Source organism: Patiria miniata, unplaced genomic scaffold (assembly GCF_015706575.1).
Source record: "Patiria miniata isolate m_02_andy unplaced genomic scaffold, ASM1570657v1 HiC_scaffold_16, whole genome shotgun sequence".
NCBI classification, from domain to species: Eukaryota; Metazoa; Echinodermata; class Asteroidea; order Valvatida; family Asterinidae; genus Patiria; species Patiria miniata.
The window spans coordinates 4,976,435-5,088,112 of NW_024037054.1; the positions used below are offsets into that span (position 1 = coordinate 4,976,435).

Below are 111,678 nucleotides of genomic sequence, written 5' to 3' on the forward strand. Positions count from 1 at the left end.
TGGTTGAGTGTATTATGGAGCAACACTTAAGGGATACAAGCTTCCTTCAAAGGTCTTTGGACCAGGCAGTAAATTTTTGGGAGTCCGGAGCCTATTTTGGGGGATAAGTATAGGGCGATTTTTAAGAACCACGTATACGTAACCGCTTTTGAGCTCAAAGGTTGTGGCTTATCACCAGAAAACTCCTTGCACCTGACTAAGTATGAGGATTTTTTGTATACCTCCCGTTACCCGATGTGGTGTGGTGGTTCACTAAACATGCTCAAACACTCTTAGCGTTGTACGGGTGACCGCAAATAAATCAGAGGTGCTCATCGGAAATGTTGTGAAGGTTCCTAATGAACTGAGCTAAATGACCCTATCACGAAATGCTTTCTTCATTACCAAGTCATGTATTAGTGCATCTTCCTCATATACATGGACTATTGTGCCGTAATTTGACTCGCGTAATTTATAACTTCCAACACGCGTGCCATTTTGGAACATCTCCCGAGCGATCATGTAATTTGGTAATTTTGTCTTACACGTTTTCATTAACAAAATGTTACTTAAAATATCGTGAAAAAAAAATAATATCGCAGGTCGGCTCTTGAACGAAATGGCGGTTGTGACAATGATGGAACAATTCCTCTTTCAAGACGCACAATATCACAAAGCTAATCCATCAACAGGCTCTTGTTTTTTGTATCGTACATTTAGGTTTAAAGGTAGAGTATATCATTTGCAGCTATCCAAAAAGTAACTGACGAAATTATTGTTAAAAAAACATACTTGGCTTAAAGATAGTAATGGCAATAAAGTCCTTGTGAAATTATTCTTCCTGTCAGCTGTCATTTTGAAGAAAACAACAAAAGAAGGCAATTCCCAAATATGCGTCAAGTGACGAATTATTTTTTGGAAATTTCTGTTCCAGTAAAGTTAGTTTGTAATTTGGCGAATCCGTGAATGAATTATTCGCATAGGTATAAGAAGAATCAATATTTTTTTTATTCTTCTGGTAGCTCCGATAATTCGTCGGTTCAGCGAGTCACGTCGCGCTGCAATAATTGGCTGTATTAAAATGAGAACGTGTCCCGGACGCTGATTTCGGGCGCAATTCAAAATATGACTCGGCAACTTTTGAATTGAACCTAGAATATTGTTTTCTCGAAACATACAGCGTTCACTGAGCTTAAACTTCATTGGGTAAGTAAAGCACCCTTCCTTAGATTTGAGCAATTTGTTGCTTCAAACGAAAACAAAAATCACAAATGACTTAATGATATACTCTGCCTTTAAGTGAAAGGAAACGGTAAGTGCATTAAACATAATAATGAAACGGAAGAGAACAACCAATTATTATGCATCACTCTCAAACCGCAAAGCCGACATGGATATCCACTCAAATTTGTCATTCTGAGAAAACACTCTGGATGTCAGAAAAATGACTCGCTCTCAAAAAATTGATTTATAAAATTGACTCCAGCCAGACGGATCTCGGGAATTCTGTTTATTTGTAGAACTCCCATCTGCGCTTATGTTTGTGCCCTTTTTTCAATGTTACATGGACAGTAATAAGGACATTCCAAAGTAGCGGGAGAAGAACACAACGCAATATTCTCGGTAATATAGCCCATATATCACTGGTGGTGGGAGGGATGTTGTGGTTAAGACTTGGGCAGAAAAATAGACACCGTATTGCCGATAGTAAATATTTCGCAACATGCCGTGTTGAGGAGAGGTGTATATAAACGTCGACCGTGCCATGCCATCGGATTGATGTATTACGACTGTGCCAGTGTCATATGAAAATCAGAGTCCTATGAAAAAAATCGGATTCCTTTATTGGTTCAACCCTACCATGTCACCTCCTAATTATCTTCGCTTAGGCATGCGCAATACTACCGATGAGTCCGCATTTCATAGAAACCTAACTTGTCGCTACACCGGCTGGCTCTGCTCCGAAAGAGGTTTGTATGAGCTTTCTATAGCAGTGTTTGCATGCACTCCCGGCCATACTTCAATGTATACGCGAGCGCGAATACCGCAGCCACTAAACGGTAAGAGTGTTCGCGTAGAGAGTGCGCCATAAGTAAATTCAATTTTGTCTAGTTCATGAGAACTGACTGGATCATTCTGCAGGTTACATACGACTGTGGATTCCCAATCACCCTAGACTGATTATCGTTGATGTCTCTTTTAACCATTTGAATTTTCAGAATGTGAATGGTTGAAATAAGGACCAGGGACCACTTGAGAAGCTGTTTTTGGAGGAACACAACGCGCCAGGACACAACGCGCCAGGACACCCGATAAACAATGGGTAACGGAGTCACGACCGTCACCTGCGATGCAAGCAACACAATCAACTGCTCCCTCTCCGCTGGATGCGCAGAGAGTTTGCTGTACGACTCAACTACCTTGGCCATGGTCCTGGCCGTCATGCCAACCATTCTTACCTTCGGCCTGGTCGGGAATGTGGCCTTCCTGTTCGTCATGACGAGGGTTCGTTCCATGCGAACCGTGACCAACGCCTACCTGACGAACCTCGCCGTAGCGGACATCCTGTTCCTGGCCGTCGCGGTGGGAGACAAGCTGACCCGATACCTTATCACCCCGATCCCGGCAGACCAAACCCACTTCGGAGTGGCCGGATGCATCAGCCTCAACCTCCTCCAGCACCTCTTCAACTGGGTCTCCATCTTCCTCGTCACTCTTGTCACTCTGGAGAGGTACTACGGCGTGTGCCACCCTCTCAAGCACATGGTCTTGCACACCTTCTCACGCACCTGGAAGCTGATTGCCGGTGCCTGGATGCTAGCGCTAGTACTGTCAGCTGTCGTGGTACCCATTCATTATCGCATTCTGCACCTTTGCATTGTCTGGCCTGAGGATTCGAAGTACTCTGGCTATCCGGCTGCACTCGGCCAGTGTGCAGCCGTCCCTGGCAACGACGATTGGGTAGGGGTGTTCTCCAACCTCTTCCAGACCATCCCCTTCTTCTTCGCCATGGCCATCAACTGCTTCGCATACACTGGGATCATCCGAGCGCTCAAGGGCAGGTCTGGGACCATCAAGCTGTCTCGAGAGGCGATCCTGAAGAACAACCGCATGTGTAACCAGGTCTCCGTCATGCTCATAGCCAACGGGTTATCTTTCTTCGGATGCGTGGCGCCGTTCCAGTTGCTCTGTGTGGCCAGTGCTATCAGTGATCTGAGCGGCAACAACATTGGCTTTGGAAGTTTCGTGCACGTTGCTCGAATCATGCTGTACCTCAACTCGGCAGTCAATCCGTACATCTACAACGTCACCAATGCGTCCTACCGGCAGTCGTTCAGGGACGCCTTTCTGGGACGAGCGTCGAGTCGCGCGTCTGCCCAACGCAGATATCTGAGCGACTCCAGAGCACGGAGCGGGAATGGGCCCTCCCAGGATGGCAACAGCGTGCAGATGTCAAGAGCAGATGTAACTGGCGCCACCTATTGATGGGTCCTTTGCTCGGAAGTGTTGGAGTCCTTACATGTCCTTACAATCTCAAATCATCCAGTCCGATTAATAACCTGAGTGCCCTTATTGTTCATCCCCGTCACTATAAACCTTTGTGACCGAATGTAATACTGTGGGGTGAAATCACTTGTAATATGTGACGGGATTGTTATGGGCTCGAGTACAACACTGATTGCGTGGTTGGGTTAAAAGAGAGGTTTCATTGGCTGGCAAGCTTCAGCTACTTGAATTATGGTTCGCACGTAGATTAGCAGCTATAGATTGTAACGACGCAAATCGTATCTGTGCAAGCACAGCCTTGCTTTCATAACACTTCACGTTCAAATAGGGTTCATGCTCAATAGACACAGATATCTCGATTTTGACCTTAACATCGACGAGTAACAGCCCAAAGGCATCCATGCCTCGACTGACTTTTGTTGGCCAAAATCGTGTTCACAGTGAGATCTAGGGTGCATGACTAAACGAGGATTGGTTGCAAACCAAAGGGTTGACCACACCCGTTTGAGAGTGGCGTTCTAGAGTTGCGCTGAAACATACGACGCTTGAAAAAAAGGTAGAAGCGACTACACGCGCAAGTCGTCCAAAGTCGTCCAAGACGACTGCAGAGTCTAGTTGACGAAAACTTTAATACCTAAAATTAGCCTGTCTGAAACGGGAACCTTTTGGGTCCACTAGAGTCGCTTCATATATGCTTTGGAATCGGCGCGCCTCTGGTACGTACTTGTTAAACTTAAAATCCTTTGGGCGCACCTAAGGCAGGGCTACATTACTCTGTGGTTTATGTGTACACATTATAGCTGCATTTTTCCCAAGAATGCAAGCATGATTGTACAATGACCAATTAGGTCATTCAAAACTTTTACAAATTTCCTTCTAACAATTTTCTTCAGAGACGGAAAATTTAAAATCAATTAAAAACCTTGAAGACAGTTACAAACGTGTCGCTCGTGTAAATGAGTTTTAGAATTAATTTTTCATAAAAGATGGAATTTGTGTCGGAGTGATGTAAATGCAATATTGTGTTTTGCCGTTCACCGACATATTTTGTTTTTATAAACACTGTATACTCAGTGTTGTCTCGAGTGATAGTGAGAAAAATCAGGCAAGCTCGGCGGTCGACCACCGGGGAAGCTCGCTGGTCGAGTGGTAAAGACGTCTGCACTAGAAAGCAGGAGGTCGTGGGTTTCACATGGACAAGTGTACAGTGTTTATAAAATCCGTTGGCGAAGGGCAGAATCGAATATTGAGATTTAACCTTGCTAGTTCTCACAAATTTGAGATGTTTTTGTTACACTTAACATTAATTATTAATATTGATACATTGTATACAAGTGAATACCTGTTCATGCATCTTGAACTTTTAGAAGATTCGTGCACTTTTGCTCTTGTTAATACATGTACAAATAATTGTCATTTCGAATGAAATTCACTTGCACACAGTTGACCCAAAAAAATGCGTTTAGTCACGTTGACTTTAGTTTTATCAAGTACATGTATAAAGTATTATTGGAAAATTACATTCAAATAACTGACAAAGACAAAAAGAGCAATTTTGATTCTCGATCTTTCTAAAAGAACACACCTCTATGTTTTACTTTAAAAAAAATTGAAATCGAAACCTGAACTATAAACAATGCAAACACGATTAATAATTTGAATAAAAATCAAAGACCGAAAACGTGTTTGTCGAACACCAAGCTTTGGTCTAAAGGTGGCCAATGCTATAGTTGAAATTGTGGAGCAACATGTGATAAGCATACTGGGTACATGTTAACACTAGTACATTATGGTCATGTATACATGATACTAAATGACATGATTATGACGGGATAGCGTACCTTTGGGGAACATTCCCATAGGGTTGTGCACATTTCCCCCACCTTTAATGACCCCTAACCCCAACTTCACCTTATCCTACCCCCACAAATGTTGGTGTATTTATGTTTTTTGACAAAGAGCAATCGATCTAGCCTATTTGCGACACTAACACGTTGCCTCTAAATAGGGGTTGTGACATTAGGGATACATTGAGATGTCTCTCTTGGTGTCTCCCTAAGATATGACTAAAGACCAAAAAAATGTCTGGTAGAGGGCACATTAACAGAATTTAAAACCGCCTTAGAGCATTAACACCACAAGTGTATGTCTAATTGCCACATAGAATGAACAAACTGTTGCAGTGGTCTTTTAGCAGGGCAAGAGTCTTATCTTAAGCTTTTGTTTTAACCAATCACAACAATGCAAAACTTGGAGCAATCAATGTTGCTTTAAAGTTAGAGTAGATCATTACAGCTACATGTATACAAAAAGTAACAGAAGAAATTATTGTTGAAATGCTTACTTTGTTTAACGGTAGAGTATATAATATGTAGCTATCCAAAAAGTAACTGACGAAATTATTGTTGAAAAACATACTTGATTGAAAAATAGTATAATGGCACTAAACTAGCTGTGAAATTATTCTTTCTGGCATGCTGTCATTTGTGAAGAAAACAATAAAAGAAGGCCATTCCGAAAGATACGTCAAATGACGCATTTTTTATTTGGAAATTTCCATTAGTCATGTTACAAAATAGTTGGTTTCTAATTCGGCGAATCCGTGAATTGTTGCGCGCAAGCGTTGACGTGGCGCACAAGTCATGCGCGTGCGGTTGCTATACAGTGCTTGACATAATCGCGTATAGCTTCAATCGGCTGAATGACAACGTGTATACAGATGCGTTTTTTAGGTGTAATTCAAAACATGACTCGGTAACTTTTGATTTGAAATCGGGTCCCTAGAATATTGTTTTCTCGGAATAAACAGCATTCACAGAGCTAAACCTTGATCAGGCTAGTTGTTAAGCACCTGTCTTCGGATTTTGAGTACTACCTTTAAGCTTGCACTACCATAAAGTTTTTAACCAATCACAACAATGCAAACATTGAAGCAGTTAATCTTGCTTTAACTCCTCCTCGTATCTTTTCAGGCGACGACAGTTGTTAAGCACAAAAATGGGCCAAGCACAGATAGTAGTGGCTCGGCTAAGACAGGTTACCAGTCAAACCAGTGACTTGTTCCTGGCGGATTTCTGACTGGCATGTACATTCAAAGTTGGTGTATGCGTGCTTTTTGGGTGTGGCACCTTAAAAAATGGATATTCAAATTGAATTGATAATTTTCTACAGCATTAAATTATTTATGAGCTTTCCAATGAGACATCGCGCGAAAGAATCGGCCTGCGACAAGTAATCGATTAATTATATTCAACTTTTGAATTAAGAGCGGAACGCTCCTAATTTGTTCTGAATAGCGTGCGCAGTTTCTGAACTGGAGCGCGCCATTTAAAAAGAATTAAACAAAAAATGTATTAAGGCCTACAAAAACAAACCGGCAAATGTTTTTGTTACAGGACATTACATTTTTTTATATTTTGTTCGGAAAAGAAAATCGAAATTTTGAAAAGCACGTATATACCAACTTTAATATGCATTTTTTTCCAAGTGGCTCCGTGAAATTGGGCCCGGATTAACAGTTTGATATGAAATACTACATTGTTTAAGTTCGACACCGCAGTGCAGTGATGCATTCAATTTTTAATGTGAGTGTATTGTTCTTCAGTTGTATTACGTCTGTTTGTTGGCATATCTAGCCAACTAAGTCAACGGATTGCTCACCTTGGCCATGTTACAAATACACAAATCAAAAGGAAACAAAAGTTTTACATTAAATCAGTTGTTTCGAACACGCCTCCACCAACAGAATGTGACTGCCAATTATACAATTGGCATTCAAGTACTTATAACGAATTCAAACAGTACAAATGCATACGAATTTTGTAGAAAGTTATTTGAAATAAAGTATATCGATAGCTGTATCAATGTATTAAAAAACTTCCTTGAAACAGTACGAGAAGGGGATGAAGGGGGGGGGGAGAGGGAAAAGAGAATTACACACAATGTTTATGAACACACGATAAAACCTATGTTTGGTAACTTTGTAAAACGTTTGTTAAATTGGTCAGAACAACGGTTTTGCTCCAAGTCAAAAATAATAACATGTAACTCTTTAAAACTCTTTCCTTTTTGTTAAACTTTCGCTTTTCTTAACGAAGACTCTTAATGGTAAAATACAACAATGCGCATGTGCTCAATAGTAAACTATTAAACTTGTATACAAGCCGTTAATCATAAATAAAAAAAATGTCGTACATCTTACGAACTTTCTTTGTTCAGTCAGGAAAAACGATGTGCAGTACTGCAAGCATGAAAGAGTACTTACTACTTTACATGTACATCTACTTAGCAAGAGGAGAACATAAACGTTAAGCATCCTAAGACACAATTTTGCAACTTTGTAAATGCAGACGTAATAAATAACATTAATACTTCTGAACGAAATACAACCAAAAAACCCCTCGAACACAGAAACGGCAGCAGAGGATGCCTTCACAGGTCACAGAGCTCTGGATCAGCTAGTCTTTCCTCCAGTTCCCTTTTCCTCCGTAACAGAATCTCCTCAAGGGCCTTCTCCTTCTCCTTCATCAGCTCCTTCAATCGTTTGACGCGGTCCCCCCTATCGACGTAGGATGGCGGTGGCGGCGGCTGGGGAGGGAGGCTATCCTCCCCATCCGACATGTCTTTGTCCGAACGCGTCGGCTCGGCATCGGGACTGACCGACTCAGTTTTGGTACACGGTAGCTGACTCTCTTCAGTGTCCTTGACGCTCGGAGATAACTTAGTCTCCCCACTAGTCACTACTTGAGTTTCTGAACGACAAACCTTCGCTCTTCTGGATGACCCACTTGGAGGCGAGTACGGGCGCTTCAGTTTTTTGTCGCGGGTACTTCTTCGGATGTCTGTTTCTGCCTGTGGTTCCTCTTTTGGTTCTACATGTGGTTCCTCTTTTGGTTCTACATGTAGTTCCTCGTTTGGGTCTACCTGCGGTTCCTTTCTAAACTTAATCTTCAGTATAGGTAGCTTTTTCTTGGTTTTGTGCCTTGATTTATGGGAACGCTTTTCGGAAGATTTCTTGGCTTCCTTTGAGCTGTGTTTTGATGGAATGCCCTCACTGCTCTGTTTCTCCTCTTGATTGTCTTTCTTAATTTCTGTCTGTTTGACCACAGCCTTTTGTGGGACGACAAACTGGAATGCCTTGCTGCTTGCCATTTGCATCAGTACACCAGCTGCGTCTGCGTCAGCCGGAAGGCTAACCAACCTCTTCTCTCCGTTTGAGGTTGTGACCAGAAATGTTTTTCTCACCGCGTGTGCCAATGGATTGGCTCCGGGCTGCGCACTGGGTTTAGGTTCCACGCCAGATTTTGTTTGTTGAGTTGATGGTGTTTCTTTGGCCCCTGCTAGGGTTGGCACATTTACAACCTTTCTTATTACCATAGTTCTCTTTGCTGAAACTATCAGGGAGGCTTGGGCAGTGGCAGTCTGAGGGGGCGAGACAACCGCGTGACCAGACCCCGCAACACCCGAGGCTGCACACGTTTTGGGGACGACGCAAGACGACACGGGTATGGGCTTATTTTCACCCTCGACCTCAGAGGCGTTAGCTCCTAGTGCCGTCTGAACATTCCCCGAAGCCTCGTTACTGATTCTGGTTACAACAATCTTGCTCAGAATGCTGCCCGGACTTGGCGTACCAACTGGCAGGCTCAACCCAGCAGGAGTCTGGGATTTTGAAACAGATGGTGCAGCACTGGTAGAAATTCTTACAGGAAAATGTGTTGATGTAGGCGGTATTACCTGAACTGCGGAGGTTGGGAATACGGGAACCGCACGTGGTGAACTGACAGTGGCTCCCTGCAGGGTCCCAACCTGAACGGGCACGAAGGATAGCAGCTTGGATGGGTTCGGACAAATGGGGGTCTGGGTGGACGGGATCAAGGTATACATTTGGGTAGCGGGAGGGTACACCGGCTGCTGTAGTTTGGCCACGCCCGTGGATGATGGCACCCCTATAAAATTTGACGGTGCGAGATTTGCTGGAGGATTCATAGCTACGGTGGTAACTGGTGTGCAGACTGCTCTCTTCCTCACAGAACTTGTGATGTTGTACAACTTAACATTGGAACTGTTGGAAAATGGAAAGGTGGATGCCCTTTGAAGTCCACCTGCCACATTTCCGGACGATTGAGACTGGCCTCCAATGTTTATGCGTTGGGCTTGCGGGGTATGTATCGGTTGGCTTTGGACAGTTACTCCCAAATTTGCTGTTGGATTAACGGGATTTGTTCGGTCGGTTTCAGGTTTAGATTCGACAGGTTTCGTTGCGGGCTTTGCAAGTTTGGTGTCGGGGAACAGTTCTTTTGCCTCCTTCTCCGACAGGCTGTAGACTGAACCGATTCTTAAGGTGGGCACCCCGTCCGAAACTTCATCGGAGGGTCTGTCCGATTTAGAGTCATCGCGAGCTACTTGTCCATTGGTCTCGCAAGGATTCTGGTTTAGTGTTTGACTTGCAGGTCTGTCACTGACGGAAACGCCCGCGTTCAACAAAGCTTCTTTCAGGTTAGCGCTGGAACTGTAGGTATTTTCACCATGTGGTATGACTGCACGGATAGGCGCTGCGTCGTTTGTTTCCGAAACATACGAATGGTCAACGTGACCTTCAGGGTCCTTGCACAGGTTTGGGACCGTTCTTTTGCCGTCATTGGTGAGTAAACACGGAGAGCTCTTATCGCCATCCACTGGCGACAAGACTATCGAACACCTTTCAGACGGAGTTTTTGTCATTGGCCACTTTGTTCGTTTGATCAGCCCTTCTATCTTTTGCGGCTCCGTTTCGACATGCGAGGGCAATGTTACCAGCGTCCCAACGGTAGCGGGGGTGACCGCAGACCCGAGATCATCCGTGGAAGACAAATCAGAATCCAGCTTCTTGGGGTTAAGTTTAGCGGTGCTTTTATTTTCAACCGCCTTAGAGACCAGCAAGTCAACCACTTTATTTAACGAAGGTCTTCTAGACGGCTGGGTTTCCTGAGATTTGTATCTCCGAGGGGGCAAGGATTTCCTTCTGCTCCTTCTTGCTGATGTTGTTGGTGGCGGCCTGGCTTCATCCGAGTGATGAGTCGTGGGAGGATTTTTTGGCACCTGCTGCTCAGTTAACGCTGGTGAGTCACCAGATTCTGAGTCGCTTCCCTTGCGGTCTGCATCAGCAATCTGCATCAAGTGCTGGAGCGTCCGGACGGCTGGCGTAGCCGGATAATCTTGGCCGGACTCCTGAGCCGATTTTCCTTTTATGGGAGAGGCCTCGCCTCCCTCGGTCAAGAAATATTCGGTGGCGGTAAGATGATCACCATCATCCCTGGAGGACCCGGTCGGGGCGCCTTGGGTACTCTGAGACACCTGCACGCATCCACGCATGTCCGAGTCTGATGACGGTTTGGAAGTGTTGTTATTGTCCGAGTCCTGTCCGTTTGGGCCTCCACGAGAGGAGTCATCACTGAGCTTCTGGTTCACTACAGGATTTTTGCTGGCCTCCTCCTTGAGGTTTCCCGTGTGTTTTTCCTCAGAGCGCGCCGCCACCGGGTGGTCATGACTATTGAGCGCCACCAGCTTCCCCGATGCCTCCTCACTCATTAGCATGCTGCCCTTGTCGACCAGGATGGTGTTGGGGATGAGCTCCCCCTTGATGTCCACCAGTGCCGTCGCGGAGGTGTTCCGCTTCAGCATGGCGGTGCTCAGCTGGTTGCAGGTGGGCGCCTTGGACCCGGCGCCGACCTCGGTGGAGTGGAAGCCGCTGTCCTCTCGCCGGACCAGGGTCACTCGCCGAGGCCGGTTGAAGATGCCCTTCTGTTTGGCCTCCTTCATGTTGATCTCCATGTAACCAGTAGTAAAGACCCCGTCTCGTAACCAGCCCACTCGCTTGGAAAGCTTCAGTTTCTTGGTGTGTCCACTGCCGAAACAATCAGAAAATAAAAACAGATAAACGTATTATTAATTTCTTTTTTTTGTATCTCCGTATTTTATTTAAACATCAGGTGTTTTATTTGCTTTCGTCTTTGGGAGGGGAGAAATGACGACGTCAAATTCAAAACATGTATTTTTTTTTCACATTTCCAGATACATTGTATACCATCGGCAGTGATCCCGGATGTTGGATGTCTCCCACACACAGGGGCGTAGCCAGGTCATCTTTATTTTTGTTGGGGGGTGGGGTTTAAAATAACTTGAAAAAGGCTCTTGCACATCCGTGCTGAAATGTAGACACGTTTTTTTTCTCCGGACACTTGGCCTCCATAAATTTCAATAGTGTGTGTGTGTGTGGGGGGGGGGGGGGGGGGGGGGGGGGAGGGCACGCACCTGGCTCACTCCCCCCCCCCCTCCGGGTCGCCGGGTACGCATGTATGTTACACATTTTCTGCTGCCCCAAAACAAAATGTTCAAAAGTCTCGTAAATAAAAAAAACAGTATTCCCCTAAAATCCAAATTATTTGAAATTTGAAAATGAATAAATTCATCAACTAAAAATGCAAACTGCTGGGTTATAGCTCACTGTCGCAGGTGCAAAATTATGTTCTCTTATTTTTTTTTTTTGGGGGGGGGCGGATTTTATACTTATTATGGATTTCAAGTTTTTGTTTTCCCATAATGCATTGTGGGTAGAGCAGGAGCGCCACCAACGGCAGTTTTGCTGTAATGTTAATCGCTCGCATGTTTCCATGGTGGGGGATGTAGTGGGACAAAAGGAATTGTGAATGCGAAAAGAAAATCCTTTGAATATATACCTTCAATGTTCATAAAATAGTATAAATTATTATCATATAGAAATGGATAATTTTCTATTAAGGCCTATGTTTACAGATAATATACATTCAAATCTGAAATCAAAGTAATACAGAGATAAACAAAAACACACAACAGTGGAAAAAGTAATGCAAAAAAAATGAAAAAACATACAATTTCTATATTTATTTATGAAAAGTAATTAGTAACAGTAAGTTACGAACTGATGACTGGCTTGAAATTTTATTCGTTTAATTTGAAAGTACATTGTACTTATTCAATGGTTTCGACATCTTATTATGCACCCACAATCGTACACCTGTTATACAGCCATTAATATACCTTGGTCTGTACTCTGAATAATGAAACATGAAGTATGGTACTGTACATGGTGTCCCAAAATAAAGGTAACCCACAAACAAAGGGATAATATGAACAAGCTATGAACTTAACGACCATAATTATAAATTTCCAGGAAGCGCGCCACCAAGTATACATACTTTCAGGCTTCATTTCCATACAAATACTGGGTGAGTAAAAAAAAAGCGGAACCCAAACCCCAAAAATGTATTTCATATTTAAAAAAATATGTAGCACCAAAAATAATAATGACTGGAAAGCCAATTTCAAAAGCTATTTTTAGATGAAAAACCTACTGAAATTGCTCTTTCAATCCGTTTAAAGAATATCACCATTTAAACGCAATGACCCTAAAACCTGTTTCGTCCAAAATATCAATTTATTTTGTGTTTTGACTGTTTGGAACAGCAAAGAAAATAACACAGAATACTTGTTTCAACAACTGTCACCAACTGTAGCACACAATACTTTGATTAACAACCCTGGTTAGGCAAACAATATGATTTATCAAATCTACTTTTTAAAAAGACGGGCTTTCAAAAGGACTTTGTTGCATATTGTTAACGTTTAAACTAAGATCTCATTGCTGATAGTTGAAGACATTTGTGACGACGATAGTTGAAATCGCATTTTTGGACGAGACGGGTTTTAGGGTCATTGTGTTTAAATGGTGATATGTTTTGAACGGATTGACTAATTTCAGCATTTTTTTACATCCAAAAGTAGCTTATGCAATTGGCTTTCCAGTCATTATTATTTTTGGTGCTACATATTTTGTTTTAATGTGAAATATAATTTTTGGGGTTTGGGTTCTGCTTTTTTTGGCTCACCCTGTATACTGTATACGGAAGAATTTGCTCGGCTGTCAATACTTAAACTTAAGAGAAATGCAACCTTGCTTAGTGCATTACAGCATAGAATTACAATTTCTCTATTTTGGCATGTACATAAAAAGAGAATTACAATGTACATGTATTATCTTATTGTTAGTGTGAGATAGAGGTACATTTTGGTATGCAAATTTTGTGTGCAGTGATGCGAGTAGCAATGTGCGGTTATAAGGAGTTGAATGCTGGTTGGTGGCATTCGCAGTCCCATACCATTCCTATTAAATGACAATTAAGACCGTTGAATTGGCCATAACTTATAACAATACATTTTTACCAGATTAGAAAAAGTTTTGCGTTGTTTGAAGGTAATGAACTATACTCTCCAGGTATGTTTCGATATTTGTTTTGTATTTTTTTCAAACCTGTGAAAAAGAGGGCGTTTTTAGCGTTCCTTTTTTTGGGGGGGGGGGGGAAAACACCCATAATGCAGAAACTATAGACAAAGCTATAAACTTCTATTCCGCCTCCGGAAATGACCTGGTGCTCCTGCTGGCAAACGGACGCCAGCAAGGGCGAGTCCTGAACCAAATAATCGGGGCGGGGGAGGGGGCGAGAGGGCTAAGTTTTTTTCAAAAAGGGTAAGGGGATTAAGTGTAAAGTATCGTGCGCTATTTCTACATTGTAATACTAATATTTAAACTCAAAGGTATGTGTAGCTGATGACTTGCGCTTGTGAGGGAAATTCTCAAAAGGTTTTTATGTTATCCCTGTAAATTCAAGACAAAAAGGTGTCTTCACTCCTTTAAAAAAAATTGTTGGAAGGGGGGGGGGGGGGGAGGTGGAGATAGCCCCCGTTGCCCCTCCCCCCCGATCCACCAATGGACACTACTTATGAAGTCATCAGAGTTAATTTAGCTAAGGAGGATGAAATATGTTAGAGAAAGTGTGAATCCAGGGGGCTTCAGCCTCATTAAATCTCACCAATTTGTCTGACAGTCATAATTCGCAAGGTTGGACGATTCATATTTGTATCAAGTGCAACAGATCTACCCTCAGCCCCCAGGGGTGCGGCCTGATTCGTTCCTGCTTTGACAGAATCAGACACCTGCTTTGACAGAATCAGACACCCCCGCCCCTCTTCCCCATTTATGGTCCATTGAAAATCATCTGTCAGGTGACATGGCTACCATCTGTAAATAAAGCTATTACATGTATTATTATTCCCCAATGGCGGTGCAACGGGGAGGCATGTTGGCATATGCCCCCCGCCCCAGTTTTCTCCTAACACTTTATCAACAAATAGATTAATAATGTTTATTTTCTTCGCTGTTAACATTCATAAATATGTGGACACATAACTTTGGTAGACAAAACACGTCACGATGCATTTATACAGCCTTTAGTGTGTAGCCAACGTCTTTGTACATTTGTTATACACCATTCCACGGTTTGATACATTTCTCATTCATAAAAAACGACTACACACGTTGCTCTAGTGGCTGATTTCCGGACCATTGACAATGGGCACGCGCGCGCGTATTACACAGGCTTAAGATTTTATTTTGGCTGCCCCACAAAAAATATTTCCTTGCCCCCTAATTGCCCCCACCCAAAATATTAGAGTCTGGCGCCGCCACTGCTCTTCCCTGTGGCCCCTTAAGCACCCCCACTACTGGGGAACAGCGCCACCTAGTGTCTATAATTATTCTTAGCTTTGCTAGATAATGTGAGGATAAACTAATACAACAAATGTAGTAAACAAAAACAAACCAAATAGTTCAGTCATTTCAAGACAATACTTTCATGTGAACTAACTTGAACAAAATCTACAAGAGCACTGAAGAATAGAACATCAATAAAATATGCAAAGAATTACATATAGACCAAAAAGCACATCTGATCATTTTAAACAACAAATTAACACAATGGTAAACTTAATATTCAACTTTTAATTTAAAAAAATGCAAGCTGACGTGACACAACTACAATCAATTGGTCTTTTCATGAATTATTGCAACTGACTGATAAATCATTAGGAATTCACAAATTGTTTTATTGAACAAATATGCCAATAGATACCTTTTTGTTTATGAGTAGCTGATTTGTAGAAATAACTGGGGTTGTAATAATTAATACATGCAATTAATCAGCAATAATTGCATAATAAAAACCCCCTTCACTAATTGTGATATTTTCTTTTTCATATGTTGTGTTTAAACCTGTATTTGTGTGTACATGTGACGTTTTAATTTATCGCTGTATAATTATATTACCACACACGCACTTAACAGCTTTTTTTTTCAATCAAGCGTATAATCCCTTGTTTTGTAAGCATGTGCGACCTTTCATTCATCCAAAATAATGTGGACGCGACAGCAGGCGCAGCTGGGCACCTGTACACAGTCTGTAATGAATCCAGCATGCCGCAGATCAGGTGCCCGACTGACAATCCTGTAATAACAGAATGTCTCGGACTCTCGCATAACTATGCCCGTTCTAAAGAATGTAATGTAGACCTTAGTATCGTGCAACGAAGTTATGAAGAGGTCCTCATGTGGATACTTTATCATGTAAATGTACAAACATTGTGTCATTGTGTAAATGGATAGATGCCCGGGCCTGCGTAAGGATTGACTAAGTTGAAGGTCATGAGACTTAACGTATTTGTTAGTGGTTCACGATTTGTTATATACTGATCCGTATGATCTACCCTTGATGGGTTACAATCATGACAATAATGATAGGTCACTACACTTGACTACCTCTGTACTCACACTGATTTTTGAGTAATATGGAGTGACTGTTCTCGTTCACTGCAATGACATTTGACTCACCTCTCGCACGGCAGAGCAAACAAGGCGGGGACGAGGTCACTGGACTTATTGATGGCCTCAACAACGTTAGCGGGAACGCTCATACACTGTGCCGTTGTGGTCGTGCATGACGTCGTAGATGGCGTGGACGTGGAGGTTCGCAGTTGCGCAGAAGCGTCCGTCTCGGTATCCGCCATTTTGTTGACCCGTAATCGGAGACTAGTGCTGCAAATTAGCTGCTGTATTCATTGAGTATCTTCCGGCTTCTGCGAGAGAAACAAGATCTCTTTATTTACCTCTTTTCGTTTTAGTATGGACTCCGAGATTCGGCACGACAGCGATTCGGCCCAGCACGCAAAACTGTGCCAGGTCATGATAATAATGGAGGTCACATACAATGCGCAGAATGAAAGCGCATCCGGTAATGCGCATGCACAATGACCGCGCAGAGTAGGTCAAACAATCGATGCGGTTCAAAGTACAGGCTGGTTGCTGAACCAAACCGTTGTGCACACAAAGCGTTGATGTTGGACTACACAGTACATGTACATGTACATGTACTGAATGGACGTACATGTACGTAGAGTTAGTTTGTTACAAGTGTGCATGTACGCATGCGTAATTATTACTACAAACTATTAAATTTGTTGCAAAAGGCAAACTAAAACATATTGCAAAAATAATGTACTGGCAGTCCTATATTAGTAAATCGGTCTCAGTGTTCTATTATACATGTACATAAAAAGTGAAACATTTTCCCGAGGACATATTGTCATATATATTATATACCGACCTGTTACAAATTTGTGTACATTTTTATCATGCTATAATTATGACCTATACATTGTTCTTTAAAAACAAAAGTAGCTCCATGCCCAGACTAAGTTGATTGACTCCATTAATGTCTTCCTCAAAGTGCGCCCGAGCAATAGCCAATGGTGGGTTAGTGCTTGGCTGGAGCTGTTGAGATTTTTTTTTTAGTTTTGTTTGCTGTATTATTTTCATTTGAATGGAGAGAATAACAAGCGGACCAGGCGAAGCATACATTGATCATATGGCATTTACAATAGCTTGCGCAGGCTTCGTAACGGGTGTAGTATAATTGTTGTAAAAATAAAATGGGCTGATCTGTAGCTTTCAAGAAACGGAATGGGGGGGGGGGGTAGGATCTTGCTATAGGGGGTCTAGGGCATACCCCCTGGACAATTTTGAAACACTAACTTTAGTCTAGTCACAGACTCCCGTGGATTTACCCAGTTGTCACTGCGTGACGTGATAGATTAAAGGGAAGTATTCAGGTCAAATTTTTCAATTTTATTATAGTCGCAATATTAGTAAATTGTAATGCTTTCTTTTCTTTCGCAATTGTTATTGTCCTTGGATAGCTGCATATCGTATTCATACATGTACTGTATATCCGTAAAATATCTTAGGTTTCTGCATGCATGAGGCCAATTGCACGCTCTATTGTCGGCCCTGTGCAATCAGGGGCGATGTTGATTAAATCTGATAACGCCTTTGCACAAAAGGTCTAACTCATGCGTATCCCCTTTGAACGAAAGTACCTAGCCTACATGATGTGCAAGGGGCGTCAATAGTTTGGACAAAGTATGGGGGAGGATACTTTGATCAGAATTAATGCGAGCGCGAAGCCCTAACGGTGTGGGGTCCGGGCCCGCTTAAGTTAAGGGCCATGAAATTTGGATTCTTTGACGTTCTGTGGTGTGGTGCGATCTGAGGCAATTTCTGACCACTTTAGCCCATAAAGTAAAAGATCATCCTTTAAACATCATTTTTGAGTTTGGAGTAATTGAATCAGCTATTCTGAGCTATATAGACTCGAATGCAGGATACAATAAAATCGGGGACGAAAAAAGTGGGTGGGGGTGAAGACAAACGACATGATATCCTCCACTTTAAAAAAAGTGTGGGGGGGGGCACTTTAAAAAATGCGTGTGTGGGGGGGGGGGGGGGGGAGGACATATATACTCCGTCCCCCACCGATCGACGCCCATGATGGTGTACCTCATAGACAACTCAGTGCAAAGTCTATTAATCCCCGCACCAGAACCGCATCGGGCAAAACTTTGGCCTTCTATCCGCTCCGTTCACAAGTACCCTCTCACCGGCAAACAAAGTACAGTTGGGGATGACCGACCGACAATCTAGTCCGACTACAATTTGGCCGCAACGCGCGGCCGTACCACTGCGTGTACATAGTACAAATTCCCTGGTGTACGTGCTTCACACACAACGAACGTTGCGCGTCAACCAGCTAAATGTCCCGCCCATCATGGGACATCGTTGCTAGGTAAAAGGGCGCCCTCTTTAGTTGGTGAACGGAGCCCATAGCACATCACCATTCAATTTAATCGTCATAGCAACAGCGCCCCCAGGGAACGAACACCATAGAAAGAGGGTTACCACTAAATAATTATTGTACGCTCACAAAAAATCTCAGTGGAAACATTTCATAGAATGAATATCACTTTTTTTTTAAATACACCTTTTGTTAACTGCGTGCACGACCCACTCTTCAACGCACGGTCGTGTGGTGGCGCTTTCGCCTTCTCTCCATTCTGAAATGGATTACCCTCATAAACATAAAAATGTTTCCTACAAACCCCGCACATCCTATAAAGTCATGCAGAACCTAAATCTTTTTATTTTAGAAAGATAAAAAAAAAAACCAATTATTTGCTGCCCCCACTTGTTTTGGCGGACATCAGGCCTATCCGGCACTTTTTGGAAATTTAATTTCATTTTTTGCGTGTTGCTCGGCAGCGCGGTCTTGTCACATTGTGCGAAGCCTTGAATAGCGCTGCAAACGCAGAATCATTTTCATCTTATTTATAATGTCAAAAACAAATTGTGGAATTGTAGGCAGGTTTACCTTAAAACATTACAAATCAGACAGAGGTAAAAAAAAAAATTATGCATCAAAATACAGAACATAAGGAAAGAATCAGAAAAAAAATACGATAAAAATCAAATTTTAAATTATAAACTGATTGATTATTAAATAGACTTTTAAGTGAAACCAACATCTCAAAGTAGCATGTGTGTTGCTAGAAGATAAAATGTCACTAAAAATGAGAACCAGATTAAGCACAATGCTTAGTTCTTATTGGTTAAAAATGGAATCTTAACAGTTGTCAATCTTAGTACTATCTTATGTGTTACTAATGCATGCAAAAATATATGATTGAATAAAAATACAAAATATACAAAATAATTTATTAATTTATTATGTATACAAAATACAATTACATATATTTATTTATTTTTAGGGGTCAATTTTTGTTTTAGTTCCACGAATTGACCGTGGTGATATGTATGTGGCCTATTTTTGAGTAGTAGGCCTATAATAGGGGCGTAAATGGCACCACAAAAACATTTTTGGCAACATTTTTTGAACAAATTAAAACTTCTACAAAAATTTGGGAAAAAAACCCCAACTGTAAGCCCCCCCCAGCCAAATCCTGGGTGCGCCGCTGGCTCATTTGTTTACACCGCCATTGTGGTATCTAATCCATCAGGGCAGAAAATATGCAGGGCGTTTAGGATATAATTTGTCCAAACAGAACGGAACAAACACAATCATAGGTACATCTTAAAATGTACAGTAGGCCTATCTTAATCGAAATCAAGTAAGTATACAAAACGTACGATAAAATATGTACACAATTAAATAATTTGACATGTGATAATTAAACAATTTCTGCCACAATTTGAGATGAAAATGTTTCCCTTGTTTAAACTTCATGTAGCATAAAAGAAAAATAAAACAAAATCACTGAATTTATGCACCTTAAAAGTTGTTTGATAGTCAACTTAAAACGGGTTTTATTGCTCTTGATGCGTTTACGCAAAATGAATGCGATCTCCATTAAAAGTGTTTACCGCCCTCTGTCGACAATCGATTATATTGGTCGTTCAATGCAACGTATAGTTCATGCAAAAGACGCTGCGTGGTGGACTGTAATGACTACGCACACGTAGGTTTACGTGTCAACGTAAACAAAGTCAAATCTAACCGCACTTGCATATTTATGAACGTTATCTTCTGTTATTCTAAAATATTGAAATTGAAATACATGATTTAATTGTAATTCTTCGATAAATAATTATGTGCAGAAGCAAAACCGTTGAAAATCAGGCTGGAAAACGGCCTCAGATACTTGAAAATTGGCTGCAAATAAGTAGGGGCCTATGTATGCAATACGACAGTGCAAAGGTTACAAAAAGCAAAATATAATGGTTTTACTGCGTTCATGCTCCGCCTTATCATATTCAGCATTAGGCCTTAAACGTACACTCATCGTATGCAATAATCCTGTAATAAAGCCAACATAAGAATGGGGAATGGAGTATTATGTACATGTGCAACGCCTCTCCGCTGTGTGCATAATGCTCTGTCCAGTCAAGCAAAACACGTGGCGCGTACGCAGCGACTGAGTTAGTGGTGTGGGCCGCGGACCTGTGAAATCGTGCCTCCAAAGTGTTATACCATAATCGATATAGCTCCTAGGATGGTTTAACCATCTGACCATGGAGCTTATATAAATTGTGTGTATACACAACGCAAATTAAGCCGTGATTACCTGAGCAAAATCTACAGCACCGAGCCTCCCTTAACTTTCACAAGACCGTCGCCTTTATCCGAGCACAAGGAAGTTAAACACTTCATGATTTGTGTCATCATCATTTTGGCTTACGATCGAGTTCCTTCCATCCGGCCGCGGTTGCTGTATGGCGCGGTACACGCACGGTATAACGCGCATAGAAAAAGCTGCTGACGCCCTCTGTTGGTGCCACGAAAAAGCCACAATAAACGACAACATTATCACGCCATCTCTCACTGCCACGCGTGGACGTGACCCCGAGTAGCAGATAACAAGATAGACTAACAAGGAATTATGCTTACCCAATGACAATGTGGCATGGATGCAGTAACACGATATCCGGTAATATTAATTCCCCGCAGATAAATTCTGTCCAGCGATTCAACATGGCGCCTGGGTCACAGGAGGTCATTATTGACCAATCAGAGTAAAGTCTGTGTGCTGTGTGCAGGCTAACGTTGGGGGCGCTATATGTCCGTGAGTGGTGGTGGACTACGTTTGACGAATGCGTATGCAGTTTTGTTTCCTAATTAATATATCAAACGTTAAACTAAATGAACACACAATGAGGATTACGAAACTATTACATAAAACGTTTTCATTATTATAAATGGATTGTGCAAAAGTTGATGATAGCTTAATAAATTATTGCAAGAGGGAGAGAGATCGATGTAAAACTGCTTTAGCGTGATGGGTTTTGCTAACCTTGTAAGACCTATTTCGGTTTGATTTAAAGTTGACTCTCCATGTTACTGTCGAATTTCACTCTGAAAAAAAAATTAAAGTTCAGTTTAAATTAAATTGCTTTTTTCCCCAGCAATACAATAAATACTCACTTTGAGTAAGATATCAAACGAAAAAAAACCCGAAGGTTAAGTTGTGAAATAATTACATGTACATGTACTTCACAAATTCCTACTGAATTGCGGCTAGACAACAATTCAGCTTTCGCAGGGTACGTGAGACTGGAACCCGCCCCAAATAAGGATCGATACTATAGGGACCGGGAACCAGTCGATTCGCGGAGCGGTTCAAAAGGGGTAAACAAGTTTTTTTTTAAAATTCACAGGGCTGCAGCTGCTATAAATTAGGGGGGGGGGGGAGTTCCTTGGTTCAAATAAAACAAAAACATTTAAATCTCGGTAAAAAAAACCCACGATTTTTTTGAAGAGCCTAGATAGTACATCTTATACCTTAAATGTGAAAGTTTTATTTATTCCTTAGTGTGTCAACCGATTCCATGCACTTTATACTGTACTTTATTCTATTTTAAAAAAACCCCAAATATTCTCGAGAAAAAATTACTTAAACATCATCAAAATCTTTCACGCTAAAAGACTTTTTCCCGAAGAAATCTCATCGCTCATTTCCCTTTCTATTGCGAAAAAAGTCACATGGCCTATTAATAAAGTCATTTCCTTTTGAAAAGAGAAAGTCGCCGAGAGTTCAACGCACGAATTTCTCAAGTTTAATTGGTACACGCGGAGAAGCAGTTCCAGACTTTGCCCCTTCGTGCGGGCCGGGTTATTAACTTAAATTGGTTCAAAGTAAATTCAAAAGGCGCCAATCACACTTTTACCAAATCTCGCATCCTTGTCTTTTCCGCGTCAGGTCTTCCAAATAGTATAGGCCTATCCCTTTATTTAGAGCTTTTGGGATAGTCTGGCACATATCCCATTCAACCGTTTACAATTTATTCAGGGGACACGACCAAAATGACTTCCTTGTGAATATGGTCTAAGGTCGACAATTTTGACTTGTTCACCGTGTCTTAGGTCGGAGAAAAAAAGTAAGTGAAGGAGAGGTCTTGCTTCTTACGTTCTATTTGCTTTTTATTGGGCTTTCATGTGTCCATTTCATTCACAACCATCTGAGCAAATTACTGTGAAATATAATGTGCACAATATATGTTTCACCCCAGATTGCATTATCATAGAACTTTTCACAATATCCAGTTGCAAAGTAATTGTAACAATTTTGATGGTCCACTCAAGTCGAATTAATAAGAACACACGCTCTGGCCTTGTACAAACAGTGTGTGTACGTAATTGCCACAGTCTCCCACGCCACCATACCAGCGATAACATGTCAATACCAGCAGAAACTAGACCAGCGCTCCATTTGGATTTACAGGATTTTTGTGTGGGATAAAAATTGTTACTTCTCACTCTAGTTGGGGTGGATGGTCGCTGTTCAATAAAAACCACGGATTTTTAAGTCAGCTTTATCCGATACCGGGTCAGAGTTGTCCTGATATTTTTTCTGGGTCAAATGACACTTCTCTGAGTCACTTTCCGGCCATGTGACTGGGAAAAGAGTCATTTTGACACACAAAACAAATTGTCATTGTCACCAAGAAAAGTGTCATCAATACACGACAAAGGTTCATGTTGACCCAGACAATGTTGGGTCAAAAATGACCCGGAGTCTGGGTCGAACCTGACTCAGGACATTTGAGAAAAATAATTCCGGCCGGTAACAGTTTCCAGTAACAGGGGACTGGAAAAAGAACTTCGAGGATCTATCTGGAGAAACCCACGTCTTAAAAGGGCGCCGCTACCATACACGGTGATCCATGGCGTGAACCAACCTGGCGTCACAAAACCAATTTGAATGGCGGGAGGGTGGAGATGGATATGACCACAGCATGGCTGACAGACCGCACCGGGGATTTTGCAGGTTAGATTTTTCAGGGAGGAAAAGATGGAGAGGTGGATTATGACAAAAAGGGGTGCTGTTACGTTCGAGATGGACCGAGCACTTCTTGAAAATGCACTCTTAAAAATTTGACCACGAATCCGGGTCAGAATCGATCTGACTTCTTCCGGGTCAGAATGAGTATTTTTTTCGTGTCCAAGTCTAAAAGAGGCACCGATAAGTGTCATTTTGACCTGGAAAGGTTTCGGGTCAAACCTGTCCCGGGTCTAGGTCAAATCTGACCCTAGAGCGCAGTTGGCACAGTGCCATAAAAAATTGAAAAGAATGGTCTGGAAATTGTGTCACATTTCCACACCCGCTCTATATATACATGGTGCAAAAAGAAGGAACCGAATTTTGACAGCAATTTTCACCTACTTGTTGAGCATATTTCAAAAATTCAATTTAATGGTATTACAATATTGATCTTTTAACATAAGTGACAAAAAATGAACGCAAATGCACATTTTGTCTCTGATGAGATAGGGTAGTTTAAAAACGTTATGTGCCAAACCTGTTTGTCAACGGATGGCTTTATTCCATCCGCTTGACTGAGCTCCGGAGCTTGATTTCAAGACAAAAAACACCACTGTATTAGACTTACACGTGGACAACTGTGATTTTGGTGACTTGTATTCAAATTAGCATAATAACACTATTCTTGCAATTTTTTTTCACCACGTATGGTTGAAGAGCTATACTTCTCTACATTGTAAAAAAAGTTCAAATAAGGTAAGTAAGTAGGTTAAAATTCCTGTCAAAAGTGGGTTTCCTTCTTTTTGCACCGCCCTGTATATCTAGAGCGACGCCTGTAACCACCCGTGGTCTGATTTTCACGCCCTCGTTCTCGGAAGACAAGTGATGATGTATCTCCTCATTAGCCCATTGCTGTCTTCTTTTTTCTATGGCGACAGGATCAGTAGCGGGGGAAGGAGGTTAAAATACTTTGGTCTCGCGGGGCGGCGCAGACAATCAGGACTGACAAATCACTTTGGTCCAATAATCTGCTTCTCCAATTTGGTCCCTGGAATGGGTTCACTGTTGTAAAGGAAAAGCTTCCAATCAGTTTGAATTCTAATAGGCACCGAGAAGTTGAGTACACAATACATATTACAACATTTTGAGTGATTTGGGATGTTGTGTTGTGCTGTGCATTTTAAAAGAAAAAGAATAACAGATGTCAAAAGATAGGCATCGGTCTTACAATGTCCAAATTAAAAAATACTAAATATAGACTTCAAAAAGAAGACTTTTTATGAAAAGCCCGTTGCTCAGCAGGATTTTGATGGAAAACTACTAAAATATAATTTTTATTATTATTATTAATAACATTATTTATTATTATTATTAATTTCTGGTACTGAAACCAAGGAATCCTCAAAAGCGCCAAGGGCACTGTAGCTCACAAGCCTGAAGAAACCTGTGGAGACAATGAGAAGAGTTTACAATTTTAGAGGTGGGAGGAAAACTCCGGAAGAATATTCTGGGGGAAACCCACGGGATCAGGCAGGGACTGAAAACCCAAATTGGCCCAGGCAGGTATCCAACCTGGGTCACAGCGCGGCGGTGGAAGGCGAGGAGAGTACCGCTACGCCAACCGGCATGAGCATAACATGTAAAGTAAAACGTTGGTCACAGAGAGCACGAAATTCCATTGAATTGATTCAAAATGGCAATTCATTGAAAATCTTCTCATGCATCTGGTGTTCACAGTGGGCCAGATTTAGGCGTTACTGGTAATCCTATACAATAGTACTGCCCGGCTCACACGTGACAGTCAGTCAGTCAGTCTGTCAGTCAGTCAGTGAGATAGGCACAAAGGAACGTAATGCAAACCAAACGAAATGAAATAAATACAATTACTCAGAATCTTCAATTTTTTATACAAAGTTGTTAATCGCTGAGCTAGATCTCAAAGATAGTCTTCCGATTTGACGAACCCTTCTAACATGCCACTTCTGTTTTTAAATTAAAGACTAGTTAAGTTTAGTATCCAATTCATAGACGTCAACCGCTCTTTCCGGGTGGACCGTAATTATAAGACCATGCGAGTGTCGGTCATTCTCCGGCGAGTGCGCGGAGCAGGTGTCGGCGGGGGCAAGACTCGTGGTAGTCACCCTGTCGCTGGAGCCCTGACACGCGGTGCCATGTCCAAACAAGACGTTTTCCCCTTTAGCTTGGAGTCCAGCGCCCAAATATTGACCGTCGTTATTGAGAGACATCAATTATTTCCGGCCCGTGGGCTTAATTGTCTTCTTGTTTCCTTAGGACGGGAGAGATGAGGTAACATTGAGCACATATTCCCCCCCCAAAAAAAACCCCAAGTTTCCCATTGGTGAGATTACGATCACCGTTATGCGGCTTTCGGCCACTGGCAAGTATGGAGGGACTTCTATCGTGGAGCGGGGTGTAGCGTATAAATACCCCAGGCAACGCGCGATGGCGACCTCGTAGTCTCCAAGTCGGTCACCGAGGAGAAGCTACGGAGTGGAGCGGGGACTGGATTCACCTAAACTGAGCTTGTGTCATGTGGGTAAGTTCCTGCCGTATTATACTGTAATACCGTAAGTCTTATACCGCAACTATCCACTAGAGTGATTTTGGGTGTTTGAAGAAATCAAACATATTCGGGATTAAGACTTGCAATTTTTTTTAAAAGAAATTTATTGAACTTTATTTTCTGGTTATAAAAAAAGGTAAACATTTCACCCTAAGTTAGAAACCTGAAGAAACCTTTACAGAGAGAAGATAATTAAGAAACTCAATTTCGGAGGTGGCAGTGAAAATGACTCAGGTATGGTATGTCAGTGAGAGTCAGGGACTGAATTACCCAAATCCACTTGTTGGCCTTGGTGGGATTGGAACCCGTCCCCTAGAGATGGAAGTTCCGCTGTACCAAAACACATTGATTCAGAGGCCACACTGAGGTATCAAATTCCCGACATCACCTAGAGCACAAATTGACTGGGTTTCGATGTAATTTCCAAATCTAACTTTACTGTAAAATTTGTCATTCGAATTTTTCTGAGACTCGTTCTTAATATAACCAATCCAATTGTACTTCCATTATGGCTTACACTTTTTGTGTTTTTCAATTCATCTGTAAAAAAAAAAAAAAAAACCAGGCAAGTAGTGATGCCCTTGATGTTTTCTAGGGTTAATGTTGTTGTCATTTAGCCCCAATATAGTATCGTCTGTGACAATCTCCAAAGGTAGACTGCAGTCTTAAGACAATTCTTACACTCTAAAAAGTCCCGGGTCAGAATTGACCCGGAAAAGGGTCATGTGGGGCCTGACCCTTTTCTGGGTCAAAAGTGACACTTTTTTGGGTCCAAATTACACTGTGTAACTCATTTTTCGGGTCATTTTTTACCCAGAAATGGGTCGTTTTTGACCCGGATAAGGGTCAAGTCCCACATGACCCTTTTCCGGGTCAAATCTGACCCGGGACTTTTTTAGAGTGTACGATTTGCCAAGTGCCTTTAATTCTTCAAAATGCCATGTAATGCGCAGAGTGGTGCAAAATGGTCATTGTAAATGCCCCCCCCCCCAAAAAAAAAATGGCTGAGCTACGATGTTAATTTTTGTTGAAGATTTAAAGGGGCATCAGATTAATTTAGAAAAAAAAAAGTTTATTACTGCACAAAATGTTTAGAAAATCGTATGTATGGGCGGCTTGTGTTTCGCTTTTGAAACGCCTTTAAGGGTCTGTGCGATGAAGTTTTCCTAGTATTACATTTTGTGCAACTCTCTACTCCTCTGAAATGTGTGGAAACTGAATGACATTTCATTTTAGTTAATTTTATTGAAAAGCGCACTTCTTTACAATTCTTTTACAATTTACATACTCTTCCAGACAACTGAGGGTGCTGTTGCTGTGATGTCATTTCAGGAAGACACAGTTCAGTTTAGGGCCTTTTCTGTTCAAATTGTGGACCAAACATTTGCTCATTGAAAACGTTCGTGAGAAAGGGTTCTCATTGGCTTCCTGTCATGTACTTACACAACAACAAATCACCAATGAAAAGAAAAATTGATGACAGCAAAATATCAAAAATTCTTGCAACTTTTTGTGTTAAGATAACTGTAACATTGAGGTTTCTGTCCGGAATGACATCACAGTTTTGCTCATGAATATGGAAATTGGCATTATCATAAAAACCAAAAAGGTAATAAAATTACCCTTTAATATGGCAAACCGAAAATTGAAAATTAGGTTTATTGGGACAGAAAGGTGCATTTTCACGGATTGCATTAAAAAAAAACATTGCATGAACCCTTTAAAATGCTCCAGATGCAGTGTAAGTATTGAACTGCAAGTAAATCAGGGAGGTAGTTATCTTTTGGTTAGTTCATTAGCCAAAACGTTGGGTGGAAAACAACATAAACCCAAACCAAAATCGCCATCAACCTCCAAACCATTCGCTGATAGGTAGGTTACTTGTCCATAATACACCTGCATAGCCAGTGATATAACTTTCTGGAATGATCGAGCACAGAGTAGATAATTCTCAGTCGACACGCAATGAACCAATAATCAAGTGTTTTACTCACTCCCCTCTGATGATGAAAAGGAAATATTCGTCAAATCATTCTCACTCTTGAATTAAAATAAAAATTGAACCAAACCAGTTTACCAAATTAAAGTTAAAAGTCCACAATTGTGATGAAGCACATCTGCGTGCGACTTCGTTTCGTCAACATGTTATATTACATGTACTTCAGTGACATAATAGGAAGTGATCCATATCTTTTGCCCGATCATGAACTTTTTGTAATTATGTTTTCTTTAATAACAAAAGTACATTGCACCCATCTATTACGTAATTGCTGTTTTTTTTAATGAGCAGTGTCTTATCCGAAGCCTTAGAAATGAGATATTATTGAGTATATAATTATTATAATGTGGGTGTGGATTTTTCTATATAATAGGGTGCAAGTTTCACTGACAAATAAGAATCTAGAACTGCCTATACTGCACGGGAGAAAATGTACTAAAGGGTCATGCAATGTAATTTCTTTTAATGTAATCCTTGAAAATGCACCTTTGTGCCCCTTTAACCATATTTTATATTTTGCGGTTTGCCATTTTGAAGGCAAGTTTGGTGCTTTTTCGGTTTTTATGCTAATGCGAATTTCCATTTTCACAAACAAAAGTGTGATGTCATTTCAGGTAAAAACCTCATGACAGGTATTTCAGCACCATAAGTTGCCAGGAATTTGGATATTTCTGTGAAAGAACACTTATTTGGTGATCCGTGGACAGAACTTTAAAACGGTGTTTGTGTTTGATTAACATTCCGTACCTTGAAAAGTACATGAGTGATTGAATGATTCTTATGCTAAAAGAAGGCTTATTAATTAGGCTTTCATATCCTAGATTTTGAAAGTGCTTCGTGCAGAACTTCATTACAAAAATGGTCCTATATCATTTGGGTTTCCTTTTTTGACTCACCCTGTACATAACAAAATGTAGAAACAAATCAGGGAACAGGACATGGGCGGCACTCCCCCTTCTCTCCTAGTATCCCGATACAAGTGATATTATTAACCCACAGGCTGTCTGATCTGTACACGCTCATCAGCCGTAATTGCAAGCGACGAACAAGTGATAAAGCTGTGTCAATATGGTCAGTGCGTCGCAATAATTGCAGTCCCGTACACCGCGCGTTGCGTCACAAACGTCGCTCATTTATCAGTGAACTTTGCGTAGCTGCGCTCCCCGTGCAAATATTATGCAATTTAGCAGGCCTATTTCAATCTCGTTTTTGTTTTTTTTACAATAAATGACCAGTGATTGAATCAACTGAGAATTCTTGCACATGTTAAGCACACAACCAAAGAATGGGGCCTTATTCTTTTTTTTCTACCCCCGTTCTGGGCACTTATGCCATTTACCATTACGGGGAGATTTTTGAAGGCAAAATAATAGCGACAGCAAACAAGACGGGAAATGCGATGGCTATCTCTTCATTGTTTTTGTATCAGGTCCCGAGGTGGAAGGATTGTGTACCGATCTCATTTAGTCTACAAATACTTCTTGGGCCCAGACTTGATTATTAAAGTAGTAGGGTCTGGAGAGGCGGGGTCCGGAAAGAGGAGGCGGGAAGGGGGGGGGGGGGGTTGCAACAGAACACGACGTACCGATTTATGCTTTATAGGGTGGGTAGCAGCGTAGCACTAAGCTTCTTCGTTTGCAATTGTAATATAATAACAGTAGATGAGCAATAATTAAATAATTGACGTATTTTCTTTAAGGGGGGGGGGGTACGTAATGATAAAATACGCACTAATATATTCAAACGATGCCACAGGCCATTGTTAAGTCCTGCCATGCAGCATTGTCATCATGTAGACCTAATAAAATGTATACCGAACACATTAAGATCATACTATTTGTATTCTCCGAGGGTAGTCGAACTACGAGGGTGATACTACCTCCACTGTTGTGTTTGCCCTTGAAGAGATTGAAACTTCGCGTTGGTCATCAACGATATCTGATGTAAAGAACCATTATATGACAACCCTAACCTGGAGAAAATTGCTTAATAATAAGCGGTGAAGAGTGCCTAATACGAGGTGTTAAAGTAGGCTTTATTGATGGATTGTGTAGTTCAATGTTGCTGTAAATTTGGGATTCAGCCGTTGACACACCTAAGCTCAATTTCAACCAAGGGCCTTCCCCTTACTTAATGATTAATGGAAACATGACTGAAATTCCAGTTGACAAAAAGAAGCCCGCCCGTCCTTTGTGGGGCGGGCGTATTGGGAGGAAACACCCCCTTAAACCACCCCTAATCGCCCGACGAGAGAGACGGCAACAGCTGCCTCGCTCTAGTAGTGGAGAACTGGTTTTTCTCTTTTTCTTGCGTAGTGCGTTTTCCCCTCTTAAAGCCACTGAGGTAATTACTCGATCTTAGGAGTAGTTCGGCTCCATCCGGTTTTCCGGGCACCGGGATCAAGCCTTGTGAAGGCGGTGTGTACGCGGGTTGGTACGGTTGGGTCCGCTTTATTTGCCAGGTCACCCAACCCATGTCCGCTTGCCGGTTGTGTTATATTAATGTATGCAGGCCTTTTACTGATAGATGGTTTGATGCGTGATTACACAGCATAATGCTTTGTCATTCAGCTAGTTTGTGTGTGTGGGCAATTTTTTTCATACTCGGTTTATGACGCAATGATTTTAGCTGCGGGATAGCATCTCAACAAATCATCGTGTCTCTCGGTTAGTTAGCAACAAACGTTGACATTGTCTATTTTGCTCCTACATAATTTTGACCGGTTCAACCAAACTTTGTCAAAAGTATATCTGTAGCCCAGCCCCAATATGTCACATGACCATGTTGTCAAAGGTCATCATGGGGTCACTGGGGTCAAAAACCTGATTTATTTTTTACTCAAAACACTACTTCTTCCAGAAATTACATGGCACAATCACGGGACTTATGCATGAACACGAATTCGTTGGCCTGCAGCTTCCGAGATATTTCCGATCGAGCTTGAAGCGTTTATTGTTGTTACTTACCTTCCGGCATAGATTTCCCTTAATTTCCTAAATTAAGAAAAAGATCTTCCATTTGGGTTAGTTTGCGTTGTTCATCCTACTCGAGAAACCTTGTTTTTGAAAAAGAATTTTTTTTTTTCATAAGGGAATGATTTGTGATCCGAAACGGCGCAAAATCATGTTACCAGTTTTACCATGCACCTGAAGGGAAAAGACTCTATCACTGAATTCACTTTTTGATAAGCCTTCCTTCTTAATCTTTTTGCTTGATCGTTTTGAAAGCTCATGAACCAAGGTTATTAGATTGCGTCATTTGTGATGGTGCGGGCATGGGTGGTATTAAACTGGTTTGATTCAACTGGGGTCAAAGTGCATCTATATGTTAGTAGATATAGATCCATTTTAGCTGCGGGTAGCAGCTCTACAAATTAGCATGTCTCTCCGTTAGTCCGTATACGTTAGTTAGTTAGTTAGTTGGTAACAAACGTTGACATTGGCTATTGCTCCTACATATTTCAACCAAACTTTGTCAAAAATATCAGGAGTCCAGCCCCAACACTTGGGTCAAAGGTCACCACGGGGTCAAGGTCAAAATAACGTCTAATGTCAAATAAGCTCAAATGACAAAAGTAGCGCTGTCAACATGGCTTTTGGTCAAACATTAAAAAAACGTCCATGACGACCTCTTCGTCTGACCTACAGTTATGGGTCAAAGGTCAAAACTGGTCAAATTTCAAAGTAGCTCAAATGACAAAAGTAGCGCTGTCAACATGTTATGGCCTTTAAAACATTTCCATTGTGACCTCTTCATCTGGCCTACAGTTATGGGGTCAAAGGTCAAAATAAGGTGAACACAAATTCGTTGTCCCGCAGTAAGTGGTTAAAGGTGGATCGGGGAGGGTCGCAATGGGTGCCATGGCCCCCAATTTAAAAAAAAAATGGAGTAATATAAACCCGAACAGGAGGGAAGACGAATGCGTTGCAATCGATGGTTCTCATCTGAAGCACGTTCCAAAAGCGTTATCCGCATGCCCATATAATTTTCATCATCCGATGAAACCTCCTCCTTCAATATTATTGTAGAAAAGCAAAAACAACTTCATCATGAAAGGAACCGAATATTCTGAAAACTAATGGAGCAAATTAATCTCCGACTGAAGCTGATCATAGTCTAGTCCGCTGGAACATGATCGGTATATCACACTTGAAAAAAAAGCTTGTAATTAGTGCAATCGAGTTGTATTATGAGTATGTAACAGTAATATTCGAGAACGAATTGGTTTTGTCTCAGTTTAATAAATCTTAAATCCCTGCACTTGTTCGCTGCAATCACTCTCTAATGATGATAAATAGACCGCTTCCACAACACTGATTGTATACACGAGGCCTGCTTTCCTACCTGCCAGCTCGCCCATTAACACTGACTCACGGTGTGTAATCAAGGTGTCTATATTATCAGCGCGAGGGGTGCCAAGGGGGCCACGACAGTGACGCCTCAGGCTCGTCTTTCCCTCTGCATCGGCATCGACAAAAGGCGCGCCAACAGATACAGTCTCTATCTGCTGGCCCGCGATAGGGACGATGGGATTAACCCGATCTTGCCTTAATACTTGTGATGGGACTGTAGCTGACATTTCACCGGTCTCTATTTTGTTTTTCTGCAACCAAGTATAGTCATGTGCAACAGATCACGTGATTGATATCATATATTACGTGATTTGAAAGCCATTCCAGTTAACATATGACGCATGCGCATTATGGTCAGTGACCATACTCGGTTGCAGAAGGAAAACAAGAAGTCCTTTGTAGCTTTCAGCCCGGGTTCACCCGTTGCAGTCGCCGGGAAGAAGAACACAAACAGGCGCTCGGCTCATCTCTGGAACTCCCTGGCAAAGGGGTTATGAAAAGCACCACCCGATTCTGGGGCCGGGGGGGACACACCCTTCCGGAAAGGGAGAGGGGTAAGAGCCCAAAATCAGATCGCTGTGGCACTACTCAATATTCGTCTCCCCCACTAGTGAAGGGTCGCATTAACTGAACCCCTTGTCCACTAGTGAAGGGTCGCATTAACTGAACCCCCTTATCTGTTTGAAATTGAAAGTGTGTATATAGGGAAAGGTTCAAGGCTAATCAGAAGGATTTGTCCGATGATGATACAGGGGAAGCGAAGCCTGTGTCGGGCATGACTTGGGAGTAGGGGAGTTCTGTCAGTTGATAGGGTAGGCTAGAGAAGAGATCGTGACTTGCATACATTATCACTACCTGCTCGCACTAGGTGGTGGTGGTTCTGCTGCATCTGGTCTTTTTGTACGATCCTGGAATATTATGCTTACTAATCATCGACACAACAAGGAACTTTGGAATTTTAACATCTTTCTGGAATTATCTTGATCGAGGGAGACTTCAGTAAAGGTAATTTTTCTACATTCAATCAGATACCTGATGCAAATTTGCTGTATCGAATTTGCAGCTTTAGTAATTGGCTTATTAGAATGCGCAGGGTGCCAGTACAAAGTGAGCGATAAAAAGAAATGCTTTATTTCTCTTTTAAAAGTTACCCGTATACTTTTTTTAGTCTAGTCATAGCAATTCGTATTTGACTTCCGGTATGTGTTTCCTCACTTCCGGTAGGGGCTTCCTCCTACAATTCATAATATTTGACTCATATTTACGTCCTGCTTGGCCCAGATATTTGATCATCTCAGTCCAACTGTTGAGCCATTCACCGTTGTCACGGACTGGGCCTGGGGTGAGCTGTACGACCCGTGTCGCACGGTTGTAACTCGGCAGATGTCCCGCCAAGTTTCCCGTCACGATAGCTGTTTTTGTTTGATTTGGCGGCACGGTCTCACAAAGCCGGAAACCCCGCCGATGTTAGGCAAATTGCTCACTTAAAAAAAAAACTTGCCTTCGTGCATATATGATGGTCATATGGGGTAAGGTTTAATCGGTGAGTTGTATGCCATAACGGCTGTTTCATGTGTCCTCGACGAAAGGTTCCTTAAAATTGCTAAAAGGAGAAAATCAAGCATAAGGATTAGACAATTTCTCAACGACTGTTTGCTAAATTTGTTGGAATTCAATGAGCCTTTCGACTCAAGTGGGACCTGACTGCCCTACAATTGCTGTGTTCCGGTTTTTGCGCCGACGACTGATTCATGAACACAAACATAAGCGGGGGAAAAATGATTGGCGGAAGGCAACCCGTGGTTCAAGAAGCGGGAAACCGATCACCAATTTTTCAAAAAGTGAACAACAGACTGAGAAAGCCTTTCTGTGATCAGGCTCAACCGCTCGACAGTAGCCGCGAGGTTCGCAAACCTGGGACACTTAGGAGTGAATTAAGAACTCGAATTACCCGCCCAGGATGGAGTCTTGTTTGTCAAAAAAAAATGCCTGTTTTCCTTTTTTGTGTGTTGTACTTCCTCGGGTCCCGTTGCGCATACCCGTGGCAATGGATTAGCGATGTTTGTTTTTCTAAAGAGAAGGTGGGTTTTCGGCGGCTTTTTTGTCGGCCGTCTGCACTGTCAGTGTCGTGTCTGTCTCGGCTTTTGTTGCGGCTCTGCTGCGCGCCCACTCAGGACCAAATTCAGTTTTCACGATTGTGAGAACGAAAAGTTGATAGTACTTTTGACTTAAGATGATGAGGGTTGTCAGACTCAAGGATTCGGTGTAGTGGCCTCTTTAAGCAATAAGATGACAAACAACTGTAGTCTGATATGGGGGGGGGGGGAGGGCGTGTCGATGCCTAACAAAATGTGGCGATAAGAATACTTCTCGGAAGAAAACATCAATTAATGATGACAATCGGTATTTTTCGGAATTATTTTCGAAAATTAATTTTTGGAGAAAGTACGCGTTGAAAAAAAAACTTTATAAGGGCAGACAGGTGTCTCCTTAGCAATTCAAACAAAGGCACTATAAATATACTTTTAAATTTTACTAGACATTGTCGCATAATAACTGCATCCAATCGAGAATTCTTCGTTAGTTCACTCTTTCCCCTGATATTTGGTTGGATCATTGGATTTCGTCCGGTGTTGCAAGCCTATGCAAAATATAGAACTACGGAGAACGACATTCTTGCACTGTGTTTTGGTTCAACCTTCTTCGTTTCCCGAATGGAATGACTCATCTTAATTAGTCACCTTATTCTCGAGTCTACCATCTCAAATCGAAAGCGAGGTGAGCTGTAAATTACCATGAGTATACGAATGAAGCTGATGCAATAGAGTACAATTGTCGCAGATTAACCTCATTTTGATCCGATGAATATTTCTCGATTAAAAGTCAAATCAAGGCTAGCACTGCAATAGTTATAAAGTAGTCTGGCGCCTTCCCGGTAACGAGTGCACTACTAATAAATCAAAACAGATTCGCGAAACAGGACATTAATGGCAGTCTCGTGTGTAACGCCACATTGCTGAAGAAACAGCATTAAGTTTATGGAACTAGATGCTGACTTCTTCAAGATGACACTGAGGCAGTGCACAAACAGTAACGTGTATATCCTCTTTTATATTTGTTGTCATCTTATTGCTTTCATATCGTGTTACTGTCGTTTAAAAGATTTCCTGGTCATTTGCGGAAACGAGCGGGAAAGAATGATAGAAAGGAAATTCGATTTAATTCGATCCGGCCAGAGCCGTTTTCGTTCATATGCACCTAACGCACGTCTGCACCTCATAACCGATACACACTCCCTCTTCAGTTCGTTGTGCAAATAATCTCCACACCTGATCGTGTCGTATATACACGCAAGCATTATCTCCGGAATGATATTGATGAGTTCATCATTTTCCCGCGCGCGCCAAAGTGTCTATTGGTTTGTTTGTTCCTAGAGGTCTGGCTGTGTTGATTAAAGAAAGTGTTCTTAAGGATCTCTCCCCCCCCCCCCCCCCCCCCCCCCCCCCCGCTATACCTACATCTAGCCGATGCGTGCAGCCTGAGTGTGTCCTTCTACCAGTGAAGACTCGGCCCACGCAGGATAAATATTGCTTGCGATTCCCTCAGTTCTGATTCAACAAACAAATTCTCTTTGCCGAATCAACATCGGTAAATATGTAATGATTGCAATCAGCGAGTAGAAGAGGACATAGCGGTGCGATTCAACAACCATGAAGTTGTGTACCTGGCTCGCCTGTGATGATTGTCATGCGATGTCATTTGCCGTCAGTCGGGCTGTCTGCGATTCCATCATGAGGAAAAGGTCTCAATTTGTGTAATATTCAGTATATCATTGTGTTAGTAACAGACTGGCACAGGTGTTGACTAAAGTCTTAAAGGCAATGGCACCACTTCCCAAAGGAAATGTGGTTTTCCGATCTATAGGAACAATACAGTGAATCGGAAAGAGGTTATTAAAGCTTATTAATTAATTACTTTATTAATTTCAACTGAGTAGATATATTTTTTGACAAAACCGTGAAAGTGCTTCTTCATTTTTTTTCTCGACGCAGAGCAAGTTTCACGTTTAAAGCTCTATCCTGCGAAATGTTCACTGATACGTTTTGATCCCCTATTTATCACTCGGGAAAACAATTCTCATTCACGGATATGTAACAGATTTCAAACTAAATTAAGTTCGGTCAATTCTTGGCAGTTATTGAAAAGCCGTTTTTTCCTTTCTCGGGATAGGTTGGTCCTACTATCGTGAAGAAATGATTGTACTTCCTATTTTCTAAAAAAATAAATAAAAAAATAACGGCATCATAGGCGCAATGATTTCATAGGATGCTGATCCTAGTATTTACTTACAATCAAGCAAGATATTTCGTAACATTATGGCAGTTTCATTTGTGAATGTTTGCGAATGGTATCCATTACCTTAAACAAAACTGGGCTATTGAGCAACTCCTCCCCAACGTCTAGTCTATGGAATATCCCCTTGCACATCAAGGGTTTATGATATGCGAGCAAATTCGGCGATTAATTACGCAAAACAAGACTGCCTCTTGACCTCGAGATTCTGACCATTCAGCGGGCGCCTTCTATATCGGGTCTTCGGTAACCGTTTTGAAAGCCAATGTCGGGTTTTATTAGATGTCTTTGCCCGTGGCTGTATGGCATCCAAATTGACCAATCAACAGCTCAGTCCGGATTTCGGAATGAATGACGCCATGTCGACTCCGACTGGCTAGCGCGCGGGGTCACATAACTTTGCATGCTTAGGTATATCAGACGTTGGACCGGAGACAGAGGGGCTCCATTGGACAACGCTTGATACTCAGACTACCCAACGTCAGCGTCGGAAAAAAAAATCAAATCCTTTTTATTTCAGGTAAATTAGTGAATAACAGGTGGTATCCAAATAACTAACACGTAAAGTAATGTCACACCGGATAGAATATCAGAATAAAATAGCCCAACATTTTTACCCTATTTTATTTTACAAGGTTGAACCAGGTGTGTTTGGACGAGTGTTCACGTCAATTTGTATTCTTCAATTTCGTCGGATGATTTAATTACTGTTCCAACCATGGATAAAAATAAGTACTACGCAGAGAAGAAGCTTTTAATTAATGAATAAGCAAGCTAATTCATTCCATCAAGTAGATCGGATTTATTAGTACGGAAGATAGGTGATACAAATTTATATGTACAAATATTGCATTTATTACACAGAATATGTCATGAGAAAGAAGTTGGCTATAGGGCCATCGCAGATTTTTTTTCTTTGAAAAAAAATATAGGTAGAATAACAAGCAATGGCAGCCATTTTAAGATTTTTGAAAATTGCTTGTTATTCTACCTCTATTTTTCCAAAGGACAAATCTGCGATGGCCCTATAGTCAAATATCTTGCCTAAGACATACTCTGACTGTGTGCCAAATGCCACGCTTGTATCGTCAAAGGCACAATTCCCCTAGATATTGCCCCTATCTGCCCTCCTAGCCTATATCTTTGGTTCTACGTCGTGTTCATAATCAAGCTTAAGAAGGCATGGCAAAATATAGAAAATAAGGAAAGATCACATTTAAAGGCTCAATAGAGTCGACAGCATGTGAATTGGCCTCGTGGTCGGTAACTGCACCATGACAAAGCGTTTACTTGCCAAACAACATACTTCATAAATCACTGTTTTCCTCTGTACATAAAACCCATCACAATTTTAATGAAAACATCAATCAACGCACAATACGAACTTCCGAAATGCCACTGTTACGCGAGCTAGTTACTGTAATTACTCCGAAGTAAGCTCGAAAATAGGTTGTTGTGTTTGAAAAAATCCCCTCAGAATGGATGCCTAACAGACCTGAAGAGTTAAAAAAAAACTACCTAGCTCTGTCATGGTACAGAATCAAAAACCAAGATCCGACGTTGCGTTCGCTGATATCCGACGTAAGATGAGGACGACTTTCGGCATATTGAACACGCACAAGTCTGACCGTCTGCATCACGAGTGTATAATTAGGTTAGTGTAGTGTGTAATCAGTGTTAGTGCTGGGTTTGGTGAGTGTAAATTAGTTTGGAGACAGAATAAGGAGAGCATGGCTCGGTTCATATTGGAACAACCGGCTAAGTTGGTCCATTTCACTTACTTGTCACAGCTTATGACATGATTATTGAGCCTGCAATCTGCACGAAGATTGTCTCAAGTGCGGGAAAATGGGTCAGTCATCGGTAAAACCATCTAAAACCATCTTTCCAAGTCGGTGGTTTTCCCCCTTGTTGCACCACTCTATCCATTCCAGCCTCTGTCAAAATCTGATCTATTTTAAGCTCTGTACTGCACCCAACGCTCACCGTTTCTCCAAGAAAACAACGAACAGTTCAGGAACACCCATCGGGTGCAAGCAAGCCAAAAGAGGGCGCACTCCAATTCCTATATAAGGGTCCGTTTGAAACGAGGTCCCCCGCGCTGCTCCGTGCCGAGACGTTTCGTCACCAGCTGTTCCAAAGTCCGACTATAAAGATATTGTGAAAGTTTCTCCTCCTTCCATTCGGCCTTCGGTCATCCTTGACTCCACTTCAACGCAACTGCAGGCTGCTGGCTCTCAGCTGATAACTGGGAATTTTTCTCAGGCAGTTTTTTCCCCTCCAACGCCAAGTTTTCTCGAACTCTGTTTCGGACTTATTTTCAGACTTCTTCATCTGTAAGCTCTCCTCTTCCAAACTTGCGTCGGGTCTTGGTTTTACTAGTTACCGGAGTTCCTTTTGTACTATCGCGAGGATAAGTTGACGTTCGGCCAGAAGATTAACAGGAGTGTCCTTTCTCCAACTTCAAATCTCTGGTAAGAAGTAAAAAAAATAAAATAATATTCTTTCGTATTGAATATCAGTCTTGATCTTGGCCATTTCTTGGTTGAAACTGTTCATCATATGACATTGTTTGAAATTATTTTACCATATCATTTTATGATTTCTAAGAAAAAGGGACAAAGGTAATCTTGTATTGAAATACCAGGTTGTCGTTGTAACAGATAACACGAATCATGTACGATGCCGAGTGAAGTAGAATGATCCAAAATGAAACTAGACCAAAAATATTGTATTTCTGGAATGTCAACTGCTACGATGTTTTGAAATAGTATGCAAAATGCTATCATTTATCAATGGAATTTTATCTCAGGTTGATGATGGTTTAACAAGCATCGTTGCTATCAGATATGCCATCGAATGGCTAGGTTGAGGAAAGAAGACAAATAAGAAATGACGTTTAGGTGAAGACATTTTCCAGACGTTAATCATCAACAGAGCGTGTATTTCTAAGACAATACCGTGCTACGCGCTGTAATAATGTTTGAGGGCGGAAGTTGGTTGTTTACGCATGCAACACATCTGGTAACCATGCAGAGACAACTAATTGGCGCTTATTAAGACCGAAGGTATAAATATGGGGAAATGAAATAATTTATCAAAATGATAATCATAGGCTGGAGTTAGTTAGTACTAGGGACATTATATGTCTGGTTTTATTCATATTATGTCACCGTCCCTATATATTGTCACCTACTCACCTTGTCACATATAGGGTAGTTTTTGCTGTTGCTTCGGTATCCCCGAATGATGTCTTTCGTGACAAATTTCCAATGAGTGACATGTCATTTTCTTCTTCTTCGGAATAATCTCGGCCAGTTGACGTGAATGTTGTCTTCTTGTCATCGTCAACGCCGTGTCTAATGATACAGTCATTAATTGTCATACGAAAACTAACATGTTGAATATCTTTGGCTGGAACATTCTGAGGGATCTCGGGACTGATAGCGACCTTTAAATAAAACGTGCACGTTCGACTTTCATTGCTGCAAATTTGATGAAAACAATGGCTACCGCGCAGACTAAATAAACATCGCTTTTTTTCCCACTGGAAACTGAACATTCTTTTCCATTCTACCCACAACAAGTGTTATCCAGACACAAATCTCGACCATTTCCCCAATGGAAATTGAATTACAGAGAAAACAAAAACGATAGTTAAAGGTGCTCGAGTTCAACCTTTCTCGGACAAATTATCGGAACTTTTGAGCAGAGAAGTTTGGCTGACGAGCAAGAGGCAAATGTGACAGGTTTTCTTCTGGGACTTTCCATAAATAATATTTTGTGTATATTATCATTGTTGCCATCGTGGTTATCGCACACTTCAAACCTGTCACAGTTTTCCTGTTAATATTTCACCATGGACTTGCGCTACGCAAAGCAACCCAGACCGTTTCTTGTAGACCCCATGATGTGGCCCACAATAATGCCTTGGTTCCGGCTTCCTCCGTACTGATTTGTTTTGTGTCTCTGCAGCATGCGAATTTTAAAAGTTTCCCCTATGGGACAACGTCAGGTAATGTTGTGATTCCACCCATTGCTGACGTGCCCTACTTTCCCGCCTATTTTTTGTCTGGCAAGAGGAACAGTATGATACGTGATAGCGTGGTCTGCCTACTGTCCCCCAAATCCTATTGTAGCTCAAACTAAATCCGTATTCATTTTTGGTTAGCCACTAATCCAATGCCACACACTTGACCTAGAGTCGTTTTTACTGGGAAAAGCACTCTTGGGCTGTCAGGGAATTTTTGTTTTATTTTAGAGACAGTTTTTGGAGGGACGGTCTTGCAGGGAATTCCTTTTTATCGGTATTAGCGGATCACGCTTGTCATGATGTAAGGCTAAAATAAGGACTTGCCCCCGGGGGAAATTGTGGGCTCCGCCCTTCTTAAAGTGCGGTCGGCCTTCCGATGTATGCAGGTTCACCACCGCTCCCTGCTTTTGAGAAAAATACCCGATTTTTTTCCCACAAACTATTAATTGGGGCCTTAAGCTTAAAATCCTAGTTTAGCTTGAACTAAAAAACTCCCTGTGTTGATATAGTAACTTTTTACTATATCAATAGCGGCCTGGACAATGTCGCAAACGACTGTTTGCAAGTCGCGAAGAATTATAAGAAAGCTTGATTATATCTCAGGTAGGCCTATGTGATGGTTGATAAAAAATCCAAAAGAATGTGTGCAAAATATGTTCCAGACCAAAAAAAATATTTTCGTCCACAAGAAATTTAAACATAATCAGCTCTGTCTGAAAACGTTCAAACAGAACCTGGCCCAAGGGGAAAACAGTGGAGGCGCATTGGCTAGAAATTTGCCGTAAACAAGACAAAAGTGACCAACATAAGGGAAAACGTGGAGGGCGTTGGCCACGTTTAAGAGCAAGGTATTATGAAAACATTCATGACAAGGCAGATTGGCGATGGCCGGATCCATTTTAGCAAGGGCGTGGCTTGGGATGTTTGGCCTCCCTCTCTTAATAAATCTCCATTTTAGGTCTGGCAGATTAGCGGGGGCCTGCGACCCCCCTCTTTCTCCCGGTCGTCAGTGCCGATACGCCGCTCCATCCATCATCTTTCCCCAAAACAGTTTTCTGACAAAATGTGACGTAGATAAGGGGGTCAGGATCCCAAGAGGTTATCTCAGAGCCCAAATATCAACGAGGTCTCTCTTTTATCTCTCGGTGCAAATGTGATCTTGGAACGAACAAGACGAGACGAGCTCGGTCACAGACCAACTTGGTCTGAGGGGTCTACAGGTGGTCATCTGAGTCAAACTTTTGGATCAACGACAGCCTGATGCAAATCTAATTCACAAGTGGCAGTCAGCAGACTTGTATTAGAGTCACCAAACATCGAGTCCAAGTCCGAGTCCGAATCACCTCTCCCGAATCCGAGTCCGAGTCCCCGCAGGTCGAGTCCGAGTCTGAGTCCCGAGTCATATAGGTCGAGTCCAAGTCCGAGTCACGAGTCACAAAGGTCGACTCCGATTCCTATCCGATTCCGAGTCACGGGCCACCTTTAACAAACTAATACTGAAACTAAATGAAAGGTGCTGCTAAAACCTCACAGTGTAAATGCTTCCATTTTTTCACAGCTTTTCTCTAATTTAATGAACTGGAAATAAGGCAAGGCACCAGTGTCTGGAAAGGATAATCTGGTACCAAACACTATCAAGCTTGCATTCACGCAATACGAAGCTTGTGGGCGCTGGGGTACATTATCGGAAACAAGCAAGCCACACGTGATGTGTATGAAGATGCGTTTCTTCTGCACCGCACAGACTGCAACGCTTGCTCAGGAGAGGATCGTCTCCAAAAATTGTAATTATATTATTGGAAAAAAACCCAAGTGATTGTGGTAATTTTGGTTGAGTTCCGAGTCCGAGTCCAAGTCCGAGTCTTCAGGGTCGAGTCCGGGTCCGAGTCATTTGTCATTGTGACTCGAGTCCGAGTCCGAGTCACGGAAAATGGGACTCGAGTCGGACTCGAGTCCGAGTCCGAGTCCGAGTCACGAGTCATACAAGTCTGGCAGTCCGTGAGTCAGTCAGTCAGGTATACAAAGGGGACTGTAGGCTGGCCCTCTGGGACCAGCACAAACCGAGATAGCCAATTTACTATAACCAGAGATAACCTATATTTCGAGAAGTTTGCAAATACTTGCCAAATGCTCCCCAAACATGCGGTCTCGTCAACATGTTATAGACGTCAACAATTACGTTTTTAAAATGGGTAAAAAGTCACCCAAGTTTTTACCACATTACACTTTTTAAAAACCACAGTCGGATCTGGAAATCAGATAAATTTGCCCCAGCTTCCGTACTTGTGACCCTTAGAAAGAGCTGAATTTGACATTTTAGAAAAAGCAATGTGCATAGGTTATTTTATGAATGACGTATATGACAGGCACTTATTTTGCAATATCAACTACGTATTTTGTCATGCAGGACCAAAACACAATTCAATTTCGTACATTCAACACAAATTAACTTTAAAAAGTCGTAACCTTCAAAATAATATACCCTAGTTGCTAAATATTTTTTGATACATCTTGAAACTCTTAAACTTTAAGGTACAGTTACAGGTTTTTTTTTACAAAGAAATAAACAGGCACTTGATATATCAAGACAAAGTGAAGACTTTATAATCCTGCGATTATTGTGTAATCTTCACCTGCAAACGACCAACAATATGGTGTTCTTCATTTAAAACTTGACGGGTTCATTTTCAAATATTGGTTTGCAGTGTGTCATTATGTTTGGAAATAATTAGCAAAACCCTCTCGTGTCCACCTGATTAACATACGTTTTCCAATTAAAGGGGGAAGTATAAGCACCGATCAGTCATTTTGTGGGATAAGTGTTGTGGTATCAGTAGCTCTTCAAACGCCGCCTCATCCAAACGAGTGTCATTATGTTTCCCCGTTTGATGCCAGCAATAAAACCAGCGGCATTTATATTGCTCACTCGAGCCCGCTTCCTCGTCTAGAAAAAAAGGAGAAGGAATTGAAGGACTCCTCTCGAGTGTCAAGGCCTGATGAGATTTTTTTTGTGATTGAGGAAAAGGAAAACAAAATGAGGAAAGTGATACAATTTGGTTCATTTCCCGCGCCGCGCGTAGGCGAAAACTACCGTGCCATCCATCAAACTATCGCCCGACTGTTGCCACGTTTTCTTCCCTTGGCGTAAAAAGCAAGGAAGGCTTGCTGCTGTTTTCTTAGACTAGTCCAAGTGTTGTGTGTGTGTGTGTGTTTTTACTAGAGGTGTGTGTTTTGTTCGGGAGGAAAAAATATTTATCGTCGATGCCGTAAATTACCGATAATGACAGCAGGCCCCAGCAGCCTCGGGGCTGGCTGCAATTCACGGCTGAGTTGTGGAGATGTTGACTACGAGATGACGTCACATGAGACCTTCTTTTAACGGGATTTTCTTTTAATCAAACAGTGAATTTAGGAGGTGCGTGTGCAACGATATACGTAGTTTGTCGTCACGGGTGAGGTCCGTTGTAAAAGGAAGCCAAGTCGCGATAACAGGGGATAAATAAACCCTTTTGAGTTCGTGTGTTTGAAAGTTTGTTCAGATAGCTCGATGGGGGGGGGGGGGGGGGGGCCTTAGGCCTGATTTTGTTTGTTTGTGATGTCACATTGCCGTTTTAAAGCAATACGAACTGAGGACTATAGCGATTGAAAATGTGGCATTAAATTTCGACACAATTTGTAAGAGTTTCTTATTTAAGCACAGCTGCAGTTCATTGTCATTTTCTCTCTGGAAATTGGACATCTGTACTTGATAAATTTTGGATCATTGCTTTGAAACAGATTGAATCTGAATTAGCTAAAGACACATTAAAAAGTGCTACCTTCGGTATTTCTATCCGAATAAGAAATGAAGTGTACAAACGACGTCGAAAAAATATCGAAAACTAGTGAGTCCGCGGTCCACGACATTGATCATAAAAATGGAAACATACCTTTAGCCCCTAGTGTTCAACATTTACCACAGTGATAAATCAATCGTAAAAATAGCTCCAAAAACCACATCATCACCCACAATAACCGTTTAATTTATTGCCCACTCGTGACAGCGGAAAACGCTCATTACAAAATGACAAATCCCACAAAATGTGCCAACGCAACACAGCACAACTCTTTCCGCGGTCGTGTCCCAGGACCGGAGCTATAAAAGCGACCCCGCAGCGACTATTTGTCCCCGACATTAGCCCCCCAGTGGCAGGGGAAGGCGCGGTGTCCAGCGGCCTAAAAAGCCGGCCGATACGTACGCGGCGCGGTGCGGTGATGTAAACACGGCCGGGCTCTCGCCGCGAAAATTACATTCACGCGTCGCGGGGCTATTAAGCGGGCAGGCCGCGGACGACGGGGCTACAAAGGACCCGCCGATACGGCGGGATGTTAGCGGATCGTGCTCCCGTGGAGGGAGGGAAATACCGACCCAGTGGGCGGAGATTTATGCGGCTACAAGTCTATTACAAAGAGGAGCATTTAGAATGATTGATGTGCACGCTGTAGATTGCGCCGTGTAGAATTTAAAACTTACATCCGCAAACAGTCGTGGAACCTTACGCATGCATTTACTTCACCTCGTGTGACATTGCGCATGCGTGCACTCTACTAGGTCACGTGATATCAACTAAGTAGTGTCAGGCTAACTTGCCAATGGATTTGAATCTTGAAAACGGTAGAATATAAAGTAACATGCAAGAAAATTGTTTGAATAATCAACATGTCTATAAAAGGATATCTGGACCAAGAAAGAACATTATCAGTTGTACGAAGGCTGTCATTTTAAAATGCTTGTCAACATGGGGAAACATTTTCTAAATTTTCACCATTGCCCGGCAATTTGCACCCACAATTCAAGTAGTTGTTCCCTCAAAGTCCCCCCGGGAACCCACTCGTGTAACCGGTTCTCTTCTGAAGGGCGCCATTAAGGATTAGCCCATGTGCGTGCCCTTTGATGAATGTGTTTTGGATTCCGGACACACCTTGTTGGTATACTAGGTAACCAGCAAAGGTCAACGGTAGTAGCAGGAGATGAGACTTGATCAAGTCCACCCGATAGAGGGCGCCGAAAGACACACGTGCATGACGTCATCATTTGAAGGGGTTTCTAAATCTGGGCTAAGTTTTCAGGATCTGCTTTTAGACATTTAAGGCCTCTGAAAGTTCGAGCATATCTATATTGTTTTTGGAAATTAAAGGTTTTCAAATGCTACTTGCGCCGGTTTGAAGCCGACGTCGGAGACAACCGTGGTTTAGAAAACTATCATGATATATGCGCTGCCTTTAGGGCTATTCCCAAATGTGTATCCCCACACTGGCCTGGCCTCCTTAAAAAGTTCTAAGATAAGACACATCAGTCAACGCTTCTGGGTGTTGAATTCGATGCCAATGGGTATTACATCGGCTTTCCGCTTCAAAATTCACTTCAGGATATTACAAAAGGTTAGGCCCGCCAGAATTCCGCGCTGGAATCTATATAAATTGATTTATCGAAGATAACATTCTGCATGTGAAACATTTGTGAACGTGGCTGGCAGTGACCATTTTTGTAATCATACAGCATTTTTTTTTACGTCGTATTTCCGCGAATGTTACAAACGCGAACATGATTATGTCAGTTTTTATATTCTCCTTGACTCAAGCCCGGTTCATACTTCATGCGAATGCGAATGTGAAGCGAATTTGACGTCATTAAACATTTGCTGCGAAATTCGCCCGAGTTGAAATGTGTTCAACTTTTGCGAATTCGCAGCGCGAATACTTGCCACGACGTCACAAATTCGCGTTGGCATTCGCTTTCGCGCCGAGTATGAACCGGGCTTTAGTTGAGAGCCATCATCGCAACCCTTAACAGCAGTTTCTGACAGTTTGGAACATTGATGAGTACGCTGTAGTAAGAGAATGCATGCAGCAGGACTGACACCTACACGGACAAACGGACTGATGCTGAGACAAACCAGGAGCAGTCGTGTCCAGCCTCTAGTGTCCTGTTGGTGCCTATCTCATTGACTGACTGACTGACTGACTCGCCGACCATGAAGGAAGAAAAACAGACTGACTAACTGAATGACTCCCCGACTCTCCGACTGACCGACCGACTGACAGACTTTGCCACTTATGACTTAGACTGGATACCTATCGCACTTACTGACTGGCTTATTAGACTGGTATGGGACCAACTTTACTGTGCTCGCTACAGTCGTGTCGGGAAGCAAGCAGCGAAGTTAACGTGTGAAAGCTAATTTCAGTGCTAGACTGATTTTTTGTGTGTGGTCAGGTCAGTGTTTCTGCCGCCATCTTTGCATTTCTTTTTATGTTGTTTCTTGCAGATAAGTAACCTATCAACGATGAGGGCGCTACTCCTCATCGACGTCATTTTCGTCGTCCTGGCCGGGCCAATCAGCGCCTGGCAGAAGATCTGCGGGGAGCAGCTAGTGGAGACTGTGTCTGTGGTCTGCAGCACGAGGGGGTTCTACAGTCATCGGGTGGAGAAACGAGAAGGTGGGTTGCTGGAATAGTTGGGGGCAGACTAGTAAATAAATTACTATAGACACGTTAAATGCCTTCGAAAATCGTGTAAAATATTCTCCAAGTTTTCAAGACCACATTAAATTAAAGCTTGATTACCCTCTTTATTAAACCGATCCACTGCTCTATTGCAAGCAAAAGAGGAACTTTTGGATACAATTTCATCCCAAGGGCGGATCAAGAACACAATTTCTTTTTTTGTTGGGGGGGGGGTGCAAATAAAAGTTGGTCCGCCAAAAAGTGGGCCCAAAAAATTGCAGCGAGGGGTTCGGGATTTTTTTTTTGATTCTAGATGCTCTGTGGTGCGATCTGAGGTAATTTCTAATCACTTTAACCATTTTTTTAAAAGAAAAGATGGTGGTGTACGCAGTGTCTGCCTTTATTGCGACGTCACTTAAAAAAAATGGGTTCTTTTTTTGGGGGGGGGGGGGGCGGGGGGGGGGCATTGGCTCCCCTGGATCCGCCCTTGTTTCATCCCAAATGTCTCAGAAATGCAAGCTTTAAGTCCGGTTTAGAGCTTTGAACATGGATTGCTACAGACCCTTAGGCCTAAATGCAAGGGCCGCTAAACTCTCTGGTAACTGAGATAACCGTGAACATACAAATCGTGATGTGGTCGGAGTAAGAAATCATGGGCTTTTCTTACCGGCCTGCAACCTACCAAGCTAGCGCCAGGGTCCAAGAATGACCGGGACTGACCTGTCATTTTCCGGCAACCCCAGGGTCCAAGAATGACCGGGACTGACATGTCATTTTCTGGCAACCCGGACCCCTAAACCATCCCACTGTCGCCCTTCTTGCACTTTGTTATTGCGGTCGTAAGCTCGGCCATCCGCCCTGGCGTCGACGGTTGTCAGATACTCTCAAGCGATAACTGTTTCCCTCCAATTGTGAATCACCAAAACCTGTGGCTTTCAATAAGAGTTAAAAGACTCTTCAAAAGACCGGTGGAGAATGACTTGGTTGGTATCACCTGGCTCAGATGGCCTAGCTGCATCGATGACAAAGTGATAAACAAAACTTCCGACTCGGCAGACTTTGGCAGCCGCTACCTGGTGCCATGCGGGTTGCGATAAAGATCGAGAAGGGTGGACTGTGCTAACATACCATTGGTGCCAGTCTATTTTTGGTCGAAGCAAAGAAACTATTTTGGTCGAAGCAAAGAAAGTTGGGTCAGAGGCGTTGCAAAAAACAAAAGTCAGAAAGCAGTTGTTTATAATTTCGCCATCATTTCCCAAGGGACTCATTTCCCTCGCAAACATTGCCTGCCGTAATGTAAAAGTGATGATCAATGACTTTGATAAAGAATACTTGAAGGAACCTGTGTGTCATGACAGTAGACACGACCTAGTACATAACCTAGACGCCTATATGCCTTCGAAAATCAAGGGAAAGTCATTGTCGAATTGTATAAAGTGCACATTTTATAGGAGTGGGTCTAAAGAGACTAGACATGATAAAGTGTTTATTTTGGTTTGACAAGGTTATGATCAACAGTTTTTTTTTATTCCCTACCTATACTCAGCCGAGCTGTTTCAGGACGAACGCACCGCAAAGAGCTTCCTGAGCTCCCACATCGGCTCCAGACAGCGGAGACGGACCGGCCGCATCGCCACGGAGTGCTGCGAGAAAGTCTGCAGCTTCGACATCGTGGAGAGCTACTGCAACCCCTGGCCGGTGGTGGAGGACCGGGACGACCCGATGCTGCTGGCCCCGGTCGCCCCGGGGAGGGTCCGGCAGGACAAGTCGGCCGACGCAGACGAGCTGCTGCTGATGCAAGAGGCGGCCGCCGGCGAGCAGTTCGCCGAGGAGAACTCGCTGCTCCGGCAGGAGGAAGAACTCATCGACGCCCTGGAGACGCTGGAAAACAAGAACGCTGAGGGGGAAAACGTGGTGCTACAACAACCCGAGGAGTTCGAGGAAGTCGAGGAGATGACGGAGCCGGAGACAGAAAGGGAGGAATTGGAGGAAGAGTTTCCCTTTCCGGAGGTGATCCCGACCAAGAAGAGGAGGCGGGTTGAGGGTCGGAGATCCAGGGAGAACAGCAGGGACAGGAGTGGGAAGTCCGAGGGTAGGAGCAGGAAGAAGAGTGGCAGCAGGGAAGGGGATCGATCGTCCCGCCGGCGAGGGAAGAGCTCCAGGAGGAAGAAGGGGAGAGATGGACGCGAGAGGAGCAAGCGATGGGAGGGCTTGGTGACATCTCACCCACCAACAAAAGAAATAGTAAGTGAATGACACCATGACTTGCGTCTTGACAATTTGATATATTCATTAATTTTATAAGATAAAATATATCAGGCCCCTTATTTTCACATGTCTTATATTCTAATTAACGACATCGTAACTTCGATCATTTTCATCAATTACGTACATGATCATTATAGTCGATGATAAAGGGTCCATGTGATGTCTATTTCTCAGTTTCACATCTTGTGCAACTTTATTTGACATCCCGTTTTGGTTAATTCGATTGAAAAGGGCACTTCTTGAAACATTTACAATGTTCCATTCTTTTCCTGACAATTTGCTCATTGAAAACGTTTGTAAGAAAGAGTTGCTCATTGGCTTAATACCAGGTACTTACACAACAAGGAATCGCTTCATATTCTAGTAACTTTTGTGCTGAAATAGCTGTACCATTACGGTTTCTGACCAGAATAACATCACAGTTTCGTTCATGAATATCCCAATATGCATTCGCATGGACATGAAAAAGGCACCAAAATATCCTTCAAAGTGGCATAAAGAAAAAGTGAAAAATGTAATGAATTGAACATCTTCGTAATCGTAATTATCACGAACACTTTCAATCACCACCACCATCATATCACCACCATCACCACCCCCATCATCAGTCTCTTAGACCCCATCATCGTATCGTTCTCACCATCAACGACATTGCAAACGAAGATAAGGCCTTTCTCTCAGCCGCCGTCGTCTCCATGCTAGCTCTTCTCTATCTCAACTGTCGAGGGAACTCAATCTCTTCTGACAACCTCATTCCCAGCCCCGACCCCAAAGTATTAGACCCCGTAAGCTTCATCCGAGTAACTCATTTGTGCGTGTTTCCGTCAGGTTGACGCCCTGAGAAGTGCCTTGCGTGCGGCCGGCAGGACGCCCTCCCTCTTCGCCCCAGCAAATAACTTCCTCCTCGACGAGCAACGCAGCCCACAGGCCACGCCGACGGGACTTCAGCACCGGTCGGCGCTAGACTTGTCATCAGGCAAAGCTGGCCGCAGTTACCGGGTGACCCAGAAGGACAACCAGTCGACGCTAGAGGCGCTATACAACCTAGCCGTGCGACTGTCCAGGCCAAGAAGAGGTTGACAGAAATGTTTTTAAAAAAGGTTGACATTTTAGAACTGGATTTAAATCACAGCGCCCTCTTTTGTTGAATGGGCGATGGGGCTCCGACCACGTTGTTCCTTCTTTGTTTCCAGATGTGATCTATGTTGATGTCGAATTGATTCAGCTGATTAATGCTAATTATAAACTTGTCCTGTTTGCAAGCTAACTTCACAATTTTCAGTGTCATACATATTCATTTTGGGGTCATTAGGTCAGATGTCATCAGATTTTACATTTATAGTTAATACATGGTATCCCTCAGTCACTAGGCGGTCACAAAGGAGAATCTCTTGCGGTTTAGTTGAGCGCCAAAAAAAACCCCAAACAAACAAACACACTAAAATTACGACATAAAATGCTGCAAACCAAATGGTGACCTTTGCCCTTTTTGTTGACATGCGCACTGATGTACATTTTACATTTTTCAAGCTGAGCACGAATTTCCAAAGTCCGTCCAAGCTTCTCTATAGATGCGGTTATTGTGCCTGTTCTCTGGAGGGTTATAAGCGAGAAGTATAATGCTGAGATATACAGACGTGCATGCATCCTATACAATATTTGTTTTGGTTTTTACTCTGCAAAGTTAAACAGAAACTTAAATGCAGATTTTATCTTCTGTGAATTGATATTTCACTAACAGGTATTCGAAGTGCCTATCCGAAATACGATGGCGCCATTATGTTAGAAAAAAAGTGAATCAATATCAGGAAAATGTGTCATTTCCTTCGTGGCCATTTTCGCATGACGGAATTAACCACTGGTGGCGCTCTTTGTGATGACACTTGTCGACCGTGTGCTGCAATAATGGAAAACACCAAAACGGTGGATAGTGATGCTGATGCCCCTATTTAAAAGCATTTAACTTAGCTGCATGTTGCTTTGTAAGACAATCTTTATGTTTATAACTATTATGAGCATTGCGAAACATTTTTTCTGTGCAATACTATGTGGTACTCTTAAAACACTGTGTTTATAACCATTTATTTTATTATTGAATGGATTAGTTCGTTTATGAATTAAGTACAGAATTTACGGCTTCACGTAGTGCATAGCAGAAAATAAATTGAACTTAATGTTGGTAGAAATAGTAAGAGAATACATGTAAAAATAAGCATAGATTAATATATCGTAAATAATTATATATTTTTATGATTATGATTATTGTAAAAGTGATGTTTGTTGTGTCGTCGTACTTCAGTTGTGATTTTGATGTTCGAATTGTGAATCCGAAAATAAATATGACTGAAACTAGCTGCATGATCAATATATAACGGTTTTTAAAACAAGAAAGTGTATATTTTCGAGAGAAACTGAATCTTGTAGCCCTGCCAACCGTGGCAGGAGGTTCAATGTTAAAGCTAATTAGCAAAAGATGTGACGTCGTATCACTGAAATTTTTGACGAACGCCAATTACTCAATTTGTTTTGCAAAATTACATTATCTGCTTGGTATCCTGCCCTTTAGGATGCGGCGCGCGCACACACAGTGTGGACATTTGACCAGCCGTTGCACTCTCTGTACTGTATGGAAGATTGAAATCCTGACGGTCGAGTACCCATCGTCCGCCCACTTACTTCCGTGTAGACAAAGGAGAGGTTGTCAGACTAAACCCCTTGCTTCTGACGTCACAACAGTGATTAAACCTGCCCTATGTTTATGTGAAGGGGGCTCACCAAGTGCTTCAATTAACATTTTGCGCATGCGCAATCCCTACTTGCGCGTGTTTTCAATACGCAACGTTCCTAAACCATGGCCTAAATTCCGAAGATCTTGGAAAAATCCCAAATGTGGCCACGCTGATCATTAGCTTAATTGACTTGAAAGGGGAGTTTAGGGTTTGGATGGCAATTATAACACTTAATCAAAGTTGAATGTTTTCTCATCTTCTGGGACTGAAAATCTTTTCAGGAACAGAAATCTAACAGCAGTTGACATCAATGTGGCATGCAACGTGATCAAAACGTAAGGTTCAACCAAGTCCCAGACGTGGTTGTCCAAACAACATAAACCCACTACTATCTCAAAGAGAGATATATCAATATAGGCAATTATTTGGCAAAATGGAAATACTCCATTTCAGCCAAGGCTAAATTTTAGTGTGTAAATTGTTACTTGTTTACTCTTAATAAAATTGACCTATGTACTTTTTGTCGTATAATGTTGTTTGAATTATAACTGCATAATAAATATTTCTGCAAATATTCCAATTCGATTATCACATGTCTTTAGCTCTTTGTCTCGTGCATTGATACCAGAAATTGGTGCAACTTACGAAAGAAAGAAACAAACAAATAGCGCAACGGACGGACAGACAGTCCGCGGAACGAACGAACAGAATGAGATGGATCGATTAGGGCCAAGGCAGACAGACAGACAGACAGGCAGACATATATTTAATGACCATTTATCTCTTCACTCGCAATCTGAGTGTAGTTACTTTCCACTGCGCATGTTTTTCTTTTCTGTTCGTGAGCAAAAAAAGGCGGAACAAGTGGAATCGCTTGAAGTGCACCTTAAACCAGACCCCATGGTGGGACAAGGCCGGCTAGACCCTCACCAACCACCCTCCTTAGTGTTAATTATCCACCCCTCATCTTTTCAAATCTTGTTTACGGGATACCCTAGAGCTGTTGTCCGTGTGTGTGTTTACGGAAGCACTTCAACTATTGTCGCGAACTGGAAGGGTACAAAAGTCTTGATTCAGCTTAGAGGGAGACGACTGCGAGCTCGACTTTCGAGCCCGCAGCACCCAACAGTCATCGACACCGGGCTATCAGAGACTAAAGGTTAGAAGTTAACAAGCCAGCACAAGTCACCCATCACAACAATCCCAAAGCAAAGTGAATGAAACTATTAGTCAATCTTGTCCGCGTGATAATGCCGGGGATTAGGGCAACTATTGTTCGGGATGTCTGAATAACACCGGAGGGGCTGCAGGTCGGCAAGGAGAGGAAAAAAGCAGCTCAGAAATGACGCTGACAGGGTGTAAAGCGTGGGCCCACCCGCCCATAGAGGATGCGGATGACTCGCCTGCCTCGTGGTGCCGCATTCAAGTCGGATGTTCAACCCTCCCGCTTCCGATGGAACCTCCCGTTGAAACCAAGACCTTAAGAACTTCTCACGTAAGTCTTCATCCACCATCAAAACCATCTTGACTTCCTCCTGGAGCTGCAACCAAGACGAACATCAAGAACTGCCCACTGAACACAAGGAACTGAAATACTCCTGAACCAGATATTCTACCGGACTTCTGTCCTTCCATCGACTGCCTCCAAACTTGAGACTATTGCGGGAGCCTAGAGCAGAATTAGAGAAGAATACGAGCAGGTAGGCCCCCGTGTGACTCACTCTGTATTTTTAACGAGGCAGGTCCGTTTTAGGATCGGATGCCCTATTAATTCTCGTTTGTTTAAATGTGAATGCGTTTGACAGCTCTTAATCTAATAAGGGTTGTATTGCCGTCGGCTTCGCGATATACGGAAACGGTGAATTGTCGTGGTGAATTATACTAAAATACAATATTGCGGTCAAACGAACGACAAACAGAAGTGGCTTTCATTGTTTTGCTTCGTTCACGCCTGCTGTCAATTAAACTTGTTACTGGTTGTATATGCCTCGCCTGCAATAATCGTTTTTTTTTGGGGGGGGGGGAAATTTGCCGTTTGTGGTCCCTTTTATAGTTAGCTATATTTAGCTCTGAATATCTGGATGAAAAAATACTCAATCGCGAGATTTGAAAGAGCGTGATTTTTTTTCGAAGCCTTTTTTTCTTCTAAATTTCGCATTATACTTATTAAAAATCTAGTGAGGAAGTGTAAACGGCAACTTTTAACTAAGAAAACTATTTTGGGATGTGATAATAATCAATTTTAATATTTACCTGAAATCTATCAAGTTGGAGCCGTGTAATTGGATGTTATCATCAGTGTATCGTTGAAGTTAGTAACTAGGCTAGTTATAACTAGATAACTACATCATATAATGATTTAGTTATGACAATAGCGTGCTGTCAGCAAGTTATCAGTATAGGCGGAAAATGGGGCAAATCGAAGAGGCTTATTATGATACTTAGCCCGCCTGACCTCGATGATAGCACGGCGTGTATAGGAGGATTAGTGGCATCTTTTCACCGGGGATGTTTGAGCGCACGAACCCGTGAACTATACGGGGAGACATCACCGAGAATACCCCCATTCAGGGCTGGAATGCCGGGCCGACCTTCCGGGAGGTTACTTGCCTCGCCAGGGAACAAAAAAAGTTGGAAATGTTGCATTTATCTCGGACATTAAGAAAAAGATACCCACGGAAGCGAATTAAGTTCCTTGAAATGCACCCTCAATATACCCAAGAGAAAACGAGTGGGGCGCTCACCACGTTGAAAAGCACTGCATCTGCATGCGTTGCCCCTGTCACTCTAAAACAAGCTCGAAATGATCTTGGAAGTGCGGACCAACGAATTCGTGTTCATACATGAGTGGCATGATTGTGCCATGTAATTTCTGGAAGGAGTAGTGTTTGAGTACAAAAATCAGTTTTTTTAAAACCATGGTGACCCCATGAGGACCTTTGACGGTCAGTAAAGACCCATTAAAGTGACACAAGGGAGGGCCAGGGCCTGAGGAACGAGTTGATATTATAGCCATGCAAGGCTGCACTGGAACGTTTGTTACTAATTAACTAACGGAGAGACACGACGATTTGTTGAGCTGCTGTCCACAGCTAAAAATCATTGGTCAGATTCGACCCGGACTCTGGTTTATATTTGCCTGAATTTTTTTTGGGGTCAAATTGACACTTTTGCCAAGGTTTCCGAATCGAAAGACCTGGATAATGAATCACACATGTGTCATTTCGACTCGGAAGAGTGTCAATTTCGACCCTGAATAGTGTCATAGGCCAACTGGCTCCCGGATCCCGAGTCCATCTGGTCACTTTTTCAGTGTTTTAATGTTGACTAAACTTATAGGCTTACTGATTCGCTCATGATATTTCATTTGAAATTGAGGAACGTGTAAACCCTTTATTTGTCGGTTTTAAGTATTTTGGTGAGTCCATGAAGGAAGGAATAACTTCCATGATAGCGAGTGTAAGGGGGTTGCATGGGATTGAAATTCTAATAATGTTGCCAACTTCAATGGCGTTTGTATGTTTGGTCATATATACTCCATAAAATTTGATGGTTCGAAATTAAATGAGCCCCCGAACACACACAGTTGAAAATACTGGGTTTCCTCTAACTGAACCAATCTTGATAAGTTGTACTTGAATATAGCCTAATTAGACAGCACATAATATATGAAAACTCTCTTGAACAAAGTGAAGAACAGGTGTTTTCGAAATAGCTGCAGTACATTTCGACATTTGTCGTGTCATTTCATTCTCACTTGGTCATGTCGGATTTACCGGTGGACCACAAGTGGTTCCAAAGATTGAATCGAAAATAATCGCAAAAGATTAGCGATGACTATAAACAAAAATACTCGTCCGACAGGGTGAATACGTTACACACTGACAGTCCACAAATGATATGATAATTTCTGTGCAAAATAGCTCTATAAAACTATTCCAGGTTTTCTTCGGGAGAAAATGACTGCAATGATTTTCTGAGCTACTATTTCTAGGTATATTTGATTAATATTGAAGCAGCGCAGCACGGGCTGCAGCCTCTTGTCATCAAACTTGTTGCATACATGGGGAGTCAGAATAATCTGGACCCAAATTAAAGAAAATATTAAAAATATGTAGCAATTATCAAAACAAGTGCAACTGAGATATGTTATAGGCTGGTATTTTGGACATTATGGTGACAGTTTCATGTATATCCATTTGTACCATTTTGAAGAAAAGCGCCAGCAAAGAACACACGCTAAAAATCCTCTGACCACGGTTCCAAGGTTCAACAAATTTACTGAAATCGCATACTGATGTGACTGCATTGTTTGTACTTTATTTTTTTTCTCGAAAAAAGAATTAATTTTCTGGCTTGGTTGAGGTTGTAGACTGCATAGTTTATAGCTATAGTATCTAGTATCTGTATAGTATAGCTTACCAACAATAAACCTACCGTCTTTTATTGTTAATTTCTAGATACATCTAATCTGTAATTAGTATAATTGCCAACGATTGCTCGCAGAATTCAAGACACCGCAATTTTAATTATGAACTCACGCGCGATGTTACTGCATGAGTTAACGTATTCTCAATCTCAAACTACCGAACGGAACCCCCTGCATTTGAATTGTTATAAGTATAGTCGTGACGTCGTTTCGTTTTGATGGCAGTCCACGTGGCACATTTTAAAATCCACCTTTCTGAGAAATGATGCATAGATCCTAACAATGACGAAACGTAACATGAATGTCTGGCATTGAATTCATGTCGCAATAGCCTCACGAGCCAACTTTGTAGGGCTGCTTAGCAAGAAAATAGTACTCAATATTCTGCTCAGCGATAATCCGTTGGGATGCAGTGACGAGGAATATCATTCGATGCAAATTGGCTGGTAAGAAGTTTGTGCCATTACTTTTTTTCCGCTAAGCGAATTTTAATGTACGTAGTCAATTACATACGACTACATTGGCTTAAAGGCGTATAGGATCATTTGCATTTATCCCAAAAGTATAACCTACCAAATTGATTTTAAAAAAGCTGACTTTGATTAAAGATTGTACTGATACTAAACACCCTGTGAAATTATTCCGTCGTCTGGCTTTCTGTCATTTAGAAGACTTCGAGAAATGTAGTTGATTTCCAAAGATCAGTCAATGGACTGAAGATCAGTCAATTTTGACTTTTGGAAGTTAAGAGTGCTATCGACGAAATCCTGTCTCGTGATCAAAAGACTGGGGGCGGTTTTTCACTGATTTTTTTACGAAAAATGTAATACCCACTGAGCTGAAACTTCCACAGGTTAGATTTTGAACATTCTTTGTTGGATTTTGGGTGGCGCTATTATTGGAAACGACCAAAATACCGTACGAGAAGCAGTTAATCCTATAGGCCTATGCCTTTAAAAATGATGTAAGGCAGGTGAAGACTGATGTTTACTGCAATCTGTACGTGTTTTAACAATTGACACGTGCTGTCTGAGTGATTTTGTTTGGTGTGGACCTTGTACACATTTCAAGAGCACTTGTCGCCGACAGCGAGATATGAAACAATGCTATAGAATGTAAGTTATTGCCCAATACATGTTATTGACAAAATACCATTGTCTATCAAGGTCGTATTAAAATAGATATGAAAAATACTAAAATAAAGCTCTTCTGCCTCAGCTGATCTCAATTATCTAGAAGTTCGTGTTTTGAAAGTTCGTGTTTTGAAGTCAATGACGCAGGTTTGTCACGCAAGCGTTTGTATTATTTTAAAACGTATATAGCAACTATAATACGCCATTTGAAGCAAGCATTTGATATTAAAAGATGTGCTGTCATCTTTATGTGCTCTTCAAAAAATTCGACCCCCCCCCCCCGTTTATGAATTAGAAATCCATTTTACACTGTAAGAACTAAATTATTGCCTGGCTGCAAAATAATTTGAAATTCCATTACTAAACGTAGGCCAAATTAAAAAAGCTTTGAAAAAAAAACCCACTAACTAAAACTATATTTCGGGGTGAAACTCGAAACTAGCATGGACTGTTAAAAAAAAATCTAAAATAGGCCTAAATACATTTCCAATGAGAACGTATGCCATTAAACTCGAACAAAAAAGTTGACTTTGTTTAATACTTTTAATTTTGTTTTAATTTAATCTTAAATGTAAACTCAACAGTGCTTCGGAGCATCACACAAACATTCCTCACACATCTATTTTGCTCTTCGACTGTGGACACATCTTAAAATTGTTTTTAATGGAAAAACGAATTTACTTCTTCAAGCTAAATTGTGAGTAAGCCCTTTGATCAGAAGAGTAATTCATCTCAATTACACCAAAGGGGGCTTTCAATAGATGTTATAAGCTAATGTTGTTTTCCACCAGAAGTATGTTCTGGACTAACGGTGACACAACGCAGCAGTGCGGCTGCTCATCTCGGTGAATGATCTTGGTCATTACGCCATTATACTCGTACCAATATCCCTGTAGTTTTGTTTAATCCCATGTTAAGTCGCTTAAAGGACTCTCTCCCGTTTGGGGTCAGGCCACTTTAAGCTGAAACTTCGTATGGCACGGGAGTTTTGAAGCTCAACACCCAAATCTGACAAACAAGGCTTTGACAAGGCGAATCTGATTAGGGTCATTATCTACCCCGATTAGGGTACACAAAGAGAGATGAGTTGTTTACTCTACATGGTCTGAAGAAAAACCAGAGTCGTGGTTAATGAGGCACAGTGGGGCTTCCGTAGATTTGGTAGGTGCACCCTGCTAATGTTGGCACAATAATGCCCACCCACGATCCCAACTAGTGTAAGAATTATTGCTGAAAGTGCTCTTCGTCTAATGATGCATGATCAGTAATAATTGACATAAGTGTGTTTTTTAAAGGCCAACTTAGACAATTTTCTGGAGGGTTGTTGCGAAATATATTTAGTGCAACAATAACTGTATCTGTAATTATTGGGCCATACTGGCATTCCATTGGGATTTCATGGATTCCATGAAACGATTTGCGGCGGAGCCTTTCTAAACTTTTCGATGAGGCGGCCTTTGTTCCTCAAACGTAGTCGAGCGCCCTCTTTTGTTCGGTTGACTTTACATGCGCAATCGGTTGTCTTTATGTCTACATCGCTCATCCACGTATGGGCAACTCACAGAACATAAACATCAGTTAAATATAGTTTTAGGGAGACAAAAAGAAATCGATTACAGTTCCCGACATGCTAAAGGATTTGTTTGAATTTTAAACAAGAGAACTTATTGCTCAAACTTCAAAGCATGAACTATGTAAGTAGTGTGTACGTACAACAAAATACCTAGCTGCTCTTTTGGCCAACATTTTTAATTTCTGTACCAGATTTGGCAATGTTCCCACCAGTTGTCATGAGGGTACTCGTGTACCCATTCTCATGAAACCAAATGTCAGTCCTCAACCGAAGAACTATCGGCCTATCATTGTTTCTAACACTTTCTCTACGGTTTTCGAGTTGGGTTTTCTGGAATCGTGTGCAATTTCAGCCATTGCTATGTGGTTTTATCAATGGTAGGGGTGCAGCCATGGCTGCTGCCACTGTCAACGACGTCATGAATTACTGTATTTATAAGGGCTCAACTGCATTCAGTTGCTCTCTCGATGCAGAGGGGGCATTTGATGCTATTCCCATTATTTCATCTTCGATAAAGTAGGAGGAAGTCCTATGTACGGCAAAGGGCGATGCATATTGGTCCTTATTTGCGCCTATCTTCTTTTGGTGGAGCCGGGAAATCCGTGTTTTAAATCAGATCTGTTGCTGGACGACTTGATCTATGGATAGTCTCATTATACATGCGTCACTAAAAGAAGTTTAACCAAATCTATTTATGTGACAGGAACAAGAAAGAGCAGACAGGTTTTTTTAAACATTGTTTTTATCCCGAGCTTCGGCTACAAGTCTGGCGTCGAAATCAGAAGCCTTTTATGGGAGAACCTCATTTTTGCCTCCGGCTTCGGCTCAGAGGATAATGCTCTTGACTTGGGGGATCTCGGCTCATTAGAATTCCAATTTTCGGTAATTCGTTTAAAAACATCAAATCCTTTACCGTCAGTCCAAAAGTGAGACAATTTCCGCACAGAGAATTATCGTCAAATGTGGACGATGATGGCGCCCTTCAGTGATCGGAGCCATGTGTACAGCTGTCATAATTTATCAAGACAAATTAATCACGGCCAAAAAATAGGAGTGAAAATCTTACAGGTTCAAATTCAGCGGTGTGAAGCACCGAAAGAACAGTGCCTTTAGTCCCGGGATCGAAAGTCAACCAAATAGAGAAATCTGACAGTACAGTCAATGAACTCTATAATAAAGCCATATATACCGTCAAAGCAAAGTTGACTTGACGTATACTCTGTGTGGCATTGCGTCTACATGTACTCCCCTCTCCCCTAACCTAACCGAATGTGGCACAAACTCGTTAACGTTAGGCTGCAACCGTAACCGCGCTTGGGTTGGTACAATTTTCTTTGTTTTGTAATGCGAGGGAAGGACGCCCCCTCGGGTGTTGGACGCGTCAGATCCGCTCTGGCTGCTGCCGGTCTGATGGGTACAAGACACTGTGAGATTGCAGTTTTGGACATTCTCTCGGAGTTGCTGTACCGTTTTTGGTTCAGTGGAAGACACTCGGGGGAGGAATCTCCTAGGGGGAGGCTCTTAGAACTAGCACAACCAAATTAAAACATATTCTGAGCTGCAGCAGGCTATATAACCATATAGTTTATGAAGTTCGTGTAACTCATCTCAGGATAAGCACGTATGCTTCGTATGCTTCATTTTTTTCAAACCACTCGTCCTGTATCCTAATGAATACAGTGACATACTCCACAGCGTGATAAAAAAGGAAACCCAAATGGCAGGACCAATTTTTCAATGAAGTTCTGCATGTAGCACTATATCAAGGATATGAAAGCCAAATTAATAAGCTTTCCTTTAGTACAAGAATCATTCAAATTACTCGTACTTTTTAGTTACGGACTTTTAAATACAACCACCGTTTTAAAGTTCTGTCCATGGACCACAAAAAAAATTTAAGTGTTCTTTCAGCAAAACGAAAACAATTCACACAGGGATTGTGTGAATTGTTTTCGTTTTGCTGAAAGAACACACAATACTACTCCTAGAAACCCGAATTGTCTTAACTTACACTGGGTATCTGTATGAGGAGCTTCTTTTCGATTCTTTGTAAAGCTTAAAATTGACGGTCAATTTTGTCTTTTGATGGGATGAATGGCAATTATTAGGACGTAAAATATGAAACATTTCACATTTTCCCTGACGTAAATTCGAAAGTGATGTTCGACTTTCGAGTGAGATTTATGAGAATTGTGACGCAGATGAAAAAGAATTCTCACTTTCGCAACGACCTCTTTAACCAAATCGACGAAATTTCTTTCCCCTTAATCCGCCCCCAAACCCCTCCAAACTTGGCCATTTCCAAAATAAACATAGCGGTCACGGTTGGAAATTTTGAAACAACAATCATTAACCAAACAAAGGCGACCGTATCATTTGACGCTTTGGATACACTTGCACATTATTTGATTAAAATATTCCGCTTTGCCTCGCAGCAAGAGTGGCGAACCACAGGAATGATAAAGCGGGCAAATAGGTCCACAAGAATTTAATAACTTCCACCTTAAGCACGTAATAAACCCGGCTGAATGGCAGATAACGACAATAGATCGAAGTACACACAGTGGGCGGAAGTTTTCAGTTACAAGTGTACAAAACCTATCAGCCCCCGGCCGCATATTTTCCACTTTCTCCCCGTTTGAAGAGCAACAGTAATTCGAGCCTCCTGCACGCAAACTATTGTTTTAGTGGCTAATTTTTCATGGGTACTGAGTTTTTTGTGGAAAACACAGCACAGAAATGAGAGTGATTTGCGGCGGAATGAAGCGTCCCACGAGGGGGAACATTATAGCCGGAGCGTACGGGTGGCAAAGGCCGCTAGACGCCGGCCCATCAGCCCGCCCGCCGTGCCGGGCAGAGTGCCAGTGCATTCTTGGCGTAGGAGGCGGTGGTTTTTTTATTCGGAGACCAAATATTTTCTTTGTAACGGTCCATCAAAGTTCGAAGATCTGTGAAATGCCTCGGGCATCTTCTTTTGTTTAAACTGCGAAGTTTTTGTATGAGCATGATTAGCGCTCTTCTTTGCTCTTGTACGACGTGAAGTGTATACGTGTGCCGTACGTGCTTTTATCGGTCAATATAGGATTTTCAGGGACGTGGGCAGTGTTTTTCTTGTGGGGGGGGGGGTCAGTTGGCACAACAGAAATACTCAATGATCGATAATTTTTATAGTTAACTTTTAATTTAACTATGGGCCTATTAAACATAGCTCCATGGTTGAATCTACAGCGTTTTAGCATGTTCCGCCTTATACTTTACTCCAAGATGATGTTGATTTTGCAGAGCGGACGTAGGCCTACAGCTCAAATGTAATATTCTTTCTAAAGTTGTGGCACTGACATTTCCGAAATAATTCTGTTATTTTTGTATGTTCAATATTTACACAATGTTGCGATCCTTTGATTATTTTGTAAACTGTTGCTGCGGCTTGATGATGTTTGCCTATTGTGTTATTTCTCGAATCACCAACTCAAGTTTGACGTGGCGTAAAAACAACGTCCCTCCAGGGCCATCAGAAGGGGGAGATACCTCGCCTGGATGTGACCTTAGTTATACTCCACTCTCCAAACAATTCTTGTTACTGTTTTAAAAAGAAGAGAAGAAAAACTGGGTCTTGTTTTGTTGTGGCTTTTTTCGTTGATGATGGACCCACTAGCTATGAAGAAACCCGGGGGGCAGTCTGTACGCGGGCCGGTTCAATCTTCTCGGGTGCCGCGATGGTTCCTCTGTCGGCGGCGCGAGGGGGCCGGGACGAGGAGGCCTCAGGCCCCGGGTGACCCCGTGTTCGGACCGGTCACTCCTGGCCGTACCACGGACATTGCTACTCAGGGATAGCTAACCAGACAGTACACCCCGAACTCGAGTCTCCTCGTACATTGTATTATCAAGATGGGGTCACAGCAGGGGAAATAAGTTTTTTTTCGGTGAGGGGGCTGGGGCAGGGGTCCATCCGATGTTCCCCAATACCTATGTTCCCCAATACATATGTTCCCTATTACCCATGTTCCCCAATCATTAGGGTTATATGGTTGGGTTAGGGTTAGGGTTATGGGGAACATATATGGAATCGTAGGTATTGGTGAACATAGGTATTGGGGAACATAGATATGCACCTCTGGGGCAGGGGTTCAAATTCAGCCGAAAAAAGACCACTGAAAAGTCGTTACATCCAGTGGATATGTTTTTTTTTTAAGACGAAGCATTTCTTTTTCAATCTGTTTGGCATTGTTTGATGAACAGCTGAATAGTCGGCTAGGAGTGTTGTCGGCAACACTCCATTTTTTTTACATCCGGGCTTGGGATTGCAAACGCACTTTTGAGTTGTGTTATAGAGAACTGTTTGATTTAAACGACGGTATGTAAATAACGATACACTTTCTATCAGATTCAGGTTGACAAATACATAACAGTAAATTAACTTTTGTCTTCAGCTGACAGTTTAATTTTCGAAAAAAAATCGTCAAGGTTGTGAAACTTCCTAATATTTACAGGTGCTACGTTCAAAAGTACACGCTCCCATCAATTTCGCCGTTTCTATATTTTGTTCCGGTTTGAAACATTCGAAATGGTACCACCATTATTGCCACTGCCAACTCGACTCCCCGGCATCACTCAACGCAGCCGGATCGTCTAGTACAAATGACCAAACACCCACTTATCCCTAATGCAAATACAAGAACACCCTAGCTCCAGATCCCATGCATCAACCGGTATCGCGAGACCCAAAGCGCATCTGTTAGCGCACGGGCGTAATCCGCGTTGACAAGGCCGGGAAACATGAATTAATAAAAACGTCCGCTTTAATTTACGCGTTGCCCGGTGGAAGGCACAGCTACACACGAGGATACGAACGTCAACTTAACAAGACATGGAGAAAAAAATGTCCATTCCTGAGCTGTAGTTTTTACAAGACAATCCATTTTATGGAGCAATCGTTTTATCATTAAAACGATCGGAGGAATGAATGGGTCGAATGCTGCTGTCAAAAATAGCCAATAACGAATCATGCACGACATTCTGGCAAGACACTGTCTGAAGTTGGAATATCAAAATATTAATAACAATTAATTTTCTCACTGAATTCAAACAAATATGAAAATGCAACTTAAAGAGTGCCAAGTCCTTAGTGATGCACAAAAAAAGAGAGCTCATATAATTTCTATGCACCAAATCCAGCTAGTCAGGGTACCCGACTATACCTCCATACGTTTTCCCAGAGGGGCCTATAGCTCGTTTATTTCCAGGCGTCTTACCAAAGAATAAGTTTCAATATTTTTTTCCAGCTGGCCCGACGAGTGATGGCGATAATGGATTCGACCTATTTATAGAGAAACCAGAGACTGCCTTGTTGCTGGCTGGCTTTTTTGCGGACAACAAACTGTGTCAACTTAATTTTCTTTCACGGCAACTCACCAATCGCAAGCGACCAATCGCAATTAGAAAGACAATTTTTAACTTTAATGACAGTGACCGGGGCGTTGTGCTGCACTTCATACTTGTCCACAGCACTGTTCATCTTGCCGACTCAACTCTGATTTCAAAGCTGTCGATTCTAGTTTGGAAGAGTTTCAGCTGAAAAGTTATTCAATGTCACTAAAAGCTGCTTAGTTGGAAGTAACATTGCCTTGATGTTTTCAACAACACTTTTATCATTAACACTCGACACCCCCGAATACACAACTCTAGAATAGGCCCAATTGGCAATCTGCCCATTTCTCAAAGAAAACCACACACACAAAAACACCGATCTAATTAATCAAAGTAACCCCAAAACACAAAGTTATAAAAAAGTGTAATGAAATTTCACACCCCATCAGATCTGCGCTAGTACCGAAGGCCACCCACATTATTTGAAGACTTCACCGCGCGGCGGCTTGTAGCCACGCCGAGGCAGCCCGCCACAAATTCCCCGGAGACCGACACACACGGTAAAACTCCGTGTCTCACATTTTTTTGGGCAGACATTATTTGGCGCCTGACGTGCACGATCTTGGCAGCAAAAAAACACATCAACTTAAAGGAGCCAAGTTTTCCCGCATCACAGTTCAGCACGCGATCCGTGAATTTTACACCCAGCACTTTATAATTTTTGTTAGCTCCCCCCTCTCTCCCACTTTTGCAGCCCAGCCCAATCTTTTTTTGTCACTGGGATGAAATTGGCGTCTCCCCGGAGACTGGGAGTCTGTTTCTAATGACGGTTGCTACAGCCACGGGTCAGAGGTCACCCTCAGCCTTTTTATCCGGCCGCCATCTTGTATTGGACCGCGAATGCACTAATAGGTGTCCCGTTTCGGGTCCCTAGCTCTGGTATACCCTAAAGCAGCCAGCAACCCCCTTTTATTTATAATTGATCCATTACTCAACCCAAATGCAAAATGGCATTTAAGTCTTTACTACGCCGTCCGATATTTGCCTTTATGCAAAAAAGGTGTCCAATTTAAAGTGGTGGACCTATTTAAGCTCTTACTTTCTTGAGCAATATATCCCTTAAACTCGTTCCAGTCCACTGCAAACCCGCGTCTCAACCTGACTTCCTTCCAGATTGGGATTTCAGGAAACGCCCCCAGCGAGTAAGCTTAAGCAATAAACCACTGAAGCCCCTGTCACGAGACTACGCAGTGCCTGTCAGTGAGCTCAGAACGGTTTCGTTGTTACGAGGATGAACTCGTTACAAGGGTTACCGTTTGGTTTTGAGTTTTACCTTGACCTGAGTCAGGTATAGGTGAACTGTCATGTATGCAGTTCACGTGCAAGAGCAGCAACAGAAAACAAACCCTAAAAGCAGCTGCAGCAGCAGTAGCAGCGAAGTGGAAAGAAGATGGTGATAGTTTTGATGATGATGATAATTGAAGATAAAGGTGGAAATCACCACCCTGTCATCGCTATCGTCACCATCGTCGCATAATCACCAACACCACCATCACCACTATCAACGCAATCACCATTTTGTATAAACCAACATATAGTATCTAAGAACGGATCTTCAAATAAGGGGGGGGGGGTGGGGGGGGGGTTGAATCTAAGGCGTGCCGAAGCCACGCCCTCCTATAGGGAGGGTCCGGTCCAGAAGGAAACCCCCCCCCCTGAAAATTTGGAATTCGAAGATGCTCTCTCCTGCATCCTAAGTCTATTAGGGAATAAATGTAGGAACTTTAACATTCCATTTAGTAGTCTTGACCCCATTTTACGAGTGTCATAACATTAGTCAGCGGCTGAACGGGGGGGGGGGGGGGTTGCACCCCAATGCCCCCCCTTACATCCGCTCCTGAGCATCATCCCCACTCTCAACACTCGCATTCACAGCAGCATTATAAGACAGCAACAGTATAACCACATAGTGACGACGGCAACAGCCGCAGCAGCAATGGAATCCGCATAGGAAATATAGATGGCGCTAGGTAGTATACACAAACATTACAATGATATTTTGCATTTTAATTGATGTGGGTGTAGTCTTGCATACGCAATATCAGTCCATAATGCATGCAACAGTAAAAGCAGCAGCAGTGGTAAAAGGAGCTAAAACAACAGCAGCGTCAACTACAACATAAAGCCACAGCAGCTTCAGAGGTAGCAGCACAAGCGTCACTAGCAACTAGCAGCAGCATGCAGCAGGCCAGAAGCTACCAGCAGCTAGAACAGTAGTAATAGATAAACCAACGGCGAAACTTGCTGTAGCAGCAGCAGCAACAGCAACAGCAGCAGCAGCAATTATAGGGAAAATAGCAGCAGCAGCGCAGTAGCAGCAGTAGCTGCAGGAGATGTCGTAGACGCAGAAATAGCAGCTGAAGGAAAAGTAGCGTCAGGTAACGTCGCAGCAACTGCAGTATAACAGCAGCAGCAATATGAGGAGTAGTTGCAGTAGTGCCAGCAACAGAAGCAGCAGAATTGGCGCAGCCGTATAGCAGCATAGCAGCAGCTGCAGATACTGCAGCAGCAGATACTGCAGCCACAGCAGCAGAAACAGCATTAGTAACAGCATTTACGGAAACAGCAACAGCAGTAATAGCATGAGCAGTAGCAGCAGTGCCAGCAACAGATGCAGCAGAATGAGTGCAGCAGAAGCAGCTTAGCAGTAGCTGCAGATACTGCAGGCACAGCAGCAGAAACAGCAGTAGTAACGGAAACAGTAACTTCAGCACCTGCTGAAGCAGCAGGTGAGGCAGAAGCACCAAGATTTGCTGCAACAGCAGAAGCAGCAGCAAACGCGATAGCAACATCAGAAGCATAACAACAGCAGCTGACGCGGGGCGACAACAGTCGTAGAAGTAGCACTGCCAGCAGCAGCAGTCGCAGAAAGTAACAGGCGTAGCAGCAAACACAGCGGCAACAACATCAATGACAAGAAAAACTCCTCTACACGTATTTGCTGGCCAATTACGCATCACAACTATAAAGAGTCCAAAAAAGTCTGTTCCATTATAATTGCAATATTAATTTTCCCTTCAATTGACATTTTACTAAAGTTGTTCGTACGAGACCCCCCATAGCTCCCATCACAGGTCTGTTGACTCATATTCACTAAACCCCCCTTCGGGTGGTAGTAACCAACAGATCTACACATGCTCTCGGTACAGTTGGGATTGCTTTGATCGGCTGGCTATATACACGGAGCGTCGTAAATAACCCTACCCCTTTTTCTGCTGGATGGACTGAAAAATGGGACCAAACCAGTAGCGACGCGGTGGGAAAAGTTGTTCTTACAGATGTTTGTGCAATAGGTAAGAAAATAATGTTGTGTCATAGCTTTTTTTTTATCAAACTGTACGCATTTGGTGTGGATGTCGTGGCTTATCATAGTGTGTGGAACAATGATTGAAGTTTCAAAAATTGGTATGTCCCATTATCTTTAAAAACAAAAAAAACCCAGAAAAGGCACCAGGTGTTAAACACAGCCATGTTTTAATAACTTGAGATCACCTTCATGGTAAGAGCTTCCAATGTAGCTTTTACTTCATTCTGATGATGGACTGGTGCCGTAATGCAATCTCCACCCATCCCCTACGTTGCCCCTGCCCCTTATGTCAGGTTTTGGCGAGGCTAGAAGTATGAATTGTGGTTCTCCTTTCGATACAGTGCATCTCATTCTGCGGACGTGCGAGAAACAAGATTTGTGTATCTGCTTGTGTGCGTGTATGTCTGTCAACACACACAAACGTGTACCGTACACTGAATGGACACGGCTTGAAATACGTATATGCGTATGCCAAAAAATGTCCGCCGCGTCAGAAGTAAACAACCGGGATTGTTCGTCTTTTCTCAGGAACAGTGCGACATTAGGTTAGTTTCCTTTCAACCAGACCTTTGAAATAGAATAAGTATATAAACGATCCAAAACATATTTTTTTTCGGGGATTTCAGGCCGTAATATCCATTAAACGGTTCCCTCTCTCGACGTAACATACTCGAGGACGGGCCACTGTAAAATGGTGAACCTTCCCTTTGATGATCCAGTCTCGCGAGTTTCTTGCAAAATGGCCGACTTCATCTTTCGTTGTTTTGTTTATGAAGAAAAGCACCCCCATGACCTCTGGTACTCGTCATTTTTTCAAAAGGAATTTCATACATTCGCTGTTTTTTTGTTCGGTCAGTTCCACTGATCATAAACAAGGGATTTACTCGGGCATTTTAAGTGCTAAAGTGGCCGGATCTAGCAATGCACGGCGCACCACCAACGGGCAAGACGCATCGGCGACAAGAGTCTGAAAATAAAACACCCCATGGAGGAAACCGACAAACAAAGACAAATATGAATGGAAATTAGTTCTTTATTACTGCGTATTTTTTTTTACTTACTCTGGCTCTGCACTTTACATTTTACCCGTTTTTATTGACTGTATCTAGACCTACAACTCTCTTCATTTTTATGCCAGCTCGAAGTCTCGGAGTATTTTAAGGGAAGTCATAAAAAAAGTAATATAATTACTACATATCTCCCCTGAGAATTACCCCAACGTCAAAATTTCGGATGAATGACATGCGAAAAACATCAACATACCTCGGGGTCTGTATCAACGCTATAAGGAAAAGCCCCGTGTTTATGTCCATTTCGCTTTTCACCTATTTGCAGCAGAGGGTTCAATGGAGCACTGCAAACATAACTCCGCGGCAGGGCAAGCATTAAATACTGAATTCTCTGCACATATAAGAGACATATAAAAATAGACTGGTTTACGTCTTTACGAGGTACGCACGTTCAAGTTTTCGCCAGGGACTGGCAGCCGGTTGTTGGGATAGTGCACGGGTTACCAGATCAAGCTCACAGGTCCCCGGTATCAAACCCATTCCGTCTTTCAAAACTCGTTCATAAAATTCCTGCGGCGATTTTTGTTCTGTCTTTCATGTTTTCGCCCCTTTCTCAGTTTCGCAGACTGCCAAGATTTTTGTTTTTCTCCTTTTTTCATGTATTGGTACAACTGCAAAACATGGTGTCATTTTTGTGCCCCGTCTTCTGTTGATCTCTGGCTGGCTCGTATGGTCCCTGTGGCTCCGTCCGAGTATGCATTACGTGATAGCAATACCGCAGAGGTTTCAAGAATGTTAAACTCGAAGATATGACAAACAAACAATTTACAGCCCGAAATAATATACCAACATCATAATACACCACGGTAACAATTATGGCATATTTCGGTAGACACGCAAGGCCTTGTCAACGTTTTAAACTATTTCGTATTTTCGTTTGCCATCGCGAGTAATTAGGGAAATGGGCTTTGACGAGACAGCACAATTAAAAAAAATGTATGCCTCGAAGAATAATAATTTATCTTAAAGACGTTGTTTATTTGATGTATTTACTAACAAGACGTGCTTAAAGCGACATTTCGGCCAGGAATGGGCCCAATTAGGCTACAAAACGCGTTTTAAACGAAATGATATTAAATGGAAAGAGCATTTACAAGAAGGATATAAACGTCCACACAACCATCCTTTAAAAACTGGGTGTTCTGGGGTTATTTTTGCGAGAACTATGCGAGAACGAATTTCAGTGGTCACAATTTTGTCCGAAAAATCGAGCTGTTCAGTGCTAGTTGTGATTCCAGTCGCTCAGTGTGATTGCACTCTGCGGACGTGTAAGAAACAACATTTGTGTATTTGTAATGTTTGTATTATGTACCACCAAAACGTGTGCGCTGCATTGAATAGACACGACTTGAATTACGTGTGGGTATGCCACAATGTCCGTCGCGTCCGATCCGATGTAAACAACCGATTTTTTCGTCTTTTCCCGGGAACGGTAAAACATTAGGTTTGTTTTCTTTCAACCAGACATTTAAATAGTATGGTAAAATAATCCAAAAGCATGAAAACATTTTTCGGGGATTTCAGGCTGTAATGCCCCTTTAAGAATAAGGCTACACTGCAGGGACAGAGAAAGTGCGCAGTGTGGTGACGTCACTGGAGACGTCGCGTAAAAATATAGCCATAATAGTTTTTAAGGTGAATATAATTCTTTTGGAACAAACTTAGTAATTATCTGTGACTTCGCGGACACTGTTGACACTTCCCACCTAGCCCTATATACCAAACTATATCCCCGATCTAGGGGATTCAGTCAAAAACTGTAACCTCCTTAAAACACATAATCCATCATAAATGTGGCAGGAGGAAATATTGTTGGTGCATGCCAATCAGTCATCACTAAGGGATAAGAGGTTCACGTGACACTGGTTTGGCCAATCCGGGGCCGGGGGCGTGCCCTGGAGAGTTGGAGGACCGCGCCAATCAGACGCGCTATATCCTGAAGATGAGACTCATCAGCCGCGGAGACGCGCATCAGTGGTCGGGCAGGAAGAAACCTGTTGTGGGGTTGCGGTACACTGCAAACCGCCTGGGCTGCCAAAAATCCCAGAGCGCGTGTAGGTATAGAGTTATAGCGTGCATACGGTGTTTGCTTGAGCGTTAACGGGCACATTTCCATATCCTTTTGTTCAACTGATTGATCGCAACGAATTTGAGTACTTTAGGAAGCAGAAGACTGTACATAATGGTTCGCAAATCAGATCTTTGTTTTGGCGGGAAAATATCCATTTTTGAATATCTGACGTTTTCGCATGTTCGCCCTCTTGACTGCGGCACACATCTATTTAAAGAACTGCCCAAGTTATTTGTACTGAGGTAAACAGAACAATTAGTCAGAGCCCTTCCCACATCTTTGTCTCGTTAGCGTTGAAGGCCATTGGGGATCAGAGATCGGAAGAGCGGTTGGGAAATGTGTGGTCCCTGCTGCCGTGTGCGGGCCGCGCCCCCCGGCAAATCGCTCCTTTTAATAACTTGTGCTATAGGTAAGACTGTTCTTTACGGTCTTTTTTATGGGGCTTTGTACAAGGAACATAATTCAGGACTGTCCAGAATAAAATGGGAAATCCTGAGGGGAGAAATATAGAGATTAGCCTTGGTATCTATAGAGGCCAGAAAACCGGCCATCATTATGCCTACGTCGTGGTGATGAAACTTATTCGATGAAGGTAGCCTTTTTTTGGCAAACAAATACATCAGAATCAACTATCATTTAATCTTTTTTTAATGCCAATGATTAACCCTTGGGGATAGCTAAGCCCTCATCACAAGTCAAGTCCATCACGTGTCAAATCACTAAGGCAGGTCACAGGTCAACAGTCAGCGAACAATAGGGATGAACAATCACAAAGGAATGCCTATAATTGTCACAGTTCATTGAATTGGTACTATACGTGCGACTTGACATAGGACTGGAGGACATGTGATTGGGGAGGAACCTACTTGGGCACAGAATCTGTACCCAACGCCGGTCAGTACGTGGTGAACAAAATGTGAACTATCTGACGTACGATATGCACAGCGTTCTCAATGTTCACCTTCCAATCCCCAACCCCCCGTCTTTTGGACACGCCCCCGCGTGATGTAGTTGCACCACTTCTTCTGTTGAATTCTGCAGGAAGTCCCAACTTTACCAAACACTTGTTTGGTGTTTTCCTAGACTCTCATGGGAGTCTGTCTTCCCTCTATCAAAACCGCCTGGCGTAGTAGCTCTTACCCCCCCCCCCCCCCCCCCACTTGACAAACCTAAATCCTCCCCTGCTTCACAGAAAACATGTTTAGGCCTACTGACATGTTTATGGTGTACCATGGGTAAAAAAGAGCGTCCCTCATTCGCTGTAATAATGCAATACAGGGTGTCTCGAAAAAAATGTTGTGCAAGCAGATATCCCTTGATTTCTCAAAAACTACTTAACATCAGTACTTCATCTTGATGGAGCATATTAATTATACTCTCGTGTATATTCAGTACAAATGCCATGGACCGTCCGTTCATGCAAACCAGAGATCTAACAGATTATAAAAGGCTATGGATTTTTCACCCATTTCAGTGGGATTGGATTCACACAGTTAACTTAAGTTACATCAGAGTGAAAAGGTTCAAGACAATCTGATGCACTGATATCACTAACCGTGTAAATCCCGTTGGAATGGGTGAAAAAAACCCATAGCCTGTTACAATCTGTTACAACTCTGGTTTGCAAGAACTGATTTCCATTGCATTTTTACCGATTATTCCAAAGGGTACGTATGCTCCATCAAGATGAAACACTCGTGTCAAGTTTTTAAGAAATTAAAGGATATCTGCTTGCATAACAGGGACACCCATAGAGATAGAGATTGAATGATGTAATGTAAACTATGTAATGAGGAAAGTCATCTTGACAAAAAACTTGTCCAAACAACTTGGAGACGATGGTTGTAAGATGTAAGGGACATCCAACGTTGAACCAGACCGGACGCAACATTTTACGGGCAGGGCCCTCAAAGGGGACGACTGGCCCGACCGTCCAGCGCGCCGCAATCTCAGGGGGCAAAAGCGGCCGCCGCCGCTTAAAAAAACTCAATGTATTTGTCATCGTTCCGGTGTGCAGAGGTGATGTCCTATGATGCACCGCGTGCTGAGATCCGTATTCAGCAATATTGTTTTATTTTTAAAACAAAGAGCGGTTAACCTGAGGTGGGAAATTGAATTTGCTAGTTTTAGAAGTCAAGTACCACACGTGTTGAAATATCGAGGGGAAAAAACCCTGAAGGTCGCCTTAAGATAACGCCGCCCCGCCCCCTAAACGGCCCCCTAAACGGTCACCCTACATTTCTCTGGTTCTTGCACGGACGGTGAATGCTCGGTACTTGGCGAGAGTATAGTCGGGGCCTTGACATTGCTGGAATTGATGCATAATCCTTCTAATTTGATAAAGGGCTATACAATACAGAGCAGAAATAAAACACATGTTTGAGGACCCCTCAGGGACACGTCCCCAATTCAAAACCAAAAAGAAAGTTCTGCTTCTCTCGCGAGAACCTGCAGCATTTATGACAGCGTCTGTCATTTTTTTTTTGGCCGCGTGATGTGCGTGTCTCGAAGTTGAGCTTCCACAAAAAGTGACGTGTGGGACAAGAAAAAAAAATACCGGTGGATAGTCTGCGTGGTATTGGATTACTGTTCTCTGGAGAAACAAGTTTATTTTAGACCTGACATGACTGATAACTGACGGGTCGGGACGAGTCAGCGCCGCTCGCTCCAAGTAACTGGTTGCACACGCAAGTCAGCTGGCTTGGCTTGTGCGCCTGGCAGACAGCCTGGAATTTCTTCGGCCTTTCTGAACTTTTTTACCGCCCGGCTTGGATGTGTGTGCGGTTCGCGCCTCGCCCGGTAGTACCGCGAACTTTGTTTTACCGGTATTCAAGAACACCGTGCTGCTTATGGAATTCATCCTTTTCCCTGTTTTGACTTCTAAAAGAATAGTTCCCTGCTGAAAGGGTAAGTACACCTTTACCTTTTATACATCCCGTTTGCTAAAACCAGAAACAAAAGTTCACATCGGATGACGTTCACAACGTTTGTTGTCGGGCATTGCCAAGTTCGCAATGAGACCGTGGTTACGTAAAGGCGCGCGTATTTACGGACTTTCTTACCAATCAGCAACGCGCGACTTTTAGCGGATACCGAAATCATTTTTCAACAGGAAAACAACACTGCCACGGAAACCGTGGTTATGGTTATCGTATAAAGTAGCGAGACTTTCTAACTGTCACAGGTGATAAATGTGTCATAAAAGTATCCTTTGTTGAGCAATTCGTTTGGCACCCAGATCTGATGACGTAATTTCCTTTCAATAACGTCCACGGGAAATCATTATCACTGCTTTCAATATAGGCCTATGTTGTTATATTGAATGTATACGAACCTGCAGTCCAGTGTTGTAGTTGAGTACTTTTTTTCCGAGTACGGAGTACTGCCGAGTACTTAGGTTACCGACTACGAGTACAAGTACGAGTACTTGTACTTCCGAGTACATGTACAGGTCTCCGAGTACGAGTGCTTGTACTTCCGAGTACGAGTACTAGTACGAGTACTTGTACTTCCGAGTACGAGTACAAGTATTTCCGAATACGGCCATACGACAAATGGTTCATTGTGCGTAATTGGCCCAGGCCTAGTCAGACCGATATTCAGACCCACTCATGGCTAGCTGTTAAAGGTGTTCGCCCGGACGTGCACAGAGGAAAATCCGGAAACTTCGATTTCTCCGCAAGCTAATCAACCATTTCAAACTGAAAGTATCTATAAAATAAGGCTGTGGTAACTCAAGCTACACCATTCCCCACCCCGAGCACTGCTATTCGAGTACGAGTACTTTGATGATCGAGTATAATTTCGACATGTCAAGTGCCGTCATTAAAAGTACGAGTACTTTGACATTCGAGTACGAGTGCGAGTACGCCACAAAAGTACTCGAGTAGTACTCTAGTACGAGTGCCGAGTACGAGTACTACAACACTGCAATAATGGCATTGCACACGGCATGCCTGTTCTGAGAAGAGAAAACTTACTCACAGCGACAGGAAAACATGACTTGCTCAGCACATTTGAGGCATGACCTCAACAGCATGCACTTTTTTATGTACTCCGTTTATAGATCACATCGATCTTCCTCGATAATGTTCCCCTTCACACATATAACCTTGTTGGACTCGTACCGATGTCTTAAGAATGATCAGAGGAAACATTCGCAATTGGGCACGTCCTGAGCAAACCCTGCCCACACCCCATCCAAAAACCATCGGCTACTGTTCTGGTTTCGTAACTGTTCATGCCACGCCCTCTACAAACATTGCAACACATTGCCATTAAACTGTCGGGTTGGTTTAACGGCATACTTTCATGAAAGGCTTCGAAGAATCCATACAGGCCTACGATGACTCTTGAAAAATGACGCTGCGCTAAAGTGGCTTTGTTTAATACTCCTTAAAACGGGTTTTCCGATGTTCGTGTTAACAGTAGTAAGATGAGCTGTGGATTTTGTGGTGCATCTTTTTTTTGTAAGTCAACGAGCTATATTATAATGGCTGGTTCCTCAGTGGTTACGCCTTTCACTGTGTTGTTATTTAGAGGCCATATTGAGATTAATGTTGTACCATGTTTGGGTATGGCTGGGTGTCAGAGGAGTATTAACTGTCACTTACATGGAAGTTGCTGCTCCCACTTATAAAATAGTCTGGAAGAATGATATGAAAAAAGTATTACGAGGTTCTCAAAATATCTAGTTGCACAGCATAAGCTTTTAAGGTTCATCGGAGCTGCATGTATGTTCCCTTCGGACGGAATGTAATTATGAAAAGAGGACAATCAACTGGGACAATTGAATATAGTCACGAACATTCTTCGTGAAATTAGGATAGTCAAGAGTAAAAATAAGAATAGTCAAGAGAAAAATTAGGATAGTCAAGAGAACAATCAGAGAAAACGGTAACGACAGACCATACAGCGACATACACATCGTGCATGTGCTGCCAGGCTGGTCATATCATTAGTCGTTCCAGATACACGACCATCGCTCCCTCAGTCTGGCTTCCAGACGCACAATTACAAAATTACACACCGTCTGCAAATGGTGCCCGACTAAATTTAATGCAAAATATATGGGAGCCCAGAGAGGCCACATAAAGCTTATACTCGATCGTAACCCTATCTAAAACACGTTAAAATTGTGCAGCAGCAGGATGCCAGTCAAACCAGTGAGTTTGGCGGTTTTGAGATATCATCTTACATTGAAAAAAAGAAAGAAACATTTTAATTTCGCCGACGCGCATGGCTACGTACGGCAACGCGCGCACAGACCAGAAAACCGGAGACTTTTTTTTGACCTTAAACAGCTAAACGAGCCGGGTCTATACGTTTATTAACACAAATCAAATATCGTGACGCTACTCTAACGTAAATGCTATTAGATTCCTAATAGCACGTGCGCAAACAAGCGAAAGTTTAAAGACCTTTATTTTTTTCTTCTCGAATTGAACAATAATCGTGAGTCAAAAGCTATATGTTGAAGTCCCGCGGAGGAGATTGTGTCTGACACTGCCGGCTCCGACTGTATGTGCTGTAATCAGTGTACTAGAGCTGAGCCCGGGCACAGGTTCAAGTTCGACGGGAGATGTGTCACAGCAGAAACACAGGATTGTCCCCAAGATCGCTTCGCTCACCGCCAAGTAAATCAAGTGACACACCAAATTGGGCAATTTATATAATGCGCAATGATGGAATGACGCATGGAGCTGTGCAGAATGTATAATGATTACCAGAACATTGTGATTCATCAGTTAGTTTGGCCTGTTGTCCTGACATGTACATGCCAGTGTTGTGGAGGGGGGCGTGGCTTGTAGTGTTCCCTTTGGGGGAACTTGGGGCATACTGAAAGTGCAACCGTCTTTGAGTTTCACGTTGGCTGGCGGCCTTGCCTCCGGCAGGGTTTCGAAGCCGTTAATCAATCATACCTTTCCTGACATTGTCTAGAATCTATTGAAGTGGAAAAAGACAAAGCCAAAAAAAAAAAAAAGTGGGATATCTAAATACCAACAAGTACTTCTTGAAAGTCTTAACAACAGTCAAAAGGTCGAGAAACACACCTCTTTTTCTACAAAGAGATTCTTGTGAGTCAGAGGACGCGATAACGTTCAGAACATGCATCACATTGTTGTGTATGAAGTATTAACTGCAAAAATCATTGTTGTTTTTAAAGTTTTTTTCCGTCTCGAAACAGCCTGGGGAAACTTATTGCTATGTGCCCTTTTTGTCGTCTGCACGCTTGCACTTAATGTCTTCTGTGTTTGTGTACTAATTTAAACAACCATTGATATTATTGACGTAAGAAGTGAACTGCTCACTCAACGCCCCCACCGGCCGTGAAATGACAAGATTTGACCCGTGTACCTTTGCACGGTTCTAGGGCAGAGTGTCCGGTCCTGTTGGCGAGCCAGCGCGGTGTCTAAACACCTTGTATCGGATCGCTTGAGGAGCTACGGAGAAATTCAAACAAACAACGCCATCATTAGTGTCTTGAAAGTTGATGAGCCGATCCGAGCTGTGTACACTAACGCCTGACGAGAGGAGCAAGGGTAGAGGAAAAAAAAGACCGCGAAGAAAGAATTGATATGCGTTGCCATGGGAACGCGTATCTTCCCATTAAAAAGACTACACGATTGCGCCACTTCTTTCGCCTGTTACGGTGTGACGTAAGACGTGCGCCATGTGACGTAATGGCGATGGATATTAAGGTATTAATAATGATTGTTTCCACGAAAGTTATTGACCTTTGTTGATTTGGTTTGTTGATGCTGTCCTGGTTTATGTCTCATTAGTCACTATGCATGCCACAGTCTTGTTTTAGTTGCTAGTTTCTCTACGAGCGCTCTGTAGTAAACATGCGATATAGGGGTATGATACTTTGGAACCTTGAACAAGTTGAAGGGGAATCTTGTCCGATTTACGTCACTGGGTGGAGTGTACAATGAAGTTCAGTACAATAAAGCAGACTTGTATTCGAGTCACCAACATCGAGTCCGAGTCCGAGTCACCTCTCCCGAATCCAAGTCCGAGATCCCGAGTCATGCAGGTCGAGTCCGAGTCCGAGTCACGAGTCATGCAGGTCGAGTCCGAGTCCGAGTCACCTCTCCCGAATCCGAGTCCAAGTCCCGAGTCATGCAGGTCGAGTCCGAGTCCCGAGTCATGCAGGTCGAGTCCAAGTCCGACTCACGAGTCACAAAGGTCGATTCCGAGTCCGAGTCACGAGTCACTTTTACTACATATTGGAAATAAAATTGAGTTATACTGCTTAAACCTCACAGTGTAAATGTTTCCATTTTTCACAATTTTTTTCCAATAACTGGAGCTATACATGTACAGCGTGTGTCAATAAAAACGCAGGATTCAAAGCGATTTTTTTTCTGAGAAAATTATGCTACTGGTGTGCCTAATTTGATAAGGATTTGATTGTCCATAATTTCGTCTTTGACAAGATTTTTGTTTGGTGGAATTTTGACTTTTGGTTCAAAAGTTATGACAAGTTTTGTGAAGCCCTTCTGAAGCGGGTTGGTCTGATTCAATGACCTTAAAGCTACAGTCCATCATTTGTAATTTGTGCATTTTGTTCGTTTGAAGCAACAAAAGAGTTCAAAATCTAATGAAGGATACTGAGCAACTAACCTGATGAATTTTCAGCTAAGCTTCAGCTGTGCATTCCGAGAAAAACAGCATTCTAAGATCTCAATTTCAAATCAAAAGTTACTGAATCATGTTTTGAATTGTTTTGAATTGCAGCTATACGCGACGTCGCGCACTGATCCGACGAATTACAACAACCGCGCGCGCGTGTGCGTCGTTCCAATACTTGTGCGCGCTGCGCTGAATAACAAAACGAACTACTAATTTAAATTTTCCTACGGTGCTTCTTAAGAATCACCGTTGGAAATGCCTTCTTTCGTTGATTACTTCAAAATGACAGCTTCCCAGAAAGAATAATTTCACAGGGAGTTTAGTTCCCTTACTATCTTTCAACCAAGTTTGTTTTCAACAATAATTACGCCAGTTACTTTTCGGATGGCTGCAAATGATGGACTATAGCTTTAAGGCCAAAAAAAAAAAATAAGTCGGTCTCTGGTCAGCGCGCGCGTCGATTTTAATCATGCGCGTCGATCTTTTTTTTTCCAAAATTTTCCGCGGTAGCTCCAATAGCACCCTCTATTTCCGCACCTCCTCAATTTTTTTTTTACCAAAGAGCACCAAGGAATGGGAAATTGCACCAAGGCAAATGATCGAAAGCACCAAGGCAAATTATGGAGGACACCAATGTACATGAGGACACCAAAAAAGCAAAATAGTACCTACCTTGTCTGTACAATCCAAGCTTGAAGAAAAAAAAAAAAGCAAAAAAAAAAAAAAAAAAGCCGCGTGGCCGCGTCAATTCCGGAACTTTGGTCTGACCAGAGACCGAATATTTTTTTTTGGCCTAACACAACGACAATGCAGGTATGCATTGAAGACAATTAAACCAGAACAAAACTTTCTTTGAAACAACTGATGATAAGTATCACTTAAATTTAATAACTGGACTATCATTGTTTCAAAGCATCATGAATGTTGTCTCTGACATATCAAATAATAAATAATATCAGACTTGCACACATGTCCTTCTTTGTGATCCACAAATACTTTCACCTGTACTGAATTCAAACCTTTCATTAGGTATGTGTGATTTCACAAATCAGACCAGCTTGGAATTTATAACCCTTCTTCAATGTACTCTATCTCTGGACAGGATTGTCCAAATGAGATGGGCTAAAAAGCATAGTGAAGAGAAGGAAAGGTACTTTGAAAAGAGGGTTAACATTATGATGAATAGGGGTGGTTTATATTCTTAATATTTTTGTTTCTAATCCTGCGTGTTTATTGACACACGCTGTATAACATGCCAAATAAGACAAGACACCAGTGTCTCGAAAGGATAATCTAGCGCTGAACACTATCAAGCTTGCACTTACGCAATATCAAGTGTGGACGCTGGGGTACAATATACGTTTAATTATCGGAAACATACCAGCTGCACGTGTGAACATGTGTACAGTACTTAGATGCATTTCTTCTGCACATCACTCCCCGTACCACTTGCTCAGGACAGGATTGTCTTCAAAATAATTTATAATGATAGGCTAGGCCTACTGGTGAAAGAAAATATTAAGTGATTTGTGGTAATTTTGGTCGAGTCCCGAGTCACGCAGGTCGAGTCCGAGTCCAAGTCCGAGTCCGAGTCCGCAGGGTCGAGTCCGAGTCCGAGTCCGAGTCATTTTTCATCGCGACTCGAGTCCGAGTCCGAGTCACGGAAAATGGGGCTCTAGTCGGACTCGAGTACGAGTCCGAGTCACGAGTCAGAAGTCTGCAAGACAGTTATATAAAGGATGTTATAAGCCCCTTAGCTGTATGTAGTAATGTATCTCTTTAATGCAAAATGGTGATTTAAAAAAAAGAAGTTTGTAGCAAATTGTGATAATTTAGAGGCGGTATTCGTTTACATTTGGTGAGAAAGAAAGCCGTCACAAGTATGAGAATGTTCTTTCTTATATACAATTGAGGTAAACTGCCTTTAAGGGGGAAAGTTGTTTAATTGGGGTAGGTATCTTTGTTGATGGATGTGTGGAAATAATGTTCATTATTAGCATCTGCTTGCACCACTTTACCTCAAGGGTCTCAAGCAGAATTACTTCGAGTTCCGTTTGGAATGAATGGTCAAGTTTAGCAGTGTATAATTTCTTAATAGAAAAGGCTTTGTGTAAAATTTGCATCGCAAGTTTCGATGGGTAAACCTTTTTCGACCTCAAATTGTCACACACTCACACAAGTGCGTAAACACCTTCAATCGTGGACCTCCTATTGTCCTCCTTTTGTTTGTACTCTTAACTTTTTAGGACGATCTCCCATATTATTTGTACACGGTCCTCAAACCATCTCTTTTTTTTCTCGTGGCTGCAAACAGCCGTCTGGCACTGATCAATCTTAGCTTCGTCTGCCGTCAATCGGGAGGCCATAAAAGTCTCGCGGAAGGCGCGAAACCACACTCGAGCCGGGCCGCATTCTCCGCCATTAACTAATTACTTCCCATTGCTGCAAATTGGTGAATTATTGCCGCCGTCTGCGGAATGGCAGCCTCGGTAGGTTCGGTTCTCGGACACCGATGTAGGCCCCGGCAGGGCCCAGGTAATGATAAAAACGAAGGAGGGCTGTTATAAAGAGGGTTGCAATGAAGGGGGGGTGTTAGGACACGCCTCCTGCAAAGGAACAGTGTACCCGTTTAACGCCAGGTGTAACTATCCTAATTTTTGGTGATGCGCTCTCGATTCGTTGCTTTAATCGAATATACAGGTAGACCATTTTTGAACAAACTTTAGTAACATGGGGAGCTTAATTTTTTAGCAACTTGGGGATTTTGGTTGTACCTTTAAAGTGCCGGAACGAAACTCTACTGTAATTTATTCCTTTAAGATTTTTTTTATCTTCCCGCCGCTAATGATCAGGGTAACAAGGACTAATATTTTGACGGGGGAACTTAAAACAATTTCCCCGCATTCCAAGCCCAGCACTCGGCTAATTATGTTTTTACGACCCGCGTAATCCGTACAAGAGGAGCACGGCAAATCCAAAAAGAAGAAAGGAAGAAAACAAGGTCGTGCGAAATAGCGCGGCAATAAAACAAAACAAGATGGTGCAACCTAACTCCGTCGCTTTCTCACGTTGCGTGGGACAAAATTGTTGTTGTTTTCGAAACTCCGAGAAGATGTATCGGACCACTTTTTTTCTTTTGGGAACCGATTCCCGACTTGTTTTTCTTGCTGTCACCGCTTGATGGTCACGATGGTGTTACCTACAAAATGGGGATTTTTTTTTTTATTGCTACCAGGTTTGTAACGATTTTCAGGTGTGCTAGCCGGGTCGACTCGGAGTAAACATCGGGCGGAGTGACCGCGCTGATGGGGCTGACGCCGCCGATGTTGATGCGTCGGCTGGGCCGACCCCGGCGAGGTCCCGGGATTTTTTTGATCACGGTTTGATTAACTTAAGGCTGCCGCTCCTCCGTTGGGGTTAAGTAATGAGTGTTTAACCTTCTCGGGTTTGGGACGACCACCAACATGAGAAATATTCCATAAATGTGTCCCTGTCCTTCAAGAGGGGATTATTTTTTCTCGTCTTGTCTGGTGCGGATTTCCCAAGACGGGAAATATTGTCACGTCTTCATGATTGTTTCCGGTGTTCCTTCCAGAAAAATGCATCAGCTGAACTTTACCTTTTTACATCCCAGAAAACAACGCAAAAGCTGTGATGTGGTGGAGGGTCCCGGACTTTTAAGGGAGGGTACGCTCTCAAGAAAATTTAGTAATACCTGACTCGAACAATAATCAAGCTTGACTAGTCAATAAAGTTCAGCTGAGTGCATCTGAAACAAAGTACAAAGTACTGTTTTTTTCTTGGTAGGAAGTAAATGATAAGTTGAAAATCTATTGGCTACACTATCCACTAAAAGTATGCTTAATCACAATTTAGTCGTAGCTTAACGGTAGGCGGGTAATTTTTTTCATTTCAATCATCAAGCACAAGAGAAACACGTTAGTAGCTTTTGTTTGACGGAGTTGCTTGTTAGCTTGAATGTTTGCGCTTGTTGCCACGTAAAACTGTCACAAAAAAACTATGTCGCAAAAAAAATATGACATCTTTTTATTTTAAAGTTAAATAATTCGGACCACAACTTCTCTTCGTGTTTGCCATTGCAGTCAAACCACTGACATTACATGTTTTATAGCCAAGATATGGGAATGTGACGGTAAAAACCAAAGCTTCGAGCCACAGACATCATAAATATCCCATGAACTATTCGAAACATCTTAATCACCAACTTCTAATGTCTGATTGTCAAAGTCGACATATCTCAGCAACGATGCCGAACCAAAAACTTTTTAAAAAATAACAAAAGTCAGAAATTTGGTCCTCATATTTTGTTTCAGCCTCTGCTGCAAAGTAGCTGTTTTATTTTCATCTCCTGGGCCGTCCCGTCTGTGACAATGTGTCGTGGGTCCCTCATTCAAATCGATCCCCGGGAAAGAAATCTGTACTTTACCGCCAGCGTAGCGAGCCCAACTCCCGTGAGATTTGCCTCCCACTCCGCGTGAGATTCTGAGCCGTGCGCGTCCTTACCGCACCTGGTGGCTGGACCGCGACAAGACTTTTATTTACTATCGCGGCGGTGCGGCGGAGCGCTCTTCAGGGGACCCAGGGCTACCCAACCATGTCAGAAATAATATTTCCGAGCGCTTACTTTCCACCGTTTGGCCCGGCTCGCCACCTGTTTGGCAAGTATATGGATTGTCTGCCATTCCGTGAACCCATTTCCGGAATTTTGAACTTGCTTGCAACAGGAAAAAAATTATATGTATAGTTATTTTAATAACTCTGATACAAACAGTCTCGGGCAGGCACTTTTGAATGATTTAGGTCAGACGAAAAGGCACGGGGTTACTGGTGGTAAAGTGAAAAGTGAAAAGCATTAACCCAGATCGGTGTCTTGCAGTAAGAAAACAAAAGTGACTTTCGTTGGATATGGAACATCTCACTTATCCCACAAATCCTGACAATCTGGACATGACAATATTTGATTAAACATGGTCGTCAATCGGTGGGGGACGGGGGAGGGAGGGAGGAGGGGGGAGGGAGGGAGGAGGGGGGGGGGGAATGGGAACATGTCCCCTGCTTTTTAAAGTGGGGGTATCATATCGTTTGTCCCCACCCTCCCACTTTTTTAGTCCCCGAAGAAAAATTGTAGCCTCTATTTGACTCTCTAGCTCAGAATAGCTGATGCAATGACTCCAAACTCGAAAATTATGTTTAACTGACAATCTTTTGCTATTTTTTTTTAGTTTTTAGGTTAAAGTGGTCAGAAATTGCCTCCGATCGCACCACAATTATAGACTCCAAAATGATCCGGGCCCCGAACTCCACGCCGTATTAGTTCTGACCAAGGTATGCACCCCCCCCTTTTGAGAAGCGATCGACCCCCTGGCCTTGTGAATACACAATGTATTGATATTCTTGGTTAGGATAGCAGCCCGTGCGTGACATTGGAAGGGGTGGCAAGGAGCTGGGGGTAGTAGTGGGGAAACTTTAACAACCTGTCTTATTTTCGTCGAGTTTCAGATCTTGAGGCCTCAGTACCAGAACTGATCTTATCCTAAAGAACCGACTCCAAACACCATTCTTATTACCCTCATCATCTGCATTGCTTTTTGGCAAAGGAAAAAAATGCCGATTCGTTCTAACCGTGATCTTAAAACCATGTGCTTTAAAATTTAGCAAATAAGATGGGAAACTAACTAAAAGCTCTTAATCCAGGGAATTAAAAAAACCCTGATAAGGTAGAAAGTATTTTAAACAAATAATTATTTATGAAGGATTTTGTCTGAAAATGGACGATCCCAACGGCCCGTCAGATACGGTCAAATTTCACCCAGAAAACGGAATCTATTTGAACCCATACTTTTCAGGGTCCAGAATGACAAGTTTCCGGTCACAATGACGTTTCAGTGGATCAGTCGACCTGGAAATCTTGGCAAAAGTTTAATTTAGCCCCAGAAAAGTATAATTTCTACCCTGAACCCAGATTCGGAGTCAAAATTGAAGCCGGAACTTTTAAAGACTGTGCCAAAGCACTTTATATCCAGGACTATTTTGTCTCTTTCCCATGACCGAGTTAAAACTGTTATGAGCATGCCCTACTTCTAGCGCAAGGCTTTCAAAGCGGTATGGTATAGAGCCAAGTGCCGGTACCTCTCCAGTTCTCTGCACCGGTTGTTGTTGTGATGTTCTTCCGCTTTGAGGCGGTCCGGTGTGTGACTTTCTGTGCCCGTGTTGTCCTCGTATTAATGCGATGGGGGCAATCGGGTGGCCCAGAAATAGCCCCCCGGGGGACAGTTTGGGGCCCCGAACTTGACAACTTACTCTTGCGACTCACCCCGGCCCGCGGCCGTCCTTCGCTGGTCCGTTGAACTTGGGGCTTAGTGTGACGATGAGGCTCTTTTTTTGTTTGGCTTATATACTCGCTGAGCATCTTGTTACGACTTGAACGAAAAAGAAGTTATGACAAAAATTTCAAGCGATCTGCAAAATGAGTCGATTCATCCAACCCGATCCTAGCTCAACTAGGCCAACAACGCCTTCTGAATTAAATTGATAAGAGTGATCTTTGGCATCATTGTGTTTCAATCAAATGGATAAATTAGACTGTTGGTGATATTAATATGTAAACTTATGAGCGATAAGGGATTAGTGATATAACTTATTATACAAGAACTTTTACTTTTTTCAGGTACTCTTCGATTGACCTTTCCCACGTCTCCGGCACCCTCATTAGTTCTGTCTTAATACCCTAAATGCACCCTGAATTTACCCTGAATGCACTTCCGACTACAGGAATGCCATCTTAGCACAGCTAGGCCTATACCAAATACTCACTCGCCTGAACAACAAAAGCAGACCCCAACCAATAGAAATCATGATCTTCCTCGATTGTTATTGACATTGAACTTTTCAAGATGAAACCACCCGAAAGGCTAAGCCGTTAAGACAGCCCGACTGCTCCCTGGAGCCCTGTCGGCTTGCCCGCAAAACATCTCAAACTACACCGGGCCAAGACAAACATCCCATCCGTCTGAAAGAACGCCACCCGCGACCCAGTTGCTACCAGGGGACTTGAGCATGAGAAAGAAAAGAAAAAAAGAATAGGGATTTCAAACAGCAAATCTGGTTTTTCTGAGATAGATGTTTTACCCTGTTATCCTGAAGACTGTGTTGGATTGTGGTTCATATTATAAGTGCGGAAGTAAAATGTGCCAGGAAAAATACAGATAACGGAGATTCGAAGAATTGGGCTGTCTTCAATTATTGAGACCAGAAACGGACATTGGCATCCTTATACGATTGAAATAAAAAGTTGGGGCGCTAACACAAAATGAGATAAGACGTTGAATAAGTTAATAAGGGACTGAAGTAGGTAAGCCCAGCTCTAAGATAGATCAGAATCTCAAACAATACAATGACTGATATTTAAAAAAATGTATTTGTGAATGTTGACCCCACGTTACTGCTCTGGAGCTGTACATTAACGCATATAACCCCGAAGTGAAGTTCAGGAAATAAAACTAAAACAATTTGGATATCAATTCGCTGGTTGCTTGAGCCAAATTTGCGCATCATCACGCAAATGCAGCTCTAGTCAATTAGGGGTTAGCAATTTCCCTTTTTGTTATGATTTTATTTCTAAGTAGCCTGTTTAGAAATTAGTAGCAGTGTTTAATAAAGTAAATTCAAAGTTACGTTTGTCATGGCATCGCAGAATGGAGTGTCTTTGATTGTGTTTTCCCATATTTCAAATGTGTGCGGCACAAGATAGCCTGATAGGCCTCATGTCTTACACTTACGGCAAAGAAAAACTGTTGAAAAACCTCTGTTCGTTTACATCTGACGCGGCAGTTATTTATTGCCTTGCCTAGACTTATTTCCAGCAGCGAGTAAAGCCATCATTTTGATGAGCCATGCAATGTATATTAAGCAAGAAACAACAACCATTCAGCAATCAGGTCCGACAATATTTAACACACGTGTGTTTAAAGCAAATGAAAGATGGGCATTGTGTGACTCGAATACAGACCAGCACTTGAACGTACGACTTCTTACATGACCATTCTTTTGGAATTGTACCCCGAAACGCCTGAGCGCCACGATTACACGAACGACCGTCAATTATCAAGGTACAGTTGTGCAAGTTTATATTCTACGTTTTAATGATTCAATGATCTTTCAGACGATAATCATTCCGTTCCAAAGTGCTCCTTTAATATCAGAGACTCCCGAGTCTCAAAAATAGAAACTCTTGCCCTGAAAAAAAAATCAAAAGGCAGCAAAATGTTGCAATTGTATATCAACGGGAAGTTGCTTTGAAATTTATTACCTTCCAAATAATTATGAACGCCGACGAAGCATAAAGGGAAACAAGAACGCGAGAACGATAGAGAGAAAACAATAAAACCGAGTCCGCCTGCTGACTTTGATCTTGTTTTTTGATTTATGAGCCTGTTTTCGATCGTCTGGGACCACGTCTGGATAACTCTTGGTGGGATTTATTCCTCGGCTATTTCTACTTTCCATCGGCCCCCATAATTGTTTTGTTATCGATAGCTGCTTTACATGAAATAACTCAAAATGTGGAGAGCTAGCTATGCGCACTAGCATTGCGCAGTTTCACAAGGAGGTCGTGTTAAACAGTATTGAATGACGAAATTTATAGGTCACCCGTTCACATCACCAAAAAAAAAATATGCAAGTAGTAAATACAATGTACATCCGGGTACTTCATGCCCAGTTCCATCTTTTGTTTTGGTTGCTTTACATCCCAGGAAAACTTACGTTTTTGTTTTTATAATAATTTATTGAACGCTATAGTAATTAACATTTTCTTCATACTGATTAGCAATGCGCTCAAAAAATGCATAGAAAATCACGATTTTCAAAACAATTTCGAAATATCAACGTTGAAAACTCGTAGTGCAAGAGTTCATTGTGACCTGGGGTTAATATGAATTATTCATGAGAAGCAAAACAGGAGAACCAATGGGATGAATGAAGGTTTTAATTTACGCGTCACATCGCCCCAACTTACGAATATGTACGTCACACTAATTTCACGCATGCGCAGAAACTTAAGGGTGCAGACCAGTAAATCGGTCCGAAATTGCCTACGCCGGTCATATCACGATTTGCATGCCCTCATATTCTTCAGTATTAGAGCATTTTGAAGGCCGCGAACTTGATGATTTGCGGGAAAGACGGTTGGAAGCCGTGCAGAGGACTGCGAGCTCGTATTTCTATGTAATGTGGATGATGATTACGCCCTAAAATGGCTCAATTTTGCAATTGATCGTAGGCGTCCATTTTCAAAATGGCGGTTCAGGACTGCTTTTAGTGGTGATCATCTTCGGATGGAATGTTCTCCCCAAAGTCATTGGTCCCCCCCCCCCAAAAAAAATGGACAGAAAATGAAAGATGATGAAATAAGCTTTAATTTGATGTACGTCTTGAACACCTCAGAGAGTTATAAATACTTTTTCCTGAAGTTCTGAGGTGGGGGCGTTTATCATTGGGGTCTTTGGACATTTATTTACTGGTCTGCAACCTTAATGTCCCTTGGAAACATACATGGATAGCCTATGCGCATCTGTTTGTCAACCTCGTTCTCATGTTCTGCATTCAATAGCAACCCCCGGGAAGGTAAGGGGCTCCATAATCTGACTGGTTACAAGCAATTGATTTGTATCGCGTACTTGGCGATTTGAAATTCCATCGTGTAGTATGTGTTCAGACGTGCATTTTGAACATCACCTCTTCTCCATTTTAAATATGTGTACGATTTGGTGTTGGAGGAGGGATGCAACCACAAGAAGCAGGTGCTCAAGGAGTAGCAACATTTAATAGTCCCATCAAATGTGACTTCAAGTGGTGAGGTTTTGCGGTTTTATAATTCATGCGAACACCCCTTCCACTTTTCCCCGCATCAGGTGCGGTAAATTGCCGGTTGTCACTCACCATTGAGTGCTTTGGATAGCGGAACAGTGAATTTTCTCCCCGGAATCTGGACCAATTACCGGCCGACTTTTATCGGCCGGGCACCCTTATCTTTTAAGACTGAAGATTTTTTTTTGTTCATGCACTTGCATGTGAGCTCTAAAATATATTTGATATTTTCCTGGGGTGGTTTCTTTTCCAAACACAAAGCTGGTTACGCTGGCGATTCCCTGAAAGATTTAAATGAAGCGTTTGACTCTTATTATGAGTTGGCGCGTCGTTTTCCTCCTGCGAATGCACGCAAGGTTCGCGGTTTAGTACACGCAAGGGCTGGGATTTTTTTCTGCATATGCAAACTTGGAAGTTAACCTGTACTTATCTCATCAGAGATGTTTGTTTGCTTAACTCAAAGTACATTCATTGCTTAATTACGTTGGTAACAATAACATCTTTAGCTTGATGATGAACAGATATGCATTTCAAAAGCTGTTAGCAGGCCTGTTTCTTTAGGTGTTAAAATAATAAACCCATCAGGCAGTGTTGGAGTATTCGTACTCATACTCGTACTCGAGTACAACTCGAGTACACACAAGTACTCGGTCCGTACTCGACTATCAGTACTCGACAAAAGAATGGACTTGGCCCGTACTCGATTCTTCGTACTCGAATTTTGCACGTACTCGATGGTTTGGTACTCGATACTCGACCCCAGTACTTGGGAGTACACATCGAGTACATTTCTTTTTGAATCGATTCCATTGCTCAACCTGGTGCACGATGGCGCGATTGCAGTCTCGAGGACTGAAAGGATCTTGTGTCTTCTCTTTGTATGCCTGTCCTCTATCGTAAAGCCACATGTACACAGTGTTTACCTTAGGCCTGTTTCAATACCTACTGTGGACATTCGTGTAGGCATTGGTCCATACCTACTGTGTACTCATTTTATTCACACTGTGAACTCTCTTTTAACCCAAGTTTTTCACCATTATTTCCTTGAATGTTCCTTTTCTTTTTACGACAAATAATCCTAACCCCCAAAATGCCTCTAAACTGTTTTCCCGAGAGGGAGAAATCTTGTGTGGACGTGGGCAAGCCCACACAACATCTCTGCTACCTGGTTTATGTGGACCTCTTTTGTTAAGAGGTCCACACAGGGAATTTAATGCTACACACAGACACAATAATTGTTCAATGCCAGCAATAATCAAAGTAATACAAAGACTGTTCTTAATTGTTAATAACAATTTGTTATACACAATTTTTTTTTCTGCAACCACGTCACTGATCATAATGAGCACGCGTCCCTCGAATAATGGAATGGTTTCGAAAATCCCATAAATCGGAAATAAAGCCATAAATCGGAAATAAAATATTTGGACTTGATTAAACACTATTAAAGAAGGAAGTTTATAATTTTTTAAAATAAGGGAGGGAAAATCGCTAAGATTTTAATCTATGACGTCCAGTATACATCTGAAAACACTGTCATTTACCGCTTGGCCACGGTGTGACTGTCCTTTAATCTGGGCCCGACATTTTGAACCTCATTTAAATATCGAATCACGTGATTTCAACCACGTGATATGTTTCACGCATGCGTATCATGGTAAGTAACTAAACTTGGTTGGACATGAAAAAAAAATTGCTTCCGGTACGGAGGCCCATACATGCTGTCAGACTATACAGTCCGGTTTGCTGTACGAGTGATTGACGTGTAATTGGCACACTGTAGTTAAAGTGGGAAGCTAGATTCTGAGTGTTTTTTTTTTGGTTAACATGTTTTTCTGCTGTGGTGACAAAACCAGGGAAAGATGGTATTAACATACATTGGGTAAGACCTGTGTAGAAACATCGTGCATGGGGCTTAGGTATTTTGGGTATTAGGAGGGGTCGCTTCACTACCAGTAATGACTTCTTTCAATCGATTGTCATTCTGATCGGTCTCAACACAGCTTGCCTCGTTTTGAGATTAATGTGAATTCTATGGATTTTGTTCCCAAAACGGTGTTGCATAACAACTGAAATATCATCTGCCATTTAACGTCCCTTTGTCATATAAACGATTTTGTCGTGGAAATTTCAGTATCAGACAAGGGCGTCAATCGCTTTCTCAAAAATTGGGGGGGGGGGGGGGGGTGGGGGGGGGACACACCTTGATCAGGCCTAATGCGAGCGCGAAGCGCTATCGGCGTGCAATTTCTGACCACTTTAACCATTTTCAAAAGCAAAAGATGATCATTTGAACATCATTTTCGAGATTAGAGTAGTTGAATCAACTATTCTGAACTATTAATGTGGGCTACAAATTTATTCGGGGACGAAAAAAATGGGGGACTAACAGTATGATATCACCCACTTAAAAAAAGGGGGAGGACATTGTCTCCCCCGTCCCCACTGATCGACGCCCATGGTACCAGACATTAACAGGTTAGGTTTTGAACATTCTGCTGTGGATTGCGAGTGGTGTTTTTTGTAGAAAAGCACAAACTGGATTAAGTGCAAATGGTCTTATGTGCCGTAATGTCATGAATTTTCTGTTGCATGAGATGACGTATACGTTTTTATTTTGATCTCGCTAATTAGATGCTCTGTCCCCTTTTCTGTCGATTTTCTTTACTTAATCATGTCACTGTTTTGTATTGCATGTTTGGTACTGGTCTCTTGGTCACTGCAGGTCATTCCATGACCGACTTTAGCCTACTCGGCTTATCAGGTGGTTGTCGCACTCGGGCACCGAGCCCAGCCAGTGTGGCCCGGGCCTGCACCCGGCATTTCCAGGCCGTGACTTTCATCGCGAAGCCCTGTGTGGTTGTCACGGCTGATCGGACCGGTGGACCCGCTCCAACCGTCTTTGGGCCGGCCACCCAGTCGTGCTATACGACCGACTAAACCCAGAATTTGGGTCATGATCCCACTCAACAGGTTTTTGTCAACCTTTTTACTTTCAGCTTCTCTGTGGTCGGTTATAATGTCGCGCTTGTAAATGACAAAGGTGATTTGGCCCGTGCGAATTGAGTACTTATACGGGCGGTCACTTTATATAGGCTACTTGTACACTGTTGTGAGAAGGTACTGTACCTCTAGCTATATTGAGCATTATCGTGTAAAAAAACTACAGCGCGTCCAAAAATACCCTGCAACTTTTTTTGCGAGGTTCTAGCGTTGGCGCGGAAACACATACCGCCATAATGTTATACCATTTTAAAGCTTGGAATCTGAACTTAATCCCTGGCGAGTATTGGTACGATATTTAAAAGAGTTTTAAAATTATTCGTGTTCAAATAAAGGAATGTCGAAATCAAGCTCAACCGATTTCAGGGAAAATCGACGATATGGTATGGCCTACATCAGATGCAAACTCGAGTCACACTTTGAGTGCGCCTCTTGCATAGGTACATAATTTCAAAATGAATTTCAAAATAAACTTGAAACGAAGAACAATGTTGTGAATTTATTTATGGTGTGGCCTACGTTGATCGAAAAGAATAGGAAACACAGAAAGTAATTAATAGGCAACGAGATCGTCACATCATTAACATGATGAACCATTTCCACATTAGAAATAAAATGCACATGGTTGATTTTCCTTGAAATCGGTTGAGTTTGTTTTTGACATGCCTTTTTTTGAACACGAGTAATTTCAAAACCCTTTTGAAAATCAAACCAATACTTACCGGGGATAAAGTTCAGTTTGCAAGCTTTAAAATGATATAAAAATACTGGCGGTGCGTGTTTAGCGGGTATTTTTGGACGCGCTGTATATTGAGCTTTATCTCTTATCGAGGTGGATGAAAGTACCTCACTCATTTGAAAATGAAAGCGCTATTCCCGTGCATCAACAATATCCACTAAACTGATTAGAAAAGAGGCCCAACTCTTCACTATCTTAAAATGTTGGGGTCAGAGCCGTATAGAGAGTTGCGACATGATTTGGGGTGCAGATTTTGGACGCCATTGTAGGTCCAAGAATGGGTAACATATTTTTGTAATGAGATTCTAGGGTTATTTTAATGGTACATTGTCAACATTTGGGACAGAAAATTAGAGAAAGTGGTGACCGTGCCCATTAAGTCCCACAGCATCACGGACACTACGCGACCTCAGTTGGACTTCAAATGGCGTCCGAACTGCCATTTGTGGCAACTCTCTTTATATATGGCCATGGTCGGGGTAGGCCTAAAGCGCCCCCAAGTGATCTCTGCAGAACATTAATGATTAAAACACCAGTCATTCCTACTGTGTCCCATCCCCCCAAATGTAGCGATTTTAAGAAGTCAGCTTCCTTTTTTTCCCGTGATAGTGTCAATCCTAACTCAAAGCATATCTGCTTAACGTTTTGCATAATTATCTGCATCGATCCGTTGTGGTAACTCGACTGGCTCACAATTTAAAATGCGACCGTATAGTAACAACAACGTAATATGTTGGGGTTTCGGCTTACAATCTACGTGTGACTCACAACCACAGGTACATGCAATGTAATGCAGCGATCTACATTTCAGAAACAAACCAATCAATGTACAGTAGCAATTAAAATAGCAGCCGCGTGTGCTTGAGACTACGACCCGGTTTATAAACGCACGGGGAAGAGTTTTGATGTATTGGTTGTGGACAAGAAGTGGCGTGTGTGGGTGTGTGATAACCCGACGGAGGATGATATTACCCGGCCCATACTGATGTCAGCAGAGCCAATGGTCCCTGGTAACGTACACGTTGCCAGCTCTCGTCTGCTAAATTACCGGCGTATAAGACGGGTACTTCGCCGGGAAGAGAGGCACAAAGTCCCTTCGACCAACTCGTCTTAATTACGGCCCAGTCCGCGCACGAGCACGACGCTAAACGTGACGTACGTACAGCCATGACCATGACTTGTCTCTGTTGCATGCTTTGGGTGACGTGTGTTAATGCCGATGGAGGCGAGATAATACATCAGCTATACACAGAGTCTGTCGCAGAGGCATGCAACAAATTAATAGTTTACAAAGTTGGAGCCAAAGATCATGACCAATTAAAATAACGACACATAAATACATGATGCAAAATGTTGCCATATGTTCAGAAACTGAGGGGAAAAAAGACTTACAACCCGTTTGAAAACGTATTGATATGTCCGAAAAAGAGCGTGTCATATTTTTTGTCCGGTGTTGTTGTTTTTTCCTTTTTTTCTGCTTCCTAAAAATTTCAGACGTGAGAGATTGCTTTAAACTTTTGGGTGTCAAGTATCCTCCATTTACTGTATCGCTACCACCACTTCCCCGCAAATGATCGTAGAGACGTTGGTATTCTCAATGTTGATAATACGGACCAGAGTCGTAAGAAGTCGCGCCACAAGTAAAATCACATATCAATCACCAAAGGTTACACGTATAACAGGGGATGAACAATGAAAATGATCACAGTTCATTTGAATATTAGATTGTGACTTCACTGAAGACTGATGAATGACCTCAGTTTCTCAGTGACTGCTGTGGAGCGCTGTGATGGTCCAACGGTGTTCGACTCACGTGCCGTGGTACGCGGGTTCGGCCGGACCATGACGGGGAACATTTTGCTCGTGTTCTTGGGCATTGGCAAGACACTTTACTACAATTGCCTCTCTCCACCAAGGAGTAAAAATGAGTACCTTTGAAGGCAGAGAGTAGAATGCGCTGATCTCTAGCTGCTGCAAAAATGGTCTCATTGCCTGATGAACAGGGGTAAAAATTGTGAAGCGCTTTTAGACCTTTGGTATAAAGCGCTATATAAGCACCACATTATTATATTCTGATTTTGAGGGTCCAGGTTCAAGAACGCTCACTGTGAAATCAAAGGGGACAGGTGCGGACAACGCAGGGCGGGCCATGGCGGGCCAATGCGGCTCCGGGAGGTGGGGGCAAACGGGGCAATAGCACCCATGGTGGTTCCCCTGCCCAACGACCCCTCCCTGGGGAGGTCAACTTTACGTCGAAATGCACGTAGGACCTTTTGCTTTGGAGAAGTACAAAGACCCTTATTATGTAAAACAAAGGTAAACACTTGGTATGATTTCTCACATCTCCTATTGACACCACTGTCCGGGAGAGGTAGTGCTTTAATTTACTGGCAAAATTTGCTGTCCCGATTTCTATAGCTTGAACCCTTTCCTTCCAAAGGTGTGGGTTTGGCGCCACCATTAGGTGACAAAAGGGCCAGGGAGGTCATCAGCGTCGATGAATGGAAATTTGGTTTATAATGGGAAGTACCCCTCACAAAAGTCCTCTAGGGGACTCTTTAGCACTATAACCCCATTGGACTTACAGGTGTCACCCAGTATTGGGGTCATAGTATTATTCGCTAGACACGGAACTCTGAAAGAAGTTTAGACAAGTAGGCTGAATAGGCGGGAAATTTCGAGCCTGTGTGAAGAGAGTCCGTGGTGTTTGGTATCTTCTTACGGTATCTTTTCTCGTATCTTTTTAGCCGGTCCGTGTAAAAACTCTTGAGTAGCAACTTATTACCCACATCCTTCATAATTATTAGCTAGTGGCAGTTTGCATCAGCCGTAGCAGATATGGGGCAAAGTCACTCAGCCCCCTCCCGTATGGCTCTTAACGACCAAGACTTGCACTCCAGCAAGCCGGGTGCCGATCGACTGACTCCCACGTCTATGCAGCGCACCTTGCACAAATCAAACAACTTTGATACAAGATCCAATGCTACACCACACGAGATGTGAGCCCACTCAGACAATCTTATTCCCATTCCGACCAGTGAACCCCTTACTTGTTCAATTCAGGTAATTAACGCTCACACCCCCTCCTCTGTATAGAAATCAAAAGAACCTAAGAAAACACAACCCATTTTTTGTTTCTTCTTTTAATTAATGAGTACTGAAAAGTCTGGCCCACCGTCTTTGTGAACGTAGCTATTTCTTATACTCGTTGGCATCTGCACGTGGGCGAGACTGTCTTTTGAAACTCCCACGCTCTCTCACCATTGCCAAGTGTGATATTTACTGTATTCTCCTTACAACTCAAATTGAAAGACAGAAGCAGATCGCACAGAGGGGAAAAAAACTCGTCGTAATGAAAGAAATAACCCCTCTTAATTATTGTCTTCTGGATCGTTACACACTGCGTGTAATAAATTTCCCCTATTAGAGGCATTTCGGAAATGCTTTATGACATTATTTTCACTGACAAATATATCGGGCACGGTTCTGCTGTTGGTGGCAGCTTATTTTTTTTTGCTCGTCAACAGCCAGCGCTTGATATAAATTCTGGAAAGGAGGTTTTGTTTTCGTCATTCTTTCGGAGCATAGGTGTGCTGGAGGGACCGTTCGTCTGGCTTAGTTTTTTGTCGGGGTCGAGATTGTAAAAGGTAAGGCACCACTTTTTTCCACCCTCGGACAGTTACTCGAAAGATATTTCAATCTGATTAACCGTTCAGCACCCTTATTGCGACAATCACATTTTGTTAGCATCTGGAAACTTGTTTCATCTTTTCTGATCTGTTGTTTTGTAACTCGCCTCCTAAAATCGAAATATGTGTGGTCTCGTATCCAGTTTGTAAACATGGTCAATCAGTGTAAATTACCATCGTATAAGAATTGAAAAACATATTGTGAAACAAAATAACATTGGCCTAGGAGCCACGAGTGGCCCTTTGCATCAAGTTCAAGGCAGGTCTCTGGAACCGATACTTTTGTTTTCGCGGTGCTTGGAGTCCAAGCGCCTCGCGGGGAAACGATTGCGACTGTTTGCAATTTCTGAAGGCTTTTTTGTGACTTGGTAATCACTGATTCGATAAATACCTTTCGGCTACTTTTAGACACCAACTAAGAAACTGTATTTATTATGCTTAGGATCTAATGTTACCTTAACGTCCCAACCGCTGGTAGTAATTTCAACAGAATGTAGGTTGTGAGGTCATTTATACATTTTTTAATTTTGCTAGTTCTTATTTGATTCATTATCCTTTGGTATACTTCAGACAGGAGAAACCAAGTTCGTTCTTGCGTTGTATGGAGAATATATTCAGGCGTTTTAATGGAAGTTAGTGTTTTATGTACAAATAAGTTCTAAACTAAGTAACTATTTATACTTTCACCAAACTTGCATTTTGATACCAGGACTATTTTTATTCGCACCAATCGAAGTTCGTCCTTTCGTTAATCAATCGCGTGTTTTATTTTAAATTAATAATCCAATTGGTTTCTGTTGCAGCCATAAAAGTCTTAAGACTTCCACTTCTATGGCGATAAAATTTGAACTGTACTTTTGTACAACTGGCCCTGATATATACTGGCTATAGCGTTGTTTAGTTCAACATTCCTGACATCGCGCTTGTATTTCCTGGCAAAATAAAATAAATAATTTTGCACTCTATATAAGCAAATCGTTGCGTCGGTATTGACAAATACATGATATAAGAAAATCTTGTTTAAACTGTAGCGCTTGACACCTATTAAGAAACAAGGGCATTTTGATAAAGTTTTTTTTTTTTTTTTAGAATTTTAAACTCAAGTTCTGTCTAATTGTTCCTGTTCGTTTATGTTCAAATTTCTCCTCGAAATTCTTCCCGAATTAAACTTATCAGACGCAGTGATATCAACATTCGTTCTTTTGTACTAATTTTAGTACATGACAAAAGTCAGAGTTGCTACGGCAGGGTCCTTATATACGCATCATCATCATGAGTTCATTCGCCTCAGTCTGTGACATTATCGGTTTCGTGCAACATTCAAATGAAGATTAATGTTGTAAATGTCAGACATACAAAATAAATGTAGGTCATTCGATCGAGGAAACTGATTTGTTTTGTCGGAATGTTTTCATGTCCATTAACTGGTGCACATTATAGGAGTTGTTCTGAGCACGTGTTGCTATCTTCCATATAGTTGCTGTTGTATTTTGGTGTAGACGAATACGGACACCGGGGCACGTTACCAATGTACAGTCATGGAGGTTTTTCTAATGACTAGCCCTTTTGTGCTAGCTTTTATACAAATTGTCCCGTGACAGTTAACCTGAACAATAGCTAGCGCAATGCTTTCGCCATTGAAGGGGGCCTACGTGATAAAATTGGTAGCGTGCCCGGATTGGTATTCAGTCGAAACTGATACTGTGACAATTTTGACTTTGCCGCTGTACTTTAACGGAATTCAGAAATTCTGATACCAACTTCGGGCGACCCTTTCATGGCTACTGGCGGGGTCAATCCGGTCATGACCTGCGACTGATATATACCAATCAAAACAGCCGACAGGCAACACAGATCTGTTTATTTGCATTTCATTTTCGTATGTTAATACAAATATTTTAAAGAACGAAACGACTGGTACAACTCTTTCAAAACCATACCTAGGTAACTTTGGATGTGTATCAATGCGCGCGTGGAATGACGTAATAAAAAACGGCCGCGGATGAAAACAGAATTGAAAACCCTGACGCCAACAGTTACTGTGGCAACGTCATCCCGACTAACAACGACGATGATAGAATCGGTGGTCTACGTGCCTTAAAGGACCATGGCCCATTTTGCTTAAGATGCCAAAGCAGAATTTGTCGCGGAGCAAATATCGGTGAATCTGTCGATAGCTTCTAACGTTTTTACTTAGACGCTCTGTGAACTAAACAAGCCCCACTTCACTCACAGCAATCAGACTGCTCAGTTACAGTTATTCGCCATGCGCCGTTGAAAAGTGACATCACGTGGGGTACAAGAGCGCCCTCAATAGTATCAGGTTGCCACTGCATAGATTGTCTTCTCGTGCATGCAAGATCAAAGGGTTTATTTTATATCCGGTGTCATCATCACCTTTGAAAACTGTTTGCAAAACGGTCAGACAGGATTGTCTGTTAATCAAAGGGACTTGATACATCTGTGACCGAGTCAACTTTCCCGCAACGGCCTCGTTTATAGCAGAAACACAATTCGTTGGCAATTTTGAAACTGTCACGGGCGCTCCCGAGCGGCTCAAAAAATATCAAACGACGGTCTTGATGCACTGTCACAGCTGACTCTCGAGATTCAACGTCGCAATTCGCAAAACGTTAAAAATACAAACAAAATTTAAGTAACAGAGCTTGTAATAGAGACTATGATCCTTTGAACGTCGTTAAATCGGTGGCAGAACAATCTTTGTGGAAATCGTGCATTTTGAATATTGAGTCTTCGAATCATTAACGAGTCAACTTTGATATGAAATAAAACAGAACATTTTAATACAAGTACCAACATAGTCGAACTCTATGCTACTAGTAATGATTGTTTATGAGTGCAGTGGAAACAGGGCAAAGGGCATAGTGGAGAAAAATGAAAAAAAAACCGAATGGGGATAATGTTTTCCCTGATTTTCGGACACTGATATTGTTATCTTTGATAATGTGTACTATATACATATTTCGAAGAAATAGTATAAAAAAAAATTGGAATAAAGTTTTCTTAAAAAAAACCAAATAAACAATTGGCTTCTTTCATTTTCACAAATAGGAGGCCTACACAACTTAAAGCTTTAAAGGCCTTTTAAAAGTGTTTTACTTTCTTGACATGTCCGTCGATAAATACGAATTTTAAACAGCCATAGCTTGTCAACGGAATGTCTGATTGCAGTGCAACACACAGTTTTTAAGGAGAATTTTATTCTCTTTCCTAATACCAACAATGATCCCTCAATTCGACTTAATGCCCAGTTCTGTCTCATTTTGCCAGAACGCCTCACATTTATTATGTCAAACTTTTTGTTACTCTTCAATTGTGAAAACACCTGGGTTTTTTTTTGCTCTGTATATTTAAGGTACGATATATCAATCTGAATGAAGAATATTTATTATTAGTAAAAAAGAACTCAATCACTTCAACTGCAAAAGCGTCTGCAGTGAAAACTGGGCCGATTACAATCCAACATGTACAATTGCCCACGTATTTGCCTCGCCAAACAAGCCCATTATTCTCTTATCGCGAGGCGGAGATGTTTTACCGCCATAAAGTCCCGATCCCGTTTCCCCATCTCAGGGCCTTGCCGATCTGTCGGGCAAGGAAACGGGCCAGGGTCGCCCGGATCTGACCCTCCGGGGGTCGCCCCTCGTATAGCATGGCTGGCTGGCAGAGCTTCTGCAAGCTCCGGGTACACCGACCCACGAGCGAGTGCGAGCAAGACGACTGGTGGGCCGGTCCCACCTCCGAGCGTCTGGTATTGCACCATCACCGGTATACGGTGTAACCCAGAAATAAAGTGGGTGGGCCTCGGTCGGTTTTGAGGCCCCACGTCCACGCGCCAGGTTTGTTTTTGACTTCCGTCTTGCATGCCGTTGGTGACACCAATGTCTGGTATGGGCGTGGCTATGCGTTGATGGCACACCACTGCCATCTCACAGAACACGTAAAGAATGGCGCATAAGAAAAGGTGAACCCCCTGAAGTTTTCATAAAACCAGAACACGCTAATCTTGATCTCATAGAGTGCACGTGGAAAAATCTTTCAGCTCTTAGTAGATGTTTGAAGACTTGCTCCTATAGCGATACATTATCATCAGTGACTCCTCCGGATCTCTTTAGAAGAAAACAAAGAGAGAGATTGGACCACCAACTTGTACCTACAAAGTGGTGACGTGGAATTCCATTGCCAGTGATAGCATATCGGGAAACACAAAGCATCTTGGTTAACCAGTCTGGATAAATAATACATACTTCGCTATTTTTCGCTTTGGGATTTTCCAGACGAGCTATTGTTCGCGCAAAAAACGAGGTTATCTTGGCGGGGATTGATGCTTGCATGACGTCAGTATTGGACTCCGCGAGTTTCTCTATAAATACAGGTATGTTCCTCCTAACAGGCCCACTTCCCCTCCTGCGACCAACCCTTTCAGACTGAAGCAAAGTATAGCCATCCGCCTGCCCGATGTCTGTGCAAACTAATCTATGATTGCTGAATAAAAATTGAGAAGTAGAAATCTTAGAGTAAAATTTGTGAAGCGATATCGGCAATATCGCTTGCAGGGCAGCCAACGTTATTAGCAAGCGAACTTTGGAGGAAGTCATCTTTGAGAAGGTATTATAAGTGTTAAAAACTAACAGATAACCACTAATAATAACCATGATGATAAACAGTTGTAAGTATTATTTTGTTTGCATAATGAAATTAACTGTGTCAACGGTAATTGACTAAGGCCAGTCCGAATCTATTGGTAGAGCCACCGGTACGGGGTTTTGATGTCGTGGGTTCGAGTCCCGTCTCTGTCAATTTTTTTGGGCCCAGATTTATTCACTGGAGGCTTGGAAATTTGCTGACAATGTTGGTCGTTTCCTAGCTCGTCTAAAGAGTTAATTTGCTCCCCAACTGTTTTACAAACTGGCTCATGCATATTTGCCGTCTGTCATTATGCTTTTATCACTGTTTCTAAAGTCGTAAACTAAATGCTACTCCACCGCAAAAACAGTCGAGTCAAATCCGTGAGAAACGATTTCCCTTGGAATTGTGATCAAAACATTGGTAACGAGTATTTTGCGATCTCAGTCAATATATATTTTTCTTCTTCTAGTTTCAGTGAAAAAAAGTTTGTGCCAGACTTTATCGTTTCGCCTTGGGTCCTGATGCCCACATCAAGAAATCGAATCCAGCAGTACAAGTCATGTTTTTAATGTTTCGCCGTGGATCCGATTCCAATAATATGACCTCCACAGAAAAACGACCCTTGCTGGTTAGTCGCGATGGCAACTTCACTCAAAACAGAACCAAAAAACCGACCGAGAAATATCAAAAATTAGGCTACCCAAAATAATTGGAACTAAATAGTGGGTGGAACTCGTCAAACGATCTGATGACTTTATGCACTCAGTGCGAGACGCCGAATAAGTAGACCGAGACGCATTCTTAAAAACCTTCCATTTATTTTTTAGAGTTGCCAAGTCCTTCTTCAAAGATGGAAATTCACAATTTGTGTGGCCTGACAAGAAAAGTTGACAATGTTGTTGGTGCCTCAACAATAGGTGGCGCGCTTCTCTTTACCGAGGCTGGGTAATCGTTGCTTTTAATCCCTTGTGAACAATAATTGAAAACAACAACCGAGTCTGTCTTGAACAAAGTGAGGCGCTGGTATTGGGTGTCATGAATCTCATTTTATCTTCCAAATAAATAAATGGAGCAAATTGGTGATTGCTGCGCCGGCAATGAGACCATGTCGAGTTTTTCTGATAAGGAATTGGTGTTCCAGAAATCCACAGGTTGACGGTACATTAGCGCATAATTGTTTATAGCCTGATCTTCATCTGACTGAGACTGGGTGACTGCTGGGGATAAAAATACTGTGCTTGCGTGGGGCAACGCGGCGGTACCCCGTCTCCATAGGAACGTCAGTGAACCTCAAGATAAAGGGGAAGACAATGACCGTTGAAAAATGCAGTGTTTCTTTTTGGGGGAGGGTGGGAGGGAGGGTGGAGGTGCGTAATGTCTGATCATGGGTTCGGATCGCTCTAGTTTACGAAAGTGGAACATTTTCCTATTGTCTGCGAGTCTCACCGATAACTTGTTTTCCCCTCTTTTGTGGCACCTGAATATCAGCTATTCTTGTAATTAGGCTGAGGTATTCGATAGGGTCTACATATTTTCTTTTGTCTGGAGAATGTCTGCTTGGTACAATTGTCTGAAGAGACGATAAAGGAATTTATGAAACCATGTTCTGATTAGATAGTTTCTTTTCGCAGTCTAGGAGGGGACGGTTGCACTTTTACTCGTCCAGACGCTGACCTGAGAATGAACTCTAAGCTCGGGGTTTTTCTTAACGTCTTTTTCTTAATCACATGATTATGGCTTTGTGATAAGGCTCAAACCCTTTTGCAGGATGCAGACAGCTTTAATAACTGTTTCAGGGCACGGTGTAGGCTCCACATTGTTCAAAAGTGTCCTGAGAAAAAAATTCCTCCAACCAGTGACCTAATTGAAACGTTCTTATGTTTGCTCAAAAGAACGCGTTGTTTTTAATACAGATCCCTTTGACAACCAGAATTAGCTCGTATGCCCACCGCATCGTCTGAAGACGCTAACATCTACGCAAGAATCCTACTCCGGCTGCGAAATGGATGTACATGTACTGTACATACCAACAAGTGGCATGCCATTCTATAGGTATCAGACCTGAATGTAAATCAAACTTTACTTTTTAAGCTCTGGCAGAAGCTTCTACATGTCACTTGGCGGTCGGTTAGTTGGTCGGTCGGTCGATCTGTCTGTCTGTCTATTTTTATGAAAAACTTAGGGGGCTTTTTTGGTCAATTTTCAGCGCGTGATTTTCGCGTAGGGCGGCGGCCCGATTTTGTACGCACAATTGTTTCATGCAAGACTTTCATGAAAGGCGGCCAGAGCTTATTGAGCACTCGCATTTGTTTGAATTTGGATTCCAGGCTCATTTTAATATCTCTATTGGGAGCCAATTCGGGCGTTGCGCCTCAACTTTACAAAGGGACGCGGGCGCAAGTTGCAGCTTTGCGTCACAGTGTGACGACTACTTATGTGATCTCACGAGACGTCGGGGAAACTTGACCATTTTCCGTGTATCCCGTACAAGTGCTTAGCACGAGTGTGTGCCCTCACATATTCGAATACTGTCTGCTCTTCAATAACTTATTACTTTGGTTGGTTATCCATGGTGTGAGATAGTGACTTTATCGTTTCGCTGTCTGCGATAACACTTGTCAATTTGCATGATAATGTAGCCTCTATAGATAGACTCGATTCAAGTCTGACACACCTTCATTAATTTTCGTTACATACTTCTCCGCCACCAATCTTTTTCTTGCGAAGTAAGACAGCACAATCTGCACTGACAGCGTCGACAAAGTATTGGACTGGTATCAAGTCTAAATGGGGAATGAAACCCCACCAAAATCACTTATGACTATGATTTATCAAATTATTTTTCCGAGTCGATGTGGCTTCCAGGGATCTTGTCACCGAAACATAATTTTGTGGATATTATCCCCAGGGTCCCCGCGGTCTCTGTACGGCCAGCTGTACCGCACCTGACCACCCAGGGTATATGGGGCATTTGTTGCAGGCTTGGCACAGGTGCAACATGACAAAACTTCCTCATGCACCTGCAGCACTGTTGCTAACCGGGCGGCTGATACGAGAAACACCTGTGAATGTTCATGTGTTGTGATCTATCAGTATAATATGGATGCTCGGCTTGTTTATTTCCTGAAGGGAAGATTTCAAGTGAAAAGTGGATCCAAATCTGGAAATCAAACTGCGTACTCAAGTAAATAATGATCCTCTCTTATATCCGTTCACCGTTGTATTTTTACCTCTGCCAAGGAGGTTATGTTTTCGTCGGACAGTAGATTTTCTTTTTACACAGCAATTTCAAAATCTTACACTACTGTCAAAATGCTGAATTCTGAGAACTTACTAACAAATATATCATAGTTATGACGCACCCCAAATTCGACATTGCTCCATTAAAAAAAAACTCTTTCCATATAAATCTAAAGAGCAAAACGTGCAATTAGTCTAGCATGAATAGGGGCACTTTTTGTATAAAAAGACCTGCCTCTCACGAAGGCTGTCTACGGGTACGCGATGATAACGATAGCAATTATTGTAAAATTCCTCCCAAATTGTATTCCTCCGCCATGCGAAGCCTCGGATCGCATTAACAGGTATGATTAATTTTGACATTTGTTTTTGGTCTTGTTTTTAATTGACTCCGGTAGATTTAGCCGACAAGATGAACCAATTCCGACTGATAGTACTACTGGAAGTGATGGCGCACACTGTGTTCCCTACCCAGGCATCCCCCATCCGAGTATGCGGCAACGAATTGCTGGACGCCCTCATGTCCGTCTGCGGCGACCGGGGGCTGTACTCGCCACCAGAGGGTGAGTAGTCGTTGCATATAGGCACGCGCACAGAGGGCGCTGTTTTAAGAGCGCTTTCGGTAGGTTCTTTATGTCTATGGGTATACACAGAGTTGTCACGGAGTCTATCACGATGAGATTTTAAATCACAAGTAAGGTTAAAAGGAGATGAACAATGACATATTTTAATGCCTTTAATCAAATTTCAGATGGTGAGTCCTTGTAGCACGGCAGATAGGTGATGGGATTGTGCCTTTGATGATACAAGTATGGAATTTGGCACACAGTAAGAGTATGGTATGAGAAAGATATTTGGCTAGAGGGTCATCGCAGATTTTTCCTTTGAAATAATTTAGATAGAATAACAAGGAATGGCAGCCATTTAGAACATTTTGAAAACTGCTTGTTATTCTAGCCATATTTTTTTTTTCAAAAGACAAATCTGCGTTGGCCCTGTAGCCAAATATCTTTATTTAGACAAACTCTGACTGTGTGCTAAATGCCATGCTTGTATCATCAAAGGCACAATTCCCCAAATATTTACCCTATACGCCCCACTATAGATCTAAAGCGTACCTCATAGGCCTAATCGGCGTTTCGTGATTGGGCTAAAGGTGCTGACTGAACGATAGCCAGTATCAGTTATGTCGATACCAGAAATATTTAGAAAAAGGATTGCATTATGGTAGTTTCATGCATCGTAGAAGCTTATCTTAGAGTTAACCTACCCCCGGCGATGTCACTTCAGAAAGAATGATTTAAAGTCGATAGGTATATAGTCTCAAGAAATAACTGCAGAAAACCGTGCCAAAAGGTTGTGCGTTCTGTGTCACGTTCAGTGCTTTGAATATAAAAAAGTTTAAACATTGATCTTGTGTTTAAGTAGAACATTTTTCAAGTATTGTATTGATGAGTTCCATGAGTTTCCTGTTGCGCAGTGTTCACTTTTATGAATGGAAAAATGTTGCATTGCCGAGAAATATTACTCTTGTAGGTAATTTTCGACGGCAAAAAAAAGACCGTCATCCTGTCATCAAGAAATATGGCATCGACCACCAAGGAAACAATAATTGTTTCGTTTCTTTCAACACTGCTGGCGGAACTTTTCTTATTTTGATCTCCGGTGACTCGCCTGGGACCGGGGAAAGTGCACCGGTGCGCGCACCGTGCCCGCGCCGGTCGGTCCGTGGGTCCTCCGGCGCATTTTCGCAGACAGCATGTTTGGAATAGCTTTCTCTTCGTTGCGATGTTGTTATATCCTTTCCCTCACATTTCGAGTGGAAGCAAATATGAATACTGCACACCAGCAGGGCTGTAGCGAACAGGGTGGGGGTGTTGTCGACCCCCAAAACTTGTAACCCCACTCAGCATTTAGAGTCTGTGTCGGCAACAAAATAATGAACCATCAAATCAAAATACAGAATATTACAAACGATTATGATCAAGGAAATAAATGCCTTTTTATGCTAGACCACGCAAGTATGGTGTTTTATTCCGGATAAATCAGCTACGAATTAAGACAAAATTGAATAGATCTTCAACTTATACAGGTGCTTTGCGAGATTTACATTGTTTATTTAATATCGAAAATATGCAGCTAGTGGTTCTTTGTTGTGTCTTTCAGCACTCAGATTATACAAAGGAGAGGCCAAAAAAGGGATTAAAATGTATCGATGGGTGAAAGGTTGAATTGAATAGCCCCCTCCCCCCTCCCCACACGTTTTGACCGGGGAGATGGCCATACGATCATCCCAGCTTTTGCCCTCAACAAAAGCACGACCAATGCCGTTAATGCATCCTCCTTTCGATATGACCACACAGAGGTACAAGACGTTATATAAATTATTGCATTAGACCAACTAGCTAGAGCAACGGAGCGAATATTTTAGTACACACAACTAATTTATGAACGCTTAAAGTAGGCGGTTCGCACTTAGTTCAAATTAAGTTCAAATTGTGAACAGCGCCATCGAGTGTCAAATGCTGTCCAGGTCCGATTTACTTCTCTGGAATTGTTATTGTGAACAGCGCCATCCAGTGTCAAAATGCTGTCCAGGTCCGATTTTACATTTCTCGAATTTCTAGATTTAATAATGCACATACGCCCATGTTTATTTTCCGCAGGGTTTCTTTCTTCCTGACTCGAAAGTCAGCCGCCTGTCCCGTCTAAATTAGCTATCCAACTGTCTTATTGTTATTGCAGGTTACTCACGACGCACCCCAGCTACTCAGAGCGGTATCGCGACGCGATGCTGCATCTCACACTGCGACACCGCCTTACTCGAAACCTACTGCAACAAGCCGGCCACGCCCCAGTCGCAGACGGCAGCGGCGCCCCAGAGAATCACGTCTACGTCGGACGACCGGAGAGCCAACGAGATCGTCGTGGACCCCCCATCAGGCCACACGGGGGACACCGCACCACGGGGAGAGAGCGCGAAGGCGCCGGGGCCCAGCGGCGCGGCGAACGCGACCAAAACGCCAGTCGCAGAGGTCGACGAGGGAATGAGTGTGGACGAAGAGGAGGCAGCAGGCGAGAGCAACACGTCCGAGAGAGGGGTAAGCCTCGGCGAAGACGAAGACCAGGAGGAACAGGCTCAAAGGGACATTCCCACCAGCAGGCCCCACAAAACCCACTCCAAGGAGCGCAGTAAGAACAGGACTAAGGGTGAGAAAAAGAGGCGGAAGACCGGCCGCAGGAGGGGTATCAGTGAGAGGCGAACGCTGAGCATTGAGAGGAAGAAGGACGATGCGACTCGCCGGAGGAGGAAAGAGCAGCGCCTCCTGAGGAAGCAGCAGCAGTCCAACTCCAGTAAGAGGAGGACCAAGCTGGAGAAGAAGGGCAGTGAAGTCACTACGCCCGTTGCAATCGAGACAGCAGAACACCCCTTTAAGGTGAGTTGCCTGAAGATGAATATTATGAAACCTGCACATGTCGACTTCCAACGAGACAGTAGGTTTCGGTGCACCTGTCATTGGTTGACAATGTCGTGTCACTCTATACTGAGCGTGTTTAAGACGCATACTGAACTTGTTACCTCCACCAAGAAGGTTTATGTCTTCATCGGCGTTGGTTTGTTTGTTGGTTGGTTGGTTTGTCTGTTAACAAAATAAGTCAACACGTATAAGACGGATTTGCATGAAATGTTTTGTAGGGGTGGTCCTTGGTACAAGTACAAATTGATTAGATTTTGGAAGTGATCCAGATCTGGGGGTGGATCCAGGATTTTTTTTAAGGATTCTTCACCATTTATGGGATTATTTCTTTTGGGTTTACTGGGCGGGGAATTGTTTAGCCTTGACGGAGGTTTGCGCTCTCTGAGTGCTTTCTAGTTTCAAATGTTATACTTGTTAATATGGTCACCTTGCATAGGGCCAAAAAATAGCACTAGTTCCAGTGCTATACGCAATAGTAGTCGAGACGTCAAATTGTCATTTTCTTTTCAAACTACAGAATGGTGGGTACAACAGCACATCTGGCGACCTTTCGCCGGTAAACGTCACAGATCCAGATTCGCCGCCGTCGTCCGACACGAAGAAAGACGGCTTTTTCACCACAATCACCGCAGTGCTCAGAGACGTGATTGGCTTTCAGCAGGCAGACGACGGGAACCGCTGATGACGTCACAGGGTCAAAGGCCAAAAATCCCCCCCAACTATGGACTCCTTTATTCGAAGGACGAGCGTTTTCGTCGCTAACCAAGACAGAAAAACGGACCCAACACCGCGGACCCGAGTTTTATTCATGACTTGGCCAGCAACGAAAAAAATCGTGTCAGACTTACGAAGTCAAAAGTGTATCATGTACTAGGATGTGATTCAAAGACCTTGGCACTAGCTCAGGCCAGACAGATGTTAGGATGGGATGACTGTCTCGATTAATCCTGAGTTTAGTTTCCCGAACCTAGAAACACTGTGACCCCGATCGCCATCTTTGACGAAAGACTAAGCCAAAATGGCGCGTGGGCTTTTAAAGCACATGAGGGTGCCCCAGCAGCGAATAAAGTCGACAGGACTTCAAAGCGACAATTCTTAAAACTTCCCGCCTGTGACGTCGAAAACGTTATATTTAAGTATTTCTGTTTCACTCTGTCGATCTAGTCGACACTCATTCAGAATATTCAATATACTTTTGCCGTATTTATAAGTAATTTATTTATGCTAGATGTATAACAGGGTAACCTTGATCATAATTTCGTTGTAATTAATTCAAGTTAAACTCTTATGCCGATAAACTGCACACGTGTCAGTTTGCGAAGCATCCAATTAAAAGGATAATATTTTTGTCTTTTCTTATAGAAATGATCATTTTCTCGTTTCGAAACGGAACTTTTCAAACGATTTTGACTGAGATTCGCCCGTGTGAATCTCTGTTTAATGATGTTGCCTTGCTCGTGTTTTAAGCAAATACTTATAAAAGTTATTATTATTTTGCTGAACAAACTGCACTGAAGTACACTAAAAGGCACCAACTCCTAACCGATGTAGACTCTGCATCAATTAATTGTTTCAAAAGTATTTGGTTGTCCTTTTGTTTAGTTTGTTTGTTTGTTTGTTTGAAACAAATGGTTCAACAATATTTTGTCCGATAACAAGGCGAGGGATAGGAGTATAAGTAAGTTGAGAATTGACAAGTAGTTACAGTCACGCCACTTTACCCTGTTTTGTTAAACCTATCCGCCATCATTTTTTTAGTGATCTTTTTTTCGGTCTAAATAATTTTGAGAAAGGCACAAGGGGTGACTTTTTGTCCAAACAGGGTTGGACACAATGAGCCCAGGACTAAACACTTTCTTCACGAAGTGTGAAAGGGTATGAGTTTGGGCAGACTTATTCTGTTACTTCTATGATGAAGGTGTGCATTAATTCAGTTACGTACTTGAGGTTTTTTTGGGGGGGGGGGGGGGGGGGGGGGGGAATGGGGGGGGGGGGGGAATGGGGGTGGGGCGGGGTGGGGGAGGGGTTTTTCCTGCAGTTGGTTCTATTGTTTCAATTCAAATAACAATCTAAGAAGAATAGAAACTAAATATATATATATATATCACCGCAAACATTTGTTGTGTAAGTCGATGGTGTATGTTGCTCTGTTATTAAAGGACCCAATACAATGTATTTATTTAAATTAATGCAATCCTTGAAAATGTACCTCTGTGTCCCATTTAACCTTATTTTCAAGTTTCGTTTTGCCATTTTAAGGGTATATTTTGGTGCCTTTTTGTTTATGAGTCCCTATTCACGAGCAAAAATGTGATGGCATTTCAGGCAGCATCTTCAATGTTACAGCTATTTCCGCACCAAAAGTTGCCAGAACTTTATTTTGTTGTAAATTTTCTTTTCTTTGGTGATTCTTTGTTGTCAGTATATGGCAGTTGGCAAATTAAAACTTTTTCTCACAAAAGTTTTCAGTGAACAAACTTTTACGTTCACAATTCGGACTGAAAACTCCTAAACGGAACAGCTTCCTAAAATGACATCACAGCAACAGCGCCCTCAGTTGTCTCGGAAAAAAGTTTAAAGAAGTGCACTTTCCAATAAAATTAATCAAAAAGGAATTTCAAATAGTTTTCATGTATTCAACAGGAGTAGAAAGTTGCAAAAATATGTTCCTAAGAAAAATTCATCTCATTTACCCTTTAACTTGGCCCTCAGGCCGCTTGCACGTTCGGGTCAGTGGAATAGAAGGAATGCTTCGTAAAGACAATGAGCAAATTGTCTTCACATATGTTTTCAATGAACAAACTTTTTGCGTTCACAGTTTGAAAAGAAACCCCTAAACTGAACAATGTCTTCCTTAAATGACATCCCAGCATAGAACTTAATTATATTTAGGTATAATTTAATTATAATTAGGTAAAAGACGACGCGGAAAATAATTAAGTGTTATCTAATATTTGAATAAATTATCAAAGCACAAAGTGCTTTCACCTACAAAAACATGCATACCACATAATGCTTCCACCCATCACAAAGATGATACCCCTACCCTTTTTTTCAAGAACTGATGGTGAGCGTAAATAACGAAAGGTGTCTCCGTAGATCATAAGGATGTGTCAGTTACAGTTCACAAAAATAAAGTTTTGATGACTGAGCTATAGTGAGGCAGATTGGGGAAATATTTGGGGGAAATTGTTCCTTTGATTATACAAGCATGGAATTTCGCACACAGTCAGAGCATGTCATGAAAAAGATATTTGGCTATAGGGCCATCGCAGGTTTGTCCTTTGAAAAAATGTAGGGAGAATAACAAGCAAATTTCACAATTTTGAAAATGGCCGCCATTGCGTGTTATTCTACCTTTATTTTATTCAAAGGACAAATCTGCGATGGCCCAATAGCCAAATATCTTTCTCATGACATACTCTGACTGAGTGCCAAATGCCATGCGTCATGATGCTTGTATCATTAGCTCCACGATTAAAGGCATAATCCCAGCACCTATCTGCCGCCAAACGTCGGCTTTGTCTGCAGTTCATATGGGAAGATTTTAGGCCCCAGGAGCCTTATTCATGGGTCAGTGTTTTGCTTCAGTTTGAACACCAAATCCAATAAATTGCTGCTGAATTTGGAATATTCCCTAATTTTGATGTAGACTTTAAAGGCTTCGAAAATGATTTAAAAACCCGCGATGAAGCCGATGCTGGAAACGAAACCGAAACTTGGAAAACCCCATAAGTAATTAAGTGTTGTTCTCGACTTCGATCCCATTGCCTCTTTTCCTATGATGCATAGGCTTATAAATACCACTCTCCTACCATACCATTGGAAATTACATGACCTTACGCTCAAAGTAAACATGCACTGTTTCATTTTGTGATGAACCCCTTTTCCTAAAGAATTCGTCATTTTTTGGCGTTGAATATAGTTTTGTGAAAATGTTTCTTGTGATTTGTAATAAAATGATAACTGAAAAAAAGTATTTGCCTTTTTGCTATTGATTGTGAAGTCTTAGTTTGGCCTCCTGAGAAAACTTGTT

At 42.4% G+C, this 111,678-nt stretch overlaps 4 protein-coding genes across 7 annotated transcripts; 3 read left to right on the forward strand and 1 right to left on the reverse strand.

Annotated features, from left to right (window-relative positions):
* The first annotated feature begins 2,213 nt into the window (after positions 1-2,213).
* Positions 2,214-3,752, forward strand: LOC119722571 (thyrotropin-releasing hormone receptor-like). The gene has a single exon (XM_038192754.1). It carries the CDS (start codon positions 2,299-2,301, stop codon positions 3,463-3,465), a length of 1,167 nt encoding a protein of 388 aa, XP_038048682.1. The 5' UTR covers positions 2,214-2,298; the 3' UTR covers positions 3,466-3,752.
* A 1,287-nt stretch (positions 3,753-5,039) lies between these two features.
* LOC119722740 (mucin-17-like) lies at positions 5,040-21,251 on the reverse strand. 3 transcript variants are annotated; one of them, XM_038193037.1, is made up of 3 exons: positions 21,132-21,251; positions 16,226-16,470; positions 5,040-11,371 (listed from the first exon to the last, which is right to left on the reverse strand). In XM_038193037.1, the coding sequence occupies exons 2-3, from the start codon at positions 16,399-16,401 to the stop codon at positions 7,918-7,920; spliced, it is 3,630 nt and encodes a 1,209-aa protein (XP_038048965.1). In that variant the 5' UTR covers positions 16,402-16,470; positions 21,132-21,251; the 3' UTR covers positions 5,040-7,917. The 3 variants fall into 3 exon arrangements, with proteins under 3 accessions (XP_038048965.1, XP_038048966.1, XP_038048967.1); XM_038193038.1 differs by lacking the exon at positions 21,132-21,251 and adding an exon at positions 20,809-20,984; XM_038193039.1 differs by lacking the exon at positions 21,132-21,251 and having other exon boundaries at positions 16,166-16,230.
* A 4,735-nt stretch (positions 21,252-25,986) lies between these two features.
* LOC119722741 (insulin-like peptide) lies at positions 25,987-52,886 on the forward strand. Its single transcript, XM_038193040.1, has 4 exons — positions 25,987-26,059; positions 47,132-47,303; positions 48,856-49,553; positions 50,406-52,886. The coding sequence occupies exons 1-4, from the start codon at positions 26,054-26,056 to the stop codon at positions 50,655-50,657; spliced, it is 1,128 nt and encodes a 375-aa protein (XP_038048968.1). The 5' UTR covers positions 25,987-26,053; the 3' UTR covers positions 50,658-52,886.
* Positions 52,887-100,265: 47,379 nt separating this feature from the next.
* Positions 100,266-109,598, forward strand: LOC119722742 (PC4 and SFRS1-interacting protein-like). Of its 2 annotated transcripts, none has more exons than XM_038193041.1 (4): positions 100,266-100,669; positions 104,562-104,726; positions 106,909-107,600; positions 108,160-109,598. In XM_038193041.1, exons 1-4 carry the CDS (start codon positions 100,627-100,629, stop codon positions 108,322-108,324), a joined length of 1,065 nt encoding a protein of 354 aa, XP_038048969.1. In that variant the 5' UTR covers positions 100,266-100,626; the 3' UTR covers positions 108,325-109,598. The 2 variants fall into 2 exon arrangements, with proteins under 2 accessions (XP_038048969.1, XP_038048970.1); XM_038193042.1 differs by lacking the exon at positions 100,266-100,669 and adding an exon at positions 100,701-100,902.
* The last annotated feature ends 2,080 nt before the right edge of the window (positions 109,599-111,678 follow it).

Bases quoted from the DNA above. Each gene is read 5' to 3' on its own strand.
- LOC119722571 (XM_038192754.1), top strand. From the start codon at position 2,299: ATGGGTAACGGAGTCACGACCGTCACCTGCGATGCAAGCAACACAATC.
- LOC119722740 (XM_038193037.1), bottom strand. From the start codon at position 16,401: ATGGCGGATACCGAGACGGACGCTTCTGCGCAACTGCGAACCTCCACG. The intron at 11,372-16,225 runs GTGAGTCAAATG...TTGTTTCGGCAG, and splicing joins TTTGCTCTGCCGTGCGAGAG to TGGACACACCAAGAAACTGA.
- LOC119722741 (XM_038193040.1), top strand. The intron at 47,304-48,855 runs GTGGGTTGCTGG...ACCTATACTCAG, and splicing joins TCGGGTGGAGAAACGAGAAG to CCGAGCTGTTTCAGGACGAA. The intron at 49,554-50,405 runs GTAAGTGAATGA...TGTTTCCGTCAG, and splicing joins ACCCACCAACAAAAGAAATA to GTTGACGCCCTGAGAAGTGC.
- LOC119722742 (XM_038193041.1), top strand. From the start codon at position 100,627: ATGACGTCAGTATTGGACTCCGCGAGTTTCTCTATAAATACAG. The intron at 100,670-104,561 runs GTATGTTCCTCC...TGACTCCGGTAG, and splicing joins GAGTTTCTCTATAAATACAG to ATTTAGCCGACAAGATGAAC. The intron at 104,727-106,908 runs GTGAGTAGTCGT...TTGTTATTGCAG, and splicing joins GCTGTACTCGCCACCAGAGG to GTTACTCACGACGCACCCCA.